Genomic DNA, 144,179 nt, shown 5'->3' with positions numbered 1-144,179 from the left:
GATGATTCTATATGCATAGTAATAATAAGCTGGATAGTTGGAAATATTAGATCAAGTGAAAACATTGTTATTATGCATTGAAAATGACAGAAGAATAAAGGTTTTTAATTCAGCTTATCAGACCAAAAATTAAGGCAGAAAAGCATAAAAAAAATCTTCAGCTTTTAGTTTGTAACTACCACTCAAAATTTGGTCAATGAAAAAGAAAATTTTTTTCACATTTTATTTTGTAATTCTGTACTCAACAATCATCAACTATGAGCAAAAGAAAAAGAACTATTTATGAAAGCATAAAACTTATCTATAGATTATTTTTGAAAGAATCTTGCATTTGACGTTTTCATTTCACATAACCTGCTTCTATCTCCTCTGAATCCCAAAATAAACTTAATAAACATGGTAAATCTATAAATCAACAAGCATCTAATAGGAGCGGAACTCTGCTGGGTTCTATGGAGACAAAGACAAAAACAAAACCGTTCCTCCCAATAGGAGCTTCCTTTCTGTTGGGGGAAAGAACAGTCTGTACACATGAAAACTAATGCAAAATATATACAAATTAATGGTGTTAACTGCTAGAGGACTCTGAAAGTGCAGGAAATTAATTTTGAAGGAAGCTGGATTCTGAGGCAGAGAAGAGAGTATGTTCCAGGCATGGGGGACATTCTCTTACAAAGGCATAGAAACACAAGAATGGAATATCAGTTACAAAAAAACAGCAAGTAGGCAGGCCAGTGTAGCTAAAATGTAATAAATTCCCAGCATAAAAGTTGGCATCTTGTCCTTGATGAAGCCTCACTGGAGGAGCAGGGGGATGTTATGGCCAGACTTGTGTTTTAGAAATATCAGTTTGGTAGCTGTGTGGAGGGTGGAATTTGAAAGGAATTTGACTCTCTGGGTCAGGGGGATTATTGTACTCATCCAGACTAGAATTGATGATGACCTGAGCTAGAGTGGTAGCCATGGGAAAAGTGGAGAAGAGGATAGAGATAAAGTTATCAAGTTAGAATTAGCAAGACTTGGTAATAGATTGAATATGGGAGGAGGAAGGAGAAGAGTCAAGTATGATTCTTGGGTTGTAAACACAAATAACTAGTAGTGGTGTCCTCCACAGAAAATAAGAGAGTTGAGGTTTTCATGAGTTCTCTTTTGGATGTGTTATATTTGTGATGCTTGTGGGCCATACAACTGGAAATATTTAATAAGTAACTGATGATATGGAACTCAAGCTCAACCCTGGACTCTGGGAATACAGAGGTGATTCAATCCCATAGTAGCTTTATGAGCTCACTGAGATCAAATATGGTGAGAAGCACAAGGATAGATCTTTGGAGATACCCAGGGCTAGAGTATAAGACATGGGCAATGAAACAAAAAAGAAGACTGAGGAATATGAAGATCAGAAAAAATAAGTGGGCAAGAGAAAAGGCCATTGGACTTGGCAGTTAAGAAATCACTAGTAACTTTGAAGAGAATAGTTTCAGTTGAATTACTAGATATGGAAGCAATCAACTAACAAACATTAAGCACCTAATCTGTGTTAGGACTGTGCTAGGCCCTGGGGATACAAAAAAGAGGTGAAAGACAGCTCCTGCCTTTTAGGAGCTTATAATTTATATTGTAATTAACTGATTGCATGTAAACAAATGCATACCAAAAAAGCTATATGCAGTATAAATAGGAAATAATTAGCAGAAGGAAGGCACTAGAATTAAAAGGGAAAACTTCTAGTAAAAGAAGGGATTTCTATTGGGTCTCTTTTTTGACAGACACCTAAATTAATGTTTATTAATTGCCTAAAAAATGTATAATTTTTTTTGTACCCTCTGCCCCTTTTTCTATTACCACCATTGCAGAGTTTGAAGGGGCCTACCAAACGTTGAAAATACATTTTTTTTTTTGAGGGCAATTGGGGTTAAGTGACTTGCTCAAAGTCACACAGCTAGTTTTTGTGTTAAGTGTCTGAGGCCAGATTTGAACTCAGGTGCTCCTGACTTCAGGGCCGGTGCTCTATTCATGGTGCCACCTAGCTGCCCTTGATGGAGAATAATTATGTATTTTTCTTTGTTTTGTGTTATATTGTAAATGGTTTCAGACAAGGTATGGACACATCTAAGAATGACAGTTATTAATGGCTACTAAGAGAAGATGGGTTATGTGTAACTTTTAAGGGTAATATCATCCAGGCCAGCCCTGCCTTTTTGTAAGCTAGTCCATTGCAACTCTGATTGGCAAAACTAGACTGCATGAAACATGAAGATGAGATAGAATAGGAAGGCAATCATTCATAATTTTTGGTGGGAGTTAAACACATATTCAAAGGGCTATACTTTTACAAAGTGAAAAAAAAATCCCCAAGGGAGGGAGTCTATTGTTTCTTGTTGACCAAGGCATTTCTTTTTTAGAAAAGGCTGTTATCTTCTCAGCTACATGAAATCAACTTTAAAGACATATTCCCTGGATTGTAGAATTCCTTTTTTTTTTAAGTCATGCAAAACATTTTCATATTAGTCATGTTGTGAAAGAAAACATAGACTCCTTTTCCCCTCTCCCCGCAAGGGAAAATAAAGCTTAAAAATGTATACGTCAGTCTTTATTCATACACCATTAGTTCTTTCTCTAGGGATTCATCATAAGTCCTTAAAATTTGTTTTGGATTATTTTACTGCTGAGAATAGCTAAATCAGTCACAGCTGGTCATCTTACCATATTGCTATTACTTCGTACACAGTACATTTCACTTTGCATCAACTCATGTAAGTCTTTCCAGGTTATTCTGATAGCATTCTGTTCGTCATTTCTTATAGCACAATAGTATTCCATCATCATCATATACCATAATTTGTTCAACTTTTCCCCAATTGATGAGCATCATTTCAATTTCCAATTTGCCACCAGAAAAAAGCTGCTATAAATATTTTTGTACATATAGGTCCTTTTCCTTTTTTTTTTTTTTTAAATCTCTTGGACACAGACCTAGTAGTGATATTGCAAGGTCAGAGGGTATGTGTGGTTTTTATAGCCCTTTGGTGGACCTAGTTCCAAATTGCTCAGTAGAATGACTGAATTAGTTCACAACTCCACCAACAGTGCAATGTTTTCATTTTACTTGAATTGTTTCTTTCTGGCTGTTTGCAATATTTTCTCCTTGATCTGGAAGCCCTGGAATTTAGCCACAATATTTGTAGGAGTTTTCATTTTGGGATCTCTTTCAGAAGGTGATTGTTGAATTCTTACAATTTCTTTTTTACTCTCTGGTTCTAGAGTATCAGCAGATTTTTCTGGATGATTTCTTTTTCTTTTTTTTTTTTTCCATTTTTCAAATGCTTTATTAACTTCTGATTTACATCATTCATTTCCGCCATATTTTGAGTTACAAATTTTCTCCCCGTTTTTCCCCTACCCACCACCCCAAAATAGCAATTCCACAGGATATCCCCTCCTCCAATCTGCTCTCTCCCATAACTTCTCCCATACCCCTTTTGACTTTTCCAGTAGGGCATGGTGGATCTCTATGTCCCAGTGCCTGTATATCTTATTTCCCAATTGCATGTAAAATAGTAATGATAATAGTATATATGTAATTTTAAACATTTGATTTTAAAACTTTGAATTCCAGATTCATTCCCTTCCTTCCTTGTCACCCACCCCTACTAGGAAGAAAAGCAGTTCAGTATAGGTTGTACATGTGTAGCTAATGCAAAATATTAACATAGTAGATATATTGTAAAAGACTGACTATATTTCCCTCCCTCCTATCCCACCTCCCACTTGTTCTATTCTCTACTTTGATCCCATCCCTTTTTAAAAGTGGGTGCTTCCAACTCCTCCCCCACCCCAGCCTGCCCTCCCTTCCATTATCCCCCCCTCTCATCCCCTTCCCCCCTACTCTCCTGTAGGGTGAGATACCCTATTTAGTGTGTATGTCATTCCCTCCCTAAGCCAAATTCAATCAGAATAAGGTTGACCCATTCCCTTTTTGACTTCCTGTTCTTCCCCTCCATTGTAACCATTTCCCCTTGCCTCTTCTATGTGAGATAGTTTACCCTATTCTGTCTTTCCCCATCTCCTCTCATTATATTCCTCTCTCACCTCTTAATTTCACCTTTTAAGTATCATCCCTTCCTATTAAATTGGACCTGTGCCCTCTATCTGTGTATACCTGTAAACATATACACACACATTCACATATGTATTCATATGCCTTATACCCTCTGATATAGCCATATATATATGTATATGCATATATATATATATATATAAAAATTCTATTTTCATACTGAGGAAAGTTTTATCAGTGACAATTATCGTTTTTCCATGTAGCAATGTTAATAGTTCAACTTTGATAAGTTCCTTATGATTTCTTTTCCCTGTTTACCTTCTTAAGCTTCTCTTGCTTCTTGTATCTTAATGTCAGATTTTCTATTCAACTCTGGTTTTTTCATCAAGAATGCTTGAAAGTCCTCTCTTCCACTGAATGACCATATTTTCCCCTGAAACATGATACTCAGTTTTGCTGGGTAGGTGATTCTTGGTTTTAATCCCAGCTCATTTGACCTCCAGAATATCATATTCCAGGCCCTTCGATCCCTCAGTGTAGAAGCTGCCAGATCCTGGGGTTATCCTGATTGTATTTCCACAATATTCAAATTGTTTCTTCCTGGCTGCTTGTAATATTCTCTCTTTGATCTGGGAATTCTGGAACCTGGCTATAATATTCCTAGGAGTTTTCTTTTTGGTATCTTTTTCAGGAGGTGATTGGTGGAGTCTTTCAACCTCTATTTTGCCTTCTGGTTCTAAAACATCAATCAGGGCAATATTCCTTGAGAATTTTTTGGAGGATGATTTCTAAGGTCTTTTTTTGATCGTGGCTTTCAGGTAGTCCAGTAATTTTTAAATTATCTCTCCTGGATCTGTTTTCCAGGTCAGTGATTTTTCCAGTGAGATATTTTACATTGCCTTCTATTCTTTCATTTGTTTGGATCTGTTTAACAGCATCTTGATTTCTCATTAGCTTCCATTTGCTCCAATCTAATTCTGAAGGAATGATTCTCTTCAGTGAGCTTTTGAGATTCTTTTTCCATCTGGCAAATTTGGCTTTTTTAGGCATTCTTCTCCTCATTGCCTTTTTGAGCTTCTTTTGCCATTTGAGTTAGGCTGTTGACTCTCATTTCATAATTTTCTTGCATCATTCTAATTTCTCTTCCCAATTTTTCCTCCACTTCTCTTATCTGCTTCTTAAGGTCCTCTGGCCTGTAACCAGCTCATATTTTCCTTTGAAGCTTTTGGTGCAGGAGTTCTGACTTCACTGTCTTCCTCCTCTTCCATGCTTTGATTCTTTTGGTCCCCCAAATAGGAGTGTAAAGTTGGGCTGCTCTGTTTGTTTTGCTTCCTTTGCCTTCTCATGTTGCCCCTCAGTCACTTGACCCCTGGGCTGTTTGCCACAGTAGGACTCTGCCACTAGACAGGGGAGCTTCTGTCCCAAATGCTGGGGTTTTCTCAGCTGCCGGAGGTATTAGTTGGGTGCCCTCTCTGAAGCCTCCACATGCTCTGGCAAGCTGGACACACACCCCAGGACCTCCACCCTAGATTGCAATCCAGATCCAAGCAGGTTAAAGCAAGAGCGATTCCCCCTCAGACTGGTCACTTGGTCCCCCTACAGTCTGCAGGCCAGGAGCTGAAGCTTCAGTGTGGTGCCAGCTGCGCCAAGGTGTCTCAGCGGCTTCTCGCCCTGGGGGCAGAAGCTGATGCACTCCCAACTACTGGTCTCAAAGTCCAGACTGCACTGACCTCTCACTTTGTCCTTCGCATCTGTGTGTTGATAAATCTGGAAACGGCCACAGCTGCTGGTGATCTGGAGTCCCTCAAGCCGGCGGTTGGTCAGGCCCACCTGGATGATTTCTTAAAAGATGATGTCTAGGCTCTTTTTTGATCATGACTTTCAGGTAGTCTAATAATTTTTAAATTCTCTCTCCTGGATCTGCTTTCCAGATCAGTTGTTTTTCCAGTGAGATAATTCACATTGTCTTCCATTTTTTCATTATTTTGGTTTTACTTATTGATTTCTCATAACGTTATTAGCTTCTATTTGCTCGATTCTGATTTTTAAGGAATTATTTTCTTCAGTGAGCTTTTGTGTCTGTCTCCTTTTACATTTGGCCAATTATACTTTTTAAGGAGTTTTTTTTCTTCAGTGAATTTTTGTGTTTCTTTGTCCATTTGGCCAATTCTGCTTTTTTTAAGGCATTCTTCTCATTGGCTTTTTGTACCTCTTTTACAATTTGCCCCATTTTGTTTTTTAAGGTGTTGTTTTCTTTAATATTTTTCTGTGAGATATTTAAGAGACACAGAAGGCAAGTTGAGATGAGGTGAGGATCAAGTGAAGGTGTTAGAATGAAAGAGGAGAGGGAAAGGGAGCAGGGGGGAGTGAAGGAGGAAAGGAAAAGGACTGAGAATGTGTGGGGGTGTGGGAAGGGGTACAGAGAGAGAGAAGTGTCAGCATGCACTAGCTGTCACAATTATGTATTGGAAAGAGCACTGATTGACCTTGGAGTCAGACAATTTAGGTTCAGATTTCAGTTATGTCACTTGATAGCTTTATGGCTTAACATATTACTTTTTTCTGGAAAACAGAAAAAATACATGTAATAGTACATTCCAACCAGGTTAGAATTGAATGAGATAAAATGGCTATGAAAGCATATTATGAACTCAGTGCTACCATGCAAATAAGTTACTATCATTAAACAATTATATCATTACAAATTTCACTGACTTATACTTGAGAAATTTAATGTCATCTATTTTTTTTCTCAGTTGCCTTGTCGAAGGGGATGCTAAAGAAGAAATATTACAGCCTCCAGAACCTCACCCTGTACCACCCATCTTGACACCTTCTCCTCCTTCAGCCTATCCAACAGTTACGACAGTATGGCAAGACAATGACAGATACCACCCAAAGCCTGTGTTGCATATAGTTTCCTCAGAACAGCAGTCAACAGACCTCAATAAAAATTATAATAAATCAACAGAACTTCCAGGGAAGAATGACTCAGTAGTTGAACATACAGAGAAGAAATTGGAACGAAACTTGAGTTTTGAAATTAAAAAGGTTCCTCTACAGGAGGGACCAAAAAGTTTTGATGGAAATACACTCTTGAATAGAGGACATGCAATTAAGATTAAATCTATAACACCCTGTGCAACTGAGAAACTCTTGAAGTCACAGGAACCAAGTTCAGGGGATTTAACTGAAGATGTTTCTCAAAACTCTTGTGTGGACTGTGGTGTATCACCATCTAGCAAAATCTCAGAAACTACACAAGAAGGAATGCAGAAAAATTCTGATACACCACCAAGACCAGATTGTTTGCCTCTTAAAGAGAAAGGACATATTATATGGCCATTACATGGTCCTGAAAATGCACTGCCTATTCCTGATGAGTCTGAGAGCAAAGCCTCAGATAACCAGTGTCAGGCTACTAAAACTATTTCTTTAACACCAAGCCCCACGTTACATGTAGAAGCCAGCAGTTTTGTGGATCATGATAGTAATACACCTTTAGTTAGAGCACCCCTCAGTTTTACTAACCCTCTTCACTCTGATGATTCTGACAGTGATGAAGGGAACTGTGATGGAGCCATGCCTAAGAATGTGACTAATATTTCAACAGCAAGTGCTACAGTTTCTACTGCTACTAGCACTGAAAACATTTCTACTAGGAAAGTATTACCAATGTCCATTGCTAGACATGATGTACCAGTTACAATATGTTCAGGGGCTGAAAAAGGTAGGTTTTCTTCAGCTTCACCCAATAGATCTCAAAGTATGATGTAAAGAGTAATAAACCTTTTCAGTTTAAAAAAAAATTTTTTCTAAATTTAATAACCTATATTAGCAAGATTTTTAGCACTTAATGTTTGAAAATGAATTTTGGTTGTTAAGACTGTGTAAGTCACAAATGATGGCAGATTTTTATGTATCAGCCACAAATTGTGGGGAGGGACATTGCAATTCAAAATACTATTGAAACCCATTGCCTGGAGTAACTTAACTGTCTACTTCATATCACCAGTGTTTCTAATGAATGTCCATTAATAATCTTTTTATATTGATGAATAACTTCTCAGATTCCTCTTCTACTCTTAACAGAATTTCACAGTAAGAATGTTATAAGCTAATACCAAATCTTTCTGCTTTGAGTTAAAAGCAAGAAGTAGCATTTTCAACATCTCTGGGCTTTCTAGCTAGTTAAACTGGAGAATGTGTCACATTTGTCTTTTCATGCACATTGAGCTAATGATGCTTGTCAGTTGTAGCAACCACATATAATCTGAAGGGTAATGATATAGAGGAAACAATCAGAGACTAGAATAGAGCTTTATAGATAAGACTGCCCCTCTAAAGTGAAATTTTTTTTAAAAAGAAAACAGGAATATACTAAAATTTATACCAATTCTAAGCCTAAAGAACTAAGGTTCTTTATAAGCCATATTTTTGGGAAAAAGAAGCCTACATTTCACCAGACCAGTGTACATAATTATATTCTCATATGTATCACGTGTGTGTGTATGACAGACAGATACACACATAAATAATATGCCTATGGCACTTCTCTTCACAATTTAACTATCATTTGTCTTTTTTTGGTGACTGCTACCTTCATTAAAATAATGTTTGAAGAAAAGTAATAATTTGTTCTTTGGTTTTTAAAATAACCCTTTTTAGTGTAGTAAATGGTAATGGAGGTAATGGTTACTACCATACAACAGAACAGAAATGTAAATACAAGTAACCTACTTATCAGTTTGGCCATTGTCCATATTTTACTAGTAACTAAGCAGTATATACACAAATGTCATAAAACATACCTGTTTGCAAGTACTATGTACGGGGTTGATTATTTTTTTCCTTTTTTTTTCAGGCACACAGTAATTGTGTGTATATTATATATACATGTGTACTATGTATACACGTTTGAAAAACTTTGGAAAATAAAAGCGTATTACACATTGTTTAAATTATTTTAAAATTGTAATGCACACACAAACACATTTACATACATACGTATACACACACAGTTTAAATGGTGCCTTTATTTTCCAAACATTTTATCTTTCTATTGCTCTGGATATTATTCCCTAAGATAGACTGTGGCCAAATCTATCTGAGTTATTATTGGGTCTTATGTGAAGATTTTGGTTTTTTTTTTTTGGAATTCCTGTTTTATTTTAATTTTTATTGTCTATAGAAAGCAGTTAATGACAGTTGCCACACTGTCAACTTAATATCATTTAATCTTTTAAATGCCTTCCTCTCCCCATCTACTACTAGATCTTGAAAAATAATTCCCAAACTAACTGCATAGTGTGCTTATATCAGGCTAAATAACGTATCTTGTGTTTTATTCTTGGGGAATTATTTTACTCATATTTTTGCCCATGTTTGAAGAAAAAAAAATGATTTAGGGAGGAGAATGTAGGAAAGGAATTGTTGTTAGGAACAATATGATTTCAGGAGTGTATTGTCTTTTAATAACTTACTCTAAAAGGATAGATGAAATAGCCCGTTTTTTTTTTTTACCATTATTTTGTAATGTTTTTGTTATTTTAACTCAGTGAAAATGGGCTACTAAATAAGCTTTACATTAACAAAGCATCACTTACTCACTTTCTAATTATGTTTTTATTGCTTTGGATGAGCCACTGATAGAAGTATAAAATGTTTCTTCTTAGAAACCTTGTTTATATCTTCTCAGTGGACAAAGTAGTGGATAGAACACAGAATATGGATTGTCAGGGAGTCCTGAGTTCACTTGCTAGTTATTTGACCGTGAACAGTCTTTTCCTCTATCTACTCATCTATAAAATGAGGGTAATAATAGAGTCTGCCACACAGGGTTGTTGTGAGAATAAAACAAGATAAAATTTAAAGCCTTTTAACAACCTTAAATCTGTACAACCTTATATATAAATGTTATTATCATCATTAATATTAGCTACCTTTGACAGTGGCAATTCTAAAGGATCCTTTTTTATAAGAGACTTGTCTGATCAGTAGTCCTAGAGATCCAAGTTTTTTTTTTTTATTAAAATCATTGTGTGATTTAAGTGCTAATTGTCTTTGGAAAATGTTTTTACTAATTTTTATTTTAATTTAGAATAGTGGCTACTAGTCAGATTTTCTCAAAGCCACATTCTATTGGACTACATATTGAATGTTATTTTTGAAAATGCCTATGGAGATTGTACAAACTGTTAACTGACAAATCTTAATTTTTCTCTTAGGAAATTGTTGTTGATGAATCTAACTTAAATTTTGGGTTATTTTAAGAGCAAAGGATGTCAAAAGAGTAAGTTTCTAGGAAGATAGATTACAGAATCTATGTGCAGTATAACTGATGGGGGAGTCTAATTTGACTCGAATATATACACTCCTGATATAAAGATCTTGGGTTGCTTGGTTGTACAGCCAGAGGCTATATAACACATAGAGGCAATCAGGATTTTAGATCTAAAGTTGGGAGAAACACCATAAAGCATTTATTCAAGTTCCCCTCATTTTACAGGTGATACTGAAGACAAGAGAAACTAAGTGACCCACTCAAAGACAAATTTAATTGTGTGAGAGGCCGGATTTGCCCCTAGATTTTGTTACTCCATCTGGTCTGCCCAGAGTGTGTGTGTAGATGGCTCCATGTAAACCAAAATTCTCAAAAACGCAGCCTACAATATTCCCTAGTAGGACTGAGACCTGATTAAAATGTAATTGGGAAATATTTAAGAAAAAAAATATTAACATTTATATGTGGTTTTAAAGTTCAGTTTGCAGCCTTAGAGATCCTATTGTACTTGAGTTTGACACCACTGGTGTATACAATCACTACTATTAGAAAAAAACAAAATCATGGCAGGTTATTAAAGTTGCCTTTGTAGACAAAAGAAAGTACAAAAAACACTTTCAATAATCTTCTGGTGGTGAGCCTGTTCCTGTACTCTGTCTTTAGGACCAAGGTTTTAGAATAGGAATAGTGACAATTATTTTCTTAGATGTCATGTGTATTCTGGATTACTTAAAATAAGGATGTTAAGTCCAGTAGGAGTATCAGTGAATTTCCACTATATTCTGTGACATCTCCAACTGAGCTGCTGGAGTATGTGTTTCCATCCATATAGAGACTGTCAGGGTCAGTCCAAGGGAAAATAACTATGTCCTTAATTCAGCTTCTCATTTTCTTAGCCTTGTCTTCTCTTCTGCTACTCTTTATTTCCCCTATCCTAGGTGGTCTTATTTGTTTTTTGGCCCCTCTCCCCTGTCAAACTCATGGAAAAAGTTACTGGTAAAAGTCACACTGAGGTATAAACGACTGATAAACTTTTTTTACTTCACAAATGTCTTGCAATTTAGTTACTAAAAAACCTTCTTGGCTTAAGTTAAAGAATGAAACTTTAATTGTAGAATTTATAAGGGAACTTTTTTAATATCTCCTGAAATTCCAGCAAATAGGTTGCCTATTTTCTCTACTGAGGGAAATTGTGGGAGCCAGTCCTAGTTAGTACAAAGGGTAATACTTTTAAGGCTTCGTGTGTAGGCAGGAGTGGGGAACAGATTTGTTATGTGAAGTTTGGATTCAGTCAGAGGGCTGCACTTGAGGACCTAAGAGAGCCACATGTGGCCTTGAGGCTGCAGGTTCCCTACCCCTGCTCTAGGACTTCAAGAGAAAATTTGTGGGAGAATTGTCTTGTTAAAAAATACATTTATAGATTCAGTTCATGTTGCTTTTTGTTTTAGTATTTGGCTTCCTCAGAATGGATGGTAGAAATTAAGGAATAAATCGATTATGCTATTTTTGTAGTTTTACTTTTTGTTTCTTTGAGGAGTCATTAAGTGTCTGCTGAAATAATTGAAATGAATATAAGAAAATTTTCATTCTGTTTAAATGACATTTACTTTCATTCTTAATCATGTGTATTTAATTTAGATGTTGATGTTAGTGAAGAGTCGCCTCCCCCACTGCCTGAAAGAACTCCTGAATCTTTTGTATTAGCAAGTGATCATAGTGAGTTTCTTTTATATCATTACACTTTTTAGGTTTTGATAAAATATTTCACTTAATATGTTGATATCTCCTTACCATATTATTTAAACTCTGAATTTTAAAGATACTTTAAAAGCTGTAATTTAAAAGCATTTTAAATAACATCTAATATAAAGAATTTTTATTGATGTAACTTTTAGATTAAAAATTTTATTTCAAACTTAACTGGTATTTCTGTGAAACAATTTTATTTAGCATTGCTTTTTTTATTTATAAAACCACTGAATTTGCCAGAACAAATCAGTGTAACAAATCAAAAATAGAATCAAATATCAGTGTAATGACATTTTTTTTTCCTGTGGTATGCCTATTGATGACTTTATGTTTAACTAAATTAAGCTTTTCATTTTGAGAGAGCAATAACTGGGCAAATATGGAAGTTACTTCTTGAAGATAAATATTTTTAAAGACATTAGAAACTTCAGAACTGTCAAGTTACATTTAATGACATTTTTATTATGTTCTTATAACATAAACAGATTTTTAATTATGATGTAATTCCAGGGTCCTTCAAATTCCAAGGCTTATTATTAGTTCTTTCTTTAGACTAAGCAAAGTGGCACTTGTACAGTACAACCGCATATTTGTATTGACTTCCTTAATTACTGGAATTTACTTCTCTGATTTGTTTTTCACCAGTATTTCACCAATATTTTTGATGTTTTATTGACTATCTAATGCTTGCAATGCTTACAAAAAATGTTTTATTCTAAATATATTTTATATGACTGGTTTTATGTCTTATAATTTAGGGATTGTTGAGTTTTATGGCACACACACACACGTGTGTGTGTATTATTGGAAATTGTTTAAACAGTATATATACAATTTATAGTCAGCATTCTAAAAAGTTTGCATCTTATGTGGTCTGTTTATATATATATATATATTACTGAAATATAAAAGAATTTCACGTTCAAAGAATTTTGATTTTGATCATAAGATCCATTTTTCTCAGACACCCCTGCAAGGTCTGCTGAGTGGAATGAACTTCATACCGAAGAGCAGTCTGAACAAAAGAAATCTGAAGTAAGAGTTTAATTTTGGGAATGGAACAATCAGCTTAGAAAGTTTATTCTTTTGTTTATATTTTTAGGGGTGATTTTTTGGCATTACTTAAATTTAGATCTGCAGGTTATAATTTATAAATTAGCATTATTAGCACTATGTTTTAACAAGCTCCACACACACAATTTGTTTCTAAATTTTTAGCTGATTGCAAGATTTGTTACCTGAAATGAAAATGAAAAGGCAAACATGAATTACACCTAACAAATAATCACATTTCACTTTTCACACACATTGTAGTGTTATCAGAAATTAGATTTGATTTCCCCCTGTAAAATGTGAATAATAGCTAATAAGTATAATGTTCCAGAATGAACATTGAGAACGAATATAGGTAAGGACCCTGTGGCCCACCTTGTCCCTTACCTGCACTCTCTTATCATCTAGGAAATATAGCTAAAGTCCTAGTTGTAGGATATAGGTAGCTAGTGATACCAGCCTTTCTACATACTGTTTGGAAAAGGTAAGGTAAATTCTCTCTCACCCATGCATACTAAAATATGGAAAATAGCATGTCATGTTTCATGGTTTTTATTTAAACTCCATTGGAAGCACTATTGTTCTCCTTAGTATCACTTGGAGAGTTATAACATTCCCCTGATTTTTCTTTTACATTATTTTTGTGTACAAAAAGTTAAATATTTCCAAATGATTATTTAACAGGTCTTGATTTCTGCTGAGAATAAAACATGTGGTAAGTGATTTAAGCTTTCTTTCCATTTTGTTTTCAACATTGATGAAAAATATTGAAGAATTCCATTCTTTTAGACCTTTGAGTTACATTTTGCTATCTACTTCAATGGATACATGATTTCATCACTGCACTTTCAGTTCATCCAGGTCATCTTATTGGTGCAACTCTTGTTCATATCTTCTTACAAATCTTTTGGGACATCTACTTAACATATTGGGATCCATCTTCTTATAGTCCCCCACCTCCTTTTCTGGTCATAAATCTCTTTGACAGTATCTTTTGATACTACTTCTTACACATGATTCATTGTTTTTAATGGATTGTTTTTATATGCTGCAGTTTTGGGGGTTTTTGGTGACCTTCCTATGTCTTTCCATTGTCATTTCAGTGTACTCAAACTTTTAAGGTAATTGCTGCCCAGAGATGTGAAATACGAATACAGACTGGATTTGGTTCCTTGTTGTTTCCTATATTCCTATATTTGAAAAAAATTATCTGAATTAACCCACCTGACATGTTTTGATTGTGACAAACCCATCCCTTCTGTAAAAGCATAAATTTTCATTTATTTTAGTCAAGATTTATAAGGCTGAAATTCAAATTAGAAACTCAGTCAAATGAATTTGTCATAATTAAGTCAATCTAATATATATTACATATCCTGATTTATTTACTTTATATATTTAATATACCATTGAATTGTAACTATAATTTCAGTCATGCCAAAACTAATTATTAATAATATTGTAATCAAGTGTTTTAATGCTTGATATTGCAGCTTAATAACATACTTTATTGCTTTTTAAAATTAAAATTATGCATCTTAGCAAACTTCAGTTTGCTTAAATTGACCTTGTTGGGGATAAGGTTTCATATTTTCTTTTAGGTATAAAGGTCAGCAAGTTCATTACTAATTCATTTTAAAAATGAAAATAGTTAACATAATATTGCTAAAAACTGATTTTTCTAAAAGGTAAAGTTGTTTTGCATTTTAAAAATTGAAATATCTAGGGAACATATAGCTTTAAACAGATTCTGCATATAAGTCAAAAAGCAGTATAGAAATCCTGCACTATAATATATTGATGAACAGACTTGGACTATGTTTGCCAAAGATCTTTTGCATCAAGTAGAGTAGAGTAGAGCAGTCATATCTGTCATCCCACGTATTCATCCTCTCTTCTCAGATACTTTATAGTTAAGAAACTATCTGTAACTAGAACCAGAATTATCTCTGGATACTATCTCTCAGAATAATAATTCTGTAACATTCGTTTGTTCATTTATAACATTCAACACCAGTTTCAACACAAAATCTAGGAGGGTAAAACATAAGCTTTAGTATCACACCAGTATATTTATAGGCTGTATTTTTCATTTAACTATTTAATTGTTTTGGTGGTGAGAACTGTTAAAATTACAGAATGTTTTAAGTGTTTAAACAAAATGTTTGGCATAGCATATAGAAAGTTGGACTAGAAACCAGGAGGCCCTGGGTTCAAGTGCCTCTGACACATACCTGATTGTGCCACCTTAGGCAAGTAACTTAACCTTATCTAAGACTTATGTTGAAGATAAGGTGCTAACTTTCATTGATAAGTGAGAGTTTTCTCAACTGGGAGTTCTTTCTACCAATGAACCAGGTCTTATTCCTCTCCCTTTAAGTACTTAAGACCACAAATTTAGATTTGGAGAATACCTGAAAAATGTTCTCCATTTATATAAATTGTAACTTGTCCAAGGTCACATGTAGTAAGGGACAGAATTGATAAAAACCCAGGTGTGTGAATTTGACTCCTCTGCACTATCCATTGTACCACACTCTTTCATAAAATAACCGCACAGTTCAGAAGATGGTTACAAAGAAAATACTGTCAAAATAAAGTGCCTTAAACATTCCAGCCACAGAAACCTAAAACTCTTGTTAAACTTAGCTATTTTTTGCTCCATGGTTGTATCATACTTGCATCCCCATCCCCACTTATGAACATTTCAAAAATGAAAACTTATACTATAGAATAGAAAATGTAAGGCTAATAAAATTGACTCATCAAAAATATAGTCGTTTCATGTTCATGTGACTTTCAGAAACACATTGTTAGTGTTGTTGAAGGTATACTTAGACTTACATGGTTATTTCAGCAATATAATCTGTCTTATTGTCTATATTAAAGTTCTAAATTTACAATGTTAAAAATGATTGTAGCTAATAAATTTTTGTTTTGCTTTGTTTTTTAGATCACCCTGTAGAGAGTGATCAGACAGAGACTAAAATAGAATGTCTACTCCCTACTTTGAGTAACAAAGATCATCTTTCAGAAGAAAGTCCAGCAGAAGCCACAGATATTGGTAATAATTCTATTAATCAATATGCTATTTTTACCTGCCACTGGTTACTGTTCTCCCCAAATTTATAACTAAGCATCAGATGGTTATATTAGAAAGAACAGAAGACCAAATTCTCATAATTCTTGGATTTCCTTAAGATAAAATCAGTAGTGAATCAAACTTTGTAGTGTTTTATGAGTGTAGTGTTCACTGAGTTGATCAAGAAATAAATTGAAAGTATACTTAAATGAATATACCACATCAAAATGAATAAAAAACTAAAGTACAAAGTACTGTTTAAACAGTTTTCCTTTAGTTTTGAAGCAATGTCAAATATATTTATTTTTTTCTTAAGTTGTATCAGTGTTGGTTTTATTCCTGATATTGAATAAAGCATTTTAAATTTGCCAAACAAATTTGTAATGTTTGAGGATTTTTTTTTTAATGTAAAATTCCTTTATGGAAAATTGTTTATGTTCCTAAAGTTAAAGGTACCTGTAGAGTGAGAAGGCTATAAATAATATGCTTCAAAACTCTGAAAGATGTATTCTATCTATATTTTGACTGTAGGTTTTGGTAATCGTTGTGGAAAACCCAAAGGACCAAGAGATCCACCATCAGAATGGACATGATGCAAGGGGACAAAGGACACATAAAATTATACTGGAAAATTCAAGTGCCACTGAAAACCAGATTTATAGTATTTCCTCTCCCACCCCCCCACCCCCCCCCCCCATAGAGAAAAGATTGGGTTATTGTAGGTGGGGGTGGTTGCTAAGAGAGCAGTGTAGATTGTTACCTACAAAGGATATACTTTTTATAGTAGATCCATTTTAAATTTGAAAGTTTGCGACAGTGGATTCCAGTATTACATTCTAATTTTTTGGAGGGGGGGGAGGGCTGGGACCATCTACTCTGCCTTATTGTACACTTAGGAAGAAGTATTACATATGGTTTATTTTGTAACTTCAAGTATTATTGCCTTAATGTCTCTTAACCCTGTTACACGCTGCTTGTAGACATGTTAATACAGTAATACTTTTATGAGAAATTGAGTTTATGGACTACTCTTTTGCTAATGTTTTATTATGTATGCATTATTTTGTATATGTACAGGGCAAGTAAGTATATAATTTGATAAAGTTGCAATCATAAGATATTAACAGAAGATGTAAGATATCTCTGCATGATCTAAATCTTTGTCTACCTTATTTGTAAATTATTTGCCCTGATGTTTTAGAAAATAGTTTGATTTTTAAAATTGCTGGACACATGCTACCAGCATTACAGGCTAGCAGAGATAAAAGATTGTAATAATACATTTTGTAAATTGTAAGCAAAAGGTTATTTTTATATTATATACTGTTTGTCGATCCTAATTTGTCCTGGTTTTCATCTAGTTAATAGAGATTCAGTAAGTGCCTTGGAACAATATTGAATTCTCTTAGCTCATGTGTGTTACTTTAATATTTGAGTTCATCTGGGATTAGAAGACTATCAAAATGTCTATGTTTTAGGATATTTCACCTGCCAGTAAAAAACAAAACCAATTCTACAAATTGTCTCTCTTGATTATCTTTTTAGCTTTCTTAACAACCTTATACCTTTTATAGGAATTTTATTTCTTTTCTTTTTCTTTCTGGATTGAAATCCTTTTAATTGCATTTTTCCCATTTAGCCTTCATGTCATAGGGACTGGCTGAAATATCCAAAATTGGAACAGGAGCTAGAATCAGGTTTGGCTATTTTCAAGAGATTTCTTTTCTCTTGATTTATAGTTCCCTATTGAACAGATTGGTGAGATAATAGAGTAAAGGCTTTGAGGAAAGAAAGTGGGATCACTGTAAAAGGAAAAAGCTGATGGCTTTTCTGTGGTAGAAAAATTAAAAATCAATTATCCTTCCATATTTATCCTTAACTGGATTTTTGTTGTTGTTGCTTATTTACTCAGGGATTTTTGTATTCAGTGAATCAACAAAAATTTATTCAGTTCCTCCTGTGTGCCAAGTTACCATGCTAGTTGCTGGAGATAAAGACAGAAAATGAAACAATCCCTCCTCTCAGGCTTACATGATATCAGGGATGATAATAAGTATTTATATAAGTATATACAGAATAATGCAAGGTAGTTAAGAAGGCGGAGGGCACTTGTAGTTGTGGAAATTAAATAAAGGCTTCTTGGACAAGTTGGTGCTTGAAGGAGGCAGAGGAGAGGAGAAAGTGCTTTACTGTCAAGAAGTCAGCCAGTACAAAGACATGTAGATAATGGAAATGAGGTACTACAGGTGATGAACAGAGAATGCCATTTTGGCTGGACCACAGAGTTCAGGAAAGTGACCGTATGAGTTTGGAAAAGTGTCTCTTCAAGATTTCAAACTTTGAGCAGAAATTGTCTACCAGCAAGCAAGATAGTCAAGGAGCTTATATTCTAAGGAGGGAAGACAACACTTAAAAAGGAGCTGAAAGGCCAGGTACAACAAGCCCTTAGCATGTTAAGAACCTTTTGGACAGTCATGGGTTTCAGTGAGAAGGGAGGTGTAATACTCTTTCTGTTTTTGTAAAATTTTGTCTCCTCAATTTCTAGTTAAGTATATGGAAAATAAGGTAAGGCATATTGCTGTTTTCGGTACTTGAGATGACATTGCATTGGCACAGAATTTTGTACTTGGAAGTAATCTTAAATGTTCCATAATTCAGTTGCTTATTTAACAGAGAAACCAAGGCTCAGGGTTGATTAAATGACTTACCCAGAACCAAACATGTGGCAGTGAGAGAAATACCAAACTGAATGGATGAATAATATAATTTTAAAATGAATTTAGAGTTTTGGTCAAACCATGGATTTTAGATTGGAGGCACACATTAGTTATAGCCAAAGTCGATAGAATCCACTGAGCATGTGTTTTTGCCAAGAATGTGTACACAGTCCCTCCTTATGTATTTTGCTTTTGTCCAAAGGTGTCTGTGTCCTTTTAAAAAGGTTTTAATAATAGGATGGAATAATAATTGAATTAATGGATGAAATTACTAGTATATATGTGAATTTAAAAAAAATAGTTTATCTGTATTCTTAAAAAATATTAAGATAGGGCTAGCCCTAAAAGTTATCATGTTAATATTTTGTCATAAATGAAAATTTTAAATAATAAAGTCCATGTAGTTATTAATCTATTTTAGTATTCACTATAGAGTTCTTTAATTCGTGTTCCTAAAAAGTTTTAGGAAACTTGTCTTTTCATTTTTAGTTCCTTATCATGTTAAAAATGCAGTTTTGTTATAATGAAATGCAACAAGAATATCTGCTTTTTTCTAAAACCAGGTCCAAGTTTCACTTTTTCTTTTCTAATTTTGGACTTTTGTTACATAGTTCTGAAAAGCCAGAATTTCATGTTTTGGCAAACAGAAAGATGCAAAAACTATAACAAAGATTTTTAGCATAATCTCAGGAGTCATTGTCTGCATTATACTGAGTAATGCCTAGATGTACAAAATATATCTAGTTTAAAAATATGAACTATGTTTTGATGTATTTGCTATAAATTATTCTGTGTATACACACAATGTAAAATGCAGAAAGCTAGAAGTTTTTAAAAACAGTACTTGGATTGTTCTGTATGATCAGCCTAAGGAAAAAGACCTCAGATTATTCAGAAAGAAGATAATAATAATGATGATAATGATAGCTAACATTTTTATAGAGCCTGCTGTATGCTAGGCACTGTGCTAAGTTCTTTATAATTTTTATCTCATTTGATCCTCACACCTGGATTTTAGGTGCTATTATTATTCCCATTTTCCAGATGAAAAAACAGACATAAGAAGTTAAGTGACTTTTCCCCAGGATCACACATAAGTGTTTCAGGTCATATTGAACTCGGGTCTTAGTGATTCCAGGCCTGGTGCTCCATCCATTGTGCCACCTAGCTATCTGGCTTTAGTGAATTATCCTTATTTCATGACTCCTTTCCACAAACTGCATTCAAGCCAAACAGGATTACTCTGTCCGAATATGTTCTATGCTTATCTTTCACATCCATGTTAACTTTTCTTTGTACTCCTGGAAGCTCCTAGCTCTTCTTCTTCAGTTCCTACACTAGTATGAAGTGTAACTTAAATATCATTTTCACCATGAAAGGCATCACTTTCTTGATGCTCTCAGCACATAATAGATGACACTATATTTGCCTATGTTAAACATATTCCTGTGACTGGAGTCTTCGTGAGGTTATATAGTATTATAGATAGAGAGCTGAAAGGAACCTCAGAAGGCATCTAGTTCAGTCCTCATTTTACAGATGAGGAAACTAAGGTCCAAGAAAGTTAATTAAGTACATTAACAGAGAAAAGATTTGAACCTTGGTCCCTTAACCCCAGAGTCAGTGGTATTTCTACCATGTTGGCTTCTAGTCAAGGATTGTATTCTATTATATATTTGTTCTCTATAATATATATTCAATCAAGTAATTTAAGGTATACATGGAGATTAATCCTTTGAATGTGTCTCATAAATTGGTGCTACAGGATATGATTCTCCTGGTTTTAAGCATAAAAAATTCTTTTTCCTAAGTGATTTACAACTATCCAGGATAATCAGATGCTTTAACCAGTCCTTGTTTCTGATTTTACATGCTTCTGATTCCAGGAGAGATGTTAAAAATACATTCAACATCTTATATTGAATTCTTAACCTGATACAAACATATATATAACACAGAACTGTCTTAAGAGTGCTTTTGTTCTTAAATGGAAGGGGAAAGATATCTACAAAAATTAAAGATAGAGAGTATGGTAAGTATAAAGGAGAGTTTCAGGAAATGTTAGCAAAAATTGGAGGACTCGGATCACTTTTAGCTGGATTGATCACTGAAGGCTTCACTGAAACCTGAAGTCCTCTCACTAGCTTGCAGGTGGTGGCTTGAGTTGGGTTTTGAAGGAAGGAAGAAGTCTAAACAGATAAGGGAACAGAGTCTACTCCATTCTTGGGCAAAGGCTGAAAGAAGATTGAAGAAAAGAAATAGCCTGTTTTGGCTAGGATATAGAATATGTGAAGGTGTGAGATTAGACAGTACTGTGGAGAAGATTGTATAGCTAACCTAAAGAGTTTGCCTTCTGTTTGTTAAACGTGAATGGGGAGTCACTGAAGGTTTATGAACAAAGGAATAGCATAAAGAGACTTGTAGAAAGATTTCTGGACAGCAGTGTGAATGATGGGTTGAAGAAGGTAGAAGCAAGGAAAGGAGACTGACTAACTTGGGAATTATTAGGTTACTCTAGGCAAGAAGCCTTGAAAGCCTGAACTGTGTTGATTGGTTGATACAGGTGTGAGATGTTTAGAGAATTGAGAAGGCTTGAAACCTGCATATAGGAGGTGAGAAGAAAGATTTGAGCATAACTTATGTTTATGAACCTACTTGATTGGGAGGTTAGAAGAAAGGTTTTCCTAGAGGGAGATGGCTATGAGTTAAGTTACACTCAGTTTTAAGTTTGCTCTCAACAATGAAGAGAGTAAATGGGAAGATGAGGGGTGAGAGCCAAGGATAGAACCAATGCTTACATTTAAGGGAGCAAGAAAAGTTTAAGGGACTAGAGAAAGGATAACCAGAGGGAGAATGAAAACCATGACAGTGTCATAGAAGCACTATAACAGTTGAATGGCATTAATGCCATTAAAAGAACCATCCATGTTGATTAAATCAAAAGTTTAGTAAAGTAAGGGATTTGAAGAAGATGATGAGCTAATAAATTCAGTTAAACTTTTGTTAAGAGCCTTCTATGTGGAAGTCATTTCCTAGCAGTGGGGATGGAAAAATGAAACACTATGTTTGGAGAATACAACCTCTACAGAGGTTAAGTATAAAGTAAAATTTTTTTTTTCTTTTTGGAGGGCCATTGGGGATAAGCGACTTGCCCAAGGTCAGTTTTTGTGTTAAGTATCTGAGGCTGGATTTGAACTTAGGTCCTCCTGATTCCAGGGCCGGTGCTCTATTCACTGCACCACCTAGCTGCCCCTGGTATAAGGTAATTTGAAGAGGGATAATCAGGGAAGACTTCATAGACAAATTTTTGTCTCTGAAGTAAACCTTAAAGCAAGATAAGGGTTCCAAGAAGTAGTGATAAGTGGGGAAGGAAATGTGTTCAAGGTCTGGGGTATGAAGAGAGGAAAGATAGAATATAAGGTTCAGGGAATACCTAGTAGCAACTGGGTTAGAAAGGACACGAAGAGGAGTAATAATAAAATAAGGTCATTGAGGTTGGAATTAAATTGAATATTAGGGTATGGTAGATAGAGCCTGCTAAAGTATGACTTGGTACTACAATTCATTACCTAATGTCTCATTTGTGATTATGCTTCTTCCTGTGACTTATATGTTTACTATTTGGACTTTATCTAAACATAAGTTTTCTGACTAGAAATTCTTTGTATTCTTGGAAGTACCCTGGTGATTGAGAGAACTTCTGGTATGTTTGTGCCCATGCCTATTGATTATTTTTTCTGACTCCTAGTTTGCTTTAGTTTCCAGTATTTTTACATCCTATCCCTAAACCAATAGAGGTCTCTACTGATACACTTCAAAAATTGACTTTCTGGATAAATGTCTACCTAGAACCAAATGGAATACTCTTCACAGAAGAGACACTTTTACATCTCTTTTTTAATGGTTTCAATAACCATTCAGAAAAATGAGCATTCCATTTCTGTGATCATACCTCATTCCATTCAATTCCTTACATTGCTCAAAAGATAGCAAAACATAGATCTTGAAGCAGAAGCAACAGATGAGGTCCTATTTTTACCAATCATTGCTTTACAACCTCTATTAAGAAAGGAAAACTGATGTGAAAATAATAGGGCCCCTTTTTTTAAAAACAAAAAACCAAAAACGCAAGAAAGCCATCTGTGGTTGCTTACTCCTCCTACAATTGTGATCAAAATACTGGCATCACTGAATGGATAGTGGAGATCCACCTTGAAATGTAGATCCACAGGTTTTCCTCTGTCCAACCTTCCTGAGTCTTTAGTTGTAAATATACCATCTAATAAATTTAATTTGGATTTGTAATTTTTGTGTCTATTTGCTTTTTTTTCCTCTATCATGAATTATAATTTACTATCACCTTTGTCTCTCCTCACTCTCAGTTTGACTCATAAAGAGTTGTTAGCTATTAAAAGTAGAAAGCAAAATGAGTTGGAGAACTTATGTATATTTTATCTCAGAAGCAATACATTTTTTGAGCAAAGGGGTGATAAGGTTAGATCTGTTCGAAAGGAAGATGGTTTTGGTAGCTGTATGAAAGATAAGCTGGGAAAGGAGACTGGAAGCAAGGAAATAAATTAGGAAACTATTACAAATATCCATAGGAGAAGCAATGAAGGCCTAAACTAGAATGGTGGTCTTGTGGATAAATGGAAGGCTATTCATATAAGAGATAAAATTAACAAGACTTCGCAATTGATTGGAGAGGTAAAAAAGAAGGGAAAGTCATAGATAATTAAATGACTTGAGCTCTTCAACTTCTATGTTTGTCACATTTTCTTCTCTCTGGTGTCTTCATAAGGAATACTTGAGAAGTCTTCTTTAAAGGTTCATATCCCACCCCCAAGATTATATTTATTTTTTCTGGTTAGGTCATTTTTGTTTGTAAGCTTAAGTCCTTTGCTTTTTGTAATATTTTGTTTCAAGTTCTCTACTCCTTTTGGCTTGCTAAATCATGTGTAGTACTGATTGTGGCTCCTTAGTACTTTTCTGGCTGCTTGTAGTATTTTTTTTCCTTGAACCTGTGACCTCAGAATTTCGGCTAAATTTCTGTGAGTTTTTATTTTAGGACTTGTTTAAGTGAGGGGTAAATTCCCCTCCACCCCCATTTTTACATTTCCTCATGGTTCTATCACAGCTAGAGAGTTTTGGGATGTCTTGAAATATTATATCTGGGTTCCTTTTTTTGGTCATAACTTTCAGGTAGTTGAATAATTCTGAAATTATCACTTCCATTTCTTTTCTAAGTCAGTTGGTTTTCCTATGGAGTACATTTTTTTTTCAGTCTTTTGACTTTAATTATTTCTTGATCAATCTGGCCAGTTCTAATTTGGCCTGGATCTGTGACCTGGAACTGGGTAGGGGACAACACAGCTGCCAGATGGCAGCTATTCATGCACCCAGTGCTAGAGTTCAGGGATCCCTTGGGATCTCTTTATACTCTGGTGCTTCCTGCTCTGGTGCCTTTTTTCAGTCCACTTTAGTCCAGGGATGGTGACATGTTCCCCACCACTGCATATGCCCCTGTTTAGACTGTATATCCAGTATCTACAGACTTCTCTGTCTCCTTAAGTCACTCTGTGCTCAAAAAATGACTCATTGTCATTTTCTTGAGGATATGAGACAGGTGAGCTGGACATATACATCTTCTCATTCTACCATCTTGACTCTCCCCAACCCTTTCCTATGTTCTCTGGAAGGAAGGTGGTGGCTTAAATAGAAATAGATAACTGTAGAGGACAGACTGGGGAAAATAAAATGGCTTCCATTCAAGAAATGTTTGAGATTCAGAGGGACACATTTCACAGGATGTCTCCAGCATGCAACTGATAATGTGGAATAAGAAAGGCCATAGAATACATAGGAGAGCTAGAGCTAGGTCCTAGGCTTGAAGTTCGAGATGATGAATTCTTAGAAGTTGATGAGATCACCAATGGAAAAGTAATGTGACAGAAGAGAAAAGGGCCCAGTAGGGGGCTTTGAGTGTTTTCTCCGGGATTAGAGGACCAGAGATAGATGACTGTTCAACAAAGGAGAGACTGAGGTCTGGTAAAAAAAAAAAAGAGATAAATGCAGTCTTAGATAAGCTAAATGGAGATAGCATCCAAGAAAAGAAGGTGTTACAGTGTCAAGTGTCAAGTAGAGACTACTCAAAAAATCAGATTGTGCAGCTGAGACCACTGGTAATCTTTAAAAAGCCATTTTGGACAGGTGAAAAGCTAGAGCAAGAGGTTGAAGAATTAATGGAGAAGTGGAAGTAGTAAATGTAGACTCTAGCAAGAAAAATAAGATAAAGTGTGATTCCTAGATCAGGAAACAAGCCTGAGTGAAGTTTTTTTTTTTTTTTTTTGCTTTTTTGAAGGGGCATTTGGGGTTAAGTGACTTGCCCAAAGTCAGACGGCTAGTAAGTGTTAAGTATCTGAGGTCAAATTTGAACTCAGATCCTCTGGTGCTATTCACTCTGCCACCTAGACTTCCCATGAGTGAAGATTTTTAGAGACTGCCATGCTTATGTTTGTAGAAGGCAGATAAGGAGCCAAACAAGAGAGAGTGCTCCTGGAGATGGGATGAGATCAAAAGTGTGAGTTCTAGAAGAGTTGGCCTTGGTAAGAAAAAAGTTCTCTTTTTGACTTAAGGAAAATATGAGATGATAGGTGAGCATATAGAAGGGGAACTTTCATTGTATCACAAGATTCATGAAATCACAATTAATAGAGTTGGAAGAAGTCTTAAAATTTATCTAGTTGAAATCCCTCTGATGTATAGATACTGAGTCTCCCAGTGTGACTTATATTTCAAATAAGGTGATTGTACTAGATGTTTTGCTAGATCATTTCCGTTTTTAAAATTCTACAATTCCCTAAGATTTTAATTAAAAAATGTTAAGATTGAAAATATCTGTTTAATAGAGATTTTTTTTCCCAAGTATTCTTTTGGCCATTGGAGGGCTTACAAATGCAACAGATGTGTACATTTAACTATGGCACTTAATATTTCTGATGCTCTTCTACAAGGATATTATGAACTATATGGTGAGTAGAGTGTGGATAGCATAAGGGAGATACTAGTAAGCTGGAGAAACTTGGACTTTTTTTTTGAAATTCAACACAGTTATGCCAGTAACTACTGAATTTATTCACATGATCACACCTCCTTTTATAGATTTTTTTAAATTAAAAAGTAATGGTGAAGGAAATGGCAAAGTATCTACAAGGATGCACAAAGGGAAAAAAAAACTATTCTGGATTAGTGAAACCAACAACTCCCTTTAGAGATTTTTTTTCTGTTGTCACTATTAAATTTTCCTAAACTGCTTCAACAAGGAAGGGTTTCTGAAAGCTTCATAGGAATAATTGATGAGGACTAAACAGTGAACTACAGCATCTTATTTATTTCCAAAATCATTTTCACTGTTTATTCAATGTCATAAATCATCCCCATCCAAAACAAAATAACAGAAGGTTATTGAAAGGGCAGAGGGGAGAAAAAATGTTCAGAACCACCAAACGAGTGCTGCTTCCAAATACAACCCTTAGTGCTCCATAGACTGAAGCCAAATCCAACCACTTTTGTATATTCGACTCCTTACGCAGAGTCATAGAATTTGATAGATGCCTCTGTAGTAGTTGTTGCTGTTTTTTAGTCAATTCTCTGTGACCCCATTTGGGATTTCTTGACAAAGATATCGGAGTGGTTTGCCTTTTCCTTCTCCAGCTCATTTTACAGATGAAGAAATGGAGTCAAACACCCTCATGGTCACACAGAGAGTGTCTGAGGCCAGATTTGTACTTAGGAAGATGAGTTTGTCTGACTCTAGGCCAGGTACTCTATCCATTTTGCCATGTAGCTAGCTGCCCTGTCTCTGTAGTACTAAAGTAAAAAGTTTAAAACCCAAGTCATTCCTTCAAACACAGGACCAAAAAAAAGTTGAAAAATAAAAATATTACTGTCAACTACGGAATTCCTGTCCTATTGAGACCTTTTCTTCTCATGTTCTTTATGTCTGTATTCTAACACACAGGAAGAGATTTGTTTCCTTTCCATGCACCCAGAAAACACTCCATCTCTGGTTTTTATTTTGAGTATTACTTATACCTTTTCTAATCCCCACACTGCCCCTTTCCTGCCCTGCCTCCTTGATCTTGATCTTGGAGAAACAGTACATAAACCCCTTGTTCCCCATTGCAACTTCCAGATATTCCTGCTGCCATCACTCAGCAACCTCTCTTTGTTTGGGGTTCTTCCTATTCAAATGTTACCGAATCCAAATTTAGTGGTAGTTATTGGATCCATTCTCCTTTTTTCTCAAGGAGGTCTATTCCTAGCTTATTATTCCTATCTACCTGAAAACCTGCCCTTAGAGGACTTAAATATACACATTAATGTTTAACCAAACACTCTGGCCTTCCTGTTCCTTACACTGTCCTTTTCCTTTGAAATCCCTTTTCCCCTTGAAGTTGTCTTCAACCTTGCCAAATCCCAAAACTGATTTATTTCCACCGTCCCTCTTCTCTGATCCTGTTCTATCTAATCTTAACTGAGTCCTCACTGTAGCAAGACAGGCTTTTTATTCCTAAATTCTTTATGCCATTCCCCAGAAAAGCTCTTAGATATATTCTTTGAAGCTTTCCATACTCTTCACCCCAGACTGTCCGTGTGGAACCTAATTTCAGTTTTTACTGAGAAAATAGAGGTCATTTCCTATGAGTTCCCTCTTCCCCCTTACTCTTAACACAGTTCAAAACCCTTTGATGTTGTCCTCCATTTTTTACTTTACTCATGTTTCTGAGGAGGCAGCACTCCTTTAGTTTTCCTCACAAAGGCTTGTACCCTTGCATTTCATCCCCTTTTATTTCCTCTGGCATAATGCCTTCTTACTCATCTCTTCTGCTTCCTCCCCCACTGCCATCTTCAACTTGTCCTTATCTACTGGATCCTTCCCCCTTGATTATAAATACACTCAAATCTCCCCTGTCTTTGAGTAAATCATCCCCTCAAGTTATCCTCCTATATTTTTCTTTTCTTTCACAGCCAACCTAGAAAAAGCTATCTACACTTGCAGTCTTTACCTTTTCTCCTCTCACCTACTTGCAGCATTGGCTTCCAGCTTCATCCATAACTTAAACTACTCCCTCCAAAGTTACCCATGATCTTTTGATTCCCAAACCCAATGGCCTTTTCCTAAGTCATTATCCATCCTGATCTCTCTGCATCATTTCAACACTGTTCACCATTCCTTCTCCTCAGGATTTTCATGACATGGTTTTCTCTCAGTATTCTTCCTATCTGACTGCTGCTCAGTGTCCTTTGCTAGATTAATATGCATATCCTGCCCCTTTTCTGTGAGTTTACCACAAGGCTCCATCCCAAGCCATTTTCTTTGAATTTTATTACTTCATTAGCTCCTATGGGCATAATTATCATTTCTACATAGACTCAGATTTATTTCTCCAAGTACTTGATAATCCAGAGATCGCCAGAAGAGGGCAAATGAGATGCTTAGGGCATTGGAAAGCTGGTCATAACAATTGGTTAAAGGAATTGGTGATGTCTAATCTGGTGAATGAATATCAGAAGAATATAATAATCATCTATTTGAAGGTTTGTTATGTGGAAGAGGAATTAGACATGATCTGCTAAGGTTTTAGAAGGATGAGCTAGGATAAATGGATGGAATTTACAGAATGCTGATTTCAGTTTGATGAAAGGAAAAATAACATTTAGAGCTCTATAGGGAAGGAATGACAATTACTAAGTAGAGGATTGTAAGGGATCAAGGAAGAAGTGACATTTTCATTACAAAATCCATCCTGAATCATTCAAGGTGTGGATCATCTGAGGTAGAGTTCATCTGTTCCAGATACCTCATTTTACTGATGAAGAAACTGAGGCCCAGAGGTGAATTGATTTAAGTCACACAGGTAGTAACAGAGCTGGCATTTGAACCCATGTCCTCTGATTCCAAATACACATAAACATGTTAATCTGTTTTTGAAGGAGATTCTGCCAACTCAAGTCGAACAAAAATATCAAAATATGGAAATCCTAAAGTAACCACCAGTTAATCATGATTCAAAGCTAAAGTGTAACCCAATTCTTTTAGGGAATATGAGATTATATTAGTCCTTCTTTTGTCAGCACACAAGAAAAGGTATCTAATAGATTATATTAAGATAAGAGGTACAAAAAAAGTAGGAGAAGCAATTACTATGTTTTAGTTGGCACTGGGCAGGTCTCTGTTTTAGTGAACTGCATTTAATTTTAAATACCATGCTTTAAAGAAGAATAAGCTGGAAACAGTTCAGAGAAAATCAGAACTAATTAAAGGCTAAGAAAATTAGACCCATGAGAAAATTTTAAAACCGTACATGTTCAGTCTAATGCAACAGTGTCAGACTTAGTAACTACATATACGTGAAGAGATGTTACACAAGTTTGGAATTTAAATTATTCTCAGAGGTAATGACAGAAAATGAAAGAAAGGGATACAATTATTTGACAATGAAAATGTACTTTTAATTATGGTAAAAAAAACTTTAAAAACTGTAAAAACTTGCAAGAAATCACTATCTTCTTGAAATTCATTACTGATAATGAGATTTTTTTTTTTAAGCAATAGGGGTTAAGTAACTTGCTCAAGGTTACACGGCCAGTTATTTCTGGGTGTGGTGCTAAGATAATGAGAATTCTTAAAATGCTGTGGTAATTATGAGGGAAATTATTCTGGACTTCATTTTGACCAGGAGAAGGAAGAAGTGGGTGAAATAAAATAAAATGAAAGCAAAGAGTACCTTTGGAAGACAGTGACTATATTTTTTTTAAAAAGTAATTTTAAAGAATTTAAAAAAAGCAAAAATTTTGAAATAACATAAGGATATATGTAATACCAAGACTCTCCATTACATACATGTTGTTTTTTAAACAATATATCAAACATGTTATTCAGGGCCCACACTGCCATGGTTGTCAGTATCCCCTTCTGAACCTTTTTCTGCTTTTTTCTATGTATTTTTCAGATATAGTATCGATGCCCTTTTCTTTCTTTTATTTTGCTTTCACTTCGCTCCCCTCATTCTCATCTGCAAAAAAAAAAAGCTCTCCTTTGGAACAAATAAGTGTAGTCAATCAAAAAAAATCCACACATTAGTTGTGTCTGAAAATGAAACATTCTGCACTTCTATTGTATCATCTCTGCCAGGCAGTGGGAAGCATAAATTACTGCAAGTCTTTTCAATTTATTATGAAATTCTCTCAATTTATTTTTCTTGCCAATGCTATAGCTAGCATTTCTAGAAATAGAACCATCTATTAATGATGACAATGGACATCCTTGCCTCACTCCTAATCTTAGTCCTATGCCTCTAGCTTGCTCTTGGTTTTAGGGAGAGATCATATTAAGGAATGGTTCATTTATTCCTATGCTTTTTAATACTTTAAAATAACCTAAATAAATGGGTGTTATATTTTATCTGAAGCTATTTTTTTTTTGGAGGGGGGAAGGCAGGGAAATTGGGGTTAAGTGACTTGTCCAAGGTCACATGGCTAGTGTTAAGTGTCTGAGGTCAGATTTGAACTTAGGTCCTCCTGGCTCCAAGGTCAGTGGTCTATTCACTGTGCCACCTAGCCACCCCTGAAGCTATTTCTGTATATTCCACTTCTCTGTACTACAATTTTGTAAAAGTACTAAGTTTCTCTTCCCTCGTTCTTCCCTAGTGTATTCTTTCCCCGTTCCTTAAAATTAACAAAAACACATCCAGTTCCTGTATTTATTTGTATGTTACCTGACTCCCATTTATGATACTTGAAGACAGTGGGATTTTGAAGAAATACTTGTTTCTTCTCTGTTAGAATGTAAGCACTTCATCATTTAGCACCTTCTAATTACTCAGATATATTTACCTTTCTAGGTTTCTCTCTATTTGTGTTTCAAAAATCTGCCCAGCTCTGGTAATTTCATCAGGAATGCTTGAAAGTCTCCTCTATTCCATTAAAGATACCTTTTCCCTTGTAGGATTATAGTCAGTTTTGCAATGTAAGTTATTTTGCTTATATATCATTCTCTTTTGATTTTTGAAATATTGTGTTCAGAGATTTTCCTCATCCTTACAGTAGTTGTAATAGTTTTGCATATTCCTGATTATGGTTTCTTGGTACTTAGATTCCTTCCTTCTGGCTGTTCACAATATTGCATTGAAACTCTGGATTTTGGGCACAGCATTCATGAGTGTGAATTTTCAATTTAGGATTTTTTTCATTATCTAGTTTTAGTTTGAACCTTTGGTTCTTATAGACAGACCTGGCATTTTCTTTTATGATTTTTTGAAATTTGGTATCCAAGTTTCTTTTTTGGTCATGGTTTCCAGGAAGTCCTATGCTTCTTAAATGATCTCTCTTCAACTTATTTTTCAATTAGTTGTTTTCAGAATAGATAGTTCATTTTTTTCCCTAGTTGTTTAACTGTTTCACTTTGCTCTAATATTTCTTGTTTTTTGTAATCCGTTTTGAGCTTTTTATTCTCCTTCCAGTTTTTCCCTTTAGCACTCACTTTTTAACTTCACTTATCTGTTGGATCATTTCTTCCAGCCATGCTTTATAGTTCTTTTGGCCAGACTTACTTTCTATAAGGCTCTACCTATGCTTGTTTTGGGAGTTTTTTCATCATAATTTATATCTTAATCTTCTCTTAACCCAAAGCATTGCATAATTGTGTTTAGCATTTTGTTATTTACTCAGAGTTTTTCCTGGCTTACCCCTTTCTCCCAGAACTTGTTGCTTTCAAGTCTGTTTACTGGGGGTTTCCTGGTACAACCCCATTCCTAGTCTCCTTTAGTTTCTGTCATGTGTAGTTCTGAACTCTCCCTCTTGGCCCCAAGCTTCATAGAAGCTTTGGAAAGCAAGAGAGGGGGAAATGAGAGAAGGACTGCCCTCCTTGATGGACTGTGTATGCCTCTCTCTAACATGACTCCCTGGTCCTGTGACTATGTGATATTCTTATAATATAATTAATCCCATTCTGGCTTCTTTCTGGCATTTTTTTTCCTTTAATTTTGTAGTCTTCCTGCATATTTTTCTTTTGGTTCTTTTTTTCATGCTATTGGTTCCTAAAAGTCTTCCCATGTTTCTCTGAATTCCTCACATTTGCCATGATAACTCATTACAATTAAATCCTCAGTTGATGGACACCCACTTTGTTTGCAGCTTTTTGCTACTACAAAAAGTGCTCTTATGAATATTTTGGTATCTATGATTACTTTTTTATCTTTTGTTCTTCCTATGGCAAATACCCAATCATGCTATAAAGGAGAGCAGAATATCTGCCCCTTGATATAGCCAAAGATCAAGTTAGCTTTTTAGGCTTCTAATTCACAAAAAGTGAGTAAAATGAAGGTTTTAAAAAATTGCTTTTGGAAACAACTTCTGTTAGCAAGACTGGCTATAGTAATCTTTATATTGACTTTAACAGTTCAATTTAGTGAGTCTATATATGGCAACAAATGTTAAAAGTTTAATTTTATCTCTGTTTAAGCAGTGCAAAGGTCTTATGTAGGTCCTAATACATTGATAGCAAAAATTTTTTTTTTTGGAGGGGGGAAGGCAAAAAGCAATTGGGGTTAAGTGACTTGTCCAAGGTCACACAGCTAGTGTGTCAAGTGTCTGAAGCCGTATTTGAACTCAGATCCTCCCGACTCCAGGGCAGGTGCTCCATTCATGGTGCCACCTAGCTGCCCCTTTATTCTTCTTTTGAGTCCTCAAAAATATCTTAGCTAAATTCTGTGAGGATCATTTTTGTCCAGTTTAAGCCCTACCTCCCAGTTTTCACAGGAATGAACGGAAATTGAGGTAATTAAGTTGTAATTAAATATAGCAGTTGTATATACAATACATATAAATAAAAATTATTATCTAGGTCTGAAATTGAAGTAATTATATGTTTGGTGTTTTCTATGAAAGACTGTGAAATCTTCCATTTCTAAGAAAAGAAGGCTAAAGCCTTTGAGTTTCACAAATTCAGACATTTTAAACCAGAGAAGAGGAGAAATGGGAGGAGGTGCAGTGGCATATAATAACTCTTCTAATTAGAATTTTTTTTTCTGAGGACTGGAACTCAAGGCAAGAGGGAGAAATTATTGATGTGCAGATTTAGTCTTAACATTAGAGAAACTTCCTAATGATGAGAGAACTATCCAGAGTTTAATGAGCTTTCTCACGCTGGTTAGTTAAAGCAAATGATTTCAAGCTGCATCAGAACTTGTTGGAGATGCTGGGGAAGGGATTCCTGTTTGTGTTTAGGTTGTATTATTACCTGGCTTCTGGGGTACCTTTCAATTCTGAGATTTTAAAATTTGTGGTCTTCATTAGATTTTTTTTTTTATTCAAGGATGAATTTGATTGAAAACACAGTATTTCCACTAGTAGGTGCACTCATACACAAATAATAAACAAGTTAATGATTACTTAAAGAATATGCCTGAAGACTCTGCTATTCTACTCCATTCTGCATCAGGTGACTTCCTAGGTTTCTTTTGTTTCAGACTAGATTATTTTAACATTTAAAAGGCCTCCTTCTAAAGGTATGTAAAACACATAAAAGTCTGTAGGCCTACATTTTTTGTAGTATGATCTTACCCTTATAACTTCCCCCCCCCCCCAGCTCATTTCATTTATTTTCTTTGTAAAAGAAAGTCCTATTCCTGGTGAAGCTAATATAAAATTGATTATGTCATGTAAAAAAAAATTATGTGTCCTTTTAGCTGTTGTTTTCTACTCTTTTTAGTGTGGTCCCATATATTGCTTTGCTCTGTCTCCTTTAAAAAAAAAAAATATATATATATATATATAGTTTTGTTTTGTTTTGAACATTCACTTTCATAAAATTTTGAATTCCAAATTTTCTTCCCCACCCCAAAACAGCATGCAATCTGATATAGGCTCTACAGATACATTCATATTAAACACCTTCACATTAGTCATGTTGTATGCAGAGAGAGAGAGCACAAATAGTATGCTTCTATCTGCATTGAAACCCTATAGTTCTTTTTCTGCATGTGGATAGCATTTTTCATCATGTTTCTTTTGGAGTTGTCTTTGATAGTCTTACCTCTTCTTAGCAATGCAGGATCTAAGATTAATGTAAGTTAAGTTATCACATAATGTTGCACTCTACATAGTGTTCTCCTGTTTCTGCTCACTTCATTTAGCATCAGTTCATGTAAGTCCAGGCTTTTCTAAAGTCCAGCTGCTCATCGTTTCTTATGGAACAATAGTATTCCATTACACTCATATACCACAACTTGTTCAGCCATTCCCCAATTGATGGGCTTCCCCTCAACTTACAATTCTTGGCCACCACAAAAAGATTTGCTGTCTTCTTGACAATAATTTCCTTGTTGCATGTTTGCATGCCATATACAATGTTTGAGATCTTATAGAAAAAAATGTATTTCCTTTTTGGTCTGAGAATTTGATTTTGCTGAAAATTATCACTAAACTAACATGCTGCTCTACTAAAACTAACAATCAGTCCTTTTATTTTAAAACCTCTGTAAAAGGACTCAATATAATTTCTGGATTGATATCCCCAAGTTTAAAAGTACTAATTGTATTAGTCTGCCTTTCCCTTAGTAAATATGGGGCAATATGAAAAAAAATACTTAAATCGGTAATTGTGAATACATGCACATATATTTTTGGACAGTTGGTATGGGAATTTGTTTTGCCTGACTGTACATATTGTTTTTGTTTTTCTTTCTTTTTTTTCCCTCCTGTGAGGAAGGAAGGTGGGAAAAGAAAACAATTGTTGATTTAAAAAATTTTTTTAAAAAGAGAAAATGCATGGAGAATGTATAAAAAGGAGTAAATAATCTCAAATGCATATCAATGTATGTGGACTTTATTGTAATACATAGGTGGGTTAGGGGAGGGGAAAGGTGCATCTTGGAGACAAAAAAGACTTTGTACTAAACTTGGCAAACAGGTTTTTTGAGTCTATAAAAGTCTTAAGAGTGGCAGAGGAGGTGTGGTTAAATGAGCATAGCACAAAAACAACAAAGAATTAAAGGAAGATGGCAGGCACCTAAAAATAGGCAAATCATAGAAATACGAGGAGAACTTATTTCTAGAAAATTAACGAATTTTAATCCCTGTGTCAATTTTAAGCTTTGGTTTGTTCATTCCTCAAAATCTGTGCCCCTTTGGTTAGGAACAAAGAAAACTAGGAAAAATGATGACTTGGCTAAGGGAGGACAAGATAGGACAGGACATGACAAGACAGGCTAGACCTACCTGAAAGATTTTAGGTATCAAAGTTTTTAAATCATTTTACACCTGAGGAAGCTAAAAGAGGATGAATGAGTTTTCATAATCCCTTTGCCATTACTGAAAAGCAAATTCAAAGCCTAGCCTCTATGGTGGGTCATTAGTACTGTGAGAGACAATTTGCAGTAAAGTTTCCCCATTCTGAAAAATCAAATCTAGACACACACACACACACACACACACACACACAACTAGCCATGTGACTTTGGGCAAGTCATTTAACCCCAACTGCCCTCCAAAAAAAAAAGTTAACTACACTGTGTTATCTGGGTCAAACCCTTTGTCTCTGAAAGGAGACAGGATTTCAGGTTTTGTGTTTTTTTTTTTTAATAAGAGGAGAGTAAAATATAGAAATAGTGTTAAAGAAATTTCTAAATTGAATTAAATCAAATTGAACTGGTTTTGGAAGGGATGTGGTAAAAAAATGTGAAACCATTATATTTGGGTATAAATGTAATATTCAGATTGTTCATTTGAACTCTTGGGTATTATGAAAATGTATACAGTGGTTTAAAGTTATAAAGTTATAATTTAATTCCTGCATATGGTTGTTTAGAAATGCATTCACCTAAAATTGTTAATAGAATACAAGTTTTAAATACATAATGTTTGGGACATTGTAAATTTCTAAATTATGTAATTTGGAAAAAATTATGAACTCTGATTTTAAAAACAATTTTCTTATTACTATCAGAAGCTGTCAAGTCATCTAAGGATATAGTTATGTATGATAACTTGGATGTATGTGAATATATAATGTTTTGGGAATTTATATTACTTAAGAACATTTTTATACCAAATTAGTTTTAAGGAATGCTTATATTTGAAGGTTTATTTATTTTTTTTTTTGGAAAGGCTGAAATTGTGTGCTTATTGAATTTGAATTTAAAGATGGGCATTGATTTGTAATTTAAGAAATCATAAACTTCCAAGTTTTCCTTTGTTTTAAAGAAAATTTCAATTCATAAATCTAGTATTTACAAAAGCATGCTTGTGAAAAAGTAGCTATTGGTGATTATGTGAAGAAAAGACCCTGTGAATCCTCTCATAAGTTTTGTGAAACCTAGAATTATTAATGTGTATGGAAAAGAGGGCTTAGGTGTCCCTGGAAACAATTTGTGGGCAAGGTCCTCAGCCCAGGGAAAGAAGGGGGATCAGGGCTTGTTTTAGTTATGAAGCTCCTGAACAATGAGAAGTAGCAAGTCTATGCCCAAAAGATTAAAAAGGATCTCTTAACAGTTGTCTTTTATACCAGAACAAGTTTAAAGTTTGTGAAGGAAAAATCAGTAATTATATAAAGACTTTGTATGCATAGATTTTGTAATATTCAAACTTACTGTGAATTTTCTGAAGTTTCTAGATGGGACCCAGGGATCTGGGAATTTTAGGATTGCCTAAAGAATCATTCCACTTATCACAGATCAGATTAAGAAGGGAATTTCACCACTTCCCACCAGGAAGGAGTGGGGGAGGGGCAGCAGTTACTTCAACCTCTGAAGAAGTCTTACTGAGAAATCATTCAGTCTCCAAACTGGCCTTTAAAGTTGGTAAAATTGATTTCTAGTAATTGGTTTTTAGTACAAATTTGGAATTTAGAACAGGAATTCTGGTAAATCTTTGTGGTATATTGCAATCCAGTGAGAGTAAACTAATGTTAAGGTAAAAGAGATTTGGGACCATATGGCATATGGATGCTTTATCCAATCAGGTCCCTGCTTTTCATCTTTATAGCAGAGTTTGGTAATCAATGAAAAGTTAGGCTATAATGCAAGTCTTTCATAAAGGTTTAGTGATTATTCCTCTTAACACCAGGATAAATTCAAACTGTTTTTAAAGAAAGGAAGTACTTTTAGAAAAGATGTTTTGCAGAAGAGTTCTTGCTGTTTTAATATGAATTTGTGGTTATTGCATGGTATAAGCAAAAGTTAACATTTGTAATTGAATGTATAAGTAAAAGATTTAGATTCCTGAAGTATCTCACTCTTCCAGACTGAGTATAACTAGGGAAGAATAAACAAACTTGCAAGGACATAAATCCATCAGCTTGTGGAGTTTAGCCATTAACCTCATTAACCTCTAAGCAGAACAGCTATGTTAGTAAAAGTACAATAACTTATCAGCTATCTTATTTTATGGTTAAAAGTGTAAAGGAAAGCTGAATAAGCTGGATAATGGGTTTGAGAGATTTAGAAGGATAAATAAAGGTTTGACTAGAAATGTAAAAGGAAGATAAGGTTTGGGGACAAATGGGGATAAATATTTATCCAAGACCCTCCTATCTCTAGATAGTGGTCTGGATGCCTTTGTATTAGATGGTTTAAGTATGTTGAGAAGAGTGTGAGGAAGTATTTAGGAAGGCAGAAAGAATTGTAATGATTTATAATTAATAGCTCAATCAAATTTGAGAAGGAAAGGAAATAGGGATACAAATGCAATACTGAATCATTATACCACGGACTGAGGTTGGGATTATAAAGTTACTATAGTAAAGATATATCTGTGTATGTGTGGAATGGTGTAATGTAATACCAAGCAAAGGCAACTTCCCAGGTTCAAAATACCAGCATAGGTGCTCTCTATTTTATTCAGTAACAAACCCAGAACAGAGAAGATCAAAACATGACATCATTCAAAATACAGCATTTACTAAGTGTGATTAAATCATCTCCAAGGCCTACCCCACCCCAGGACTTTCCAATCATTCAATCAATTACAAAGTCTCTGTTCCAAATACTTCTCCACCCCTAGGCTATACCTTAATTAAGTCCACCACAAAGCCCCTCTTCTCAAATGGAGATTAGTTTCCAAACATAAGTAAAATACATTCATTTGCTCAACCATAGAACACAAAAAGGTCAAAAGTTCCCCACCCCAGGATCACAATTGAATCTACCCCAGAGTTACATCAAGTTTAAACACAGCACTTAATACCCAAATGGAGGTCTTTTCTTCATCTTGACACGAGGCAAGTTCTCAGCAATCTTAGTTCCTGGAGAGACAAGGCTTAGCAAGGCCATAAGATACATTGCCAGTCCCTTCATGAATTTATCCTCTGTCTGTAGAACAGTCCTGGAACCCCTGAACACATTAGCAAAGCCCTCTCCCAGGATTTCTGTAAACATACAACAAGAAAATCCTTCTTCAGGGCTTCTGAACCAACAGAAAGGCTCCCAGACCCCTGCAACAACAGCACTGTCCTTCACCAGTGGACAGTATTCATTCTGTCTGCCGGACAGTCTCCAGACCCCTGCAACAACAGTACTGTCCCTCACCAGTGGACAGTATTCACTCTCTGTCTGGAGGACAGTCTCAGGCCTTCTTAACCAAATGCCAGGTTCCAGGACTTCTTCAACAGGACAGTCTTTCACCAGTGGACAAATCTGGCAAAATAACATCAAAACAGACAGACAAAGTACCAGCAAAACAGCCATGTCTCCTCAGTCCTTGGCAGCTCAGGGGGCAGGTCTCAAAAGTCCAGGGCAATTCAAAGCGGCCACCAGCAATCTCTTAGTCTCTCCCTCTCCACGAGGTGCTGCTTCCAAAAAGAACTTCCGCCTCTCTCTTGTCTCTCCAAATCTACATCACCAGCTCCTCCCACTTCAGGACTTTCTTTTCACATCAACAAGCCCATCCCACAGGTGGGATTAACAAACAAACTCTGGGTTTTAATACAATCAATTTGAAAACCAAGCCAATACAGGGGAATCTTTAATTGCCATTACTATCACAAATGGGGTCCCAGCTTATTTCAGTGATGAAAGAGCAATTGGGTATTAACACAATTGACTGAATTAATTGTTGGGACTAAATCAGAGACATTTTTAATTTTGAGAAAAGAAATTTTAGTATGAGCTCAGATTAAGCATAATTATAAGAAGATAGAGAAGTTTGGAAGTAGATACACATCTATTAGACCAATAATTTATAATCCCAGTGGGAGATTTGATTTTTATGAACAAGAATATAGAAATGAATACAGGTTATTTGAAGCTCACTAAAGATGTTCCTTAACCAATGGGAGATTATAATCATATCTTAAACTGATTGTTGGTGCTTGTTATTTAAGATTTGATGGAACTGTTAACTGATTGTTTCTTTGAGGTCAACTCCAGATATGAGTATTAAGAAAGGCTGCCCAAGCTACCCAAGCCACCAACCCATGGTGCCAGACCCTGTAAGATACAAGTATGAAGGCTGGGGGAACGACTGTTCCACATGAGCTGAGGTAGGATTCTTCTGACTTAATTTACCCATAAGCGCCTGGCAGACTTTAAGTTTGGCTCAATGGAGACTGTATTTTGGTATACATTTTGCCTGAAATTGACATTCTGAAGTTTGGGAAATATGGTTCCCTCATTACAGTGTTGTCCCTATTCTTGGTGGCAAGTTTCAATAATCAAAAGTTTTCAAATAAACAGCAACAAATCTATTAAATACTTGATTCTGGTTCATCTTAAATTACTATAAGATAAAGCTATTAGGCTTAGGGTTTAGTATAGGTATTCCTGTATGAGTCAGGACCCTTTAGTTCTTTGTAATAATATGAGGACAAGTAGGTCAAGGGTTTGTGGGAATATTATTCTATTATTTAGTTAGTATCATACTTGTCTCAACTTTGTTATAATTAGTCAGTGTTAAAAGGAGGATAATTTTTGGACTACTTGGTAAAAATTTTAATTGTTTTAATTGTGAGCTTAATGTAAATAAATCTCTTAGTGAAATCCCATCCTCCTGGTGGAGGAATTAATAATGGATTAATGCAAAATATAAGAAACTGGTTTTAATGTGTGATCGTGACAATTGACCAAGGCTCCAATTTTAATTTTGTAAGAATGATAAAGGTTCTGGAGTGGTCATTTAAATTGGCACCAAGGTTCCTTTTGTAGGTAAATGAATGAAAGAAGGCAGAAGAAAGAGAGGCTGGGATGCAGGACTGAAGATGGATGACCCTAGGACTTCCTCAGATCTGTTTGCAGTGTGAAAAGAGACTTTTGGACTTTGAAAGGACAACTGTTTGTTATTGTTTTCTTCTGAATCTCTGTATCTGAACTCATAATGGGGACTGCCCCCTTGTATGTTGTTAATGTGTCCAGGGTAATTAGAATTTAAAAAAGTGGGAAAACTTCAAAATGTATAAAAGAACAGGGGGGATTTGTGAGGGATAATTTGCAGTGAAGTTTTCCCATTCTGAAAAATCAAATCTAGAGTGGCTTCAGCATCCACTAGGCCTAAGTTTAGAGGTCATCTGACCTTACAGGAATCTAGGACTTAGAGCAATGGAGACCCTCCCCAGTGCCACCTCAGCACAAGATATGCCAAATAAGGATAAAACTGCCTTCCTGGCCTTACATCGGACACCCACATGTTTCTGTGTCCTTTGTCTCCAAGATAGATTCCCGCGCTTAGGTTGTGGGCCGGCCTCCCTACCAATGAGAGTGAAGGCCAGTTGGGGGTTGGGTTTCTGCATTAGAAGGTTATATAACCATGGACTTGCTTCTATCTGTTGCTCTCTCCCAGGCGGATGCCATTTGAGCGACAGGGGCAGAATCCTTGCTCATGAGAAAGAATAAAGACTTTTTCTGATCTCAGACTCAGACTCTGAACTCTTTTATCCCACACAATTCTATCTTTATGAAGGAAGGAAAACATTTATTTTTGTACTCAGAAGTTATAAATTGTTTAACAACACAGAAACAGAGTATTAAAATTCAAAATTTGATATAAGATATGGAGAAATAATCTTAAACGCAGAACTTTAAGAGTAATATTCTTATAAATGACCAGTGCAGGAAATAATTCTAAGGATCTTTATTATTGTTACTATAACATTTTTCCAAGGTATTTTTTTTAAAAAGCCTTAATGTAAAAATGGATATGAAAATGTTTTATAAACTGTTAATCCTGAAAATACCTCTTGAGGCAACTAGAGCTGAATATATTGGACCAAAGATTGTCAAAACTCCTTGACCCACTGAGACCAATAATTCTTGAAGGAAAAGTGTAATTAATTACTCATTCTACCCTATAGTTAATACTACAGCATAATTCTTAAGACCTGTATCTAGACCAAGAGTGTTAATGCTAGTATCTGAAGATGACATTATAGTTTAAACAAGTCAGTGTGCATTGCATTATTATTAGTCCTTTACACTTGATGATGCATTATTTCTTGTTATACGCTACGCCCACTGCTTGTAGGTTCCATTGCTCTTTATAGGTTCACCTCTATCTTGTAATTCTTAAATGTCATTGCTTCTCAAATTACATATCCTCATATTTAATTGCTTCATACTAATAACTGCTTTTCAGTAAAGGCAATCCACCCCCCTTCCCCTCCACCCAGTTTATCCTTCCTTTGAATTGAAATGGCTTGGCTTTGCTTTATTTTCTTAAACATTGTCCAAATTTGGATAAATTGTGTCTCCATCCAATGTCTTCTAAGAGGTGTTAGAAAATTACTAGGAAACCAAATATCTGTTTTAATACCGATTTATGAGTACCATAAAAATACTAATAAGCCACCTGGCCTCCACTTTTTATAATGCTAGGAGAAGCACATTAAGAGGATAAGTAACTTGTAGATAATAATTTAAACTATGTATAACTAAAAATAATGAAAATGTTTAATATAATACCATTGATTAGAATCTACTTTCATATTTTCCTTTTCAAATTTGCATTATACAGTCATCATGTCTAAAGTCTCTTTTAGCTCTAATATTCTGTCATTAAAAAAATCTTTTAAGGAAAACAGTCCTGTTTCTTCCATTTAATTTTTCATGTCAAGCGACAATACCTGTCCTCAAGGAACTTATCTAGTCTGGAAAATAGTTATACACACACACACACACACACACACACACATTCATATCTCTTAACTCATGCCTCCGGAGGTAAGTAGTATATTCCCCCTCATGGGAGGTTTTAAAATGGAGACTGGGTGACTTCTAGGTAAAGTTGTAGACATGATTTTTAGTCAGTTATGTATTAAACTAGATGGCTTCTGGGGTTCCTTCCAACTTTGAAATTATGTCATTTTAGGAAGCAGCATAGCATCTAAGAATTCCCTGGATTTTCCTCTCTAAGTTTTGAAGGCCCATGCTCTGATTATTATTTACAGGGAAAAGGTATCCCCCAAGTCTTACTGTCCCTTTTTTTCTATATAAAAAAGCACCAGGGGGGGGAGGAAAACAGAAGAGGATACTGTAAGGAAAACAATCTAATTATGTTTATCATTCCAAACATTCATATGGGCATATGGGTAAATTTTAATTGTAAGTCTTTTTTAGCAGTAAATCTAGCTAATAATAATAATAATAGTAATAATAATGATGATGATAGCAGCTAGCAAAGTGCCAGGAACTGTACTAAGCACTTTACAAATATCTCATTTGATCCTCACAACTCTGGGAGGTAGGCACTGTTATTATCCCTATTTTACATGAGGCAAACAAAGGTTGAGAGACTTGCTGCAAGGTTACACAGTAAATGTATGAAGCTAAATAAATGAAAACAAGTTACTGAAAGAAAATCAAACTAGAACTACCTTTAGTTAAAGAAGTCCCTTTGTGACCCTAAGTAAGTCACTTAATTCCTCTGGGCTTTAATTTCTTAATTTGTAAAACAAAGGGGTTAGTGGGGCAGCTAGGTGGTGCAGTGAATAGAGCAGCAGCCCTGGAGTCTGGAGGACCTGCGTTCAAGTGCGGCCTCAGACACAACACAAAAACTAGCTGTTTGACCTTGGGCAAGTAAGTCACTTAACCCCAACTGCCCTCCAAAAAGCAGAAAATAAAATAAATAAATTGTTAAAAAAAATAAAGGGGTTAGTGATAATTAGGGGATCTTAAGACAAATAAAAGAGAGCAAGGGACTGATTTATTCCTCTCTTAAAGACTCAGGTAGCATGAAAATCTATGACTGGAGGAAACTTAGGTATGTGAGGAGAAGGAAAAAGGGATATCTTCACAAGGACAAAACATTCTGCATCTTTCCTCAAGAGGAAATAAAGAAAAGGGTAGGGAATCAGGGATTTGGACACTGAGATTAGTGTATTTTTCTACTTTCTGAGTAGTTTATTTATTTTTTTGTTTTGTATACGCTCAGGTAGAGAATGAATGGGAAGGAAAAGGTTTTTGACTAGGGCACATGAAGGCACTTCAGTCTTCAAAAACCCCAAACTAAGAGTTAAAAAAAAAATGACTAGGAATGATTCCCAATCAAAAATTAGTATTATGGGGTGGCTACATGTTACAGTGAAGAGAGCATCAGCCCTGGAATCAGGAGGACCTGAGTTGAAATTCGACCTCAGAAACTTAACACTTACTGTGTGACCTTGGGCAAGTCACTTAACCCCAACTTCCCTGCCTTCCCCCTCCAAAAAAGCAAAAGAAAAAAATGAATATTAGTAGCCTAGGCTATTTCTCCTCTGGAATAAATACAGTAATAAGTGGGGGAAAAAAAACCTAGGAATGTTAATGTTTACAAATTAAGGGGAGAAAATACCTAGTGTTATCTTAGAAAATTTTGATTAAAGATTGTTTTGAAAGCTTCCGCATTTGTTTGACTTTGCTTTAGTATAAATGCTTTAGTTTAAAAATTTTTTTTATTAAAAGTAGCAAAATTAGTGATTATAAATTTGTAACAAAGTAGGCAGGGAGCAACATCTCAAATTTCAGTTTAGAGACATGCCTTATATGGTCATGGAACAGTACTGCCACCTAGTGGTAGCACATCTATTTCAAAGGCCAGCTGTTTTTAAAAATACAATCCAAAGGAAAATTATAAACTATATTTACTTTGTAATGAAAGATTAATAGATCACAAATGCCATAGTACTGTAATAATTTTAAAAGATCAAGCTCAACTTTTAAATAATTTCTCTTTCATATGATCAAATTTTCCCCCTAAGACCTTACCCTTGGTCATAAAAGGATGCCTCACCATTCATGAAAGACTTTATACAATAATCCAATGACTTTTATCAAATGGGTATCTGGCAATCATCCTTTACCTCTATCTCTAAAGTCAAGAAAAAGATGGTGTAGATTTGAGGGAGAATAGACAGGGAATAATATGATGGTGAATACCTACACTGGGGGCAGTTGGTAGTTTTCTCTGATTGTGGATATAACAAAGATGTCTCTTGAAAATACATAATGTTGCAAGTTCATATGATACTGTGCTAGTGTGGAAAACATGAACTAACTATATCTGTATGCTATCATCTGGGACCTCCACTTCTACCTTGTAATTTCTACCCAGCTAGAGATGAGCTTCTTGGAGGTTAATTCAATTCCTTCTTAGAAAACATTCATTATCATACTCTTCTGTGAAGCTGAGAGCCCTTATGAACTGGAGCCCAAGAAACACAGGAGTACCTAGGGCACATTCTAGTCCAGGACTAATAAGAATGTTGTGACTACTTTGTAGATTATACATATGTAGTCAAGGCCTATACAAGTAGTTGGTCAAGGGACTTTCTGAACAACAGGATGACCTTTTAGGGGGGACTTTTGATTGCATCTTCCTATGAGGGTAGGGGATATGTCCTTTCATGTCTCCTAGTTGATAGATCTCAGTGAATGAGGATGAACTGGTTGACTCTAAATCTAGGGGGATAGACTGTTGTGGAAACAGTAACTCTGTAAGTCTTCATTTTAAGATTAGGCCTTTCTGCTTTTCAATAGAGCTAAATTGTACTAAGTCATTGTCTGCTTTTGAGCAAAGAACATGGGAGCCACATTGTCTCCACCATGTAGCATCAATGAAAAGGAATCATGTGGTCAAGTAGTAGAGATAGCAGCTTCTTGTCCCAATAGTAAAATGTTGAGAGTGCCTGCACCCAGTCCTAGAGAGGCAGGAGCTAAGGCATGTTCTCAACCCTGGAAGAGGGAAACACATGATCTGAGTGTTGAGTGTTCCAGAACCTCAACTTCCAAAGGACTGCTGAAGAATCTTCCTTGGGACTGAGGTTCTAGTAACTGCTAGGTTTAAGAGTTCCAGAATCTAACCTCATTAGAGAGAAGAGGATTACATACATGGGACCTAAAGCTGGAAAGGGTACAAGGGATTAAAGCCATGATATAGTCTAGGTATTCAGATGGTAAAGCAGGGTAATGCTGTGGATAGAGAGCTGGCCTTAGAATTAGGAAGACCTGAGCTCAAGACCTGATACATACAAGCTTTGTGACTGTTGTCCTAGGCAAGTCTCTAAGATTATAAACTGAAAAATAATTTTCAGTCTGCAGTAGGAGAGGGTTCCTCACTGGGAATGACAAACACTGATGAATCACAAGTCCAAACCCATCTCTCTTACCCGCTCCTTCTCTCCTGCCTCTTCTTCTCTCCCCCCTCTTCTTCACTCCTCCCCCTCCCCCGGCCAATAATCAAGATATAATGACCTGATTTGGGGGCGCGGGAAGGAGGACAGGAGGTTTGTTTGTCTAGCATCTCCAAGTGAATTTTTTTACCCCAAGACGAATCTAAGCTCTCAGACCTGTACCAAAAGCCTGGATGCCTGTATGGATTGTGCACTATAAGTGGTACTGGAATGTTGGGCTGTCTGTCTAAAACCAAGTTCCCTTCTCGAAATTTCAAGTCTGTTCTGAGGAGATTCCAAAGCACAGGGCAAAACTAAATATGAAGGAATGTATACAGTCCTGGGAAATTTCACTTCACCAGAATAGTGGGAGAGGGAGGGAAGTACAGGGAGGTTCTGCTAGTAACCCCAAGTTTGTTTCCCTTCCTTGGGGTTTCTAAACCACAAGATGGTGCTATGAGACTGGAAGACTCTTCCAGCTATGGTTGATAATATTATATGTGGTACAGTCTTCCATTGATATAGACCGATAATTTAGGTAGGAAAAGGTGAGGGTAAATGCAGAGAATTTGACAGATATTAAAGATGTGGAAGTAAAATCAAGAGAACTAGCCAATTTAATCTGAAGGAGAAGGAAAAGAGTTTGCTGTATAGAAAACTTTCTTGGTTAGTGTTAATTATTGATGGCAAATATTTAATCCTAGGTCAACTTCTATCTGTTATCCAGGATATTTCTATTATAGTGTGCCCCTACAATCAATTAGTGTGAGTTCAGCAAATGCAAATGATCTGAACCTAAGTCTGAAATAAATACAGTTAAAAGATAAATGCACTGTGAAAATATCATAAAATACATTCCAAAGCCAAGAAAAATAGTTTTACTATTACATACTGTATTCAATTATATGGTCACAATTCCTCTTTAGTGAACGTATTCTTCATGAGTTACAACCCTGAATCACTGCCTAATATTTGGGGGGGTAAGGCACAGGAGGGATGTTTATTGCCAGAATCCTAGATATGATTCCGTTATTAGTATATTCATTACTTCTTCCTCAGTTTCCTCATATGTAAAATGGGGATAATAATATCCACCTACTTCATAAGGTGATTGTGAGGATCAGATAAGATAACATATGTAAAGTGCTTTACAAACCTTAAAGTGACATAAAAATGCTAGTTATTATTTTTAATTGTATTATCTACACATCCTAGATCATTAAATAATATTCACCACACAAAGAAGTCTGTTTTGAAATATAGGAAGTTTCTAGTCTAAACTCTGAGTAACTTTCTATTCAATCTTGGTCAGTTATTTAATCTCTTTTTCTCACTTTTCTCATCTGTAAAATAGGATTGAAAATATTTTTACTACTAAATTGCTATGTGTTGCTATGTGGATAAAGAATGTACCTATAAATATTTTCACAAATACAAAGCACTATAAAGATGTAATCTCTTATTATTCAGCTTATCTTTTACTTGGAGAGACATTATGGAATCCCAGATAAGACAGCTGGTCTCCGTCAGGAAGACCTAGGTTAATTTCCTACCTCTAACACATTCTAGCCTTTAGATCCTGGTCAAAGCACTTAAGTTCTCAGTGTTGTAGGCAGTTTTCTAAGACTATAAATTTCAGTCAATCTACATTGGTAGAGGAAGTTTCTCTCCCTACACCTATGAAACTATAGATCCAATCCTTATACCTAACTTTTACTTAATAATATCTAGGTTTTATATAATGCTTTAATTTGCAAAACTCTTTGCAAATTATCTCACTTGATCCTCACAAAAACTCTATAAGATTGGTGCTATTATCATTCCCATTTTACCTGTGAGGAATCTAAGACTAAGAGAGGTAAGTGACTTGCCCAAGGTCATAGCTAGTAAGTATCTGTGGCAGAATTTGAACTTAGGTCTTTCTGTCTCCAAGCCTAAGACTCTATCCACTGTACCACTTAAGATTTTAACTCCTTTTTCCTCTCTAAATATATATTTAAAGCAGATTCTATTTTTCCTTTACATTATTTTTCTTGGTTAATGTTTAGCTAAATTATGCTGATCTGGCTTCTAAAATCTATTCTTATAACTCTTCACCAGCAGCAGTAGTCAGAAATATAGAAATCCTACTTTCCTTTCTAATGGGGTTCCAGATGGAATGAAGATAGAAAAACATTTTTAGAGCTTTTGCATCCTCTTTGTTAGAGTAAAGTAGGAGGAGCCTTCCATATTTGAATTCTGGAAGCAAAATCAGTCACAAGAAGGAGGCTTCACAAAATACTCAAGGATGGTTCTAATTTACTGAGTTTTTCTGGGCACTCCCCACCCCCCAACTTTCTATCCTTCTTGGCTTTAAAATGTAACATTCAAATAGCTGCCTCACCTATGTCAGCTTTCTATTTTTCTACCTTGCTATATAACTACAACCAGCAGAATCATCCACAAGAAATAGTGCTAACTCCTGGGGATATAAAGAAAGTTAAAAAAAAAAATTCCCTCCAGGAGCTCGAATTCTAATGGGAGAGATGACATGCAAACAAGTATATACGTAGAAGATGTATAAAGTGTATGTGGGAGGCAATCTCAGAAGAAAGGTACTTGGAGTGAGGTGATAAGGAAAGACTTCCTTGCAGAAGATGGAATTTGAGTTGAGTCTTGAAGAAAGCCAGTGACATCTTAACTTCCTCTCTTAACAACAAAAACAAAATAAGGTCAAAGCAGGAATAAAACTATGGTTTTTTTTTTTTAAGAAAGTACAAGGTATCATAAGTTTAGAGTTGGAAGGTACCTTAGAGGTTATTAAAACCAACCTCATTTTACAGATGAGGAAACTGAGTCTCAGAGAAGTTAAGAGACTTGCCTAGAATTTCACAGCTAAAAAGTGCCTAAAGCAAGATGGGAGTGGAAACCAGCAGCCTGTCCACTATAGTACTGCAGTGAAGTCATATAAGTGACTCACCCAAACTTTTTAAATTGAACTGAAATTAAAAAAAAAAGTAAAATGTACTGATACCTTTTTAAAAAATAAACATGGACTGGTACCTTTATAAGTTCTCTTGGACGGTTGCTTCCATTTCTGGTTTTCCCTTCTTTCTCCCCCTTTACCCTAACTTCATGTTTACTTGATTTTAAAACTAAAAGAGAATGATTTAGAAAACAACAATGAGGAATATGAAGGAATATTCATGTTAGAAAAAAAGTCTCCTACTATTCACTTCCTTACTATTCAAAGCAAACATTGCTTTCAAATTTTACAGCAATTACTTTGCTCAATTATTTGCTTTGTTGATTATCTTTAGAGTTTACTCCAACTTACTTATTTATTCTATTGATTTCTTAGCTCTTTATTCTGCATTGTATTTTTCAAGAAAATTCTTTGAAATCCAATACTTAAAGACCTTCCTTGCTATAGAGAAAATTTGAAAAAGATCAGCTCTTCAGGCATGTCTGGGAAACTTGGAGAAAATAAAAGCTCACATTTATACTAGAACTTTGAAGTGCTTTCTTCATAAAAATTCTGTGAGATGGGTCATCACAGTGGCCTACCTAAAAGTGAGGTCATCATTGTGTTCTTTGAAGTGTATTCCTTCCTATATTATCTTGTTTTACAGAGTTAAGTTTTACAGAACTTAATGTAGACAAGAGAATCTCACACCTAACAGGGGAACTGAGTTAAAGAGAACTGTCTAGCTGATGCTTGAAGTTTATAACATTTTATTTTGATGCCTAATTTTAAAGTAGGGTCATTGTGAGACTGTGAATGATCCCTTTACACCAGGGCTACTGCCTCATTACTTTGTCCATGGTACTGTTGTTTCAGCTCCTTCTCCCCAACAAGAATTACAGAATTAAATAATTCCAAGTCCTCCCTCTAGTCCTAAACATCTTGCCAAAAGACATGGAAAAAAATGTATGTCATTCTTAGCATGTCCCCAAAGATTTAGAGTCAGCTAGTCCAACACTTACATTATAGCTAAGAAAACCGAGGTCCAGAGGGGTTAAAGGAAAAGGACAAAGAAAAACATTCAGAGACATTAAGGGTTCGCACAACTCATAACTGAACAGATCAACTGTTCTTCAAGAGATGAGATTAGGTATAGAGAAGGAAAGCAAGTCACTTAACCTCTTGGACTTTCTACCTCCTTTCAAGGCTCAACCCAGGTGCTTCCTGCTACATAAAGGTTTCTCTGATTTCCCCAATCAGAAGTGATCATTCCTCTTTCAATTTTTGTTTTTTGCTTTTTTTTCTTCCTTGGAGAGGGGAAGGTAGGGCAATTGGTGTTAAGTGACTTGCCCAAGGCTAGTTTTGTGTTACATGTCTGAGGCTGAATTTGAACTCAGGTCCTCCTGACTTCAGGGCTGGTGCTCTATTCACTGCACCACCTAGCCACCCCTTTCTTAAAGGAAAGAATGAAGCAGTACGATAAAAGTGGAAAAAGCACTGTGTTTAGATTTGGAGGCCTGGGTTCAAATCCCAACTTTCATCTCCTAATTGTATGACTTTGGGGAAGTCACCTAGCTTCCATGGACCTCTTTCTACATCTACAAAATGAGGATCTCTAAGGTCCCTTCCAGTTCTAAATCTAAGAACCCTATATATATATATATGTATATATATACATATATACATATATATATTGCCTTAATATCATGGTTATTTATATACTATTTCATACATACCTCACATCATCTTTTCTTTATGATTTGTTTATAATTTTGAGGGCTGATGTTGTATCTAATTTCATTAAAAAAAAAACAACCAAAACACCAACACAATTCCTTGACCATAGCAGGCACTGGAGAAATGTTTGTTGAATTGGATTGTATTAGTTTATGAGCAAGTTGAAAGAGAGAGGGAGAGAGAAAACTGGGGACATGAATTGAAGAGCACACGTATGGATACATATTGCTGTATTTTCTTGCTATGCATATGTATTTTTAGATTATTAACAATTTTTCCTTATTTGGATAACTACAGAGCTATCTCACTTGCTTCTAGCTAAAACAATTGGGTTAGCAATCTCATGTATTGAAGGCTATATAGTAACTCAGGAATTCAACTATGTTTTCATCTAGTAGGGACAGGAATAGGACCTGGACTTGTGTGATTTCATTAGAAAAGATTATGTTCCAGGTTAGGAAACTCCCTCTACTAGGCAAATTGGTACCTTCTCTGCAAAATCTACTTGAGTTTGGACTAATTGAAAATTGAAAAACAAATTTATTACAGATATTGGAATCTTTTTTCCCACTTCATAATATAGAATTAAAGAACCAGGGTTGGAAGAAATCTTAAATGCCATTTAGTCTAATCACAACTTGAAACATGTATGCTTTTTACAGCATCTCCAACAAGTAATTGAGCATTGCCTCTATTTGAAGACTTCTAGTGACAGAATTCAATAGTTCTTAGGGTAGTCAATTCCATTTTTTTGACAACTCTGTTAGGAAAATCTTTTTTATATTGAGATTCCATGTAACCTCTATGTGGTAGTCCCAGTTGTTCTCTTGGGCTAAACAGAGTAAATCAAATCTATTTTTCTCATATGACAATTCTTCAAATATCTGAAGACAATAATAACCAAGCCTCCCCTAAATCTTCTCTTCTCTGGGTGAAGCATCCTTTATGCTTCACCCAAATATGGCATGATTCAAATATGGTATAATTTTCAAGGCCCTGCATCATCCCAACTCCCCTTTTCTCAGAATACTCCAGCTTGTCAATGTCTTTCCTGCAATGTAAAGTGAAGGGCTCAACATCATACTTCATATGGCGTATAACAAAGGTAAATTTGAGTGCAACTCTCACTTCCATCATTCTAAAACAGAAGTTGCCACAGAAAACAAAACAGCAACTTGTATCTGTATTATGGTGCAGTCAGACAGATCTCTGTATCTTTTTCACATGAACTGCTAAGGAAGGTATGGCTAGACATCTCGCATCTGTACAGTTGATATTTAAAATTTTTTAAACTATATTTTGTTTTTACATCACCTACATTTCCCCAATACATTCCCCTACCTCCTAGAGTCCTTCCTTGTAATAAGAATAAAAATAAGAAAAAAAAATTGACATTTGACATTAGTCTTAAGTTCAATTTAGCCCCAAAGTATATCTGCTTATGGATTAAAATTCTGTCATCTAATGCATGAGAATCACCAGAGGAAGTTTAGGGAAAGAACAGGGCTTTTTTTTTGGATCATGGGAACATAGAAAACCTTGAGGAATAGACTGAAGGTGTTTATAGGTAAAGTCAGTAGATGATCTGGAGTGACGGTGAAGAATCAGAAAGAAATGGAACTTTGGGAATAGATGGGAAATGCTTTATCCAGTGTGCCAGAGACCAGGCAGAAACTCAAGAGAGTCAAGACAGGTACAAAAATAAAAAAATAAAGTCTAGCCCAGGACCCTTTGAGGGTCACATCTCAAAATGATAATGCCAGCAGGTTTGGGGAGGCTTGAAGATGCTAGTAGTAGTGTCAATCCTAAATAACCTTGGGATGGAAATGGAAGTATAGTTCTCTAGCAAAGATTATAATCCAATGTAGAAAATTTTGATTTGAGAGAAAGAGACTGGGAACTGGGTACCATGTAATCAGTAGTTGCTAAGATAATCTTTGATTAAATGTTAGTTAAGATTAGAAATTTGTATTTTGTAAACTCAGTTTTTCCCCCTTAGAGAGGGGAGTGTGTGGGGGGTGGTGGCAGTGGTAAGAAGTAAGGGAATGCTGTTTGTTTTCCATTAGTTTTCTCATAAAAATTACTTTTGAAATATTCCAACCTTGTCTCAAATGAACCAAGGAAAAACAGGTTTTATTACAGGATGGTTATGGAAATTAGTTTCTCCCAATGGTCAGGTATAGTGGTGGTGGTGGGAAAACTCAGCAAAACCTTCAGAGCAACTTTGAAATACAGGCACTTCTATTTAGCCCATTCAACAGACATTTACTTTAGATAAGAGAATGTAGTAGTAAAACAAGATGTTGGATAGGTATGTGAAAGATACTTTGGGAGAATTCCAGTTAGTCAATAGATTAAAACTTTAAACTTTTCTTCATTGAAAAGATCTGAAAACAAAACCAATAAATGTTTTGCAGTTGGATAAAGATTTTGGAATTATTTTAAAATTCTTCTTACATTGATTACAAAATGTATTTTGTACTTACTTGTTAAATAACTACATCATCTTTTTAATCTTTTATTTTATGGAATCATATTCATGTTGTTTTAAAATAAATCCCAGCTCACAAATGCTAACTCTAATTAAAAACTATTTTCAATTAATCTTAGTAGAGGAACATGTGCAAAGCTGTCCTAAATATGAGCTGGACAATCACTAATATTTGTCAACATACCACTACTATTTGCTTACATTTATATATTGGATTCCATTTTATAATGTGGATTCCTCAGACTTAAAGTAAAGAACACTGTACTACATGGTGTAGTGGATAGATGGACATGGAGTTAACAAAATCTGAGTTCAAATCTAGCCTACGTCATTAGCTGTGTGAACCAGAGCAAGTCACTTAACCTTTGTCTGCCTCAGTTTCCTTATTTATAAAATGGAGATAACAGAACCTACCTTCTAGAGTTGTGAGGATTAAATGAGGTATATTTGTAAAGTGCTTTGCAAACCTCAAAAGGTTATATAAATAACAGCTATAATTATTATTCTTGCTAGTAAAAAAAAATAAAAACATATGTACAGGCTTTATGTATGTTAATTAATTTGATCCTCACAACAAACCTGGGAGTTAGTGATTTGCCCAGGGTCACATATATGGAATTTGAACTCAGCTCTTCCTTAGTCCAAGTCCTGCACTCTATCCACTATGTTACCTAGCTGTGTCTAATACCCTCAGTCAGTCTGCTACTCAGTAAGTTGACAAGCATTTATTAAAATGTGTTAGGCAGGAACTGCTAACTGCTGAAGATACAAAGAAAAGGAAAGTAGGAAGTAAAAGTAATATCATCTCCATTTACAGAAAGGGAAACAGTAGTTCATATAGGTCAAATAACAAACCCATAGTAGAAGACCTAATGACTCAAACTTGGGGTTTTTATTTCAAGTTTAGGCTTTCCAAGTGATATAGGATCATAGGATTTAGAACAAGAAAATTCTTTATTTATTGCAACGTCCTCATTTTACAGATGAGAAAACTGAGATACTAACAAGTAACTTGCCCAAGGTCACACTGGTAGCAAAGCAGCAGAAACAGAATTTTGAACTTACTTCAATTGACTTCAAATACAGTGTTTTTTACATTATATTATGCTCATTCCTGGACACTCATAAATTTTTAAAAGTAAAATTTAACTGTAATTAGAAATGCATTTGAAATGATTCTCACAAAAAACAGTTCCAAAAATATCTAGGATCCCATATCATGAGGTAGAAAACCCAGACATTACAGGACAACTTCTTCATAGCACAACAAAGTCTGTTATTTTTTTATCCCCAGTGAGAATTTTTCAATAATCTTGAGGGTCAGGGCAAAGATGACAAAGACATTTTAACTGTAAAAAGAAAATCTTAAAATCCCCACTTCTTGAGGTTACAGGAATGGGTAGGCAGTAATACTTCCACTTGGACAAAGATTGATCTCAGGGGCTATCAGAAACTTTCAAGTGCATACAGCTTAAATATATTGAGTACTTTTAGTACTAATTAAATGTATCTCTGTTTACACATCGTCTCTTGTCTTTACTAATACAATTTTATAATCTATTTTCCCGACATTTTCCCTACTTATATCTTCAGTCAATTTTAAGGGTTAAGTTAAAAATCACTCTTCCTATTCACTAGTCATCTCGTTTTGACTAACGGAACTTTGCAATCTACTCCTTAATTCTGACATGTTAAATCAGTTTCAAAAGCTAATGGGAAAAATCACTTTTAGCATTACCAGTTATTACAATCAAATTACTTTTTTTTTATTTCTCAAATTCCTTTCCCTTTAAATATACAAGGTCCACAAAAACAGCTAGGATACGCAATAAAGTACTCAAAAAACACAGTAACCTTATTAGAACAGTACTGCTCAAAACCCTTAAATTTCTCAGATAAACTGATAAATTGGCTTTTTAAAAAAACGCCAACGGCTTTTCTGTTGGACTCAGCTTACAATTAGCTATTTGAGCTATACTTTTTTAATCGACCGAGATGATTCAGAAAGAAAAAAAAAACACCTTTGTTTCTTCATTAAAAAACAAACCAATATTTTGAAACGTAACATTTGTAATGGAAAATTTCTTACATAAGCGAGCACCCAGTCCCGATAGGTGAGAAAGACCTCAGGGCCTGGCACCCAGTAGGCACTTAGTGAAGGTTGGCGGACCAGAGACAGACTGACCCCGGCTTTCGAGAACCCTCGGGGCAAGCAGGAAAACGATGTCCAAAGGCAGATGGCAGTGACGACGACGCCGACGCTAGCAGCAGCAGCAGCAGCAGCACTGGAATCTGGTCAGAAACACTGACTCGAGCTCCCTTCCGCCATCCCTGAAAGAGACCTAAACTGAAAAAACGACTTACTCTCCCCCGCAGCTTCCCTCCTCTGAACACCCCTGAAATGAAGTCGTCAGAGATCAGTGAGTCAGGAAGGGGCTCAGCGAACAGGAAGAGAAGGTAATGAAGCGGAAAAGAAAAGAGAAGAGGGGGAAAAAATAATTGTACTGGCAGAGAGGTGCGAGACCTGGGGAGAGGAGGATTTGGGCATCTCGGGCGGGGCCCCAAGCTCTGCTGTCACCCCTGCGAGCCTCGGGAGGCACCGATACCGGAGGCAGTTGGCAGGCCCTCCCCTCCCCTCCCCGCCCCGCCCCGCCCCCTCCCCGTCTCGCGCCGCGTGCCGCAGAACCCTACTCAACTTCTCCTCTTTGCTCTTCGGTCCCACCCCTCCTTTTCGCGTCCGCGAGAATGATTGGCGAGAGAAGGAATCCCTCAACGCCGCTCCTCCTATGGAGAACGCCTCCGAGCCGCCCCTCCTCCGCTCCGCCCCTTCCCCGTCTTCCCCTCCCCTCTCGATGATGGCCCGCCCCTCTCGCCTCTGCGCTTCGAAGCGGAGGGAGAGTAAATACAACAGGAGCGCAAAATGGCGGAGCCGCTGAGCCCCGTCCACGGCGCTGCCGCCGCCCCCGAGAAAGAGTCGTTCTGCAAACCACCGCCGCCTCCCTCTCCTCGGGACCCGTCATGTTCTCTGTCGGCCAAGAAGGTCCGGACGGAGGAGAAGAAGCCGCCGCGAAGAGTGAACGGGGAAGGGGGCGGCGGCGGCGGCGGGAATAGCAGGCAGCAGCCGCCTCCGCCTCAGAGCTATGGCAGCCCCGCGTTGTGGAGCTTCGCGGCCGTGGCCTCCGCCGCCACCCCTCCCGGCGGCTTCTCTTTTCCCGCGGGCGCCGCCACCACTTCCTCCTCCTCCTCCTCTTCCTCTTCATCCTCCTCCTCCTCTTCATCCTCCTCCTCCTCCTCTTCCTCCTCCTCTTCTTCACTCTCTCCCCAACCTCTGCCCCGCAAACTGCTTGTCTCCCCGACGCTGCTTCACGCTCAGCCTCACCACCATCTTCTGCTCCCGGCCCCGGCCGCCGCTAACGCCAAGCCTCGGAGACCCAAGGAGAAGCGGGAGAAGGAGAAGAGGAGGCACGTCGCCGCCGGGGCGGGCGAGGCCGGAGGGCCCCGAGAGGAGAACGGGGAAGTGAAGCTCCTGCAGAGAGGTGGGTGCTCGCCCGGGCCCGTGGGGTGGCGGGCGCGGAGGGCAGGGCAGGGGAGCGGCCCGCGCGAGCCGGGCAGGGAGCAGTGCCCGAGACTCTGGAGCTCCAGCCTCTCTCCTTCGCCCTCCCCTGGATAGGGGGAGGGGTCGTGGTACCCAAGCGAAGGTTAGCCAAGGGGCTCTCCAGCTCCCGGCAAGGATGGGGTGGCCCAGGTTGGCACCGAGCCCGGGGAAAGGACCTCTCTCCCCGAGGTGACTTGGTCGTCAACCCAGGGACAGGAAATGGAGCTTGTAATTTTAGTAGCCAGGGAAGGGAATGGCCGAAACTCTTCCTCCTCGTCCTCCTCGACGCGGGTTTGAGCCTCCGAGATGATGCGTCGTGCGCCTGGGCAGAGCTTCCTTTAGGGGACCCACATAAGATGTCTTTAGGTGTTGATGCACCAGATCCCAGGGAGGGAGGCGTGGGGCATGAAGACATTCAGGCTTAGGGCTGCCCAGAGGGATCCTAGTACCACCTATTTGAGACGACCCCTCCCCCCCCCCCCCCCGCGAGCGATGCTTTTTCAATCGAAGATTTCGTAAAAAAAGGGGGGGGGGGGGGGGGGGGGGGGAGCACGGGGGGGGTGGGGGCGGCCCGGGGGGGGCGCTCCGCCACCTTTAGACCACCCCCCCCCCCCCCCCCCCCCGGGGGGGATAGCTTTTTTATCTGAAGATTTTGTCAAAAAGGGGGGGGGGGGGTTTGGTGTGGAGAACACTGGCGTCAGCTGGAAGCTACCAGAGGCCTGAGCTTTTCATCCCTATTAGGGAAATGAGGTGGTGTCCTGGGCGCTGAGTAGGCAATTTCTCTCTCCCTCCCTTTCTCTCTCCCACATACACATATTCTTGAGAGATTTTGGTGGCCTTACTCGAAACTACCCATTTCCCATCGCCCCCTCAAAAAGTACATATATATATATATATTTGCTGTATTATTTTCCCTATAATGGCGATTGAAATAAATACATGAGGGGGAGTAAACTTTTTAAAAAATGAGTTAAGTGGAAGTATATTTCAAAAAGAGGGGTGTAAGAATCTGATCTTGAAAAAGTATTTTTTCAGATGTAGAACTGTCATAACATTTTTCTAGCACTACCTGTTATTTTAAAAAGATTTTTATGACTTCTAGCTATTGCAGTATGATGATCTGGTATTGTTATAACTCAGAGAGTAGTTGAGAATTAGAGAATATATGTGGTTTTTCAATTCCAATAAATAATAAAAATAGGAAACTTTAGTATTGCTGGTTTCAGCTAGTATCTTATGATGATGAAAATCGTTAATTAGTTTACTTGAATTAGTTTCTTTTATTGTCATTGACAGTATTACTGTTGCATATCATTTAGTAGCAACATTGTTACTTCTGTTTTCATGTTTTGTGTTTACAACATAACTATGCATCCAATTTTAGCCATTTAATACTTTGGGATCCCCCACCTTTGGGGATTTTCTTTCAAAGTATAGTAAAGTATATTTGAGAGTGACAGTTATTCTGGTTATATTCAGAAGTACTGAGCATCGTATATCTTGAGGTCATTTTGTGTATCTTGAGGTTATTTTGTTTTCCTTATTGGAAATACTGTGATGGAGGCAAAAATTTTTTTAAAGCAGTTATGTATTCCTTGAATGCTTTTCAGTTTCTGTTCTTAATGAGTAGGGAATAAGCATATTGCCATATTGATCTTCATGATCAGGAAGTAATTTAATGACATTTTCTTTAGGTTTCTTGGAGTTTGTGAATAATGAATGAAATGACTAAGTACGATTATGGCAAAGAAATTGTAATCTAAAATGCTTAAAACATAAAACATCCTTAAGTAGTTGTTGTTAGTAGTGTTTCTGATCTTAAGCAATATTTTGAAACCTCAACCATTTTAACCTGATAAAACAGCTTAATTATTTTTGTTTTGTAATCACTGTAAAATCATGTTACATAATTTCTTTTCTCATCATTTGAATTGTGTTGAAGGCGTCTGCAGGTGGCATATTTTTTTTCCTGAAAAAGAACACCTAGACAGCCATTCTGGCATATTGGATAGAGAGGGTCAGCCACAAAATCAGAATGACTTAGATTCAAGTTATACCTTTGACTCTTATTAGATGTAACCAAGGGCAAGTCATTTAGCCTTTCAGTGTCTCAGGCAGATCTCTAACTGGTTTTCTTAATCTTTTTGGTGGATCCCTTTGGCAAACTGGTAAAATTTATTCACTTCATCTCAGAATAATATATAGGATTACCAAAGAAATCAATTAGATTGACGTACAGTTCATAATAACGATCCAGGAAATATTAGATTGTGCTATGTTAAAGAAGACCTATATGTCTTGCTCTGGAGCTGCAGATCACATCTTGAAGGTTGTTTTCACATCTGGAATTCCCTACACCCAGGAACTAGATAGGGGTAAGGTGTTTTTTTTTCCCCAAATGACCATGTTACTGTTTTTGTGAGGAAAAAAATCTTAAGAAAATACAATCACTAATATAGTTTTGTTTAATCTTTTCCTTTAGTTATGTGTTATTATATCTACCATTAGAAATCTTTGCTTTCTAATTCAGAAAGACTGACCCATACCCTACTGAAATAAAACATTAGCTGAATTAAGAAATAAAAACACCTTTTCATCTTAATAGTGATAACTCTTTAAGCAGATTAATGAGTTTATTATTCCAGTGGGAATAAACTGGATGGATATGGTAATAGAGAAGTGGTGCTGTTTAACCAGTAAAGCCAGCCTTTGAAGCCAGGGAGACCTAGGTTCAAGCCCTACTTTTCAAACATTGGCTGTGTGACCCTGGGTAAATCATTTAACGTCTGAGTGCTCCAAACCACTTTTTAAGACTATAAGTTGCGGACTTGCAAGCATAGGGGGAATTCCTACATCTGGAAGTTCCCTATTCCTGAAAATTTTGGGATCAGTTTCTCTTGGTAACACTAGGACATTTCTTTTATCTATAGGTCATTTAGCCATTTACCAGGAAGTAAGCAAAGAAAGGCTTCTGTGTGACCAAAATTGATTTATTAAAACTCATTCATACACTTAATTAACACCAGAGCCCCTATATCCCACTCATTTACTCTTTTTTACCCAGAATTCTAACTGGCTTGCTTTTTTCAGTTTATAAATTAGAAAGAGAAGAGAAGGATATTGATAGAGAGATAGGCTGACAGTAACTAAAAGTGATGCTGATTGGGACAAGACAGGAAAACTTTAAAAAGCAGACCAAGATAGACTTCTTTGGGATATTAGGTATTGATGCAGGGAGCCCTTCGTGCTTGACTATTATATCACAGGACAATTAAGTTCATATGGATGATACAGAAAAGGTTAAATTATATTGCATTTAACAAGACAAGAAAATAAACATTTTAGAATGATTTCCATGAAATTATCGAAAGAAAATTTTATTGTCTTAGGTGATAGGGTAAGCTTTAATCATTAGAAAAATTCACTTATTTGGCATATTTCATTCCCACATCAAACTAGACAGATTAGATTTTATATGTTGAAATGGGAATTTGGAATTCTCCAATTGAAAAAGGAAAGATGTATTCAGAAGGTATCCAACGTTTAGGGAGAATGACTTGGTAGTAAGGGTACAAACTTAGTAGAAAATAGCTAAACATCTTAACCTAATTGGTTCTATTAGCTGGTTAGTGACATACTTATATAGAATGTCTTGGTTTTCTAACCACTTAAAATATATTAAATGCCCTAAAGTGTGTGTGTGTGTATGTGTGTATGTATGTATGTTTGTATGCATGTATATGATGCAGATCCACAGTTTGTCTGTTACTTAGTCTTGAGAACTGAACTTTGTCTTATAGGGTTGCCTATAGAGGTTGAATAATATGCCTTGTGTCACATGGCCAATGTGAGTCAGAGGCAAGGACTTGAATCTCCAGTATATCAGAATCCAAGGTTTACAGTCTATTCATTAGACTACATTGACTTTCAAAAGTGTATTTACAAAAGATATTTGATTTAATACTAAGTTAAAAGATTAGTTGTGTAATTTTGCTGCTCAGTTAGGCCTAAATCAGGAAGACATAAAACTGTTTATGTTATTGCCACATGAACTTGGCTTATGGAAAAGAGTGGTGTTAAATTTACTGCTGCCTATCCAGCGTTTGCTGGACCTGTCTTTCAAGTGGCATGCAGAAGCTAGAACTCATGTAATTTTTTTTTCCTTGAATTTCATTCTAAGAGTCCGACAACAATTCAAATTAAGGGGAAACTTCTTTTAAGGTTAAGATACTTCTAGGAAGGACATCAAGTTTATATCTATAAAAACTTTGCTTTTTTGAAAGTAAAATCAACATGTTGCAAACTTTTCCATACTATATTTTAAATGTAACTAAGCAGTGATTTGGTATATTTAATTAAATATATGTGTGTACCTATATTTATCTGTCTATATATAGCTATAGATGCACACACACACACACACACACACACACACACCACATATAAACTTTTTCCCATTGAGGGAGAAGTAGAACAAACTTTATTGGCTAGAGTATAAGAATAAGAAAGTTTGTGAAAGTTACCTCTTTATTCTTTTGCAGCTCAGACTTTTTGGCCCTAGATTTTTCTGTTTCATTTCCCAATTTTTAACAGGTTAGAGATGTGAGAGAAGGATGGCTATTAGAGATAGTATGGCTATAAACAGCTATTGTAATTTTATAAATTCTGAGAGTTTTGATTGAAGAGCTGTTTATATATAAATTTTAATGCCTCTTACAACTTTTTCCTTTTTTATTATAATTAAAAAAATCAATAACCTTGAATATTTCAGCATAGAACAGAAAAAGAATTCAATACAAAACTGAATCTCGAGAACATGCATCTTGATTTTCTTTTAAAGTGCATATGAAATGTTAACACAGTAGTACCCACACTGCCCTCCTTGTCTGTGTACCTTTTAGAAATTCCCTTTTCTGAGTTGGTTTTAAATGTTTCACTATCTATTTTCCATATCTATTTCTACCAGTTCATTAATCAACAAAGGCACAGTTACTAACCACTTTTCACCGATCTCCTCTCCATTGCCTCTCTCCAAAAGCCCTACTTTGTAACAAATACTTAAATTGATTCCAATGTCTTTTTACAAGCCTAGGGCATCAAGCAGTTTCTCCTGTCAGTGAACTCATATACCACTTCCATTTTGACATTATGCTCTCTATTATAATTATTTATGTGTTTATCTTTTCTCAACAAAACTGTAAGCTCCTGAAGGCTTGGATCTTATATAAGTCCCCCATCCTGCCTAGCACAACTTATGAATAATAGGTGTAGAGCAAGTATTGAAAAATTCAATAAAGTAAAAAAGAATATTTTGCAAAAGAATGGATTTGTCTTAAATAAACTTGAGAATAAACAGACTGATTTTCTACATACATATTATTTCTCCGAAATAGAATTGAAGCTTCTTGAGAACAAGGACTGTATCAGTTCATCCTTGTATCAGTGTGCCAAGTGTCTGAGGCCGGATTTGAACTCAGGTCCTCCTGACTCCAGGGCCAGTGCTCTATTCACTGCCCCACCTAGCTGCCCCTCCTGCCTTTATTCTTGAGACCTTATTTGGAACCTGATTCATTTTCATTAGTCTTCCCCTCTGACTTTCCTATTTACCCTTTCCACACTGCAACTGTCAGCTTTTCCAGTCCCTAATAGAAACAGTAGAAACAATCCTGTTAATCTTTCATTCTCCTGCTGTCATTTAGAAGTCTCTTGGACCCCCTCCCCCCCCCCCCCCCCCCCCCCCCCTAAAAACACCAATACATTCTTTTGTAAGAGTTGTTAGAATATTTGACATTATATTCATTCATATAATAAGCATTTATTTTAAGCCGAAGTGTTCAAGGCACTGGGCTAGGCATTGAGGATATAAGTATTGAAATATTATAAAATAACTGGCTTCAGGGAGTTCATGTTATTTTAGAATGAGGTGAATATATAACATGCACATAGACAAGTAATTCATGAGAGTGGTAAAGGAAGTTTTAAGAACATTAATGTAGGATTAGTATGAAGATTGTTTTGTAGTCAAGAGAAACTGGAAGCTGATTGTTTAGGAGAGTAATATGATGGCCAGTTAAAATGATCTGGGAAAATTTGAGGATGAATGGAAGCCACTTTAGCTTGGGAAGGCTTTTTGAAATATATGATATTTGAAGGAAGAGAAATTCTGAAAGGCAGAGATTAAGTTTCAGCAAGAAAATTAAGTTTCAATGGCCATGTAAACAAGGTGGAGGAATGTAATACTTTTACAACTGACAAGCCAAAGAATTATCATTATTGGATTACTGTCATTCTGGACGAAGACCCTTACCTAGTTCAGGATCCCAGCACTCTGTCCATTGCCCTGTTCTGTTGAATATTTTCACAGATAATTTCAACAAAGCATGGATGGCATATTTACCACATTTTCAGAAGATGGATGCAGAGCTGGAATGACCATTGGATAACAGAATTGGGAACCAAATATATATTAACATGCTGGAAAGATGGGTTCAAATTTAAGATTTTTTTAAAAAAGAAGATAAAATTTAATTAATAAGTTCTACATTCTTCCTTCATCCCATGGGTAGAGATACCTGTTGGCACAGCCAGGAAGACCTACCTGGGTTCAGATTCTACCTCTGACATTTACTGGCTATGTAACCCAGTTCAAATCATCTCCCCTTTTAAAGGCCCTTCTTGTTCTACTCAGCTTTCTAAAACTATGAATTGTAGAGAAGATAACAGACTGCTTTGGTACAGGGAGTTTCCTTATCTGCTAGTTTCATATACCAATGAAATTACAAGTTCTCATTTCTTGTTTTGTCATAGTGGGAAGGTAGCTCTGGATATGATTCTTTTGTATTTTTTTTCTTTTAAACTTTTCCCTTTCTTTTACAAATAGGAATAGGTTCTTTTGTTTCCTATAGTCCCCTTGCTTTATTGTTAACAAAGGTGGAGACAAGAAAATTAGAGTTCAGTCCTGCCTCACACGCTTAATAGCTGTTTCCATAATAGCTGGGGTAGGCAGCTAATCTCTCAGCCTCAGTTTCCTTATCTTTAAAGTGGGAAAGCAGCTACCTGGAATTGTGCTGTGAGGGCCAACTGAGATAGCATATGTAAAGTGCTTTGGAAACCTTAAAATGCTATATAAAGGCTAGTTGTGTTACTAGGCTACCTTATTTCCACTGCTTCATATTCTCCATGTCTTGCCTATCCTTCCCTCCTCCTCTTATTGTCTCAGAGGAAGGTGGCCTTTTTCCTTGCTTGTCAAGACTTAACCTCTCTACTTGTGAGGTTGAGACTATGCCTTCCTGTCTCCTTCAGAAACTTATCTATCTCATTTATCATTACCTTCTGTTACTCAGCTTCAGTCTCTTATCCATTGTCCCTTTCTTTGCTGCCTACATACATGTTCAAATCTAACACATCTTTAAAAAAACAAACAACCTTCACTTGACCTTTCAGTTCTCTCAAGTTACTACCATATCTTTTCTTCCTTTCACTGAAATTCTTAGAAACATTTGGCTACATTTGATGCCTCTCCTTCCTCAGTACCCACCACTTCTTAGCTTCCTGCTTTCTGACTTCTTGGTGTACCAAATGGTTGAAAAGATTATCAAGCTTCTTAACTGTTAAATCTGATGGCCCTTTCTCAATCCTCATTCTTCTTGTCTTCTGCATCTTTTGTGACAACTACTGTCCTAGATATTTTTTCTTCCCTTGGCTTCTGAGATACCGATGTTTCCTCATGTCCTTTTTTACCTTATTTGCTCACTGGATTGACTTAATATCCTTTGCTGAAGACTCCTTCACTGTAAGCACCATTTCCTGTCTCCCAAGTGTAGGTGTTCCGCTAGGCTCTGTTTATTCAGCATCTCTTGCTATGCCTTCCTCTTTTTTGACCTTTCTTATGATGCAATTACATTCTGTTACATTGCACAGCTACCATTTGTTGAGCATTTCTTCCAATTCTTGGGTGCATAGTTTGTTTCCTAGGTGTTTTTTGTTTTTGCTTTTTAAAAAAATTATGCTACTTAGAATATTTGTGTTCAGATTTCTTTTTCTTGTTACTAATGTTAGAAACACAAACACATTCCACACCAAAATTTGGGTATCAAAAGAGGTTTTTTAAGGAGAACTTCAGAGAAGCTAAACACCTTTGGGGGAGAATACAAAGATGAGGAAAGCTTTATACCTTTAGTCTGGTGTGGAGGGACTCTCCCTTCCGAGGACATATTGGTTCCTTTTCTTCAGGGTTTCAGTTTTCCCTTACGCTCTTTACATATTTCTCCTACACATGGCCCTTCTCCCATCATCATACATTATCATATATCCCATGTTCAACTAATGAGGTTCTAATTCCTTTTGGGATGTGTCACATAATATGCATGAGGTTTATGAAGCAAGTGCTGTAGTAAATTTGGAATACTCAGTCATTGACCCCTCACTGGTTTAAACCAGATCAGTCCTTATCCTGGTCTGAGAGTCTCCCAGGACCACCCGCTGCTTTCTGATTGGTCAGGTCCACCTGCTCTCTGCTAACTCCCTTTATCTTACTTTAGTAATGTCTAGCAATTCTATGGAAACTTAACTCCTTACTGTTTCTCCTAATTCATTATCAGTAGTTTTTACTTCAGTAATTTTTTTAATAGCTCTGTGGAAACTTAACTGCCGTCTCACACTAACATACTAATATAAGGATAAATTTTTCCCATAGCCATATCAGGATTGAAATATAAAGTTTGTTATTTTAGTGGGCGTATCTCAGAATTATTGTAATTTTTAGTTCTCTGATTTATTAGAGAGTTTGTTATTGATAATTTGGGTTTCAAGAATTTGCTGTTCATAGTCTTTGCTCATCTCTTAAAAATTTGGTTATAAATTTATACATTTGTATAGTCGTCAGCAAGCATTCCTTAAGTGCCTATTATGAGCTAGGCACAATGCCAGATGCTAGAGTTACAAAGAAAGGCAAAAAAACAATCCCCTTTCTCAAGGTGCTCCCGGTAAAATAGGAGAGTTAACATGCAAACACTGTATACAAACAAAAAAGTTTCTTGTAGAAAGTGGGATTTTAGCTGGGAGTTGAAGGAAGATAGAGAAGCAAGGAGTCAGAAATGAAGGAGGAGAACTTTTCAGGAATGAGTCACAGCCAATGGAAATGCACAGATTTGGGAGATGGACTGTCTTGTTTGAGCAACAGTAAGGAGATCTTTGTCACTAGAGTATGTGGAAGGGGAAGTAATTTGTAAAAAGTTTGGAAAGTTAGGTAGCATCCAGGTTTTAAAGGGCTTTAAAAGCCAGTCAACTTGAAGGTAATTTGGAGCCACTTGAATTTATTGAATGAGATGAAGGATTGGTTGTAGTCAGATCTGTGCTTTAGGAAGATCATTTTGACAGTTGAGTGGAAAATGCATTGAACTGGGGAGAGATGTTTTGACAAGGAGACCAGTCAGAAGGTTATTGCAATGGTTCAGGCTTGAGGTGATAAGGGCCTGCACCAGGATGTTGGCAGTGTTTGAAGAGATGGTAGTAAGAGATGGGATGTGGGGGTGGGGTCTATAAGAGAGATATTACCAGGTAAAATTGACAGGATTTGGCAACTGATTGGACATGGGGAGTGAGAGTGAGAAGGAGGAGGATGCCTACGACATTGGGAGCCTGGGTGACTGGGAGGTGACAATAATGGGAAAATTAGGAAGAGGGGAAGATTTTTTTGGGAGAGATAATGAGTTCAGTTGTGGACATGTTGAGTTGACAGAGATTGTCTTTGGGATATCCTATTGGAGATGTCTTAATTTTAGTTGTTAATTGTTAGTAGGTTGTTAGTTGTTGATGTGACTTTTTTCATATTAAGAGAGTCCTTCCATTCTTTTTCTTTTTTTTTTTTCCTAAGCAATCGGGGTTAAGTAACTTGCTCAAAGTTACATGGCTAGGTGTTTCTGGGTGGGTGCTAAGTGTCTGAGCCTGGGATTAGATCCTCAGGTCATCCCAACACTGGAGCCAGTGCTCTTACTTGCTATGCTACCTGGCCGCCCCGAGTCCTTCCATTCTTATACAAAATCATGGATATTATATTTTACCACAGGTATTTTTGCATAAAATGAATTTATGGATTTTATTAGTGGTATTATTTTTTATGTGATTTTCCTAATAGTAAGCCATCCTTGTATTCCTGGTACAAATTCTATTTGGCCATAATGAATAACTTTTGGGGTTATATTGCTTTTTTTTGGCTTGCATTTTATGTAAAAATTTTGTATCATTATTCATTAATGACATTAGTCCATAACTCTTTCTCTGTTTATCCTTATTAGGTTTGGTATTTTGCTTTTGGAAAGAGGTGCCTTTTCTAATTTTTTTGAAATAGCTTAAAAATTAAAGGAATTACTTGTTCTTTAAATATCTTGATAGAATTTGTGAATCAGTTGTGCCTTTTCTGTGAATGATCAGTTTCTCCTTCAAAATTTGCTTATGCAGTCATCAATCATCATCAATTTAGAGATTTTGTAGTTTTTCATATTCTCATTATATATTATATTCTCTCTTTTTTCATTGGTTATAGTTTACTCCATTTTGTTCTCTGCTTTTTTATTGTTCATTCTAATTTTGTTTCCCATTTTCTTATTTTTGTTTACACTTAACTAATGGTTTACCATTTACATTGTTCTTTTAAAAAATTTAATTATTTTCTTTTACAAAATTCTTTAATCTTAATGGTTTCTTTCTTTGTTTGCTGCTAACGTATTTGTTCATTTTAAATTTCTTTAGTGTAGCCAAAAACATAGCATTATTTTTCTCTTTTCCTTTTGAAATATACGTTCTTTTCACCTCTGCCTCTTAGAAGCCCTGGTTTTCTTCAAAGTTTAACTGAGTCACCACTTTCTTCCATGTGAGGCCTTTCTTGATTCTCTTTTTGGAGGGCAATTGGGGTTAAGTGACTTGCTTGAGGTCACACGGCTAGTTTTTGTGTTAAGTATTTGAGGCTAGATTTGAACTCAGGTCCTTCTGGCTCCAGTGCTGGTGCTCTATTCACTGTGCCACCTAGCCACCCCTTTCTTGATTCTCTTATATAATAAAATAAAATAAATATAACATTTCCTATATGCTAATAAAGTATATCTCCTCCTATAGATGTGTATTACATACTACTCCTTAATAAAGCCTCTTTAAAATATTTCACTTCTGTATTTGTATCCCTATTGCTTAGCACAGATTTTGCCATATAATAATAAGAGTTTAATAAATGCTTTTTGATTGATTGTTGATATAAGGATTCAGGGAGGTAAATTTACCTCTGAATAATAGGCTGGCTGCATCATAGATTTTGATTTGTTGTATTTATATTGTCGGCTTGTAGTCTGTTTCTGTAACTTGTTCTTTAACCCATTCGGTATTCATCAAATCATCTCTTAGTTTCCATGGGACCCTGCATGTTTTGATCATATTTTCATTATTGATTATTCTTTTCAGGCATTAAAATCCATAAATATAATGTTTTGAATTTGTAGCTTTCTTTTTGGGATCTTTTTCAGGAGGTGATCAGTGGATTCTTTTAACCTCTATTTTGCCCTCTGGTTCTAAAACATCAGGGCAGTTTTCCTTGAGAATTTCTTGAAGGATGATTTCTAGGTTCACCCACTTTTGAAAAGGGATGGGATCAAAGTAGAGAATAGAACAAGTGGGAGGTGGGATAGGAGTGAGGGAAATATAGTCTTTTACAGTATATCCACTGTGGAAATGTTTTGCATAGCTACACATGTACAAGCTATACTGAATTGCTCTTCTTCCCAGTAAGGCTGGGTGACATGGGAGGAAGGGAATGAATCTGGAATTCAAAGTTTTAAAATCAAATGTTTAAAATATATATACTCTTATTAATATTATTTTACATGTAACTGAGAAATAAGATATACAGGCACTGGGGCATAGAGATCCATACCCTACTGGAAAGTAGAAGGGAATATGGGAGAAGATATGGGAGAGAGCAGATTGGAGGAGGGCATATCCAGTGGGATCGATATTTTGGAGTGGTAGGGGAAAAATGGGGAGAAAATTTGTAACTTGAAATCTGGCGGAAATGAATGATGTCAACCAGAAGTTAATAAAGCATTTGATTTGGAAAAAAAAAAGAAAGAAGGAAAATGTTTTGAAAATTTAGGGTACTCTCATTATATTAATAAGAGCTAGCATTTATATATATTACATTATATATCTGTATCACTTTAAGGTTTGCAAAAAGCTTTACAAATATGTTATTTGATCCTTACAACAACCTTGTTTAGGGTAGGTAGGGTCATGGTTATTAAAATACCAAGATCAGAAAAATACTGTGTGAAAAGTTATAGTTCTTAAATAATACCTAAACAAATGTATGTGTTGGAAAACTGTTGAATTTTTTTTTGTTGTTGGTTAGTTATTTCAGTCATGTCTGATTTGTTTTATGACCCAATTGGGAATTTTCTTGGCAAAGATATTATGGGAGTGGTTTGCCATTCCTTTCTCCAGCTTATTTTACAGATGAGGAAACTGAGGCAAATAGGGTTTAGTGACTTTCCCAGGGTCACATAGTTTCTGAGGCTGGATTTGAACTCAGGAAGATGAGTCTTCCTGACTCCCGGCCTCTCCCTCCATATACTTTACCTCCTAGCTGACAGAGTTTGTTTATATTCCAGTTACGTGACATAGTTTATAAAGCTCTGGATTTAGATTTAGTCAGAACACCAGTGTTAATATCCCAATATCCCACTTCTGTCATTACCTGCTTGTGTGACCTTGAGCAAGTCATTTAACTTCATCTGTAAAATGAAGGATTGGGGGGTGTAATGCCATGCACAGAAGCTTTCCAGAAGAACTGCTACTGTGAAAAGCTTTTTATTAAGGTTCTGATTACTCAGTATAGTGATCACTATTTGAAAACATCCATGGAAAATCAAGGTACAGCATAATTCAAAACACAGCATTCACCATATTTCAACTTAACACAGAAAATCACAATTTAATATTCACAACATAGTCTCAAAGTAGTCACTCTTAAGTTAATTCAATCAGTCACAAAATAGTCACTCTTAAGTTAATTCAATCAGTCACTTATCAGTAGTCTCAAAGTTTTCCACTCTTGGGGCAAAGTCTTCATTAACTCAACTAGTCACTTATCAGTAGTCTCAAAGTCTTCCACTCTTGGGGCAAAGTCTTGATTAACTCATTCAGTCACTAATCAGTAACAATAGTCAAAGTACTCAAAGTACAATCAGTCACTTATTCAGCAAAGTCTTACTAAGTATTATACACAAAACCCTCTACCCTTTAGGTCACTAGTAAACTATAATTCCATAATTACTCACTACCCAAGGAGAGGTCTTTTCTTCATCTTGCTTGGGGCCTGTAGTAGCAAGCATCCCAGCTTCCCCAGGGTGGCTGCTCACACAGGTTCTTAGATCTGCTTTGATAAAGGAAAGCAACTCAAAATGGGTTAATAAGCTGACTTAATCAGTCAAACATGTATCATTTACCTAGTTCAGGGGAAAGAGGTCAGCACCCCGAACTTCAGAATATACAGACAGAATTATCAAGACAGAAACAGATCAAATAGACAGATTTCAAACTGTCCAGCCATTACATCCATACCCAATGAACATCTGGGTTTCAAAGCTGGGGGGCTGTGGACAACGGCTTTCCAGAATCCAGATCAAATCACAGAAAACTTCTCAAAGTGAGCCCCAAAACAAAGCCTCACATCAGGGCTTATATAGCCTTCTCCTGGCTCAGAGAATGTAACAACCTTATTGACCCACTGGCCAATCAAAAAGTATCTACTGAAAAACAAGCTTCCCACCCCAGGCTCAAGGTGCACTTTAGCCTAGGGGCAGGGAAGATCTTTAAATTTACATTTCCATTACCGGGCCTGTTCTCAGATTCCCTGGATCCCCTTCCATGGTCCCAGATTCTACCTGGCTTCAACAGACTGTCACTTGGGTTCACTGTCAGACAGCTCCCAGTTCCTTGACCAGCTCTCTGGGGAGGTCCTGCTCCACACTGGCATTCACAGGCTCTGGTCCATTTTAGCTCCTTCACCATTTCTGCTCCAAGGAATTCAAGGCTCAACCAAGCCACAAACAAAGTCTCAGCATCCTGGTCATGCATACGTAAATTTGAGAGTCCTTTAGCATAAGAGATGTTAATGGAGCCAAACTCATTTTTGGTAATTCTGCAATATTTACTGTTGTCTTCCTAACACTTTTTAACAAATGAGTTATCTTGTTTCCTAGTTTTTCCATTACTATTTTGAAAATTTTTCCACAATTTTTTTTCTTTTCAATTAAACAAGTATTTTTTTCTTCTTCCTACTTGGAAAAGAAATAAAAATAAAAACAAATCTTTTGTGTGTAAGAAATATGTGTCATCAAGCGAATTAAATTATTGTATTGGCCTTACCTAAAAAAATGTGTATCTCATTCTTTGCCTGGTATCTATCACCTCTTTGTCAGGAAGTGGATACCAACTTTTATCATTTGTCTTCTAGAATTATATTTGACTGTTGCCTTGATCTCCATGGCCATTTTGGTACAGTGGCTTTTGAAGTGGAAGGCTTTTTTATTTTTCCTTTGTGGATTGTACAGGGCAAGCTAAGTGGCACAGTGGATAGAGTGCTGGGCCTGGATTTAAGAAGACTAATCTTCTAAATTCAAATCTGGCCTCACACACTGTATGATCCTAGGCAAGTCACTTTATCCTCTTTGCCTCAGTCTCCTCATCTATAAAGTGAACTGGAGAAGGAAATGGCAAACCACTGCAGTATCTTGGCCAAAAAAAGCCCAAATGGATTCATGAAGAGTCAGACCTAACTGAAAATGAATATATTATGTTTCTCCATTAACTGTTGGGTTAAAGTGGTATTTTTCCCATTGAATTATAGCGATTGTTACCTCCTGAAGCTTGGCCAGTAGAAGATGACTTTTTAGGTTATACTAGGTCAATAAAAACCATCTATATCAGTAGAGGAATTATCTACATCAGCGTTTTTTAAACTTTTTGATCTCAGTTTTTTTTTACATTCTTTAAAATTACTGATAATCTCAAAGAGCTTTTGTTTTACCATATTAGAAATTAAAATATACCTTTTAGAATATTTAATAAGCCCGTCACATGTTAATATGACATTTTAAATGAAAATTACTGTATTTTCCAAAAGAAAACATTAGTAATAAGAATGGTATTATTTTACATATTTTTGCAAATAACTTTAATGTCTGACTTAATAGAAGATATCTGGAATTTTATAGCTGTTCCTGCATTCAATCTGCTATGTTTTGGTTGAAATATATGAAGAAAATCAAGCATCATCACAATACAGGATTATTTTAATAGGCAAATAAAATGTTAGTAATAATTGTGAAAATAATTTTGATCTTACTGATTCATAGAAAGGCTCTTGGAGAATCCCAGGGGTCTGAGAAGAAGACTTTGAGGACAACTGATCTATATCAGTGAAATTAAGCATCTTTTGAAATACTGGTTTTTATTATCATATAAAATTTATGTAAAAGTTGAATTAATTTTTAGTGATTTTTCTATAATTTTAAAGACAAATAATAATTAGATGCCTTATATAGGTCTAATTCATAAATACTGTTTTCCTGGTTGATATATGTGTTAGATACATGTGGAAATGTGTTACTCATTCTTTAAAAATATTTTATTAAGGATTGTACTCTACACTCAATATATTATACAGTAGGTGAATGTCTAAGGTCTGTTTCTTTATAATGCTTTCATGCTTTCAAACTAGAGTAACAGTTTTCCAGTTTTAATAGTATATGTTTTACTGCCTGGAACATAGTGGGTATTTAGTAAATACTCGACTTGACTTTCTCACAGTAACCCTCTATGTATGTAGTATGAAGTGTAAGCATACAGTAAATGAGGATCTCATTTTACAAATGAGGCTTTGAAGGGTTTAGTGAATTGCCTTTGTAACAGTGAGTATCTAAGGTAGGAATCATAGAAGCCCTTAATTGGAAAACTGGAGCTGACCTCAGTGGCCTTCTTGTCCAATCCATACCTGAAAGGAATCCCTACTATAACATACCTGAAAAGTAGTCATCTAGTCCACATTTGAATATTTCTTTCCTTTTTTTTTTTTTCTTTTTGGAAGGGGGAAGGCAGGGCAATTGGGGTTAAGTGATTTGCCCAAGGTCACATGACTGGTAAGTGTTAAGTGTCTGAGGCTGGATTTCAACTCTGGTCCTTCTGACTCCAGGGCTGGTGCTCCATTCACTACCCCACCTAGCCTCCCCATATTTGAATATTTCTACTACTTGGCCATTGTCAGCAGCCACTTTGCAGAAGGGACCAGAGGCCCTGGAGAACTTAATCCCTTCCGTTTTGTAACTTTTGCCTTAGAAAATGAAGTAAGCAGAACTAGGAGAACAACCTACACAGTAATTAGCAGTATCATTAAAAAGCAAAACAAAGCTGTGAAAGACTTAGTAACTGATCAAAATCATGATCTACCACAACTCCAAAGTTGTGATCTAAAATGCTATCCACATCTAGATAGAGAACTGATGGGTGAATCATATTTTTTCATTTTCTTTTTCTTCCTAGAATATGGCTAATACGAAATATATTTTGCACAACTATATAGGTATAATTGTTATTGTATTTCTTTCTTTCTTGATGAGGGGGTTGAAGAAAGGAGAGAATGTGAATTCAAAATAAAAATGAAATTAAAAAATAGTTACTTATGGCTCAGGGCCCCAGTTTCCCAGTTTGTTGAGTGCCTCATGTGGATCATTATATAGGGTATCCCCAAAATCTTAATGCTGTTGTAAACTTTAATCCTATGTAAGCATTAATAACATAGAACTACACTAAGACTTTGGGGACATCCTACATCTGGACCACCTTGCTTGTTGCCTTCCAGATGTGAATACCCTCTATACCTCCCCACCACTTCATACTTCTAGAACTATAGCCAAATCATTACTTCATTTTCTACTGGAAAGAGTGTCACTCTTACGTCCCTGTGAACTCATTAACCATCTGTTTTAGACTTTCCAGTTCACTGACCATTACTTCCTTTTATGTGTTATTTTTCTCAATTACAGTGTAAGCTCTTTGAGGACAAGGAATGCCCTTGATTTTATATTCGTATTTCCAGAGCTAAGTACAATTATTGTCCAATAGTGAGCATGTAATAAATGTTAATTCATTCATTCAAGGAGGAGGAATCCACTACCTTGCAGCACATTCCTATTTTTTTTTTGACAGCTTTAATTATTAAGTTTTTCCTGATATTAAGCCTTAACTTTGCCCTTTTTACAACTTCCACCTATTGGTTCTGAGTGTTCAATGGCATTAAATAGAACAAGTATAATCCCTTTTCCTTGTGATAGCCTTTCAGATACTTGAAGATGGCTATCATATCTCCCTTGGAGTCTCTAGGCTAAACATCCCTGGTTCTTTAACCTCATGCTGATCTGCCATGGACTCTCTTCTCTGAACCCTTTCCATCATTTTTAATGTCTTTTATAAACTCTAGCACCCATAACTTCAGAAGATGGTCTGATGAGAGCAGAGCTATCTCTCAGATATCTCTATTCTTGGAATCTGTGTCCCTCTTAAAGTAGCCCATTAGTTTTTTTGGTTCACACTACTCAGTCACATTGAGCTTATAGTCCACCAAAACCTCTAGCTCTCTCTCTCTCTCTCTCTGTTTTTTTTTAAAGCAGGCATAGTTCAGTTTATTTGTTTATAAAAAACATCTATGTGGTTGCCACAGCAGCTGCCTGGGTTCTCTGGACAGACACGCAAATGTGAGTTTTCACAGGATGGTTGGTGAATTCCTGATAAGGAGTCTTAGTGAACACAGTCTCCTTCCACAGGTCTGGGGTTAGATAGCTGTATGTTTTGGAGATGGCATGAAAGGTAGCTTTAGCAAAGTTGCCCAGAGTGGCAGTACAGCCTCTTGCAGAAGCATAGCAGTCATCACTTCTAGCCATCATTAGGAGCTTCTTAGACACAGATGCTAAGGCAATGCCAATAAACCTAGGGGTGCACTAGAACCGGTACACATCATCCAGTGACCTTGCAGGATACTGTGTGAGGCTTACCAGTCTTGTTCCCCCAGTAGCCATGTCTCACAGGAACAATGGACAGCTTGACCAGAATGATAGCACCACGAATAACTGTGGCCACTTCCTTGGAGCACTTGATATCCAGACCAGCATGGCCATTGTAGTCACCAGTGGCCACAAAAGCCTTGAACCTGGTACATTGTTCAGCTCTAGTTTATTTCTGAACAGGTATGATCTTCAGAATGTCATCTTTCAGTGATGATCCCAAGAAGAAATCTATGATCTCAGACTCCTTGATAGGAGGCGAGAAAAGATACATCTCTTCCAAAGACTTGATCTTCATGTCCTTGACTAGCTGGCCCAGCTTAGTGACAGGAACCCACTCCTTGTCTTCGGCCTTTCTTCCCCAGGCCCCAAGGCCATGGCCTGGACCTTGGCCTCCCACTGCTGAATCCACCGGAAGCCTCCCTGGCCTCCGACTCTAGGGCTGCTGGGGCCTCTTGCACACTGGTGTCATCCATCATTTGGTGTTCACTAGAAGTAGAAGCACCTCTAGCTCTTTTTCAGACAAACTATTGTCTAATTGTATCCTCTAGATCTTGTACTTCTGAAGCTGTTTTTTTTTTTTTAACCCAAGGATAAGACTTCAAATCCCTAGTGAATATTTAATTAAGTTTATCCCAAAGTGTCAAACTCAAATAGAAACAGGTCCCTGAGGCCATATATTGAATCAGAATGCCAAAAATTTATATAATCTTATATTTATTTTGTTAAACATTTAACAATCACAGCCATGACACTTTGCTTTAGTCTGTCAAGATCATTTTGAATCCTTATTCTTATTGTGTAGTGTGTTATCTATAGATTTGTTGAGCAGACTTTGTCCAAGTCATTGATAAACATGTTAAATAGCACAGGGCCAGTAATAGATCCTTCGGGTATTGGAGGTCTTCTGCCACAGTGACATGAAACCAGTAGCAACCATTTTTTTAATTTAGCCAACAAAAAAGCAGCTGGTGGCACAGTGGATAGAGAGCTGGGCCAAGGTAGTTCAAATTGAGCCCTGGGATACTTACTAACTGTATCAAGTCACTTAACCTCTCTTAGCCTGTTTCCTCAACTGTAAAATGGGTTTATTAATAGCACCTACCTTACAGACTTGTTATGAGAATGAAATGAGATATTTGTAAAAGCTCTTCTCCTGGTGCCTTCTGGCACATAGTAGATACTCTATAAATGCTTAAGTCCTTCTTCCCTCAAACTAGTTCTAAATTCATCTGATTTTCTTATTGTGGAATTCATGTCTCATATGTCATATTGCCAATTCTCAATGGGAATAGTATGAAATACTTTAACAAAAGTTTTGTAATCTATATTCACAACATTCCCCTTATCTAGTAGTTTAGTAAACCTCTCTAAAAAAATGTAGTTAGTCTGGATCAGTCATCTCTGATCTTTTCTAGGAATTTTCTCAGGAATCACAGTCAAGCTCTCCAGCCCATGTTCTCTTTACTTTTTCTGAAAGTCAGTATAGTGTTTGTTTTTAATCAGTTTTGTAAGCCCTCTCCTGTTATCCTAAGTTTTAAAAATATTACTGACTATGGCTCAGCAGTCACATTTGACAGTTACTTCTGTACCTGAGGAAGAAGTTCATTTAGGCAGGTGGACCTCAGTTTATCAAGAATAAGTAGGTTGCAGTAGTGCCAATGCAATATTTACAGCACCCAAGATCACAATTAAGACCGTGACTATAAGTATTGCATGACGTTCACTTGCAAAATATACCAGATTCTCCAGATAGAGGATAGAACTAAACCATTTATTTAGACACCAGAAAACTGAATCCCAAAACCAGTAACCTGATTCCATCATAGTACCAAAGATATTCAGAAGCCATAATAAGGAAGAGAGCCACACCATCCTTCAGCCTTCCCACAAACCAATACAAGATCAGTATCTATTAACCAGTCTATCTGACTCCTTGCCTGAGGTCTTCCTCTCTCCCCCACCCTCTGACTAGCTGTGACCACCAGCTTCCTGTGGACTCTGCTTCCCTTCAGCAAAACTCCTCCCACCACAGACTCCATGTAACTACATTCAGCCTATCAGAGGGTAGAGTTTATCTTTGCAGCAGGGAAGCTTCCTGTGGGCTCTGCTCCACCCTTCAGCAAATTCCCTCCATCACAGGCTACATGTGATTACATTCAGCCTATTAGGGGGCAGTTTACTTTCAAAGCAGGGGAGGTCTTCAAACTCCCCCCTAGGTCTCTTAAGGGGCAGGGAAGATCTTCAAGTTCTCATTCCCATTACAGTTGCCCAGATCTCCTAACCCCAAGATTAGTCCATATATCACGTCCAGATTGATACATGATATAAGAACAGTTCTTGTACTCTGTTGGCCATACTCTGTATTTCAAACAAACTGGAACTTCTTGTCTCTTGAATATCGATGTGTTCTTATACTATTTCTAGGTTATTCCCTCTGGAGTCAGCTATAAGAATTAGAAGGGTTGCAGATCCACAAGAGCCTGGGTGATGGTAATGATTTCTGTTCTTAATTTCTCGTGATACCTTAGGTATGCCAGTGTAGCACCTAGGTTATTCACCCTTCTGTCTGTATCCCTCGCCATATGATGACCAGCACATCTTTGTTCATACATTTCCCCAGTGATATATTTTACTTAGATTTCTTATACGTATTATGTTGTACCCTGTTTATGCCTGCCACATACCTCTCCATTGCTCTCATTTGTTCATTTTTAACTCTCCACAGACTGTAATATGCCATATGCCAAGACTACTAACTGTACAACTGTCAAGAACACCTCATTATTTTAGGCCTATTTTACTAGTTTTACTCTGTTTTTGTATGTATTCTGTAACTCTTATCTCTTCTCACCCCCATTTTCATTTTGCTATTTTCTTCTAGCTACAACTCTTCTTAAATCATGTCATAATCTGGACATATATTTTTAACAGCTTTTCCTGTATCTTATTTTCCTAAGACAGTCTTGGTACTGTCATTTAGGATTAGTTAATCCTTAACTGTCACAGAATTGTTTTCAACCTTCTGTTCCTTTTTCTGTTCTAGAGACTTTAACCAGAGCAGTCTGTCTTTTCAGAATAGTAAGACAAAAGTACGATATAATTTGAACTTCCTTCATATATTTTCATGAAGAAATTTTTTTGCATGAATTCTACAAAGCATAGAACATTAATACCTGGCATTTCATATACAACTGTCTTATCCCCCAAAAACCTGAATTTGGTTGTTTTAAAGTAAAATAAAAGGAATAGGCAGTAATACCTTAATTATAAAATTCTGAATAGCCACATTTATATTAGAATCAAATACAATGAGAATATCTCCAAATAGTTTGTCATTTTCATAGAATAATAAATTTTGAACTAAAAGGTGCCTTGGGCATGAGGTCTAATCTGCTTACTTGAAAAATAAGGAAACATGATCTCAGAGATAAACCAGGTCTCATAACCCTCAAGATTAGTGTTCTTTTCACTATTCTAATGCTGCCAACTCATCGACAGATTTCTCAGATATGTTGCAAAGATTTATTCAGAACAAACTAATCCTGCGACTAATATTGTAAAATGCCATATAAAAATGATGATAGAATTGTGATTCCATAGGATGATTATTTTCATTGTATTGTATATCTTATTTCTTTGTGAAAATATAGTATGTGAAGTTTAGCTCTAAAATTCTGTGATTGTGTTGTTGGAACCTCCACCAAATAAATATGGTATTGTTAAGATCTTTTCATTTTAGTTTTCCTTTTAAAAATGCAAGTAGAACAGTTGTGTTGGAGAGACATTTTTTATTAAAGTAACTCCTTTGATATCACCATCTCAGTTTACTCTTAGAGTAAATTGCATCAGATACACTAGCAGGACAGGTAAGCAATGAAGCTTGAGGACCATCTCTTAAAAATCAGAATATTTGATTGTATATCTGGCAAAGCTATGAGCCAGTCAGAAAGCAAGGTCAGATATATCTGGCTGCTTTAAAAATAGTTTTATTGAAGCTTTTGTTTTCATGACAGTCATTTTTGGACATACTTCTCCAGACTCCCATTCTTCCTCCCCAGTGAACCTTTCTTTTTAACAAATGAAAACAATAAGGCAAAACCAAGTTAACACAGCTAACCTTGTTTGACAGTGTTTATGATATTTCACAGCCCCTTTCTTCCACTTTGTCCTCGAGGTGTGAGTGGTTATTTATTTATCTCTTTTCTCTGGGACCAAGATTTGTTGTTATCATAGGGAATCATAATTCTAGAACTGCAGGGGACCTCAGAGGTCACCACTCCAGACCCTTACTTTTATAGATGAGAAAACTGAGGCCCAGGAGGTTAAGTGACATCTAGTCAGTAAGCATTAGAAGCAGAATTTGAATCCAGGTTTGAATTCCAGAGAACAAAGACAGTGTTCAGCTTTTAGTGTTTTTCCTCTTCATTTCCTACCAGCTACTCTGTTTGGTTTTCATTCCTTGAACATCATGCTTATTCCTGGATTAGCTCATCACCAGAAATCTCATTGACATGAAGATTGCTTCAGCTTTGATAGCTCTATACCTTGTCTACTCCCAGTTGCCTCTCCCATCTGATTGGAGGGCTGGAGGATGGAACAAAGACTCCTTCCAAAGCTTACCTTTGGAGGGTTCAGAATTTCTAGCCAACTCTTCTTTTCCTACCATCTGCTTTGCTTAGTTTTGAGCTGCCAGAGCTGAGGGGTATTCTTATGGCAATTCCTTCTTCTCCCCTTCCCTTTCACCCACCTTTTTAGCTTCCTTTTGTGTGTTGTCTTTCCCCCATTAGATTAAAAGCTCCTTGAGGATAGAAACTTTTTTTAAAATTTGTATCCTCAGTGCTTAGTACAGTGACTGGCACATAGGTGCTTAGTAAGTGTTTATTGACTATTCATTTATATTATGGTAGCTATTATGTGTGGTATAGTTTAGTTTCACTCAGCATCACTTCACACGATTCTTCTTGTTTCTCTGAATTCCTTATTTGTTTTTCTGGTGCCATATTACATTCATATGCCACAATATGCCCATGTATTTCCCTAATTGATGGCAGTTATAGATAATTTAGACCACTCATTGTAACATAGTGTCCTCTTTACAAACACTTGCCTTCTAAAAGTTTGTAGTTGGTAGTTTTGGAACTTTGGGCGCTTGAGCTGCCCTAGAAAGTGTTCATGGGATTGTAGTTTTAGAACTGGAAGGGACTTTGGAGACCACCAGATCTAACCTTTTTATTTTCTAGATGAGGAAACTGAAACACACTGAGGTTAAGTGACTTGGTCACTTAAATTCCAGTATTCCTGACTCTGAAGTCCCCCACTCTGTGTACTTTTCCATGCTGCCTTAAAAAAATAAGACTTAGATTATAGATCATAGCTCTAGAACTAGAAAGGATCATAGAGGCCATAAAGGCTGACTCTTCATTTTACTGATGAGGATCTGAGGTTGTGTCTTGACTGGGGTCACTTAGTTTACTTAGTAACTGAGATGGAATTTGAACCCACGGGGTCTCTCTATTGTACCATGCTCTCTGTAAGTGGTAGGTAGGTTTCTAGTTTTCAGCCACAAAAAGACTATTTAACTGATATATAGAAGGCAGTATAATGGAATTGATTTGGAGTCAGGGGACCTGGGTTTAAATTCCAGCCCTGCCTTCTTAACTACCTGGTGACCTTGGACAAATCACTTTGCATCTGTCTTGGTTTTCTTATCAGTGAAATGAGGGGTTGTTCTAAATGACCTTTAATTTCCCTTGTAGGTCTAAAAATACAATCCTGTAATAAAACCAAAATTTTACTTATAGTGGCCTGCAGCTCAATTTTTCTTTTATGAAGAACTCATTCTCTGTGAAGCTGGTGAAAGGTAATAGAATGAAAGAATAAAATCTGGATAGCAAAAAGGCAGTAACATGAACTGACCTCTCAGGGATTTTGGTAGCTCCTACATCAGTGGTTAAAGGCAGGGGAAGGAGAGACATTCTTATAGTTTTAATAATGAAATTTTTATCATTTATCAAGTAAAAAACATCCTGCTATATAAGGACCTTTGCATACCTAATTCTCTGTACAAAAATACTGTTGTTTGTAAATCTGAACATTTTATTCTGCCAAAAATGTTACTTTTGTAACTATTGGTGATACATATATATACACACATATACATATATAATGTATATATGGTATACTGTGACAATATTTGAAGGGTCTCTGACTTTTTCAGTGTTCTTTTCACTAATTCAAATTTCAGATCTTTTTTAAAAAAACTTAATAGAGGTTTTTTTTGTGTGTGTTATGTTGTGTTTTTTTGTTTGTTTTGTTTTTACCATTTAGTAGAGTTGCTGTAGTTGAAAAAGCCATCTTCTGTAGCCAAGTCTGGTGATAAGACTCTCTCAGAAGTAAACTTGCTTAGACTGAACCTTGGACAATGCACCTAACTGAGGTTTTTGCCAGATTGTACTTTAAGCTTTCCCAGCCTGGTAAAACTACTAAAGCCTGCAGTCTGCTGGCATAGTCTTTGAAATCCAGGGTCACCTTCAGCCTACAGTGAAGCATCAGAACAGTACTGTAATAGACCATTATCTCTTTTGCGTTTATGTGTACTTAGGTATAATTCCATTTGCTCTCACTTCTTTCTACTGTTTCTGACCTACCAAAATGTAAAATGCCTTCTTCAGAATGTATGTAGGATGAGAGATTAGCACTTAAATAACTGTGATAAAGCTACAGAGAACTTATTATGTTTTTTTTTTTTATTTTGGGACATATAAAGACTTGGTATCCTCAAAAAAATTATAATGACAGTATCACCAAGTAGTCTTTGTGCATCTTTGTGAATACTTCCTTTGAAAAGAAGCTTATGGGGAGGCTAGGTGGCGCAGTGAGTAAGAGTGCTGGCCCCGGAATCTGGAGGACCCTGGATCAGTTCAGGCCTCAGATACTTAACACCCACACAAAGACACAAAAAAGTGGCCATGTAACCTTGGGCAAGTTACTTAACCCCAATTGCTTTAAAAAAAAAAAAAAGACCTTGTAACCTTGAGCAAGTTACTTAACCCCGATTGCTTAAAAAAAAAAAAAAAGAAAGAAAGAAAAGAAGCTTACTAACCCCCCCTCCCTCAAAAGGAACCCATTCATCCTCATGTTGATAGAAAACTGCCACCTTATGATGCTTTACCACCCCTAGCAAAGTTTTGGGTTTTAAAAAAAATTAAGAATGATTTTTCATGAAATTGTGAACTTTATATACCATATTTTTAAAGGGTTATCCTAAAAAATAGTAATAAATCATCATTTTTGTGTCCCCTTTTAAATTTTTCTTTTTCCAATTGTGTTTATATAAGTTATGATGAAATTATATATAATTATTGTCCAAATATGTATAAATTTGGTTCTGCTTTTCTCATTCTGTATTACTTCATATACATTTTCCCATATTTCCTTGTATTTTTTGTAGTCTCACTTTCTTAGGGTGCAATAGTCTATTTCATTCATATATTAGAATATGTTTCAGCCATTTCAAAATTATTACAGTCGTTTTCCATTTTTTTGCTGTTAAGAATGACGTTATATGTTGGAAAATAAATGAAGAAATTAAGACAGTAATTTCATCAGGGTTCCAAGATGTAAAAAAGACTTGTAAAAATCAAAAGCCTTTCCATATCACAATAATAAAATACAAGATAAAGCTTTAGAAAGGCAAGTGTCATTTAAAATAACTACAAAATGTTCAAAATATCTGGGAGTCAGTCTATTATGACATACTCAAAGATCTTTATAAATACAATTATAAAATATTCCTTAAAGAAATAATGACTTAAATATTTAAAAGTGTATTTAGTAGTTATATCTGAGCCATGCCAATATAATAGAAATGGCTATTCCCTTAATTGCTGTGCCTATCAAAGTACCAAGGGGAAACTTTATAGATTTAGGCAAAATAATAGTTCATCTGGAGGAACAAGAGATACAGAATGTCAAAAGGATTAATGGGTAAAAGTAGAACTAAAGGAGGAATAGCACTTGCAGACCTCAAATAATAATATTGTACAGTGCTGTTTTTTAATCTCTTTGGCATTCCAAGGCCTTGGCAACCTGGACCCCTCCTGCATTTCAGTTCTTTTGACAACTCTTCCCCCATGTCCACCTCCCTCTTCCATTATAGTGAAAGGAGAGGAAGTAGAGTCATGAGCGTAGACACCTTTATTTAGGAGTTTAGTTGAGAAAGAGGAGAGGAATGTAGGACAGTTACAGTGTCTAGTAAGGTTTTATAAGAATGGAGAACACTTATCTGTGTTTGTGGGCAGTAAGAAAGGAACTGGTAGATTAATTGGAAGATGAGAAAGAAAGGAATGATAGTGGGGCCAATTTCCTAGAAAAGACTGGATGGGAATGGGATTATTATATTTGTAAAAGTGATTGACCTTGATGAGAAGGACCATTTCTTCATCAGAGATTTAGGAGAGAAGGAAATAGCAGGGGATGAGATCAGATAGTTGTTAGATTAGGAGGGGATGAGGGAATTCCTAGATTTTTTTTTTTTTCAGCAAAGTATGAGTTGTGTGATTTTCAGAGTGAGGAAGAATGGAGTGATTTGGAAGGTTTGAGAGGAGGTAGTTTAGAACAACTTCTGTGGGGAAATAAGATAAAAAATCAATTAAAGATGAGTGTTTTGATGTAGTGAGGACCCAGTAGAGATTATATAGCAATATAAAATTGTAATGGTAATAATCAGTCTAGTTGTTGAGACTCCTTCCAGCTCTCTTCATCAGCTTTTGAGTAGACATGGAGGAGGCAAGTGGTGGGAGTGATCCTTGGTTGGTGATTGGCAAGGAGTTGGTGGGGTATTAGGACAGAATAGGATAAAATCATATTTATCTCTTATTGTTGAATGGAATAGAATGTAGAATTTTTAGAGTTGAAAAGAATATTAAACTGACATTGTGATTAAATAAATTTTCAGATAACATTAAAAATGTTTGGAAATATTTCTGAAATGTATTACATATTTCCCTGCCTCAGTAAATATTATGAATAATATAATTTAGCATTTAGTTGATAATGCAGGAGTTATGTTATTACAAAATATTTTGTAATACAGTAAAGTCTTTAGGATATAATAAAGTATATTATATTAGTTACTTTACTGAATGGCTCCAGATTACTATATATACCTCTCATCTGTTCTGCTTCCCCCATTCTCCCTTTCTCTACGAACCTACTGTTTGCTACTCACTGTTTCTGGCCCTCCTCCCCCCATTATAATCTAGATATGGTTGAGAGTGATTAGTGGAAACCACAATAAATACAGTAATATCTTACTTATGCAACTTTTAGAAAATTGGTATTCCATATAAGTGAAATTTTATGGATATCTGAAACATATATTTAAATACCTGAAGTTTTAACCATGAAAAATTTTTTTACTCCAAGATATTCTTTACTTTATTGATGAAACAGTTATAAGTCCATAGGTCTTTTTTAAAAATAAAAAATGGTGAATGAGCTCATAGTACTTTACTATATCTATGGTTCTCTGTTGTTAGATGTCACTGTTCATTGTTATCAATATATCTTTTTCAATAAGCAACCTTATTTATATTCAGTTGAATGAGGATAAGGAGGGTTTCACCCCAATGAATGGGACTCATCGACAACTTTGTAACTTTCAGAGAGCTTTTCGTTTTACAGTAGGCTCCCAGATATTTGATGTTGTCAAAAGTCTGGCTTACAGCCAATTTGAGCATTCTTCTGTATTGTGTGAAATTGTAAAATGCTTTCTGTTGGAAAAAAAATTGATAAAGTGCATATAGGCTTTATGTTTTATACTCTAGGTGGACTTGGAGGTGTTTCAGCTTACTTCTAAATAGGGTTTTGGAAGGTTTCTAGAGGTATAACTGCTAGATAAGTGGCATTTTGTTAAATAAAACCAAATGAACAAAAAGCAAAAAAAAAATACATTTGAATTTTTTTCTTATCACCAGTGATATCCTTAAAAAACAGCTGGTCTTGGAAATTCCCTCCAAAAATAGAGGGAACAGCTTATTTATAATTTGCAATCATATGTTGCAGCCTGTGACATTTATGAAGTCGTTATTTTGCCCTTAGTTGTGTCACCAGCATTATGTCAGGGGTAGAACTTAAACCCAGATCATTCTGACCCCAGAGGCAGCCATTTACTATGCCATACTGCCTTTCCCTTGGGGGTATGTGTGTGTGTCTGTGTGTAAAATTAATTGATTAGATTTAATGCTCCTTGCTGGTTTCCTGGGAGGAGAAGATGAAGGCACTTGAGTTTTCCTAGCCTTTGGACTCCTCATTAATCAGTTTCCAGAGCCAATACCAGAGTGCCACCTAGTAGGTAAAGAGGGAAAGTACAGAACTATGGGATTGGATCTTTTTTTCCCCCTAAGAATGCTTTATTGTATTTTAAAAAAACAAACAGAACAGAACAAAACAAAAACAAACAAAAACACAGGTAGACTTTTCAGCCTGGTGTAGCAGCAAGCACCCCAGCGTTCCCAGGGTGGCTGCTAGCACAGGTTCTTGGATCTGCTTTGATAAAGGAAAGCAACTCAAAATGGGTTAACAAGCTTACTTTAATCAGTCAAACATATATCGTTTACCTCGTTCACGGGAAAAAGGTCAGCACCCTGAACTTCAAAGTATACAGGCAGAATTATCAAGACAGAAACAGATCAAGTAGACAGATTTCCAAACTGTCCAACCATTACATCCATACCCAGTCAACATCTGGGTTTCAACATCTGGGTTTTTCAAAGGGGGGGGAGCTGGACAACGGCTTCCCAGAATCTATATCAAATCACAGAACACTTCTCAAAGTGAGCCCCAAAACAAAGCTACACATCAGGGCTTATATAGCCTTCTCCTGGCTCAGAGAATGTAACAACCTTATTGACCCACTGGCCAATCAAGAAGTATCTACTGAAAAACAAGCCTCCCACCCCAGGCTCCAGGTGCACTTTGGCCTAAGGGCAGGGAAGATCTTTAAATTTGCATTTCCATTGCACCTGGTTAGAAGAAATAATAACAATAACAATAATAGCAGCATTTATAGAGTGTTAATATTTATGTTACTTAGTATGTACCAGCCACTGTAATAAGTGCTTCACGGTTATTATCTTATTTGATCCTTATAACCACTCTGGGAGGTAGGTGCTGTTTTTATTCCCAATTTATAGTTGAGGAAACAGGTTGTCACAGGTTAAGTGATTTGTCCACGATCACACAACCTGTAAGTATCTGATGCCATATTTGAACTCAGGTCTTGCTTGACTCTAAGTCCATTATTTTTTATACCATGTCACATCTTCCTGCCCCCAGGGACATTTAAAAGAAGTAGATGGCTCTTTATATCATAATTTCTCTATTTCTATTGATGGTACTACCATTTTCCAAATCATTCAGTTACTCAGTATACATTTAACTGCTTGCCATGTTCCAGTCACCATACTGTAAGTGCTAGAAAGACAAAAAGAATCCATGCTTTTAAGGGGCTAACATTCTAGTAGTCTCAAGATCTGAGTCATCTTTGATTCTTCCTCTCTCTCTTAACTGCCTTTGTTCAGTTAGTTGCCAAGCATATTTTGTTTTCAGCAGTGTGTTTTAAATTAATGACCCCTTGGTCTCTCTATCCTCATATCCTCCATCTTCACAGAGTATAAGTTCCATTCAAATTGGACTGCTCTATATCCCCTCTTGTAGTACTACCTTCTTTGTCTCAGCTCATGACGTTTCCTTTGCCTGTAACAGATCCTCATAACTTGCAGTCTTTCTCAAGTCCTTCTTTTCATTCAAGACCCTACCTAGGTGTTGCCTCCTCCACGAAGCTTTCTTTGGTTCCTTCTTCACACTTAAGATTTTGCCTGGACTCTTTTTAAATGTAATACATTCTGCAGGATATCAGTGATCTTTGGATATATGAACACCTTACATTATTATGATCAGATGTTATGTTCCTTGAGAGTAATGTCTATAGTGTCCTTTGAATCCCTAGTGCCTGGCGTAGTAGTGCCTTGCAAGTAATAATAACAGTAATGCACACTTTAATAATATTTCTATAATACTTCAGGATTTGTAAAGCATACTTTACATACATTATCTCACTTGAATGAATGAAAAAGCATTTATTAAGCCCTTATGTATGAAGTGCTAAGACTACAAATAGAAAAATAAGACAGATCCTAATTTCAAGGAGCTCACATTCTAATGGGGAGACAAAGCATAAAGGAGGTTTCAATACAACCCGATAGATATTATTTTCATTTTTCCATTGAGGAAACTGAAGCAGAGAGAAGTAGAATGACTTGCCTAGAAGAGTGCTTTTTTCATAACAATCTTGTGAAGGATAGGTGGGGCAGGTATTATTGTTCCCGTTTTAATGGTAAATAAGGACTATTATTCCATGCTGCCTTGAGTAGGTATTTGTTGTGTTGAATCTCCTATCCAAATAACTGGTTCCTTACCCCAATAACTTTCAAAGGACAAAAGTTGTTTTTGCCTTAAGAAGGCACTGATCAGCTATGCAGCTTTCAATGAGCCTGAAAGCCTAGACTCATCACATGTCACTCCATGGGGCACTAGCTGTGTCCTGAGACAGTAATACTAGTGCTTCAGCCAATGGACAGAATGTACTGAGAAGACATGAGGTAGGCATGGCTTACACATAGAAGATAGGGCCACAGTTCACATCACAGTCGCTGTGCTTCCTCACTGTCAGAGAGGGTGATCCAATTCTGTTCCTCTAGGCTCTCCCATTATGTTGCCCTGTGCCTACAGAATTATCCAGTAAGAAGTCTACCTCTCATATGCTGGTGATGATTGTGCTCCCAAGGACATATAAATAAACTATGTACAGAAGCAAATGGAACTGAAACATAGTTGTACTTGTGTAGAAAAATATCCCTTGTCCTGTGAATCAGCTGTTCACTTTTTAAAATTATCCAACATAACTCGCATAATTGGTATTTTTATGTGCTTTACTGCTGACACAACCAACAGTTTAACAAAAAAGAAACTTTAGGATATATTGGGTTAGTGCAAGTTCTTCTGTAGGTACAAGACTGTGTTATAATTTCTTATAATTATAGCCCAGAAATATTAATTCTGAAAAGTGATGTTCTCTACCATACATAAAGAATAAAGAGAATAATCTTTTTTTAGAACATATCATTTAGTGTTATAGAGTCAAACAAATTTGGTAAAACCATCAATGAAGATGTACATTTTTTTGGTAAGCCTTTTTTCTGAAGTTCTGATATATTTTTATGTTGTTTTCTTTATTTTTTACTTGGATAAAATTGTCATGTTCTTTAAGTATCTATTTTCTGTAACTATTTTTAACATGGAAAGTTTTTTCCCCCACAGATAAAATCAAAGACAAAATTAAAGAGAGAGACAAAGAGAAGCAAAAAGAAAAAAAGAAGCATAAAGTAATAAATGAAATAAAGAAAGAGAACGGAGAAGTCAAATTATTGCCAAAAGGTAAGTCCTTACAGAATAATTTTGTTTAGTGTATATTAATTTTAGTTGTATAAATAATAAATGCATGTTTTTTCCTGGAGATGAATTTTAATAGTGATTAAACAAAATGGTGAGAAATGTATGATTTGAATGTAATATAGTTTTAATATTCTCTTTTACAATTTTTTATCAAGAATGTTTTGGGATGTTGTTTCATTTAAAGAGGGCTATTTTATGTAGTAAATAACTATTTCAAAAGAAGTTAATTTTCCTAAGGGGAAAAACATTACAACTTTACAACACTGTTTTATCAAGTTTTAATGGTTTTGTTTCACATTCCTTCATAGAAGGCCACGGCATTTTACTTAGATGTGAGAATAGAGAAATTCCTTTAGTGGCAAGAAAAATGGCATCAAAAAAATAGTGTTCCATCTTGAGTTCTCTGTAAGAAATTTCTGTCTCAGGCAAATTCAGGAGACAATTTTTTTTTCTATCCCATTCTTCATTCATACTCAGGCATACTAATTTTGGATGTCTCTTGTGTTTGATCGGTTTCAAGTTGTGATTAAATTTTGTTCTTAGAGGGTAATAGAGTAATAAGAGGATAGTAGTCATGCAAATACCTTTTTTTTAAATAGAAAATTTAAATAGCAAATTTAAGAATTCTTAATATGAAACCAGCTTGAAAAAAAGTTGAGTAGGGGTATGAGGGAGCAAGAGAAAAAGCATATATTATGGTGAAAATAGAGACCATCACATTTTCTAGGATTTTAGCTACTGTTCTGGTAAAGTATGTTGCTGTATTAATAAATTTCTGGCAAATTCATCATCCTTGATATTAGCTGATAACATAGTAAATCTCTGTGCATAAATAAAAGAATTATGTAATTATTGGATGAGAGTTCAAGGGAGGAACAGAGTAGATATCTGTATATCTATACACACAGATACACACAGAAGTAACTGGCAAATTTAGATTGTTGAAAGCATACAGAAAACATTTTCTCACTATTTCCGTTTTCATTTTTCTTATGTATCCTGATGATCTTGTACCATAATTTGTACAAGCTATCTACTTTCTTCTCTTCTTGACTTCTTATATAGGATTTTAGTTCAAAAGGAACAGAAGTTAGGATTTACATTTTTGGATACTTTAGTTAGCTTTTCTTTTGTTAGCTTTTCTTTGCTTAAATGTTTTGTCTAAATAGATTATAAGACTTTGAAGCAGGAACCCCATAGAATCTTAACTATATCAGTTTGAACATCAGCTAGTGATTAATAGTGATTAATGTTCACATCACTTTAAATGATGAGTTTTTAGCCTACTAGCTTAAATAATTATTCTCCATTTTATCTGTGTAAACTCATAGTGGTATAAATTTTATGCAATAGTCAGTTCAGTTAGCAAGCACATATTAAGTACCAGGCATCGTACTGAGTACTAGGGATACAAAGAAAAATCAAAAACAAATCATAGGATCTCCAGAGTGTAGATTTAGAGATAGCAGGGACATTAGAAGCTGTCTAGTCTAACCCTTCATTTTATAAATGAAGAACTAAACTAAGGTCAAGAGAATGACTTTAAATGACTTGCCAGGGTCATGTATCTACAGGCTAAACACCTTATTTTTTAAAAATTTAATTTAATTTTCATGTTTACATTCTTTTCCTCCTTTCCTTCCCATGTACTGCTCAATACCTTGTTATGTATCTTCCTCCCTGAGAAAACAAGAAAAACATAACCTGTTAAAAAACATGTATAGTCAAGCAAAACAAAGTCCTCCATTGGCCACGTCCAGCAAAAGTTAAGTTTCATTCTGTACTCTCAGTCAGTCTCTTCTCTGTCTGGAGATAGGTAGCACTTTTCTTATTTATTTATTTATTTTTGTTTTGCTTTATGGAGGGGGGAAGGCAGGGCAGTTAGAGTTAAGTGACTTGCCCAAGGTTACACGGCTAATAAGTGTTAAGTGTCTGAGGCCGGATTTGAACTCAGATCCTCCTGATTCCAGGGCTAGTGCTCAATGTTCACTGCACCACGTAGTGGACCTGGTAGCACTTTTCATCATTAGAAAGACATTACAGGGGTGATTAATAGTGATTAATGTAAATTTTATGTAATTGTGAACATTAATGTGAATATTAATCACTATTAAATGCTAAATAAAGGACTTTTTTATATTTGAACCAAAAGGTAATTGGGAACTGTTGGAATTTATCGAGTAGGGGAGTGAGATGATCAGATCTCCACATTAAGAAAATTACTTTGGCAGGTGTACTATGCATACCCCTGATTGTTAAATTTGAAACAGTATTAAGATAATATTCATAAAGTGACATTTGAAATGAGATAATACAGTAGAAAAAAGTTTGAAATGGATCTGAGACTTATGCATGTTGATAGTTAAATTTTCTTCAGATGTGGAATTCTTAGCCAAGAAGAAAATAAGAAAGTTGCTAGATATCAAAGATACTGTTGAAGATTCTGAATGCATCAGGAAAGATAACTTAGGTTCTAATACTTGCATTCTATAGCAGTTTGTTATCCATGTTAAAATTGAGTTTGTGATATTTCTATTACTGATTACTGACACTTTAAAAATGATTGATCATTATGATTTATTTTCAGTAATTTTCTCATACTTCCCAAAGGAAAGATGCTGGTGAAATGAATGAAATTATCATTCTTTATCTGCCCAACAAAAATTGTCATTCTTTATTTTCAAATGCAAAAGTGATGCATGATTATTTCTTAAGTTACTCTGTAGTCAGAGATAAGTATTTTGTTTGTGTGCCAAGTAATATCTAAGTCAGTTACTTTTCCCTGTATGCATCTTTTTTTCCCATTTCTTCCCCTTTATCAAATGGCTTCTTCCTCTTCCACTTGTCCCTTTTTCTTTACTGATGTTATCCAGTTGTACTAATAGACATTGTTGAGTTTGAGAGGTCTATTGGATATCCCAGTTGCTGTAATATAAATAGTATGAAGAACTAAGTTTAAAAAAAAATTGAATAATAACTAAATGAAACCTGATTTACTTTAATAATTCTAGTATCAGATATGTAATTAGGTCTCATTCTGGATAACCTTCTGGTTGTCAATCCAAAAGATATACTGGTACAAAGAAAAACCAATGATTTTTGAGAAAATTGTTAAAGAAAATTGTTCAAATTAAAACTATTTTGTCTCTGTTTCTGTGCAACTCTCCAAAATAGAATCATGGTTTTACTTTTGATCTTTTATCTTTACTGGGTCCACAGTTACCTATTGTTATCCTATTCTTCCTAATACATGATAAAAGCAAGTAAACATTAGGACTTAAAGTGTAAGAAATTCTAGATCTATGTGGCTCAGAATTCACTCTGGGGAATTTTGGATGTTCTGTATGTTTGAAAAGATTTCTGTTAATGCACATGATGAAGCTTTAAAATGAGAAATGGCCTATTGTCTTATGAAAATTAATATGTAGTCTAATTTTAAGGAGGTTAGGTAAGTTAAAGAACTTTTCCAATAATTTTTTTTATTCTACCATTTCCTTTTTTTTACATACATATAGTTCCATGCATATTTCATATATAGAGAAAGAAAATGAGTGAAAGAGAGTTCATGTAAAACTGTAGAAGAAAACATACATGATTCCAAAGTGGAAATTATCCCTTTAAGTATAGTTTGAAGGCAAAAATTGTGTTCTTTTATATCCCTTAGTAGCATAAAATGGGGGGAGCATGTATCGCGCTGATAAATTTAAGCATTTTTTGGGGTAAATTGCAAAGTTTTTTTTTTAAACCAAATCCACAATTTCACTGATATATGGAGCTCCTTATTTATATTATATCTCCTTTATTATTATATAAAGTGAGTCAGCAGGGAATTTATAGTCTAAGAAAAGTTTAATAGCAAAATTTTTTTAAGAATTATGCATTAAGAATGCATAATCTAACTGAAAATTGAACTTTAAGTTTTTTTAAATTATTACAGTATCCTAGGAAATTACTAAGTCAGAACATGCTGTAGTTTTGGACACCAGAAGTACACAGGTTATTTATTCATCCTTATTTAATATTAATAAATAACAGGTTATTTATTCATCCTTAAGGTTAGGATTCTCAAGGTTTTTAAACTTGATCTAATTAGGTTTTGTGGTTTACCCTGAGCCATAAGAGTACTTCACTAATTCTATCAATTTAACTACCTTTAAATTTTCTTGACTCTTTTTTGGAATTTATCTTTATAAAGGCATATGCATATTTTTATTTATTTTGTTATAACTTAAGTCATAATTAGTTGTTGGTTTTCTTTATACATGTTGATGTTGAGGTATTAACCTTATTCAGACATTTTTATAGTTAAAATTACAAGTCATGATCATTTTGAAAAACATTTAAGTGTCTGTAGCTCTATAGATAGAGATTTATATTATATCTCCTTTGTTATTATATAAAGTGAGTCAGCAGGGAATTTATAGTCTAAGAAAAGTTTAATAACAAAAAATTTTTCTTCACTGCCCCTTCTAGCACCACTTTTTTTGTGTGACATGCTTTTCTATCTTACCGCAGAACAATAAGCCTTTAGTAACTTCTTTTATTAAATAAAACTTTTTATTGAGCCATGATTGACTTAAAAATATAGCTGAATATTTCTTCTGTCCTGTTTTGTTTCTCTCCTTTCTCTTCCACATACTATAAAATACATCTTATGTAAGTATAAAAAGTAAAAGATAAGGAGTAGAGAAATCATTTTTAATTGTTTACATTGCCACCTCTTAAGTTGTGGCAACTGAAGAGATTTTTTTTCTGTGTTGCTGAGGCAAGGACTTAGTGATACTGATGGTGTTGAAAAACTTCAGTTAAATGTATATGAGAAAGGATGAGGGAAAAAAATTCAGGATGGAGAAATTAAATGAACAATAAAGATGTAGCAGAATCCTGAAGAAGTATGGAAGAACTAGCTTTGAAAAGTAGGAACGCCTTTTCATTTGACACAACTGAACAAGATAGGTTAAAATGAAGTCAGGAAGAAATTTTGAGGGGAATTCAAGAATTTCAGTGGGTGGATGTCCTACATAGATGAAAATAAATAAACTCATATCTAGATTTTTACTTCAGTTACTTGAGAGAATCATTTTAGGAAATATAATTTTTCTTTTGAGGGATTTCATAATTTTCTGTTAAAATGTTTAGAGAGACTTGGTGAGGCCCTGGATTGTAAATTATAGTAAAAACAGCTTATAATTGTGTAACGTAACACCTTGAATTTTTTTACATGAAAGTATTTTATAGTGTCACTTGATCAATATTGCGTACCTGTGAGTTAGCAAGGGCAAACATTATTGTCACCATTTTATAGATGAGGAAACTTGAAGCTCGGTAATTAAATGACGTGCCCATAAATCTGTTTTGCCTACCATGCCATAATTCATGATTTCTTCCTTTTTTGTTTCTACATTGTTTGGTCCATGCTTTCTTTTGACCATGTATTTTTGATTTGGAGTTTTAGTGGTGTCAGGCTGGGAGTTAGTAAACTTCTTTGAGGCTGCTGAAGCACCTAAAAGTTGTCTGGGGCAATAATAGGTTAAGTCATTTATCCTGTGTTCTCATGGAGTCAGTTTGTCTCAGATGCAGGATTTGAACACTGGTCTTCTTGACTTCAGAACTAGCCCTCTTGTTTACTGTGCTAGATGACCTTTCAATCTGTGTCATTGCATTAATATAGCTTTATTCTTCTGCCTCTATGTCTTGTCTCTTCAGTGAAAATGAACAAAAGTTACGGAGACAATGGAGTTCTATTACTATTGCTTACGTCTTTGAGGGCTTGGTTTTTGAGAAAATATTAATGACTTTGTAAATTATATTGTTGCTATGTCTTTTTCTTTGGTTCCTTTTTTTTTTTTTAAAGCAGTTGGGGTTAAGTAACTTGCCCAAGGTTACATGGCCAGTTTTTTTGTGTGGGTGTTAAGTATCTGAGGCTGGAACTGATCCCATGTCCTCTTGACTCTGGGGCCATTGCTCTTACTCACAGTACCACCTAGCCGCCCCCATTGGTTCCTTCTTGGAACTTAGAAGACTTATAGTAAGAAACCCCAAAGAGTCTGTATAGAGGCAAAATTAGTTCTGACATAGAAAGAGGGAAATCAAGTAGCTTACAAATTGCCTTTTCTTGCTATTTTTGCTAGTTTTACAAATATCTTATACATTTTCATATTATGTTACTCTCCTAGTTGCAGTGGGTAGGGTGGGGGTGGGACATGAGTTTGAGTCTAAGAACAGTTTTCTAACTCTCAGTAATGGCTGCCTTTCTACACAGCATTGGTGTTAAGTTTTTCCCCCTGTGCTTAATGGTAGATTGTTCCATTCTTTTGATTTTTATCAGTGTTTTTATATTTTTGACATAAAGTGTGATATTTAAGTTTTTTATATATCCCAAAACTCTTAGTGTACTTGGTTTGCTTAAAATGGCACTGAGACTTTTGGGATACTCTGTATATTAAATTTTCAGTGCTGTGTAAAATTAATCCCCAATATAAAGTAAAATGAAGATAAATTTGTCTTTTTTAATTAAAATGCTTTACCTAAGGTGTGGGATTTTAGCAGTTAAAATAAGGAGTTTCAAAACAAATTTTTCCCAACAGGTGGGAAGGACAAGCCAAAAACAAATGCAGAAGACTTACAAATTAAAAAAGTAAAGAAGAAAAAGAAAAAGAAACACAAAGAAAGTGAAAAAAGGAAGCGTCCAAAAATGTATAGCAAATCTATTCAAACCGTCTGCTCAGGATTGCTTTCTGATGTTGAAGATCGAGACGCCAAAGGCATCATAGATGATCATCTTAAGGATTATATTGGAAAGAATTTGGATGCCAAGAAGGAGTTTGAGTCTAAGATACCAGAGAACAGTGAGTTTCCATTTGTCTCATTAAAGGAGCCTCGAGTTCAGAGTAAAATGAAAAGGTTGGACACGTTGGAGTTCAAACAGCTCATTCATATTGAGCACCAGCCTAATGGAGGTGCATCAGTTATCCATGCCTACAGTAATGAACTCTCCCATTTGTCTCCTGTGGAGATGGAGAGGTTTGCAGAAGAATTTGTGGGTCTGGTTTTTAGTGAAAATGAAAACTCTGCAGCTTACTATGTAATGGGTATTGTTCATGGGGCAGCTACATATTTACCTGACTTTCTAGACTACTTTTCATTTAATTTTCCCAATTCACCAGTGAAAATGGAGATATTAGGAAAGAAAGATATAGAGACAACGACTATGTCCAATTTTCATGCTCAGGTAAGAGGTTCTCTTTTTAAAAAATAACTAAATGTTATTTCATGAAGATTTTTGTTCTTTTTTGAGTTGTTAACAGTTTTCACTGTAGTTATAAAATGAAAGGTAAGAACGAAGAGTTTAGGAGCATTAGGCATAAACTATTTTCTAAGCCTGGATAGATATCACACAAAGTGTTTTTAAATTATAGTTTCTAGCCAATACTTTAGAATAAAATAACAATAAATAAAGTGTTTTTAAAATATAGTTTCTAGCCAGTGCTTCAGAATAAAAGAATAAAATCTATGTAAAGTAAAAAAGAAATACTTTACAGGTGTTATCTGTGGTCCTAAGGAAAGGTCTTAGGTGCAATATAAATAATAGTCATTAAGCATGTACTCTAAAAAACCACTTGGAATTTACTAATGTATTTTCCAGGCCACAAAATTTACTTTTTCTTCTTTAAAAATTTGCTTAAAATTCATTTTTTCCCCTCGACCTTCTACCTATTCTCCCACATAAAATTGTTTTATCCTTTTAAACTGTTAGAGTACTCTGATTTCTGATCTTTGAAGTAGGATCAGTAGGTAATAGACTTAGAAGAAAACATGTCGATCCACTGTCTTGACCCGGTTTTACAGATGAGAAAACTGAGACAGAAGTTACATCTATTGCCCCCAATGGTCATCATATGAGTTATATGAATAGGACCAGAATCTTAGTTTCCTTACTGACAATTCTGTGTTCTTTCTATAACACTGAATTGTTGCAGTTAATTTTTCACTTTGTTGTACTGAGGTAAATTCTTTTATCAGCTTTGAAAAGAGCTGTTTAAGTTGACTCAACAAACATTTATCAGCTGCCAACTGAGTGCATGGTATCATGTCGAGTGATGAGGATACAAAAATGAAATAGACCTTGTGTTTGAGGAGCTTACATTATGTTCGAAGATTTCAGTCTATAAATCAAGGTAACTTAAAGAGGGATTTGGAAGGCTGAGTATAAGCTTGAAGGTGAAGATGGTAACACTAGAGCTGTGCCTTAAAGAAATATAAGATTTATAAAAATTGAGGATTAGAAAGATGCACATTCCAGGCAAGGGATATTACTTGTGTGACTGTGGGAGATTCAGTGAAAAATTTAGGGAATAATTTGGCTGGAATATAGAGTATGTGAAGGGGAGTAATAGGAAATAAGATTATAAAGGTGAATTAGAAGAAGATTGTGGAAGTTCTATAAGGTTTTCTTCTAGAAATAAACCTCTTGGAGTTGGGGTGATAACACGGTCATTCTTGTGATTTGAGATTATTTTTTTTTTAAAGCAATTGGGGTTAACTTGCTCAAGGTTACACGGCCAGTTATTATTTCTGGGTGTGGTGCTGAGTATCTGAGCCCAGATTTGATCCAGGTCATCCTGACACTGGAGCCGGTGCTCTTACTCACTGAGCCACCTGGCCGCCCCAAGAAAGTATTTTTTTTTTTTAAGCAATCGGGGTTAAGTAACTTGCTCAAGGTTACACGGCCAGTTATTTCTGGGTGTGGTGCTGAGTGTCTGAGCCCAGGATTCGATCTCCAGGTCATCCCAACACTGGAGCCGGTGCTCTTACTCGCTGAGCCACCTGGCCGCCCCAATTTGAGATTATTTTGCAACTGGGAGGATAGACGTAGAGAGTATAGATTAGCAACAAGGAAACCAAGTAAGAGGCTATTACAAGAGTCCAGGTGAGAGGGAAACTAAGACTATGGGTAAATGAATGGAAAGTGATGTGAAAGATGTTACAGAAATTATATTGACAAAACTTGGCAGTTGATTAGAGGGTTGAGAAAAAGGAAAGAGTTAGTTGGCTCCCAAGTTACAAACCTGGGTTACAAGAAGGGTGGTGGTGGATCCAACAGAGATGGAGAACTTTGGGGAGGAGTAAGATAATGAGGGTTTTTTGGACAAGTTGAATTGGAATTTGATGGGTTATCCAGATTGAGATGGTTATCCAGCAGATAGCTGACAGTTCAGGAAAGAGATTAGAACTGGGTATGTAAGTTATCTTCATAGAGAAAATAATTTGGATCCATAAGAGTGATTGAAATCACTAAGGGAGAGTATATAAAGAAAGAAGAGAAGAGGGCCCAGGACAGAACCTTGATACATGATGACCTAAAAGAGGAGAATGAGAAAGAGCAAGTGGAACAGATAGAAGGACCAGTGGGGATTGGTGTCACAGAAGCCAAGAAAGGAAAATATTTTTTAGGAAGGGTGACCTTGTCAGAAAGAGTAAAATGATCAAGGAGGATGACTACTTAGAAAGGGCCCTCAGATTTATCAGTTGAGAGATCATTGGTTACCCTTCTTTGAAAGGGTATTTCCAGTGGAATACTAAAATCTGAAACTAGATAGATTCTAAGTGAGTAAATGGTGAGTAAGTAGAGACATCAAGTATGGAGATTCTTAGGAGTTTGGCAGTGAAAAGGAAGAGAAGTTTCAGGAGATGGTCACATCAAATTTTTTTTGAGGATGGGGAAGATTAGTTAGCACTAAGGAGACAGTGAATAGGGAGAAAATGACAAGGAAAAATGGGACTAATTTCCTGAAGAAATGGAATTTAGGAATTACTTCTTCTGTAGAGCAAAGGACAAGGGCATAGGTGAAAAGGTAAAGGGTATTAGAAGTATGGAGTATTTAAAGGATAAGGGAGAGTGCCATGGATGACCTCAAGAGTTCTTGGTAAAATAGGAGATCTCGTCAAATTCGGAAATAATAAGGTGTGAACCTGAAAGAGAAGGGCAGTTTGGAATGGGGTGGAGGGTAGGGTAGGAAGCAGAGAGAGAATTTAAGATTACATAATATGAATTTGTAGTGGTCTCAGTTGCCTAAATGTACAGTAGTTGAACAGTAGAAATTGGATCCCAGCAGCTGAGATTTTTTTTTCCTTGAGAACATAGGAATAAAAATATTAGCATAGTGAATCAGTTACAAAAAGTTTTGCATATAAGCTGTTTTCATATTCCTATGGATGAACTGGTTGCTAAAGTTCCAACAACCTATAATCTTGTATGATACAGTAATCTTTACTTCTATTTGAATAATAATCATGCTGTATAAAGGAATCCAAAGCTACAGTCTACAAAGTAGAATTTACCTTTCAACTTCCTTTCCCATCTCAAACATTAAAAAATTCAGTCCTCCTTTCTCCTATCAATTTGAGTTTAGGAGTGGGGAAGACAACTCATGCAGAGCCATTTAACAAAAGTTAAAGAAATTGGTTACCCTCCCTATTAGATCCCCTCACATCCACAACCATCCCTTCCTGAAAAGTTAGTGCCTGGTATGTCTTTCTTTAATCTGTCTTAACTTTTGAGTAAATTTTTATATTGGGAAAGAAATTCAGAAAGTGGATTTTTAAAAATATTGAAGATAAATTCATGTTATTCTTTCAGGTAACAGGTTTATTTCTTTTGACACTTCATGGGTACTGATAAAGATATGATAAATAAAGGGAATAAATATAAAATTGAAAAATGTGCTAGAAACTGTCTATACAAAGACAGACATAATTGTCTAAACCTTCATTTTATCTCAGATTGGAAGGAGATACAGTCTTGTGTATACATACACACACTCAGCCCTTACTTCCTCCTCCCTGCCTTCTCCCCTTACCTGAGCTGTGCCTTAAAAGAGAGGATAGTTAGTAAAAACAGAACATTTTAATGTCCTCTGGCATTCTGATCTTTTGATGCTCTCCTGTGTTTTGCATTTAGTGTATAATGGTTAATTTTGTAATTTGCCTCACCTCAGATAGTGCTCACCTTTCTTCTCTTTCTTCTTGGCCACTGGGAAAGGCCACAAAAAAGTTACACCCTCACAGCTTTGTCTTGAGTCACAGAAAGCTCAGTTTGAATACCAGTTAGAGAGATAATGTCCTTAGGTATTTATCAAGGACTGTGGAATTTGAATTCCCAGAATGTCAGATTCATATTTGAATAAAAGTGAAGTACAGCCTTGTTTATCCCTGTAAATACTTTGCAGTAGGGCTTTGTTCTTTATAACTTTGGAATTGGGATGTCTTCCCTTTAAATATTTTTTATCTTTATCCTTTTGAACTTCCATTTTTCTTCTTCTGCAGTAAATATTGGTACATAATTCTCTTTTAAAACTACTTTAAAGTCTCTTTACAGTAATAGGTTTACTTAAGATCATTGTGAACAACATGAAATAATTATTGATCTCCTTTATTTCTCCCTCTGAGGAGAACTTTTGGGTTGACCTGATTAGCTGTACCTACTTTTTCTTCCACTTTCATTAATAGTAAGAATGGTAATGTGGATATAACTCTTCTAATAGTGGACACACTTGAGCAAGGACCATACATTAAGAGTACCCATTTTTAAATTTTAAAAGAACTATTTAGAATCTTAGAATCCTCTGATTATTTCTTATTCATTTTACCAAGTGGGGAGAGCTCCAGAAGATCCAGGGTCATTGCTCTTTTTGTCTGTTTCATTGGCCACATTTTAAGTGAGAGTCCAGTCTTCTGATGATGAGATTTTCTATGTAGGTAAATTTGTCCTTGGACAATGAATATATAGTATATTTTTAGGCCTTTTCCTACCATAGTTTGTGTTCTGCTGATAAAGCCTTTGAAAACAAGACCTAGGGTCATCCCCAAGCCACAATAAGGATCAAAAATAGGAGTTTTGTGGTGATGGCTAGAAATTCACATGTTTGATTTCCACTAACTTCTGAATTTCCTTTTGAGTAATTTTAAGTGAATAAAATAAAATGATAGCTAGAGGGACCTTAAAAAGACTCAGCCAAACATTTCTATCTCTTCCCCTTTTCATAGAGGAAGAATCTGAAACCCAGAGAGAGGTGAAGTGACTTGCCCAAGGTCATCCAGATAAATAGAAGATGTTGCTTTTAAAGCTGAGGTCCTCTGACTACAAGCTAGTATTTTTTGTTATTCCTTACTATCTCTTTGGCACCATGGTGCTCTTGAGTCAAGCAATTGGAAATACAAGTTCATACAAGTTAATGTGTCCTTGAAAATAATCTTTGAAGAAGCCTTTTTAGAGATTTGTCATTTAACATCAAGTGAACTTCTGAATTACATTAAATATAAGCACATCAAGTATGGAAGTACCAGGCAAAGTAACCACAGAGGAACCAAAGCCTCCAGATGACCCTTAACAGTTTTAATATGTGGTAAAAGTTGTATTTATATATATTTTTTTCACAAGCATTTTATAGATATGCGTGATAGAGTATGAGGCAGTGGAAGGCTGGTATATGACAGAACAAATCTACAAAGATACTGGTCCTGTGATTTCAATAATATAAATAATTCCTAGGAGAGGAAACTCCCTCTTACAGAACTAATCTTTCTGAAGCTTTGCTGTAATTTAAAGTCTTTTGAGAGCTCAAGTTAAATAATTTGCTGAGGGAGGTTACCAGCAATTGTGTATTAAAGGGCAGCTCCTGGCTTTATGGCTGGCTCTGTCCACAATATCATAACTTCTTTTAAGGACTGTGCCTTAAAGGAGAGAAAATAGGAAAAAGTTCAGAGAAGAACCGAACAATCAAAATAGGACCCTACTTCTATAGAAGCTGGAATTAAGCACAAGAGAATCTATTTACTAGTCAGGAATGGAATGTATTAATAAAGGATGAAAATTTAAATTTCATCCCAATTAAACAAAGCTTTACTATTTCGAAATTCTCAAGAGTCTTAGAAGACTAATGAGACTAATAAACAGCTTTATTGTAGTAATCACAGGTAGTATGCTGTAGTACAGCTCTGGACTTGGTGTCAGGAAGACTTGTCACTTAATCTCTCTCTGCCTCATTTTCTTCATATGTGAAATGTGGATAATAGTAACACTTGTCTTACAAAGTTGTTGTGAGTATCAAAATGAGATAATGTATCAAAAGTGCTTTGAAAATTTTAAAGCACTATATAAATGTCTGCTGTTATTATTAGTAAATTGTAGCAGTAGCAGTAGCATACTGTGCTTCTTTTGATGTATCCCAAGGGGTTATGTTCATTTTTTTTTTTGCCTGCTGCAGTGTCACATTATTGACTTCTGTTGATCTTACCCTCTACTTTAAAAAACAAACAAAAACAAAGGTCATTTTCACTTAAAACAGTCTAGCTAAGCACTACTCAGTGTCACACTTATGAAGTTGGTGCCTTGAACTCAAGTATAAAACCTTATATTTATCTCCGTTAGATTTTGCTTCCCATTCTAAGCTGTTGATTTTTGGATCCTGACTCTGTCATCTTGTATATTAGTTATCTCTCCCAAATTTGTGTCATCTGCAGATTTGATAATGCATGTCAGGTGTTCACACAAATGGTTGATAAAAAGTGTTAAATGGAACAGGATCAAGGATAGATCTCTGAGGTCCTCTATGAGAAACATCCTTCCAAATTGACATGGACCAATATTTTATGAGTGTTCCTTGGATCCAGCCTTTCATTAGTTCTGTTTTCACCTAATGATTTTATCTCCATGGCCAGATCTTTCCATTTTGTCCAAAAGGATACCATAAAAAACTTAGATGCCTCAGTGAACTAGAGATGTATTTTGTTTATGGAATTTCCCAACTTTAGCAGTCTATCTCTGTCAGAAAAGAAAATGAAACAGTTTTGAATACATTATGAATAAAAAGCTTTTACCCAAGTAAAATCCACTGCGAAATGGTAGAGTAGGAAAAAATACTTGTACCAAATATCACACAGATAAGTCTGATATCCTGAATTAACAGGGAATTAACCCACGTGTGTAACATCAAGATCCATTCCTCAATCAACATGAACAAGTAAGTAGTTGTAAAAAACAACCAAACCAAACCTTCACATTATAAAAGACTAAATGAAAACATGATCCAGATCACTAATAGAAATGCAAGATAAAGCAACTGGTTTCATCTCATACTACCGTGTTTCCCCGATAATAAGACCTATCCCGAAAATAAGCCCTCCCCTTACTGTGTAAGATTCCTCTAAAATAAGCCCTCCCCCGAAAATAAGCCCTATTGAGATTGCTACTGTAGTGAAGGTGATCCCCTGCGCTACACGCTATATTACGGTACCCTCTGTATGCACCTTCCCCCCCGTGAAACGCAAGCCGCTCCGAGCTGCATCCAATCAGAGCTGCAGCAGTGAGCCCGTCATCCTGTTCTTCCCCAGTGATTTGCTTATTGAATAAAGGTACATTTTTTTGTTCACATTTACCTGTTTATTAAAATTGCTGTCAATGTTCATTAAAATAAGCCCTCCCCTGAAAATAAGCCCTCTGGTGTTTTTCTGTCCAAAAAAAAAAATGATAAGACAGTGTCTTATTATCGGGGAAACACGGTATGTAAATTTGGCAAAAGTGACAAAAGTTAGAAGCAGTGTTTTTAAAACCTGAAGTAGGAAAAGAGACGCTATTTTTTAGTCAGGAATAGAGTACATTAATAAAGGTAGAAATTTTCAGTTTAATCTGGTGAAGTTGTGAGAAGACAGACATAGCACTGCACTCCAATGAATTGTTGTGGGTAGAGATGTAGATCTAGTTATTTTGGATTTCAGTTTGGAATTCTGCAAGAAAAATGACTGAATTGACTCCTGGTGGCACAATTTCATCCACCAATGCAAATCAGAACCAGTTTGTGATAAGTCATAGGGTGTTGCCAAGGCACACAAATGTCAAGTGATTTGCCCAGGGTCTCTCAGCTAGTAAATGTCAAAAGATAGGATTTGAACTCAGCTCTTCCTGACTTCCAAGTCTAGCACTCTATTCACTATGTCGTATTGCCTCTTTCTTTAATAAAACACTATAGAATTTGATCTGGAAATCCATCTAAACTTGAGATAAGGAACTCTATTTGATTAGCTTTTTAAGTTCTGTTAGATTTTTAGGGCCTCCATTTGGGAAATAAAAATTTCATTGATGCTTTTATGTTTATATTACAATAATTTTTGGACACTTTCTAACTCCAATTTAAACCCTTCTTTGTAACAGAGTCAGTCAAGCAGAAACATCCCATACAGTGACTCTGTCTGCGTGTTCATTATCCATCTATCCAGCTGTCTGTCTCTTTATCTTACATTTTGCTTCTAGTAGTCCTTTGCCTCTCTGCCATGAAGCAAGAGATACATTTCATTATCTGTTCTCATCTTTGGTTTTTCAGTTATTCAGAATGTATAGTTGACTTTCACTTATTTTTTCATTTACATTGTTGTAACAGTTGTGTTTTATCTTTTTAAAAAATCTGTTTATTTTGCTCTTCATCAGTGATGCAGACTAATATTTGTCTTTCAGCACAGTTTTTCAGCCATTCTCCATTTGATAGTTATCCACTTTATTTTCATTTTTTTTTGCTACTACAAAGAATATTACTATGAATATACACATACATATATATTGGCAGGTCACCATTAAGATGAAATAATATGCTCTTAACAGTTTGGAGAGTTGATAGTTTTTTCTTTTGACCATAATTCCTCATTTTCCTTTTTCTTTTTAATTAGCTGTTATTTTTTCTTTCTCCTGACTTAAGACTCTTTAAGAAGCTGAAGGTAGTTAAATGATTGAATAGTAACATGTTGGTTTCCCTATGTTGTTTTTCTTATTATAAATCCAGTGTTGGAAGGAACCTTAGAACCCATCTAGCTGAATTTGTATTTAAGCAAAAAATCTCCTCTATAATATTGTAATAAGTGTTTATGTAGTCTTAGAACCACAACAGTGGGAGGTTTATTTATTACCTCTACAAGTAGCTCATTCCATTCTTATATAGCATAGTTTGTAAATTTTTCCTTATATGGAGATGAAATCTTCAACTTCAAGCCATTATTCTAGTTTTGCCCTCCGAGGCCAAACAAAACAAGTGTAACCCTTCTTCTCTATAACGGTTATTCAGATATCTTGAAGATAGCTGTATCATGTGTCACTCTAAGACAGGGGTTCTTATCAATTATCCACTTAGCCCCATATGGATAGATTTCATGGGGAGTTTGTTAACTTGGATAGAGAAAAAAATAAGGTGTTTTTAGATATTAGAAACTAGATACTAGATAAGAGGTTCATGACACATAAAAAGGATGAGGACCCTGCTCTAAGACTTACCTAGATGGAACATCTTAATCTTCTTCAATTGACATGGTATAGTTTCAGATCTCACCATCCTGACCATCCTTCTGTGAATAAACTCTACCTTTTCAGTGTCTTCCCTAAGGTGTGGTATTCAGAGTTGACCTAATTGGTAGAAATTATAGGAGGAATTTAACTTCTCATTTTGAGTACTGTGTTTCTGTTAATGAAACCTAAAGATCATATTATATTTTTTGGCTGCCATGTCACAGTATTGATTTGTAGGGAAATATAGTCCCTTAAATGAATGTATTTGTTGGGTATCTTGCAAATCTAATGAAAAGGGCTTTTAAGCCAAAAGACTCAGTAATAGAGAAGACTGGTTATGTGTCTCCAGAGTTAAATACTGTAGGGAGTAGCTTCATTGATGAAAGCACAGCAATTGAGATACCCTGTTTGTCTGGAATTCTTCTTCACCTTCCATTTTCTTATTTTTTCTTGGAGCTGGAACCCTATCCCTATCTCCTTCCCATTTTACCCCTGAATTGAACAGAAAAGAAAAAGCCCTTGGTTTTTTTGCTTTTTGGAGGAGGGAAGGACAGTTGGGGTTAAGTGACTTGCTTAAGGTCCCACACCTAGTAAGTGTCTGAGGCAGAATTTGAACTCAGGTCCTCCTGACTCTAGGGCCGGTGCTCTATTCACTGTGCCACCTAGCTGCCCCTACAAAGCCCTCGTTACAAATATACACATTCAGACAAAACAGATTCCTTGCCTTTGGTAGTGTCCTAAAATATATGTCCCATTCTACATCTTAAATCTACTACCTCTCCGTCAGTAGGTGGGTAGCCTTCTTTGTTGTTGATTCTCTGGATCTGTTGTTCATTGAGTTGTTTGTCTTTACAGGGTCATTGTTATTAAATAAATTGTTTTCCAGGTTCTGCTCACTTCATTCTCCATCAATTCATAGAAAACCTCACAAGTTTCTCTGAACTCCCCTTCCTCATTTCTTATGATACAGCAATACTCTGTTACATTATATAACAAATTTGTTCACAAGACTGTTAATTTGTAGTTCTTTGCCACTATAAAAATAGACGCTATAAATATTTTTGTCCATGTTGGTCCTTTTCTTCTTTGACTTCTTTAGGGTATAGTCCTACTAGTAGTGTCATTCAGTCAAAGGGCTTACAGAGTTTAGTGATTTGGGAACTATAGTTCCAGATTTCATTTAACAGCTATATATCATTTCACAACTTTCCCAACAGTGCATTATTTTGCCTTTTCCCTACTCCACACCCTTCAACATTTATTTTCCCTTTTGTGTTGCCTACCAGTTTAATTGGTTTTAACTGGAACCTCAGAGCTTCTTTGATTTGCATTTCTGTAATTATTATTAGTGATTTGGTACATTTTTTTTTTACATAGTTCTTGGTAGCTTGTATTTCTTCCTTTGAAAACTGCCTCTATGTACCCTTTAACCATTTCTCTATGAAGGGATGGTTGTTATTGTTATAAATTTGACTCAGTTCCCTATGTATCTTGGAAATGAGTCCTTTATTAGAGAAACATGCTGCAAGGATTTTTTCTCCAGTAAAATGTTTCCCTTCTAATTTTAACAATATCACTTTTATTTGTGTAAAGATATAATTTTTATACTGAGTTATTCATTTTATCTTTTATCTGTGCCTTATTTGGTCTTGAATTCTGCTTTACATAATTCTGAAAGGTAGTTTCTTCCTTGTTTCTTTGTTTTATGTCTAGGTTTTACCCTTTATGTCTAAGTCATATTTATTTGGATTATATCTTGGTATATGGTGTGAGATGTGTCTAATTAGATGAATTTTTCCTAATAGACAAAAAGGTAAAGGGACTTGATGAATGCTTTTCCACTTTGTGAGTTATCAAGGAGAGACAATTAAGTGTTCCTTTAAAAAAATGAGAGAAAGCCTACTTTGTAAAATAAAGAAGGAAAAAAGGTCCCACTCAGACGGAAATGATTATTGTGTCAGGTAGCTGGAACATAGATGAGTGAGATGAGAGGAGTCAAAGAGAACAAGGATCAGTGAACCCTTGGAGCTAAAAACAGACATAAGACCCTCTCTGACTCCTGGGGAGATTAACCCTGGGATAAAGAAACAGTTCATCTTTTAAGAAGTAGTACATGTTAAGTGAGTCAAACATATACCTCCACTCAGATCCCAGTAGAAACAATCCAGAACCTTTTGCCAGAGGTCTTCTCTGGGAAAAGCAAGACACTCAGCCTCCACCTCCCATGGCCACTGACACTGCTTTTTCCTCAGCCCTTGCAAGTGACCCTTGTGGAGGAAGAACTTGCCAGCACTCAACTACTTATTATCACCCAGTATGCCTTAATACTGTCAAATGGTTGAACATCAGAAATGATACGGTTTTATCATTGGAAATGAAACCAAAGAAGATACGTTACTATGTGCCTTGCTATTGCATCTTAAACATCACTAGACTTTTCCAAATGTCTTTGTAGATGAAAAATAATTTATGTGTTTCCCCTTATGAGCTACTTGAGAGCAGAAACTGTTTTTTTTCTTTGTAATCAGATGAGAGATCATCATCTTATTTATCCCGTATATACCTTGCTTTGTAAATATTTGTTTACATGTTGTCTTCCTAATTAGACTGTAAACTCCTCGGGGGCATGGACTGTTATTTTTTGCCTCTTTTTTGTATCTCTAGCACTTAGCACAGTGCCACAGTTCCTGACATAGTAAGCATTAAATAAATGTTGGTTTTTGATTGATTACTAAAGCAGATCTCTAAGATGTGACTAAGAATCTTCAAGTCTTGTCAAGCCAGATATTTGCTACTTCACACTTCTGGTGATTCCCATGAGCAGAAATGAGAAGATCTGGAAAAAAATTCCTAAAGAGTATGAAGCCTTACTGGTCATTTAACTACTTGGAGTCTCAGTTTCTTTAGCTGTAAGATGAGACAATAATAGCTTAGGGTTTAAATGAAATCATGTATGCAAATCTTCCTCTAAGAGGGCTTAGAGAAGAAAGCAGATTTAGTGAGCTTGTCTTTGCCCAGAAATATGAAATGACTAGCCCAGAATCACATAGGCATTAGGCGTCAGAGGCTAGACTCGAACCCAAGTCTTTCTTACTCTGAAGTCAATTCTTTATACATTATGCCATACCAACCTGCTCGACCTCCTTACATAAGAATCTTGAATCAACACTGTTTTTACACATGTTTTATACATTTTGTGTGTAAAGTTTTTGAGGGCCTAAGTCATACTGCTGGCTTTTTTGGATGATGTCTCCTGTGAATTTGCTTTTGATTGCTTTTCTACCTCCTCCCTATGTTATCTAGCTTAGCAAGCAAAACATACATCAGCAGTCTTCTTCCTCTTCCTCTTTTTACATTTAACTTGTCTTGAATGGACTTACAAGGCTCCATAAAAACACACTGTTGTTTTTTGTTTTGTTTTTTTAAACTAATTTGTTTGTTTACTTTTAGGTTACAGGATTCAATTCCACAGTTCTTTGAGTTTCACATTTTGTCCCCCTCCCTCCCCTCTCCCCCATGGAGGCATATAGTTAAGTATAGGATCTGTAAATACTTTCACATTATACATTAGTCAGGTTATAAAGACGGATTGTATCAGATGGAATGAAAAATGGTAAAGAGGACATAAAACCAAACAAGAAAAGGAAAAAGATCAGGTATTTTGCTTCCATCTGGATATAAGCTCAGTTCTTTCTAGTTCTTTCTCTGCATACACACATTTCTCTCCATCATGAATCTTTTGGGATTGACTTATATCACTGCATTGCTGAGAAGAGTCCAGTCTGTCAAAGTTGGTCATCACACATATGTTGTGTCTGTAATTGTGTAAAAATTTCTCCTGGTTCTACTCTTCTCACTCAGCATCAGTTCGTATAAGCCTCTCCAGGTAAATATGAAGACTGTCTGCTCCTCGTTTCTTATAGCACAATAATATTCCATAACATGTATATACCACAACTTGTTCAGCCAATCCCCAATTGATGGCACCCCCTTAATTTCCAATTCTTTGCCACCACAAAAATAGCTGCTATAAACATTTTTGTACATATGGATCTTCCTCCCACTTCTATGATCTCTTTGGGATATAACCCTAGGACTGGTATTACTGGGTGAAAGGAGATGAAAGTATTTATAGCCCTTTGGGCATAATTCCAGATTGCTCTCCAGAAAGGCTGGATCAGTTCACAACTCTACCAGCAATGCATTAGTGTTCCAATTTGTCCACATCCTCTCCAGCATTTGTCATTTTCCTGTTTTGTCATCTTAGTCAATCTGACTGGTGAGATGTGGTACCTCAGAGTTGTTTTGATTTGCATTTCTCTAATCAATAGTGATTTAGAGCATTTCTTCATGTGCTTATAGATATCTTTAATTTCTTTCTCTGAAAATTGCCTCTTCATATCCTTTGACCATTTATCAATTGGGGAATGACTTGTATTCTTATAAATTTGACTCAGTTCTCTGTATATTTTAGAAATGAGTCATTTGTCAGAGACATTGGTTGTAAAGATTCTTTCCCAATTTCCCACCTCCCTCTTAATCTTGGTTACATTGGCTTTGTTTGTACAGAAGCTTTTCAATTCCATGTAGTCAAAATTATTCATTTTACATTTTATGATGTTCTCTAATTCTTGTTTAGTCATAAAGTCTTTCCCTCTCCACAAGTCTGATAGGTAAACAAAACTATTCCTTGTTTTACGAGATTGCTTACAGTATCAACCTTTATACCTACCGTGTTTCCCCGAATTAAAGACCTATCCCGAAAATAAGCTCTATTGAGATTGCTACTGTAGTGAAGGTGATCCCCTGCGCTACACGCTACATTACGGTACCCTTTGTATGCACCGTCCCCCCCCCCTGTGAAACGCACGCCACGCTCCGAGCTGTGTCCAATCAGAGCTGCAGCAGTGAGCGCATCATCCTGTTCTTCCACAGTGATTTGCTTATTGAATAAAGGTACATTTTTTTGTTCACATTTACCTGTGTACTAAAATTGCTGTCAATGTTCATTAAAATAAGCCCTCCCCTGAAAATAAGCCTCTGGTGTTTTTCTGTCCAAAAAAATAATAAGACAGTGTCTTGTTATCGGGGAAACACGGTAGATCATGAACCCATTTAGACTTGATTTTGGTATATGGTGTTAGATAATGGTCTATGCCCAGTTTCTGCCATACTATATTCCAGTTTTCCCAGCAGTTTTTGTCAAATAGTGAGTTCTTATACCAAAAACCAGGGTCTGGGGGTTTACCAAACAATGGATTACTATAGTCATTGACTTCTGAATCTCGTGTGCCTAATCTATTCCATTGATCCACTCCTCTATTCCTCAGCCAGTACCAAGTAGTTTTATAATACAGATTGAAATCTGGTATAGCTAGTCTACCTTCCCTAGCATTTCTTTTCATTAATTCCCTTGATATTCTGGACCATTTATTCTTCCAAATGAATTTTGTTACTATTTTTTCTAGCTCTATAAAGTAGTTTTTTGGTAAATTAATTGGTATGGCACTAAATATATAATTTAATTTAGGTAAAATTGTCATTTTTATTATATTAGCTCTACCCAGCCACGAGCAATTGATATTTTTCCAATTAATTAGATCTGACTTTATTTGTGTGAGAAGTGTTTTGTAGTTGTGGTCATATAGGTCCTGCATTTGTTTTGGCAGGTAGATTCCCAAATATTTTATAATGTCTACAATAACTTTAAATGGGATTTCTCTTGCTGTTGAATTTCATTGGAAATATATAGGAATACCAAGGATTTATGTGGGTTTATTTTATATCCTGCAACTTTTCCAAATTTATTTATTGTCTCAAGTAGTTTTTTACTTGATTCTGTAGGATTCTCTAAGTATATCATCATATCATCTGCAAAGAGTGATAGCTTGGTCTCTTCTTTGCCTAATTTGATTCCTTTGATTTCTTTTTGTTCTCTAATTGCTACTGCTAACATTTCTAGTACCAGATTGAATAAGAGGGGCGATAGTGGACACACTTGTTTCACCCCTGATCTTATGGGAAATGCTTCTGGTTTCTCCCCATTACATATAATACTTGCTGATGGCTTTAAATAGATGCTACCTATTATTTTAAGGAAGGCTCCATTTATTCCTATACTTTCTAATGTTTTTAATAGGAATGGATGTTGTATTTTGTCAAAAGCCTTTTCTGCATCTATTGAGATGATCATGTGGTTTCTACTCGTTATATTGTTGATATGATCAATTATACTGATGGTTTTCCTAATATTAAACCATCCTTGCATTCCTGGAATAAATCCTACCTGATCAAAGTGTATTATTCTTGAAATAAGTTGCTCTAGTCTTTTTGCTAGTATTTTATTTAGAATTTTTGCATCTATATTCATGAGGGAGATTGGTGTATAATTTTCTTTCTCTGTTTTATCTCTTCCTCATTTAGGTATCAGTACCATATTTGTGTCATAAAAAGAATTTGGTAGGACTCCTTCACTAATTTTCCCAAATAGTTTGTAGAGTATTGGAATCAATTGTTCTTTAAATGTTTGATAGAATTTACTAGCAAATCCATCTGGCCCTGGAGATTTTTTCCCAGGGAGTTGACTGATGGTTTGTTCAATTTCTTTTTCTGAGATGGGGTTATTTAAGTAATTTAATTCCTCTTCAGTTAATCTGGGCAACTTGTATTTTTGCAAATATTCATCCATTTCCCTAAGATCGTCAAATTTATGTGTATACAATTGGGAAAAATAATTCCTAATTATTGTTTTGATTTCCTCTTCATTGGAGGTAGATTCACCCTTTTCATTTTTGATACTCATAATTTGGTTTTCTTCTTTTTTTTTTTATCATATTGACTAAGGGTCTATCAATTTTGTTGGTTTTTTTTTTTCATAAAACCAGCTCTTAGTTTTATTTATTAATTCAATAGTTTTCTTAATTTCAATTTTATTAATCTCTCCTTTGGTTTTCAATATTTCTAATTTAGTATTTAATTGGGGATTTTGAATTTGTTCCTTTTCTCGGTTTTTCAATTGCATGCCCAATTCGTTGACCTCCCTTTTCTCTAATTTAATCATGTATGCACTCAGGGACATAAAACTTCCCCTAAGAACTGCCTTTAATGTATCCCGCAAATTTTGGTATGGTGTCTCATTTTTATTATTCTCTTGAATGAAATTACTGATTGTTTCTATAATTTCTTGTTTGACCCATTCATTCTTTAGTATTAAATTGTTTAATTTCAATTAGTTTTTAGTCTGTCTTTCCATGGCCCTTTATTGTATATAATTTTTATTGCATCATGATCTGAAAAGGATGCATTTAATATTTCTGCCTTACTGCATAGAATTGTGAGGTTTTTATGCCCTAGAATGTGGTCAATTTTTGAGTATGTGCCATGAACCGCTGAGAAGAAAGTATATTCCTTTTTATCCCCATTCAGTTTTCTTCGGAGATCTGTCATATATTTCCTCTCTAAAATCCTGTTCACCTCCTTAACTTCTTTCTTGTTTATTTTGAGGTTAGATTTATCAAGTTCAGAGAGGGGAAAATTAAAGTCTCCCACCTAGTATAGTTTTGCTATCTATTTCTTCCTCTAATTCCTTTACCTTCTACTCTAGGAATTTGGATGCTATACCACTTGGTGCATATATGTTAAGTAGTGATATTGCTTCATTCTCGATGGTGCCTTTTAACAGGATATAGTTTCCTTCCTTATCTCTTTTAATTAGGTCAGTTTTTGCTTTTGGTTTATCTGAGATAAGGATTGCTACCCCTGCTTTTTTTACTTTAGCTGAGGCATGATATATTTTACTCCAGCCTTTTACCGGTACCCTCTGTGTATCCCTCTGTTTCAGATGTGTTTCTTGTAAACAGCATATTGTAGGATTATGATTTCTAATCCATTCTGTTATCCATCTCCATTTTGTAGGAGAGTTCATTCCATTCACATTTACAGTTATGATTGTTATCCGTTTCTTTCCCTCCATCCTATTCCTGCCCCTGTTAATGTTCATATTGTTCCCCCCTTCTCCCTTTCCCCCTTTAGTAGTTTTCCTTTTGACCACCACCTCCCTCAGTATTCCTTTATCAGCCCCCTCCGTTTTCCTCCCCTTCCCCCTTACTTCTTCCATCCCTACTAACCCCCCCTGCCTTTTCATAGCCCTTTCCCCCTCCTACTGCCTGTAGGATATTTTTATACTTAATGAAGTATGTTATTTCTTATTCGCACCAAGAGTGACAGGAACAAATCTCATGTGAAGCTCCTCTCCCTCCCCTCTTTCCCTCTAAAATGATACTTTTTGCGTTTCTTCTCCATAGAGTCCTCTGCTTAACTGGTTGTTATTCCCTCCTTGCACCAGAACCAATGAGGGAAAAGCTCATATGATTTCCATCTCCCTCCCTTCTTTTCCTTTGCTATACTGTTTTTATGCCTCTTTGTGTGGCATAATTTACCCTTTTGCGCTTCATTCATTCCTTTTCTTCCATTGCAGTCCCTTTGTAGCCCTTTATAATATTTTTTTTAATCTTCACTTTGTGTATTTTATACTCATACGCTCTACTTGTCTATAACCAGTTTGCTCTTATCAAATAGCAGGGTGTGTGTGTGTTCTCCTTGTTTACCTTTCTACATCACTGTTGCATCTCGTAATTAGAGGTTGAATTTTCCATTGAGTTCTGGCTTTTTCATCAGGAAGGTCTGGAACTCTGTTATATCGTTGAATGACCATCTCTTTGCCTGGAAAAATATGCTCAGTCTTGCTGGGTATGTGATCCTTGGTTGTAACCCAAGCTCTTTTGCCTTCCAGAAAGTTGTATTCCACTGCCTCCGATCTTTCAGTGTAGAGGCTGCCAAATCCTGTGTGATCCTCACTGTGGACCCTCGATATTTGAATTGTTTCTTTCTGGCTGCTTGAAGTATTTTCTCTTTTATCTGGTAGTTCTGGAGTTTGGCCACAACATTTCGAGGACTTTTCAGTTTGGGATCTCTTTCAGCAGGTGTCCGGTGGATTCTCTTAATTTCTATTTTACCCTCAGTTTCTAGTATCTCAGGGCAGTTTTCCTTAACGAGCTCTTGGAGAATGTTGTCCAGGCTCATTTTTTCATCATGATTTTCTGGTAGGCCTATGATTCTCAGATTATCTCTTTTAGATCTGTTTTCCAGGTCAGTTATTTTTTTCTTTGAGGTATTTTACCTCTTTTTCTCATTTTTCATTCTTGTTGTTTTGTTTGACTAATGCTTGGTTCCTCATAGAGTTATTTGTTTCAATTTGGTTGAATCTAGTTTTTAGCAAATCATTTTCCTTGGTTAATTTTTGGAGCTGCTTTTCCATATCATACACTTTTCTTTTTAGAGAGATGTTTTCTTCATTATAATGTTTTTCTAATTCTGCTGTTTTGGTTTTGAGAGGGCTTCAGGGTACCCAGGGGCCCAGAGCTGTTGCCAGTAGGGCCCCTCCATATAGATTTCAAGTGGGGGGAGGGTAACTCAAATTCCCTACTATTCTTCAGCACTCTCTTTCCTTAATCTGATCTGGTGGGAGAGGCTTTAGCAAAATCTGCTCAAATGTTTTTAGCTGTTCTAACTTTTACTTCCATAAATTTCACTTATGTGTCCACTCTTTAGAACTTCTTTGAAAGTGAGAGCTTTGAATATACCAATTGAGTGAGTGGGACCCTGGTGTCCCCTTCTGTGCCGGAGAGCTCAAAGCTTCACCCCTGAGGTGTCTCTTTTATAGATCTATGTATTTTCCTAATTTGCCCCAGTGCCAAATACTGTATATCTTTAGCATTGAATCAGGAGTGACACTCTTCAAAAATGACCAGAATGTATTCAGTTGCCTTTCAGTTGCATTCTGATACACAAAGCTTTCCTCTTTTAGATGAGGCAGGAAATAGTTAAATGTTTGTCTGCCTGCCTCTTTGATCTGAGGGGAGAAGATGCCCTCCCTTTCTTATCGCCTTTCCTCACTCCACTTGGCCAGAGTGGAATGAAGAGGAAGAGTTTTTTTCAAACTTAAAAATCTTAAAACTTCTGTTCACACCTTCCAATAGCAAATAACTTATACCTGTCTTAACTTCTTACCCGGGCTCCTTCCTTTGCTGCATGCTTCAACTTTCTTGCTTTTCCTAATGTCTATTCATCCTTCTGTTGGACTCTGATTAAAACCCCTTTAAAACCACACATACTTTATTTCTTTTTCTAATTCTGACCTGACACTTCTCCTACACTCTTTGACTTGCATTTACCATCATATAACCTAAACAAGACAATATTTGCCTCTTTTTCCCTCTCTCTAGCCTGCATTCAGCAGCGGGAGAAAGGAGGAGGAGGGAAAGAGATAACAGCATTCCAAAGAAATGTCCAGCAGTCCAGCTGCAGTTTAAACCTTACAGTTTGTTAGATTACTCACTCACACTCAATCACACAGAAACACAAAAACAGAACAGATAGAGAAACTGACAGGAAAGTTCCAGTAGCTCACAGAGGATTGTCAGAAATCCTCGGCACAAATCACATATTTGCTTGGCCTCCAGATAGATGCTAATGGAGGCCAGGTAAGACTTGCTTTAAGATAACCTAGGCACAGATCCCCAGGTGTAGGGGGAAACTGGCCCATCCTTTCTTCCTGCCCTTGAACACACAGAGGCTGTTAATTACACAGACAGACACTTCACACAGAAACACAAAGAACGAATATACAAGCCAGTTTCACTTGATCGTTTTTTTATTCTTCCCTTCATATTTTGGTAATTCATCCCAATTCTCAATTAGCCGGCACTTCCTGACATTGCTCCGAATTTTTGGGGCTTGGACTGTGTTTTCCCCATAATTTAACGAGGACTGCCCTTAGACTCCTCTATATTCTGAATTATCTTGACAGGGGTCTCACCCACCTGTCAGCAGTCACCGGATAGTGTTCTCAAAGAGTCCTTTCCCCTGGAGCCGTTTGCAGTCCGATTCACCACACACAATTTCACGTGAGAGGCTCTTCCTCTCGGGTCTTCCTCGACCCAGCCAATTGGCCCCCAGACTCTTGAGTGCTTACCTTCCGGCTACACGTAGCGTAGGTTCTCCTGACTGCGGGCTCAATCACAACCTCTGCAGACAGAGCTTCAGAACCATTACTTTCATCTTCTCCTTCACTGAGGTTCTCTGCTTCGGGCACTTTGCTCGGTGAGGAGGAGAAACACCACCCTGCTCTGGAGACCATGGAACAAAATGCCTTCAGATAGGGGTGACGATCGTTTCCCACTGAGTTACGTGATCCAGCTACACGAGCTCCCAAACTCTATGGGGTGCAGAGACCCTAACCCAAATTGACTACTTGGAGACCTCTCAAAATGAAGGTAGAAAGATCTATTAGAATCTCGCGAGAAGCGGGCGGACCAGTCTCTGGGACAGCGCCGAGAGAGAGGAGGCGGCCTTATGGAAACTAAAGCTGGGTTAAATAAGCAAGGGTTATGAATATTATTAACATAATTATTACTAATGAGGCTCTAATCTTGTTACATAATACATTAGGTCCATTACGTCAGTGTGTTACAACCTCATAATACTGGACCCCCCCTTTCAGTCTACCCTTGATACTTTCTTATCTGGACTTGAGGGTCCCAAGGCTACTGTCTGTCCCTTGATTGGTCAAAGCCACCTGCTGTTGACAGCTCCTTCCATTCATTATTTTTAGTATTATCTAGGAGTTTTTCTGGGAACCACAGACTGAGCCTCTTTCTCAAGGCTACTGCCTGTTTCCCCTTATCTGCAGTCTTGTTCAGCAATTCTTGCAGTTCTATAGAAATTTAACTCTTTCATGGTAAGCTGGGTGAGGAGGACTGACTAGAATAGAGCAACTATACCGAAAGATTTCTAAAGTTTCAAAGTCACATAATTTCCAATAAAAATGGAAACTTAGGCCTAAGGCCTAAGGACTTACTTTAACAAACAGTCTCTGAGAAACCACACTTTACCTTTCCTATACATTTCCTCATTTTCATTTATTTCCTTGAGTAACTGCAAATTTGGAGACATTCAAGAGAAAAATATTAAACAAGCTTTAATTCTGTGATGATAATGGTGGTTATTACCAAACTTTATGAAAGATGTGCAACCTGGTAAATTATTTAACTTCTTCAGTTCAAAGGTCATAAAATAATACCAAAGTAAAGACCCTGGTCTAGTTCTTAGGATTTCTTTCAGCTGTAAGTTCTTTGATCTTATAAAATCATATGAGAATAGATAGATAAAAATGATTTTCCCCAGAGTCTTGTCTTTAGTTATAACACTAATCTTTATCTTTGAATAATTCTTCATTGTTTTTGTAATTAAATTATAAATTGAAGCAATGAATAATGTCATTCTGGGACCTGTGGGAAAACAGAATAGTAAGATTGAAAGCTCACAATAGAATATTCCATGAAACCAGGAACTTACTTTCTTTTTCCCTTGGACTCTCCAGCACCTTTAGCATAATGCTTTATTTGTAGTAGGCACTCACAGAATGTTTGTTGAATTGAAACATATTTTTTGCCTCTGTTAGTTGACCCATAAATCCTTTCACATTCTTGCTTTGTTTCCACACTCCTAAAATATCATCTGAAAGGCTTAAAATATATTGATTTCATAATGAAAAGAAACCAAATTGCCATGTAAAATTGCATTGAATATGAAAATTTTAATTAATTTAAAATAAAGCTTTAAATTTTTTTTACTGTTTCTGCTCTTTTTTTTTGTTATTCTTTTCTTCCAAATATATTGTACCTTCATTACCATCTTTTCCCAGTAGTGAGATTATATGCCCTAGTAAGACTTTAAACAACTCCAGTTTGTATTTATGTGCGACCTATATTGAATTCATGTTAATTCTTTCCAAGTTGTTAATTGACAGTTGATATATTTAGTTAATCATGACTTCAAGATTTATTTCCATATATCTCCCCTCTCCTTCATTTGCTTTGAGACTTTTGGGAAGTCTTCTTTCCTGAGCCTCCAACTCTGCCTTTGCTTATTAGATTTTTAGGTGCTTGCAACCACTATATCCTTTTTTTATAAAGAGTAGACTTTGCAAGGTAGTGGATGTATAAAGACTTTTCTTTGCTCAAAAGTTCAAATCTGGTTGACTCCAAAGCATTTGTGAAGCTGATGTAATCTTATATCCTTTACCAAATATTTATTATATATTTGGTTATTTCTTTTTCATTCCTATTCTTTGTCCCTTATTCCCTTAAGGGACAGTAGCATAGTTTATCTTTTGATGGCCTAAACTTATTTTAGCAACTGCCCATGTAAAGATTTTTGGATGGGGAACTTTGAAATGAATTGTTTTCATTTTGAAGAAATGTTTATAGCTTTGGAAGATTTCTTAGATTTGATGGGGAGTGGCTCCCTCTTGTGGTACTTTCATTTATCAGATGTTCAGCTGTCTTCATGACCTTAGCTAACGCCTCCCATTGCATCTGGGGCCATTTCTAGTTGTCCTGATCTCTGTCTTTTCACTGAACCCCGATGGCTCTGGAGGATAGAATGAGGCTGGTGACTTTGCACAGCCCTCCCTCACTTAAATCTAACTCACTTGTAAATCATGACATTTCCTTCTTGATGTCATGGTTCTCTTCCAGAATGAAGGACAAACAACAACCTCATAAGGTACTTAAAAAAAAAGTACATACATACATTTTTTTTTGTTGGGTGCAACATACGTCTTCCAGAACAAATCCTTCTACAAAGTATATTTTCCCCAGAGAGTTTATAAATTGATGTTTCACCTGATAGAATTTAAGCTCTTTGAAAACAAGAAAATGCTTGTCATTTGATTGTAAGGAGACTTTTGTATATGACCAGCACTTGCCTTTTTTTTTAACTCTTGTCTTTTGACTCTGCTTTCTTTGCTTTGTATCACATCAGATGAGCCTAAACACATTTCTCTGAAATCTTCATTTTTAGTTATTTGTAATATCCTCTTACAATTAAACCACAATTTATTCAGCTCTTCCCCAGTTCTTAAGTACATATTTTGTTTCCAGTTTTTTGTTATCTCACTTAATGCTTCTGTGAACATTTGTGTATGTGTGTATTTTCTTTCAGTCAGTAACTTCTTTGGATATGGTAGCAGTTGTGGAATCTCTGGATGAAAAGCGAAGACTTCTTTTTAGAAAGAATAACAAAACTTGCTTGAGGAACAATAAAACCTTAACTTTCCAAAGTCTTGATTTATCAATTTATTTCTGTATTAGAAGTTTTCAAGTCGATGATGTAATTATTAGACTTCTGTTACAAATATTCTGTATACTGTATTTCATTTAGATTTTTTTGGATGTTTAAAAAAGGTTGGTTAAGAAAGCTACTGGAAGTATTTGATCTTGAGTTTAGTCTTTGGCCATTGTTACTTATTTACTCTAATTATATTGGTTCCCTTTTAAGGAACATATTTTACCTTTAAAAGGGGAGAAAAGGATATAGGAAATTACATAGTGACATTTAATTTCTATTCTGTCAGTCTATTGTAGCTTCTCAGCAGCAAAAAAAGAGGAGGAAGATGAAAGAAGTATGTGTGTAAATAGTTGTTGAACATCTTTACTATTTGCTCTAAGCAATGGTGAGAGGGAGATTTTGTAATTTCTGTCATGGGTATTTGTGGAGAGGGGTGTGTTTAGAAAAGTTATGTTATTCTATCACAAAAGTAAGGGAAGAGATAAAATATATAGGGAAGTAATGTGAGTAGTATCAGTTGAAAAACAAAACAAAAACTCATGGCCCAAAAGCACAATGTACATTGAAGTCTTGCTAGATTTGACATAAGAGACCCTGTATTTAAATTCTGACTGTTATTTACTTCTTATGTGACCTGGGTGACATTGGGCAAATCACTTCTCTGGATTCATGTTCCTTTTCTGTAAAATGAGGTAATTGGACTATAGGACCTACTGTAAAATTTCTCTTCTAGCTCTAAGTCTATGAAATCTTTCTCATTTTAAGAAATGTTAAATATTCACATCTGCTGAAATTTATTCAGGTGGTTTCTGTACATATTAAGGAAATGTTCTACACTATTAAAGTTTAAGCTTTAAACTGTGTTTAATTATGGAACTTGATTAATTTTTGCTAATTTCTACCATTGGATTAATCTCTTTGTTTTTGTTTTTTCTTGAAAAACTCAAATTTTAAGCATGCAGAAGTATTTAGGCACTAAAATAATTAATGGAATATGCTTTAATAATAGATTTTTTTTATTGTTTTGAGAGTCCTGAAGGCAAAGATAGAAAATATAATTAGCATTTTGTCTCTAGGAACAGTTAATTTTTCAGAATTCTTATATTGAAGGAATTGGAGTCCTTTGTGCATTTGTCCCATAGAATAGCATCCCCTAAATTCACAGGATCTGGAAGTCCAGTATCTTTTCCTAGCCCTATTTGTCCTTATAACTTTCAACAAGTGGCATGTTGAGAGCCTTTGTTATGGCTAAATGTTTTTGCTCGTTAATGTCTAATGGCAAAATTTTCAGGTTTAGGCACAGTTTGATAATCTTAATTTATCATGTCATAAAGATAATAGCCATTAGCAAAAATTAGAAAGATTGGAAATATATCTGTCAAACAGACAGATACAGATTAGGTGTCAAAACAGACACCTAAGAATCTCTTTATTAATGTAAACAATTTGGGGCAATCCTATGGTGCTAAGCAGTGATCATCACTTTATTTGCTACAATTTTTTTCTTATCCTACCATACCCTGACAAATTGTATAGTAAAGAAAAAACAATCCCTGAATCTCTTGTTAGGTGGCAAAATCTAGGAGTGGGCCAGTAAGATCAAGAGATGGGAGAAGTGCATAAAATAAAAATAAAATAATTATCTTAGGCATATAATTAGAATTATCAAAAGCAGATTGAAATTGAGCTCAATTGTTCCAGTTTTAAGAATTGCTATCGCTGCTTTGGGAATAATAGATAAGATAGTGTGAGATAACCATATTGTCAGAATTTCTTCTCTGTTGTGATTTGATTAAATTATTTCTACCAAAATTTTTAAAAATATTCGAGGCGTTTCTTCATAACTCATACTTCTTTTCATTTGTAAGGAGGAATATAGGCTTTAGGGCAAGGGTTTTCTCATATTTTTTAGGCTTATTTTGCAGTTACTTTGAAGTTAACTTGTACTAATTTTAAAATAAAGGAATACTTTTAAAAAAACATTAAGAATTGTGTGACTTTCTGTAATTTACTTTATCTCTTTGTCATTCAGTATTTATTTATTGATAAAGGAAGTCTTACTTGATCTGGAGACTCTATTCCCTTCTGTTTTTCATATTTTACTTGTTTGTTTATCTGCCAGTGCTGATATGTTTTTTGAGTTCTCTTCTTTCTAAGATCTTTGGTAATTTCAGACCCTCTACCCTGTCTTATTTTTAAGTTTTTCGTATTGACCCAACTGAAGTAGTTTCATGTAATATTTAAAACAAACACTTAAAACATATCACTAGAAATTGTCATAATTTACACATGCAAGTTTTGTTAAAATATGTTCAATCAACAAGCATTTATTAAGTACCTTATCATATGCCAGATACTGTGCTGGGTGGTGAAGATACAAAGACAAAAAGAAAAAATCTCTCAAGGAACTTGCATTCAACTGAGACACTTTTAAGTGTATAGACATATATGGGCATACCTTGAAGATACTGCGGGTTTGCAATAAAGCAAATATTGCAATAAAGTGAGTCACATGAATTCTTAGGTTTCTGAGTACATTACTTTTATGCTATTTATACACTATACTGTGTACACTATGTACTAAAACTATTAAGTGTACAATGGTATTAATGTCTTAAAAATGTATGTAACTGGGGCGGCCAGGTAGCACAGCAAGTAAGAGCACCGGCTCCAGTGTTGAGAAGACCTGGAGATCGAATCCCGGGCTCAGACACTTGGCACCCACCCAGAAACACCTGGCCGTGTAACCTTGAGCAAGTTACTTAACCCCATTTGCTTAGGGGCGGCCAGGTGGCTCAGCGAGTAAGAGTACCGGCTCCAGTGTTGGGACGACCTGGAGATTGAATCCCGGGCTCGGACACTCAGCACCACACCCAGAAATAACTGGCCCTGTAACCTTGAGCAAGTTACTTAACCCTGATTGCTTAAAAAAAAAAATGTATGTAACCTTAATTAAAAATACTTTATTCCTAAAAAAGGCTAACCATCATCTGAATCTTCACCAAGTCATACTCTTTTTGCTTGTGGTTTTGCCTCTATGTTGATGGCTGCTGACTGATCAAGCTGGTGGTTCCTTAAGGTTATCTTATAAAAATAAGACAGTGAAGTTTGCTGCATGGCTTGACTTTCATGTAAAAACACTTAGGGTTATTAATTATTTTATATTGTAGGGTTATTAATTAGCCTAATTTCAGTATTCTTGTGTCCCAGGGAATAGAGAGAGACTGGGAAACAACTGGTCAGTGAAGCAATCAGAGCACATAACATTTATTGAAGTTCACTGTGTCTTAAATGGGCATGGTTCATGGCATCTCAGAACAATTAAGATAATAACTTCAAAGATCACTGATCACAGATAACCATAACAGATATAATAATAATGTGGAATATTGTTAGAATTACCAAAATGTGACACAAAGACATGATGTGAGCATATGCTGTTGGAAAAATGGCGCTGATATAGTTGCTAGAGACCGCCAATTTGTGAAATATGCAGTATCTGGGAAGTAAAGGGGAGCACAATAAGATGAAGTATGCCTGTATGTCCATATATAAATAAAAAAGCTAGGCGGCACAGTGGATCAAATACAGGGCCTGGAGTCAGGAAGACTCATCTTCTGAGTTCTGATGTGACCTCACACACTTACTAGCTGTGTGACCCCTGGGCAAGTCACTTAACTCTGCTTCAGTTTCCTCATCTGTAAAATGAACTGGAGAAGGAAAAGGCAAACCATTCCAGTATCTTTGTGAAGTCTGATCTGACAAGACTGAAAAACTACTGAAATTAATACTAAACATATACAAAGTAAATACAAGGAAATGGAAGGGGCACTAGCAATTAGGAAAGGCTTCAGTTAAAAAAGGTTGCTCTTGGGCTGAGTTTTGAAGCAAGCTAGGGATTAAAGGTCCAGGAGGTGAGGAAAATCTGTATTTGAAGTATGAGAGACAACCTTAAAAAGCTCAGAATTAGAATTTGCTAAATAGAAAGTAGACCAGTATGGTCAGACTGTAAAATGTGAAAGACATAAATAATGTCTGGAAAGGTAGATTGCAGTCTGATTGTAAAGGGTTTTAAATACAAAACAGAAAATTGTATTTAATCCTGTTAAGCAGAAATATATCACTCTGGAAGTTTGTTGTTATCATCTTTCTTGTTGTGGCTAGGTGGTCAGGAATGGAGAGGCACGGTCCACTGCAAGGAGGTAATATAATCAGACCTGTGCTTTAGCAAAGTCTTTTTGGCAACTGTGAAGTCATATCTGTCATATATTGGATACATACTGTCAGAGGATAGCCTACTTCTCTACTGTTAACATGAGTCTTATAAATAGCTTTCTCAATGCCTTTTCCCTGGAAGTCACCAATCCGTACTATTTGACTCCTCTTCCTCTGACCTTAAGTGATCTCTCTCCTGATACGGATTCACCTTAATATTTCTTGGAGCTGGAAAGCAGCTGCTTACTTGTTAGAGGGTGTTGTTTCCTCCCTCTTGTTTCCCCATTCTTCTTTATGTGAAGAGCCTCATATTTATGACTTGGTGCCAAGTGATTTGTGCTTACCCTTTCTTCTGTGTTTCATTCTACCTTTAGAACACCTGACAAGTTGGATTTCTTTTTTGGTTTTTGAGACTTGTTTTTTCCAGGAAAACTTAAAAGATTTCTTCCTTTTTTTTTTTTTGCTTTTTGGAGGGGGGAAGGTAGGGCAATTGGGGTTAAGTGACTTGCCCAAGATCACATGGCTAGTTTTGTGTTAAGTATCTGAGGTTGGATTTGTACTCAGGTCCTCCTGACTCCAGGGCCGGTGCTCTATTCACTGTGCCTCCTAGCCGCCCTCTTTCACTCTTTTAAGGAACACTTTATCTCTTTGATAACCTGAAGAGAGGCGAGGAATTCCTGAAGTCCTTTTCTTTGTCTTCTAGGAGGAATATTAGCCTACATTTTATTAGATCTAGAGTTAGATGGGACAGTAGACTTCTTTTCATCCAAATATCTCATTTTATAGGAAATAAAAGTTGTTAATTTCTGTGTCTTAATTTGATAAGCTTTGTGGAATATAAGAACTAGACAAGACCTGGAAGATCATCATTTTATACATAGGGAAACTGAGGTCCAGAAAGATAAATTGGGCCAGTGCTTCTTCCACCATTTAGCTTAGTATCATATGAGAATTTAGAACATTTACAAATGTTGTACAAATGGAAGTTCTTTATTTTTACTTAACTTACAATATAGATGGTTTCTCTCAAATTTTCTTAGAATTATTAGCAGAATATTAGAATACAGAGCTGAGGCTTATAGTAAATAATGAGAATCATAAAAAACAATGTATTCCTGTCTTAACAGAATAGATTTATTCTTCAAAAGCTTATTATAAAACACATTTCAGACATGAATCCTGTTTTCCTATAGTCTTAATTATAAAATCAGAAACATTCAGGCTTTGATATCCAAACTCTTAAGCCAGAAGAATATTTAATGTTGTTTACAATTAAAATTAATAGATGGACTTTAGTTAGGATGCATAGAATAGAAAACTCCAAGTATTCCTCATTTCTTGGGAACTGGATGAACAATATAATAGATTCAAGATGATGTGAAACTTCCAAATTCTTGGGGAGAGGTGTGCATTTATTATCTTGGGGTGCATGTTTATCCCTGTGTTAAAATTTTTATCACAATTCATTAAACCTTAAATTTGTAATACTGCTAGGCAAATTTTGGTTTAGAGGTTAACTATAATACCGTGTCATAGTTAACATTGTTTGCTGCATTAGTATTGTAGTGGACAGAGAATTTGACCTGAAGTCAGGAAGACTGGAGTTCAGATTTTGCCTCAGATACTAGCTGTATGATCCTGGACAAGTCACTTAACCTCTTTCTGCCAGTTTTCTCATCTGTAAAATAGGGATTAAGTACACCTACTTCCCAGGATTGTTGTTAGGATTAGTGAGATGTTTGTAGAGTGCTTTTGCAAAGTTTAAAGTGTGCTTGCTTCCCCTCCCCTTCTCTCTCTACCTCTCTCAAATATATAAATACTAGTTATGCAAGTATTTTATTAAATTAGGATTGTTGTTATAGTTCATGTTGTTTGCAATATATAGTCTGAATCTTAGAAAATCTTGAACAGAATTTTGCTACTATATTGGCATTTTACAACAAATGCTGAATATTAATCAAGTGGAAACTGGGCAAGGCCAAGGTTAAGCAACAAATATTTATTTGTTATTTGTTATAACACTTAGGTGCTAGTTGCTGTGCTAAGCTTTAATGGTGTAAATAGAAGCAAAAGACAGTCCTAGCCCTCAAGGAATTTATATTCTAATGGGGGAAGACAATATATAAAGGAGAGTTGAAGGGTAGTGGAGGTGAGAGACTTACAGAGATTAGGAAGCCCTGTCAAGGAGAGGAATGTACTTGGGTGCATTATCAGAGTGGAGGCCCCTCAAAGGAACTTGTCAGTGGGAGGAGGCCAGAGATACAGAGGAGTATTCCAGGGCTAGAAGGCCCAAGAACTCAGGAAAGTTCTAGTGAGAGAAGGTGGCTCAGTCATGATGGCAGATCCCAGAGCTTCACAAGTACAGAGGTTGTAAATTCAGAAGAATGGAGGATGATGGCTTTGGCTCCAGCTCTAAAATGGTGTTCCTGGAAGGAACTCACCAACTGAAGGAAACAATTATGCTTGTATTTGTTTTGTAGATAATTATTTGTTGTTTTAGGAAAAGATACTATGCCTTGTTCATTTAGAGTATATCTACAGTTTGAACAAGCTTAGGTTCTTTTCCTTAAAAGAATGAAATATATTAGTAGAAATGAATGGTTTTTGAAAGCATAAATAAAACTAAAATAGATCAGTATACTAATTGTGTTCCTTTTTACTTTTAAGGTTGCTCTCTATAAGGAATGTTAATTTTCAGTTATATAGGGCTTGTACTGAGGTCTTACTATTACCAAACCATTAATATACTACAAAAACTTTTCCTTTTAGTTTTCACTTCTCCAAAACATTTTCTAATACAGCTAAGTAGAATAGTAGATGAAATACTAGACTTGGAGTCAGGAAGACCTGAGTTCAGATCAGCCTCAGACACTAGCTTTGTGACCCTGGACAAGTCTCTTAATCTTTTTGCCTCAGTTTCCTCATCTCTAAAGTGGGTGTTATAATAATAGCACCTACCTTCCAGGGTTGTTGTGAGGTATCAAATGAGATAATATTAACAAAGAATTTGGCAAAGCACTAGCTAGCTAGGAGTAGGTAGTAGTAATAATAGTAATAAAATATATTTTATACTCAGTTTGCAGTATTACTATATTTCATAAGAGGGCAGAATTAATTATTAATGATAAAAAATACCATTTATTTCCCCTTGAGTGTTAAGAAATAAACATAAGATGATACTAACTCATACTCTTCTTTTTAGGTAAAAAGAACCTATTCCCATGGTACATATCGAGCTGGCCCAATGCGACAGATCAGCTTGGTAGGAGCAGTGGATGAGGAAGTGGGAGATTATTTTCCAGAGTTTCTTGACATGTTGGAAGATTCACCTTTTTTAAAAGTAAGGGAAATTTCAGAAATGTATTTATGTGTATAGAATAATTCTCTATGAGCATAGCACAGTGGAAGGAGCAGTGAACTTGGGAGTTAAAGGACTAGGTTTGAATCTCTAAACTCGTAAATCTTACAGTTGTGTGGCCATAGGAAATTTATTTAATCTCTTTCAACTTCAGTGTCCTTATATGAAAAATGGGGATAATACTGCTTTCATCACCTACCTTACAGGGTAATTGTGAAGAAAATATTTTGTGAACTAAAACATCATACAAGTGTAAATTATGATGGATGATGATGTGAGGGGTATGGTACATTTAGAATTAATGTATAACTCTGCAAACTATTGACTTGACATTTTTCATTTTGCTAAATATAATAATTTAAAGGTGCTACTTGGAAATAAGATTAAAGATTACATGTGATACTTCAAATTTTAATAGTGTTTGAATTAGAAGAAAATAGCAGAGCCCACAGAAATAAGCAAGTATTTTCTCCACTTTCCATTTCTAACAGGCTAATAAGTTATAATTGAGAAGTTAAGTAACACATCAGTAAACTGTATTTATCAGTTCTTCATTAAGTAATCACTTTTCCTCTCAATTTTATCAACTCTCTAAATATCAGGACTAAAAGAAAGATGGAGACAGAGGGGAGTGAGGAAGCAGTTATGTATGATGGAAAGGGAAATCAGGAGAACTTTGAAATCTGGTTTTACTATTGCCTAGCTATATTAAATTGGGCAAGGTCACATAACTTACAGTAGGCCTCATTTTCTTCTAACTTAATGGCATAAAGTGGTTGGCTTAATGAGTGCTCCAGTTCTTCTTGTGCTGAAATTTATTGACCTCCAACCAAGTGTTGGTACTTGGCTCATTGCCTTTACATCCCAGAAAATATTTTTTTTTTTTTACAATTTGTGTGCTGCTGTAGTTATTTAATTATAAGTGGAAGTTATGATCTGTGCTAAGTGGCTAGTCATTTAATTGGCATTTCAAAAGTCAATGATTAACACACTGAAACCAAAAGGCTAAGTTAATCCCATAGCATTATGTAACATGAATTTCTCTCAGTTGTACTTCTTGTGAATAACATGCATTTTTCTGAAATCACTCTCTATTTTCTTTCCTTTAATCCTTCTGTATGTGCTTATCTCTTCCTTCTTATGAAGACGGTATCTCTCTGTTGTTCTGCTTCCTTCCCCTAACTCCCTTTTCCTTCCTCCTTTTGTGTTTCAGTCTCATTTGCCTCTTCTCTGTACCCCCCAGCTCCCTTTTTCATCTCACACTTAACTGGGCATAATAGGGCTCATATTTTAAGCATTTGTTATTAGATACTTGTTACTTATTAAATAAAGTGGTTTCATTTTTACTGGAAAAATCAGGCAAGTTAAATTTTTTTAAAAAGACACTTTAAGTTGCTTCTTTTACTTTTGTAGTCCTCAAGTGATTAATTTTTACCTTCACTCCAGTCATTAGTCCTCATTTTCCCACCAAAAGGTTTTGTCCTAGTCTAAGAGATGGCTTCCTCAGTTGGGAGCCAAGCAAAGGTAAATTTTAGTTTGGATTTGCTTTTCTTTTGTCATTATCAGTGAATGAAGCACATCTTAAGTTTTTTTTTTTAAACTCATACTTCTTCTCTTTTCATTTTTACAGGCATCTACTAATGATCAGGAAATTCTTCCTTCTGATGTTTACTGATTGTTATTGCTATAGCTTATGTAATTTCGGGAAAAATGAATATATAACTCTTCACACTGCCCTTCCCCTCCTCTTCCCCCCACCCAAAACCCCCAACTAAACCAACTTTAAAAGTCTTAGGCTATCTTCTTGTATTTCTCTTCCCTTTCATAGCCAAACTTCTTGAAAAAGTTGTTTCTATACTTTTACTCCACTTTTTCTTCTCTCATTCACTTCTTAGTCCCTTGTAATCTGACTTTGGATCTCATCAGTCAGTTTGAAACTTTTCTTTCCAAAGTTTTCAGGGATCTTTTAATTGTCAAATTCAGTGGCCTTTTCTCAACCCTCCTCTCTTTTGCCCTCTCTGTAGCATTCATCAGTACTGTCACTGTTGACTATACTAGTATTCTGTGCCTTGTAGGTTTTCCTGACATTGTTCTCTCTTGGTTTCTTTCCTAAAGTTTGGCCAATCCTTCTTAATCTCCTTTGCAGGATTATAACTCATGTCTTATACCCCATCTGTGGCTGTTACCTGAAAGCTCTGTCAAGATTTTTCTCCTCTATATATTCATATGTACCCTTATCTCAGTGATTTCCATTACCTCGAGTGACTTCAATTATATCCATGCAGATGATTCTTAGTTTTTTTTATCTAGCCCTAGCTAGCCTCTTTCCTGAAATCCACTTTTGCTTTGCCAGCTGTCTCTTGGATACTTCCAAATGTATATCTTTCAGGTGCCATTAGCTCAACATATACAGAACAGAATTTAGTATCTTCCACCCAAAATCTACCCCTCTTCTGAACTTTACTAAGTTTTTTAAAAGTACCACTACTTTTCCAGTCACTCAGATTCACAGCCCCAAAGCCACCCCCAACTTTTCATACTGCCTCATCTTTATTCAATCATTTGACAAGTCTTGATTGTATTTTTACAACATCCCTTGCATCTATCTCTGTATTTCCACTCATGCTCTTATTAACTGTCACCTGGACTATTGCAGTAATCTACTGTTTGGTCTCCCTAACTCCAGTCTCCCTCTTCATTCCTGCCAGAGTGAGCTTTTTCTAACACTTATGGCTGACCATGTCACTTCCCTGTTCAAAAAATTCCAATGGCTCCCTGTTGGTCAAATATAAACTTTTCTAGCATTTAAAGTGCTTTACAAGCTGATCTTAATCTACGTTTCCACACATTTTTCCTCTTCATGCTTTCTGTGGTTCAGCCAAATTGACCTCCTTGTAACAACACACACACACACACACACACACACACACACACACACACACACTCTATTTCCCATGTCAGGCTGTCCCCCATTTCCTGAAATGTAGTCTTTTCTCATCTCTGTTTCTTTGGCACCACTGGAGATGTTTTTTTCCTCATCTCGCAACCCCCCTTCTGATAACATTACTTCCGCCCTCCCCCATTTTCATTGTATTTCTTTCCTTGTATTTACCTTGTATGCATTTTTTATCTAGCCATGTGTGAACATGCTATTCACCCAGATAGCATGTCAGCTACTTGAGGGCAGGAAATGTTTTACTTTTGTCTTTATATCTCCCAGTACTTTGCAGAATTTCTAAGGGAGAAATAAATAGAGTAAGTCCTTAATAAATACATGTGGATTGGTTATTTGAAAACTAAATACCTAAAGAAAGTAGGAAAATTATTAACTGGCAGATTTTTAAAACCATATCCAGAAACATGAGCATGTATGTGTATATGTGTGTTTGTGTATATATGTACATGTGTGTGTATAAATATATGTGTGTGTCTGTGTATAAAAAGAGCTGCCACAAAATGCATACTGTTTGTCTATCTAGATGGTATGCATTTTTTGGCAGTCTTATAATTGAAAGTATATTTGAAAATGTACTTCAGAAATCAGTTTTAATTTAATATTTCTCTCTAGTGTACACTGCCGTGGGGAACACTATCTAGTCTAAAATTAGAGAGTCGGAAAGATAGTGATGATGGTCCTATCATGTGGGTACGTCCAGGAGAACAGATGATCCCTGTGGCTGACATGCCAAAGTCACCTTTCAAAAGGAAAAGGTATGTTGGACCCTAGTTTTGTTGTTTACATGGTGTTTCCATGCTATATAAATTATATTTAGGAATGTATGCTAATAATAAAAATGTACTAATTTAATTTTTAAAAAGACCAAGAAGATACCTTCAACTTTAAAAGATGTGAAAAGTGGCAGTGCAAAATCTGGGTTCAAATTTTGACTGTTATTTGTCATACAGAATGGCCCTGGGCAAGTCATTTAATTTCTCTTGGCCTTAGTTTTTTCACTTGAAAAATGGGGCATTTAGACTAGATAACTCTTTAAGTTCCCTTCCAGCTCTGAGTCTCTGAGCCTGAGAACATATGTAGGTCCTAACTTATGAATGGAGCATTGGTTCTTTAGAACCTTGAAAACATTTTCCATAGAAATGATATTATAAGTGGAGTCCAGTTCCCAGACTTATCAAATAAATCTGACACATAATAAATATAGGTGAATTAGTACTCTACAAATATTACTAATTGTATAATACTATTTTATCTGTATTCCAAATTAGAGTTGAGAAACATCATGATATAATGGACAGAAAGCTGGCTTCGTAATTAGGGAGATGTACATTTAAGTATTCTACCTTGTATATGCACTGATTCTGTGAGTTTGGGAAAATTGTTTACCCTCTCAGTGCCTTAGGCAACTCTCAAAGATTATATGTTATAGATTAAGTACTGATTCACATTGGTAAAAATGAATTCCTTATTCTTCTTAAGTGCCTTCCACTGATGAAATCACAGATCTATCAAAAAAAAATTAAAAATAGATTATACTAAAGGCAGCATGGCCTAGGGTAGAGAGGGAATCAGGAAGCCCTGGTTCACTTCCAACATCTGTGAAACATTAATTGTGTGGTGAAAGATAAGTTACATATTAATTTCTCAGTGCCTCAGTAACTGTTTTAAGACTGCTAGTTAGCTGAATTGCATCTTAAACCAGGAGTTGCAGATTTAGATCAAAAACAATACATTAAATAAATTTTTGTGGGCTACTCTGGAATCAAGCAATTATTTGCATAACATTGTTTCCTTGGGAAAATGTGTTTTAGGGAACATTTGCATATCTAGCTAACTGACTGCATGTAGCACCACACCCTGACAACCCCTTGGTTCCTGGGAAAGTATCTTCTACTGACTGCCAAGCATGGCAATTTAGTATATAATTTATTCTTTTGAGGGAAATGTAAGGGTAGTACTGCCTGTCAGAGACCAACTATTTTTAGATGGGATATTGTAAATTCAGCATTTTAAAGTCAGAGAGCTGCCTGTATTATGTTTAAACTTAAAGTACTGGGAGCATATAAAGTAGGAGAATGTCGTTTCTGAAATTTGCAGCTTGGCTAATGTAAGGGCATTACTTTCTTCATTTCTGTAAGACCATAGAGTAATATATATATATAAAATATAGATCTAGAATTGGAAGCCACCTCAGAGATCATCTAGTCTCCAAACATTTTACAGAGATGTATGCTACAATGTTTTTTAAGATTAGGACATGTGTGGTAGTTGTTATATAATAGCATTTCTGCTTGTCCTAAAAGACCCTATTTAGCCATCACATAGTTCCTTGAAACATATTGACACTTTGTCTATTTTGTCAACATGGATTTTGATCAGGCCAACGAAATATATTTAGAAAGTTGATACCTTGTGGTGCTATGGCTATAGATGATAAAGAGGCCAGACTATCCATTGGTGGTCTCCCCCCCCCCCCCCCCCCCCAAATTGTGCACTACTACACAACATTGTTCATTAATAGACAACTACTAAGTTGTGTTTTGTCCTTAATTATATCTAGATAAACTTATTTATAGGACATACACAATTTTAATCACAGTGGAAGGTATTCTGATAATATTATGTTACATCTTGGTAAGTTAGTCCAATTTGATTAGAAAAGATAAAACTGTTCATTCAGGTGTCTAGGAAATGAGTTGATTTGGAAATATCACACTACAGTAGAGTAGTTGGATAGCTTACTCTTACCAGTACCAGAAATTAATTCAAAACATACCTTTCTTTTTACTAGTACCAACAAGTTCATTACTCATGAAAAACATTCTTTCTTATTAAGGTGGTTTTTGCCTGTTGATGTAAACATTCACTTGCTCACTCCATGAGATAAATGATCAGAGATTCACATTAGCATCTGGCATATGAGATCTTGGGGGACTGGTCTTATATATATATATATATATTAAAGCAATTGGAGTTAAGTAACTTGCTCAACGTTACACGGCCAGGTGTTTCTGGGTGTGGTGCTGAGTATCGGAGCCCAGATTTGATCCCCAGGTCATCCCAACACTGGAGCCGAGACTCTTACTCACTGAGCCACCTGGCCCCCCCTAAGCAATTGGGGTTAAGTAACTTGCTCAAGGTTACACGGCCAGGTGTTTCTGGGTGGGTGCTAAGTGTCAGAGCCCGGATTCAATCCCCGGGTCATCCCGACACTGGAGCCGGTGCTCTTACTCGTTGTGCTACTTGGCCGCCCCTGGTCTTACATATTTTGGGGTAAATATACTCAACCTGGAAAACTTGCAAACTATAGAAAAATTCAGGTAACAGTATTTTTCTCTAGTACCTTGCTTCTTGTAGGTTTATATATTTTACAATCCTTTGTAACCTCAGAAGAGAGGGATTAAAAACATCATGGTGAAGGGCAACAAGACAGTGAGGAAAGATTTGAGAATAGGTGATTTTTAAAAATTTCAAGTTTGCATTATATAAATGATTATTAGTCATCTCTGTGTTGTTCCTAAGCAATTCTTTTTAGTATGCTTTCAATCTGTGTTCATTTGAACCCTCTCTATAAAATGAAAGAAGTCATCAAAGATGTGTCCGTGTTGTGTTTTGTTGGTTTAAAAAAAAAAAAAACAGAACTACCAATGAAATAAAAAACCTGCAGTACCTACCTCGAACTAGTGAGCCCCGTGAAATGCTTTTTGAAGACAGGACACGAGCCCATGCAGATCATATAGGACAAGGCTTTGAGCGACAGACTACAGCTGCTGTTGGAGTGCTGAAGGCTGTGCACTGTGGGGAGTGGTAAGTAACTGATTTTGTTTTATTGGAAAGACTTATTTATTTAACCTTTCAGAAGCAGTTGTTTGAGAAAGATTAGCTGCTGTCATTTATTTTTTTCCCAGCAAATTTTCTGTGTTATAAACATTGTGATTATTCTTTGATAATTATAAAAAAAAAGAGATAGATTGTAGTTTCTTTCTATTTGTCTATCTTAACACCTATGCAGATTGATAAAGTAGTACCTTTCCCTTGCCTTTGTGGACATTTCTGATCTTTGTGGGATGAGGGATGCCATGAAGACTATTCTACCCATTCATTTTATGCCTCTGAAGCTGTCTTCTCTGAAGTTCTTAACTGCTCTGACAAAGTCAGCTGTTTGATAGGAGATAACTAAATAACTATTCCAAAAGGCTCTTTTTGGACTCTTTCAGATAGCAAGATGTCTGACAGTATGAAAAGAAATGAGACTTTAAGTTTTATCAAAAAAGCCTACTTGTTTGATGCATATATACATATATGTGTTTGTAGATATGAAATATTACATATCTGGCTAAAATGTATACACTTTTGCAAGTGGTCCAAAGAGAGATTATCTTAAAGGTTTCACTTTAATCCTAGAAACTCAGTAAGACAGTAAGTCCATACCACCTGAAAGCAAAACATAAATAAAGCAAACAATAAAAAATGTCTCACATGTTGATTTGGAGCATATAGATAGAAGATTTTGTATTTTTCTATTGATATTATCCAATCTGTTTTCCATTCGTATAATCCTATTCATCTCAAGAAAGAAGACACCATTATAGTGGAGAAGCTTATGAGGATGAAGAACATCATCAAGAGGTGCTATTTAGTGTCAGACCCCTTAATGGGGGCCAGTGAATGCTCTTCATTGTCATGCTGTCTTGACAGTAATGAATGAGTGAAGGAGTAAAATCATCTTAACACACTCACTTTGTTTTTGTTGTAATATTCAACCAGAGTTGTGTTTTGTAAGTTAATGAATAAAAATCAATATAAAAATTAAATTAATAAAACAAAAGATTTTTTTTTACATGAATGGTAATTTCCTTTCTAATAGCATAATATTGTTTTCTCCCATTTTTACCTCCTCCCTCAAACACCAGGGATGTTTCTCTATATTAAATTTTATAAAATAGATTTAACATGGTTATATTAATATTTATGCTGGGATGTCCAATTTGATCAGATAAGATTTTTTTTATTTTACTGAGATTTAAACAATCATTACTTGATTATTTGTAGTGTAACATATCATGACAGAATATGGTAGTTTCCTTACAAAAATAATAGAATTTGAAATTTAAATTTTTTTCATTCTAGAATTAACTAAAAAATTATTTTAACGAAATTGCTAGTGGTTCTGTGATATTTATCTTGAAAAAACATTTCCAAGTAAGGAAAGTGAATACTTTCATTTAACAATGCATGTATGTTTGAAGAGGTTATGGGTGGAAATATTTTGAAGGTGAGGGAAAGATCTGCAGAAATGTGAGACTCTTGTTGATACCTGTTTGGTCCATTAGTATAGCTTATTATTGCCAATATATAATTGGATGTTCAAAAACAATTGGAGGAGAATTGAATTAGGTAACAATAGTATTAGACTGTCCTTTAATGAAGTAAGTTTTTTTAAATTTTTTTTAAAATGTCCATAGCCTTTGCAGAATATTTAAGATTTTTGTTTTCGGATGCTTTTTATATTCTTGACACTTTACTCTGTCATAAATCTATCTTTTTCATTCACTTTGGTTGTTGCTGAACTGACTTGATAGGAGGTTGGAAAATGGTTCAGAGATTAGATTATTGTTCTGTTATCCTGTAAATGTAATTTTGGGGAAGCCTTTTTAATTGAGCAGATTTATCTATTTCCTATTATTTCTAAACATCTTTACTGTCCACTTTGTGAGTTGTTAACTCATTAGACATATAATAGTACATAGGTAGAGATCCTTCAGTAAGAATTAACATAATATATGCTAAATTTAAAAATTGCCGTCCGCCCTTTGACCTCCTTATTGCCCCTTGTCATGAAAACCTTTGGGTATTGGTAGTGGGAAAGAAGGTAGAGGTATTAGCTGGGGTGAGGAAAATAAATTTTGAAATTTTTCTTTTCCTGTAGGTAGCTGCATCTCTCCTGAAATGACTGCAAAGTCATCACCTTTCACCTGTGTTACTCTAATTGCCTCCTAACTGATCGCCCTACCCATAGTTCTAATCTTTCTCCTGATTACCATTCTGTATCTCAAAATGCCTGCTTATCTTTTCCACCTGCATATACCACAGGCACCTGAAGTTTATCATACCTAAAACAAAATTTACCTTTCCCTCTAAACTCTTGTTTCTTTAAGTTCCTTATTTTTCTTGAGGGCACCACTCCTCTACCAGTTGCTCTTGTTCATCACTTGACTTTTCTCTCACCCTCATCTTCCAGCTTCTGTCTTCACAATATTTCTTATATCTATGTTTTTCTGTTTCTCTCTTCACAGTGCCATTGCCTTACTTAACTTGCCTGTACTGTTGTAACAGCCTCCTAACTCCTCCCCCTAGTCTAGTTTAGACACCTCTGCCAAAATCTTAACAGGGCTTAGGTCTGACCACATCTCTCCAGTTCTCAGAAATCATCAGGGGCTCCTCGTCAGAAAAGACAGAAACTCCTCTGTATGTTCAAAGCCCTCCATCATGTACTTCTGCTTTACATTCTATCCAGACTGAACTATCAGCTGTTAGTTAAATTTTACATTGTCTTCTCCCTCTGAGAATTTTACAAATTATTCCCATGGCTGGGATTATATTCTCTTGTCATTTTCACATCTCATAATCTGGGTTTCAGGGATTCTTTTTGTTACCAGCCTCCACCCCCCCCCCCCTTTATTCCACCTAGCAAATGAAAATTATCTCTTCTAAAGTTACCTTGTATTATACATACCTGCAAATATATTGTATCTTTTTAGTAATGTTGTTTTTGGCTTTTCTATTCTCTGTGCATAGCAATAACTTTTAGGTGGCTGAATTGAATTTTAGAAAACTTATGTATTCAGACCTATGAGGAAACTGAAAAGTAGCATGATAAAATACTAGTTTAGGTGTCCATTCTGCTACTTACTAAGCAAGTCAGTTCCAGTCTTTTGGCTTTGGTTTCCTAATCTGTAGAATGGGAAAGCTGTTCTAAATCCTTTGATTGAACTGCAGAAGCTGCTTTACTTCCCTCAGATAATTCCAGGTTTTCAGCTAATCAGCTGATAAGCTATGTTGTTGGGATGCTACTCAAAAATGACTTTAACACATTGCTACAAAATTGTAACAGAAATATGAATTGAACAAAATATTTTTTTAAAAATGTAGATTATTTCTAGGAAAGTTAAAGGACTGTATTTGTACTATAAGGTGAAATTGTTTACTTAAGGGGCGGCCAGGTGGCTCAGTGAATAAGAGCACTGGCCCCAGAGTCGGGATGACCTGGGGATCGAATCTGGGCTCAGATACTTAGCGCCACACCCAGAAATAACTGGCCTTGTAACCTTGAGCAAAAAAAAAAAAAAAGAAATTGTTTATTTAGATTGCTTTCTTCCTAAGATCTAGTCTGGTGATGTGGTTACCAAAATTAAAAAAATAAAAGTTGGAACAGAGAGCATTTGTATTTTTCTTTAAAGCATAAAAGGACAAAAGGAGGGTTAGTAGGAAATAGACAAATAGGACAACTTTGAAAATAGCGTGATGAATTTATTATGTAGTTAAAAAGAAAGTAAGTTCTACATTGTACAATTCCCTCCTCTTCTACTTGGAAGTGCTCACATGGTGTTTAAATTCATAATAAAATGTTAAAATCTGTAGTATTAGCTATGTGAGGCATTAAGAGATTAAGTGAGTTGCTCAGTTTCATGTGTCAGGACTTGGAGCCTGGTATCTGCTCTGAACCTGAGCAGTATTTATTTATATTATATTTGCTTTGCAAAAATAAACTTTTAGTAATGCCCTCAAAAAATTAGGGAATGAGGTAAGTAGTGAATTTCCCATACAACTGAGTTCTCCAGTGCTGATTCTGACCTAGGCACAAGCATACATTGTACCTGTGATTAAAGCGGTAAGGGCAGTGCACCCAGGAGCATTCTTATCTAAACTTCGTATTCCTCCAAACCAGCATAATGAGACCCTTCTACACAGTGAGTGCTTAATAAATATTTGTTAAATTTGAGTACATTCACCTTTTGAGGAATACAGAAGGATCAGTTAAAACCATCTCAAGAAATTATTTTTAAAGTATGGCCTAATTAAAATGTTTTTGGTGCATCCCATCTTCCCCTTATCCCTTGTTCCCTTGTCATTATAATTATTCATTATATCCTATTTACATTTTCCTAACAAGAAATACTATTCATTATTTTTCTTTATTAACAAAAAATACTCCCTTCTTCCTCCCCACAAAGAATTTTGGAATTTGAAGCAACCAACTGATATATGAATTTTTAGTAAAAACCTACAGTAAATTAGCCATTACCTGTTCATTTGAGGGGGCAGCTAGGTGGTGCAGTGGATAGAGTACTGGCCTGGGAGTCAGGAAGACTGTTTTTGAGTTCAAATATGGCTTCGGACATTAACTGTGTGACCCTAGGCAAGTCATTTAGCCTGGTTTGCCTCAGTTCCTCATCTGTAAAAGGAGCTGGAGAAGGAAATGGCAAACCACTCCACTTTCTTTGCCAACAAAACCCTAAATGGGGTAATGAAGGATCCGACATGTCTGAAGAACAACTGAATAGCAGCAACATACATTTGTAGTGAACATACATCCTGGATTTTCCAGGTTAGTGTGAATTTCAAGAAAAGAAGGTGGGTTTTTCTTTAAGTTTTGCAAAAAGAATATCCTTTTCAGACCATCTGCTTTTTAGTTTGGAAAATATTTTCACTGCTTATATATTGTATCCTAGTTTAGGAGTTAACACTAAAGTACTTAGAACCCACATACTGTAAAACCTTTCTAATTTATAATGATTAGGGAGAAAGGCCAGAGTAAGTTGGTCTGAATTATAAGTGAAGTTTAATATTTTCAAGTATACTAGAAGCTGGGATGAAATACAACCTATGTTAAATAGTAGTTTTGCTTTAATAAATATGTTATCAATTCACTGCTTTTTAAATAAACATTGGTACTTGGGTACTTAAAGTTACTTTGTCCTCTTAAGTAGTATAATCATTGTTATTATAAAATTGTTTACATATTAATTTGCTTACAAACCTTATGTATTTACTCCCTTTGGAAATTTCTCTAAATTTTTTGTCCGAATTAGTCAGGTTTTTCTGTATGAATCAGTAGCATAAGAATTTTACTGCTGCATTAGGTTTCTGGTTAGGCCAGAACCTAAAGTTGAGGGTGTTCTAGAGCAGGTGATGCTGGTGGGAAGGGAAGGGGAGAGGGAATTAGCTGCTGGGATGCCCTATGACTTCTGGCCATGACCAAGTGCAGTAACTTGCTTTAGGCAGACACTGGGATTGCACATTCCCAGGTAGGAGTTCTTTTTTACTGCAGTAATTATGCAGTATACTTCCCACACAAATCCCTCCTTTCCCTTGGTCAAATGTTGTGGGAGTTTTGTTTTACTTTGATCTAGAATTAGGCTGCCTCTTGGATCCTTATTTCCTGCTGTTCATAAAGCTGAAGATATATAGCCCAATGGCTTTATTTCTTCAGAGAATTTTAGAAAGAATTTTTACTTGACAATATTTTAGCCTAAGGATTCTTAACCTTTGTTAAGACACACACACACATGTGTTCCTGACTTCAGGATTCTGTGATCTCTGGATGTATTTGTTTTATTTTTAGTAGCTGGTCAGTAGTAGTTTTAAGACTGATTAGGTTGAAATGGAACATTGACTTCCCTTGTTTAATTCTTTTTTTTTTGGCCTTTTTGGAGTGGGGAAGGCAGGGCATTTGGGGTTAAGTGACTTGCTCAAGGTCACATGGCTAGTAAATATTATGTGTCTGAGGCTGGATTTGAACTCAGGTCCTCCTGGCTCCAGGGCCGGTGCTGTATTCACTGAACCACCTAGCCACACCTGTCCCTGTTTAATTCTTAAAAAGAAATCTTTTAAGATGCATTCTATAATAACATACATGTTTCTTAAAAGATTTTTGTTTTGGTCCTAATTTGCTTTTATTTTAGCTAAAAGCTCTGAGTTAGGTGGGAGGAGTGTGGGATGAGGAGTGAGGAGAAATGATGGTAGGAATTTTTAACTCTAATTTTCTTTTCTAGGCCTGATCAGCCTCGTATTACCAAAGATGTAATTTGTTTTCATGCTGAAGATTTCTTAGAGGTAGTTCAACGAATGCAGTTAGATTTGCATGAACCTCCGCTATCTCAGGTGTGTTACAAATCATTCTACTCTTCTCAGGCCAGTTTCTTCATGGAACAGATTTCTTATTTTGTTACCTTTTTCCTTTTCTCTAGTGTGTCCAGTGGGTTGATGATGCAAAACTTAATCAACTACGAAGAGAAGGCATTCGCTATGCCAGAATTCAGTTATATGATAATGATATCTACTTCATTCCAAGGAATGTTGTACATCAATTTAAGACTGTTTCAGCTGTGTGCAGTTTAGCCTGGCATATTCGGCTCAAGCTGTATCATTCAGAGGGTGATGCCTCTCAGAATGCAGATACTTTGGAAGTAGGCACTTCAACAGATCATATGTCAACAGTTCTTGGACTTCATACTGACAGCATAATTTGTACTGTAAGCAAAACAACCTCGGATTCCAATTTTTCAGACAAACTGCCTACTAAGTATGAATTTCAACAGATTAAACACGAACCTTTTTCATCGGTAAGAATTAAAGAGGAAACCATGAAAATTAACATTCTTGAAAAAACTACGGCGCCTAATAATTTGGACAGCCAGAATATTAAAGCAAAGTTGGATCATGTTGAATTTACAGAATTTAAAATTGATATGGACTCTAAATTTGAAAATAGCAAAAATTTAAAAGAAAAATTGTGCCTGGGAAGTCATATAAGTTTAGATGACACAAGGCAGCATAGTTCAACACATCCAAGTTTGGATAGAAAAGATGATGACATTTTGTGCTAAATTTGTACATACAGTTTTAAATTCTTTTTTAAACTTAATGACATAATAATGTAAAGATTCATAAAATTCTGAAAGCAAGCTAATGCCTTGCTCTCATATCTGTTACAGAAAATAGTCAATGTAGCTTTGTAACATTCCTCAGTGCCTGTCCATAACTGTGAAGTATCAAAGCACTTAGGGCCAGATGCACTGTAAACACTGCAGGTTTAACATAAAGAAGTCTTTAAATCATTTGAGTTGTAGGTTTTAGAGTAGAGCTGACATTAACATATATATATATATATATTTTTTGTAAGATGAGCCAGAATTCTTTTTGACAATTCAAGGCTTTTCCATAGAGCTTATTTATACCAGGTTTTTTTTTCCCCCCATTTTAATGTGTCAGCACTGTAGTGTAAATAGCTTTTTTTTTTAAAAAAAATCTTTTTAGTGTGATTTTTACTGAAATGTGAGCCACTTAATAAAGGTTCATAATAACAAATTTGTTTTACTGTTGGGTCTGCAAAAAAGACTTATTGAAAATTCAGTTAAATCTCTTCATTGATCTATTATGTTTTTATTGCTGGTGTATCCATTTAGAAGTGGTAATGAAATGAAAATGTACTCATTCAAATCTAGTGAATATTTAAATTCCCCACTCTGGAAAAGCTTTTTTTTTTTTTTAACCAAGATTCAGTTATAAGAACATATATGTATGTGTATACCATACTTTGCACAATTTTTTAAAGTTGCTGAGTAAGATGAGAATTTTGAAATGTTTATTAGCATGGCTATCTGAAACACACTTTTTCATATTTAAATTCAGCATTAAGAAAATTAATAGAATCTTAATGTGGAAGATTGGGGAAAACAAGATCTGAAACAGTGTCCTACTATAACTGAGGAAGTCATGTGGCATGCCCACATATTTTGTTGGTGCACAGAATTACTTAAAATCTGCAGCAGAAAAAATTTCTTACTGATAGAAATTTGTAGAGCACTAAGTCCTTTGTGAGTAAGAATATCCAATTACTTTAATTTTTATTGTAAGGTGCAATTAAAATCCTCATTTATATTTTTCTGGGGGAGTAGGAGGAAAATATATTAAATGGTGGGAAAATATTAAAACAATAATTAAACTTCTAGATTCAGGAATGGTCATTTTTACTTCTGGTGTGATGCCTTTTACATTTCAGGGTCTTGTTCCTGACTAGTGAAAGGCAAGTGACTCAGATAACTGATTTGGCAAAGGAAAGCTCTAGGTAATAACTGATTTGGAAAAATAGCTTGGGCCCCACTTACCTAGAACAACATTTCATTCTATTTTCAGTTAGAAATAAAGCTGAAGAACGATGGACTCCTTGCCAGAATAACAGTTATGTCATAACAAATAGCATTTGGAACTGCCACTGTTGAAACTCAACGTCCAACTTGTTAAATTTAAATGAAAACTAATAGATTTCCACCATACTTCATTGTAGATTGTTTCCATAGCTCTTTACTTGGCTTTGGATGTGGAATATTACATTTGTTGAAGACAGACCTTCTGTCTTTTTATCCAGGTCTTATCTGTGACTTATCTGGTCTTCCTGTTCCAGTGGCCACAACTCCCAGCTTCATATATCAAGATACCCTTTACAACTGCTGACCTTCCTAGGAAAAGGATATGGCACTATGAATGACAGTTGAATGCAAAAGTGTTTTCAGTTCTGGTAGTTAGGTTAATAGCTACACAATAGGGAGCATAGGTTTGGGAAAGACTGAAATTTTAGGAGAAATTAATACCTTACAAAGACAAAGTTTAATGAAACAGAGAAAGAGAGGTGGTGGTAAATTATTATATTATCAGTATAGGCTTTCCTTATATTTACAGCTAAACCATTCTTTTCTCCACCCTTCCATTTTTCCCATCTCCTGCCCCAAACTATTTTGACAACTTTTTCAGAGAACAAAAATTAACCCACCAAGATTGGAAGAGAGGAAAGAAAAAAGTTAACATGTTTTCCTGTTAATTATTGGGGAGGAGGGGTTGATATATTTATCAAGATTTGATTTGGTTTTCTTTTTAATTTTCCAGTAAGACTGAAATGGCTACTTAGTTCTCATAGGTCTTTAAGTCTTAAGGTTGTATACACTGCAATAAAATGCCTTTATATTCTATCTCCAAAATATATGAGCCTTAAAACTTTTCAACTTATAGGAAGGCACACCTAAAAGCACCCTGTAATGGTTGTTTTTTAAGATATCTTCCTGTATATGCTACAGTTAAACCTCTCTATATTTTGATAATTTAATCGTTCTGTTAAATGCATACATCCCTATGGAGGTGAAATGCAAAGAATTAATGGGTGCAGAACTTCCTCTGTAGCCCTGTCATAGCCTTGTACCATAATCATTCCCCTTGTCTTGCTGGGGGTGGTAATAATGACAAAAACATCTTCTGAGTAACACAGCTTGAGATCCTGTGGACTACATTTTGTAGCAAATAAATATTTTCACTTTTTAATGCTATTAATATGGTCTCCCAGTTATAGTACATTCCATTTCTCTAACCATCAGAGTGCATAATTTTCTTTGCATCCATGTGTCATTTCATCAACCATGAGAAACATTCAATTCACTAAAGGTCTAAAAGATATTTCCTAGGTTGGTTATATGCTCAACTATAGAGGAAGCATTGTTAAATATTTTGATAAACAGACCTTAGAAAAAATCCCAAGGTACCTTACTGGTAGCATTTACAATTCCCTTTTCTGATTATACAAGTTATATGCCTGTATTTCATACTCAGGTTAGCTAGATAAGAATCAAAAATTTGTGGTACTTAGTTGAAAGCTTTAATGAAGCCATATTCATATTCAACCCCCACTTCACCCCCACCCCCATCACTAAGGTTGTTGATCTCCTCAATAAAGAGAGATTAGGTTGGTCTAGCACAGCTTTGTGTGTGTTTGTGTTTTTTGTAAAGGTTCTGGTCTTCATTTACTGATTTTTTACATAGTTTTTCTTTGTTTTGAATCATTCCTCTGAACAGTGTAGTATCACTAGATATTAAAGACAGGTAAACATGGAAAAGTTTAACAGGGCTATTAAAATATAGAAAAGTTCTTATTTATGTTATCTAGTTATACTATCGTATTTGGGGGCAAATTTTTCATGTAACATGGATATTTAAAAACCATTTTGATTCCATTAGGGAAGGCACAAGTCTTTTCTTTGAATTTTGAGGGACTTGCCTTTCAATAACTATCTAAAATCTTGGTAACTAAACTTTTTTTATATTTATGCTTTGTAATTGTTTCCTACATCTTCAATAACTTGTTTTTTTTCTCATCATCTCTTTCTAATTCTTGTTAGTTGGCAGAATTTAAGCATTCTGGATACTGTGCTTTCAACTGAGTCAAGATTATTTTTGATTATTGTTTTTCCATTTTTCTTAAAAGTAAGCTAAATATTCTTGATTATTAATCTAATTACAATCAGTGTTTGATTATTGTGCTAATGGCAGGGAGCAATGTCCAGGATAATCCAAAATTGTATATAACCATGACTTAAAAGTTTAAGTAATAGGGGAAGGCACTGGGATGGTTCGACAGAACATGTTTCCTTCCCCCTAAAGCAGGTTACAATCACTACAACTCACCCAGAAAAGATAAAAGCACGATCTTAGGATGGCCTGGAAATGCTAAAAAAAGTAGCAAGATGATTTCTGCCCACTAAGTGGTAGCCCATTGAATAGTAGACACTCCCCCACCCAACCCAGTTACTAGATTATATATAAAAAATAGTTCATTTCCATTGCATTTTGTACTTGTATCAGAATAGTTCTGGCTGATGTTTTAGATATTTACAAGATTTGCAATAAAATTCATCCTTTGAGGAAGGACTCAACTCAGAATTTTAAGTCTATTCAACTTTACTCTTTTGTCTTTATGAAGTCTCCTTATTTATCACTTGATACACAGACAACAATATAACTAGAATTATAAGGCAAACCTTGGAGGTCATCTAGTCCAGTGCCATCATTTTATAAATGGGGAAACTGATGCCTAGAGAGATTGTGACTTGTCTGTAGTTAATGTTTGGTAGTTCAAATTTGAACCCAGTTCGTGTGCCTTAGATCCCACATGCTTTCCCCTATATTACACTGTCTCCCAAACCCTCTTTAGGGTGTGGAAAGGTATTTTGATTTCAAGTGTCTTTCCCAGTTCTTCCTGGGCTATAGTCTACATTGTGGAATAACAGACACCACGAACAGAGAATGATAATAAAGGCTTATGATTTAATACTGTACTGATAAACC

At 35.8% G+C, this 144,179-nt stretch overlaps 2 protein-coding genes and 2 long non-coding RNA genes across 8 annotated transcripts in view; 3 read left to right on the top strand and 1 right to left on the bottom strand.

Moving 5' to 3' along the window:
• The window catches only part of LOC138175887 (tyrosine-protein phosphatase non-receptor type 12-like), a 118,446-nt gene extending 100,699 nt beyond the window's left edge, over window positions 1-17,747 (top strand). For all 4 annotated transcript variants that reach the window (XM_069106535.1, XM_069106533.1, XM_069106536.1 and 1 more), the window contains 6 exons: window positions 6,817-7,790; window positions 11,982-12,059; window positions 13,057-13,127; window positions 13,830-13,860; window positions 16,099-16,209; window positions 16,759-17,747. In XM_069106535.1, coding sequence (XP_068962636.1) covers window positions 6,817-7,790; window positions 11,982-12,059; window positions 13,057-13,127; window positions 13,830-13,860; window positions 16,099-16,209; window positions 16,759-16,820 — 1,327 coding nt within the window. In that variant the 3' untranslated portion in view covers window positions 16,821-17,747. The remainder of the gene's footprint in view (window positions 1-6,816; window positions 7,791-11,981; window positions 12,060-13,056; window positions 13,128-13,829; window positions 13,861-16,098; window positions 16,210-16,758) is intronic.
• A 20,503-nt stretch (window positions 17,748-38,250) lies between these two features.
• Window positions 38,251-40,846, top strand: LOC138175890 (uncharacterized). The gene is made up of 2 exons (XR_011172117.1): window positions 38,251-39,483; window positions 40,145-40,846. It is a non-coding gene; the product is annotated as an uncharacterized lncRNA (long non-coding RNA).
• A 12,775-nt stretch (window positions 40,847-53,621) lies between these two features.
• On the bottom strand, window positions 53,622-55,393 carry LOC138175889 (uncharacterized). Its single transcript, XR_011172116.1, has 2 exons — window positions 55,273-55,393; window positions 53,622-55,079 (listed from the first exon to the last, which is right to left on the bottom strand). It is a non-coding gene; the product is annotated as an uncharacterized lncRNA (long non-coding RNA).
• A 258-nt stretch (window positions 55,394-55,651) lies between these two features.
• LOC138175886 (lysine-specific demethylase RSBN1L-like) lies at window positions 55,652-142,814 on the top strand. 2 transcript variants are annotated; one of them, XM_069106532.1, is made up of 9 exons: window positions 55,652-56,284; window positions 87,828-87,944; window positions 94,550-95,193; window positions 125,897-126,034; window positions 129,621-129,763; window positions 132,648-132,815; window positions 139,064-139,172; window positions 139,259-139,633; window positions 141,439-142,814. In XM_069106532.1, exons 1-9 carry the CDS (start codon window positions 55,669-55,671, stop codon window positions 141,556-141,558), a joined length of 2,430 nt encoding a protein of 809 aa, XP_068962633.1. In that variant the 5' UTR covers window positions 55,652-55,668; the 3' UTR covers window positions 141,559-142,814. The 2 variants fall into 2 exon arrangements, with proteins under 2 accessions (XP_068962633.1, XP_068962632.1); XM_069106531.1 differs by having other exon boundaries at window positions 139,259-142,387.
• Window positions 142,815-144,179: the final 1,365 nt, after the last annotated feature.

The sequence above is a fragment of the Petaurus breviceps genome, unplaced genomic scaffold, assembly GCF_028583685.1.
Source record: "Petaurus breviceps papuanus isolate PSGF00001 unplaced genomic scaffold, PetGlider_PUasm1.0 79, whole genome shotgun sequence".
Taxonomy (NCBI): Eukaryota; Metazoa; Chordata; class Mammalia; order Diprotodontia; family Petauridae; genus Petaurus; species Petaurus breviceps.
The sequence above is the reverse complement of the archived record's forward strand: the minus strand, read 5'-3'. Positions and strand labels throughout refer to the sequence as shown.

Bases quoted from the DNA above. Each gene is read 5' to 3' on its own strand.
- LOC138175886 (XM_069106531.1), top strand. From the start codon at position 55,669: ATGGCGGAGCCGCTGAGCCCCGTCCACGGCGCTGCCGCCGCCCCCGAG. The intron at 126,035-129,620 runs GTAAGGGAAATT...ATTTCTCTCTAG, and splicing joins AAGATTCACCTTTTTTAAAA to TGTACACTGCCGTGGGGAAC. The intron at 129,764-132,647 runs GTATGTTGGACC...AAAAAAAAACAG, and splicing joins TCACCTTTCAAAAGGAAAAG to AACTACCAATGAAATAAAAA.